Genomic DNA, 144179 nt, shown 5'->3' with positions numbered 1-144179 from the left:
ATATCTTTTAAGGCCTACCTGTAAGCGTAAATTATAACATCCTTATACATTTCCTCTTTCTGTTATAATGATTCTCATATCTTTGGCCACTTATCCTAATTATCTGGTTTGCAGTATCCATGTGTGTATTTGTATACCGGTAACCAAGTTTTGTTGTTATTGTGATAAGCTTAGTTATTCCCCAAAATGGCTCTCTGTGTCCTACCACGATCTAAACCCTATACCAACTCCATACATCGGATATAGGACATGAAACGGAGGTCCCGTGTGTGAGAGAATCACAACTCATGCATGTAAAGATCTCGCTTCATTCATTCATCACAAAGAGCTACAGGGTGGTGCATAACCCGGTGAAATGGTCCTGCCTCACATCCACTTGGACCCCATGGAAGACCAGGCAGTGCAGCTGATTGTGGGCTATCCAGCCATCTTTTCAGATGGAAAAGTGGAACAAGCAAACAAATAAATAAATAAATAAACAAACAAACAAACAAACAAACAAACAACTCATTTACGTGTGTGTTTGTTTGGTTTGAAAGGGCTTTACTGTTTGAATTTTAAATTCAAACAAATAGAATTTGGCCAGAACTACATGAATGAATATGAGCACAGAAAATGGGACGCCATCCAGACGGAATCCCATATTCTTTACTCAGCTTCTTTCTGTTTGAAATTTCTGTGTTTATTGATAGTGTATTTGAGGTATGTATATAAATGTGTGTATATGGATACAAAAACCTACTTATAGGAGTACATTTATTTAGCAATATTTACTATTATCAAAATACTAAAATAGTCCCTTATGGAGACTTGATGTTTGCTGTGCAACCGTCAGGTTATCTTGTTTTCAATTGAATTAAATTAGATTCAGTTTCTTCATTTCTATTGAACAAAAGGCGATACTTCGTTAAAATGAATTGAATTAGATCATGGGGAGGAATGCCCTGTTCAGCAGACCTATTTTCCATAGAGGTGTACAAAATATTTACAAGTAAGCAAGAGAGTACATTAGGATCTGAGACTGGGGGATAATTGCGTTTTAACCAACACAAACAAACGAACCATAAATTTCAATATTTTATGAACAAACTATATGGCAAGTTATATGGCAATGACGTCATCTACACATTGACAGACATGCAAAAGCTGAATAACGTTTTAAAGCTACTTAAGTTACACTATGTCTAACTCTAAAAGTTGTAGGTAATAAGTCTGCTGAGTAGACCTATTACTTTTGGCTGATGTACCGTCGATTCCAGGAACTCATTAAGCAAATTGACAGTTTCTTGTTCGTTTGTTTGTTTGTTTTTTTCTTAAAGGCATTATCTATCATTTGCAGATGAAACAAAAACCCAGCTTTGGTGCTTCAAAATAGTTCTAAAATGTGACTTAGGGATAGAAACAACAAATGTAAGAACGTTAATCAGTATAGTCAATGTTAGGTATTGTTAAATACACAATGTGGACAATAGTTATGATAAAACTGTTTCTTGACTAAACCGTCTACAGTTATGATTTAATGAGAAAAATAGTGATATCTTCTTATATTTTAGGATTTATTGCAAAATTTGTATATGGTAGGGTGTTTTATGATCTACACCTGACCCAAGCATATGCATCAAATGTGATAACTCGAACATTTTTTAAATCACTGCTCCCAATGGTAAACAATCCCTTTAACAGCAGTCGATTTATGAAGTGTCGTACAATATTGTAGCACGTATACTTCTTCATGATCTTAACAAATCTGTGTTTTCCTGGTAAGGATGTTCGTTATTTTCTTCTTCATTTCTTTTTATTATTATGTTATATGAGCAGTACCCGGATTACGTCATAGCAATAAGATTACGTCATAGCAATAGTCTACGTCATAGCAATAAGATTACGTCATAGCAACGGATTACGTCATACTTCTCTTTGATCAACCCCATTTCGATTTCGATTTTGACCAGTTATCATTACATGTATATAATTACTATGTTATCACCATGTATATTGTTTGTTTTCTGCACATTGTTCACAAGGTAAAAGAACTTGTCTGGTTTCTGTTGTAATGTTCATAAATGAGAAGTATGAAAATAAAATGAATTGAATTGAATTGAACTGAATTTGAATTGGAAGCATGCAGCATTTGCTATAAGTTCTTTTTATATAAAAATTTACACCTACTTTCAGAACAACACAACAATGAATCATTAATGACCATCTGGTATACCAGTGCTTTAACAGGCCTTTGAGACACATTTAATTGACTCACGTCACATCACTTCCTGCATGCAGACTAAATATAGTTTGGTCTTCGACCAGACTCCTTGGATAGCTCATGCCAGTTTAATAATTGTCGGCAAATCGGGGAAGTGCCAAGAACGCTAGGAAATTAGGCACCAGTCATTTTACGAGGGGCGAGGCGATGGCAAAAAACAGAGACAGCTTTACCGTAATTATGAAGCAATAAGTTTGAACTTTATCACACCCTGCTTGTTGGTCCACAGCAAGAATAAAGACAAAATGGATGCTTTCGTGGCAGTATTTGAGTTTCATTTTTCAATCTTTTCAGTGAGTATAACAGATTATTTTGTAACACTATCCTGAGTAGCTCCCAATCGACGTGTTCTCTCTGTCTTCAATTTGTTAACAGCCCATTGTACGCGTAAATTTCAACTATGTTCAGATGTACGCACTGTATGCCTTATTGTGTCGAAAAAAAGAAGAAGAAATAACTGTATATCATTTGTAATATAATATTCAAAGCAGAAAATTCCTTATAAATTCAATTTATATATATATATATAATATAACATTTTTGAATAGCGAAAACTTTGAGCAAAGAAAATGGGTTTTCATCGGGATTCGAACTCGAGACCTCCGGATTACTAGACCGGTGCTCTACCGACTGAGCTATTGATAGCCCTAGATCGGTGTTCGTCACAAACCCAAACCCAAACAATTGTTTCTGGTCAGTTTTTCATTCCTTGTTTCAAAATATATTACAAAAAGCTGCATCGCTTCGGCGATCCCTCACATTTATTCCAAAGTTGATTTACATCATTTGGGTTTATGTCAGGTTTGAATGTGTGTGTGTGTGTGGCACACATGCACACACTATAGCTTCTGACCACACGAGCAAAGAGAGTTAAGGGTTTGGGACAAACACCGATCTAGGGCTTTCAATAGCTCAGTCGGTAGAGCACCGGTCTAGTAATCCGGAGGTCTCGAGTTCGAATCCCGATGAAAACCCATTTTCTTTGCTCAAAGTTTTCGCTATTTATATATAATATAATATATATAATATATATAATATATATAATATATATAATACATATATATACATATATAGATACATTTATATATATATATATATATATATATATATATATATATATATATATATATATATATATATATATATATATGTATATATATATAATACATATATATATATATTATATATATATATATATATATATATATATATATATACATATATACATATATAATCATGATGATTATAGACATCTAGTCAAATGTGATTCACACGATCAATGCAAGTCGTCTTTAGAGTCATCCTGAAGCTGACAAAACTCTCTCACAGCCCAGCCATAATTATTACGAATTATTTTTGTGAGGTTCTATACGTGACTTTCTGCCGATGATCTGTAGTGAATGGTAGTCATAATATACTCGAAAGAAAGAAATTGATAACGCATATTTATCTGATTTTATCACACTGAATACATGGATACAATTAAAAAAAAAAACAACTTAATAATAGTTCCTGCGAACAATAATGCTAATGTTGGTTATTTTGATACAATGGGATCATTATACGTATAATCAATGCGCTCCATTCTCAATTTCAATTCAATTTCAATTTCAATTTTTATTCCATTCCGAGGGGATCAGTATGTGGTTCTCCAGGATTGGACAACCACTTACTTGAAGGAAAGGCTTTTTTTTTTATCCGATAGGTCACACAAATATTGATTCGAAATACCGATGTGTAAACATAGAAGAGGAAGTGCCTAGGACATTTCTCAACTTATCATTCCACCTCTTGATTTCATCATCATTATGATTTTTATAATTCCGCTCCAACAGTAACCAAAGAAGAGTGTGACTGTGAGATTTCAACAGCAACAAAATCTAAAACGAACAATGAAACATAGAGAACGAGCGATGCCCGCTGCGAGTTTTTTAGAGCCCTTCATTCCGAACACTACATCTGTTTCTTTATACTCATCTGTTCCGTTATCTAAATCCCTGCCTGTTTCATCTTTTGTCAACGCGTTTTGACCGGTCTGGGCATGCTGACAAAAAGTCCTTTTCTTATTATGTGGAACCACAAATGAAAGGGGTGCTTGTTCATCTCGCTGCGCTACGATCATTACTTCAAAAGAAAACAGTTTCAGTTGCTGTCAATGCGATGAATCCGGAGCCGAAAGAAAGGCGCCCTGTGCAGCTCGAGTGGCGTACAACAAGCAAGCTTTATTCGACGTAGACACAATCCTCCTAAAAGCCATTTGCCCAACACCTTTGCGCTTCTAAAGCATCTGATACCTTCCCCCCTTGTTCCTTCACTTATCCCCCCCCCCCCCCTTTCTCTCTTTCTCAATCCCCTGTTCTTAATTGACACTCTTAAAAGGATGAGCGCCTGTTCATCGTCGACGAAAAGAAACGTACTGTAATCTGGTAATGGAATAGTTATAATGAACACAGGCAGTCAATAGCAAACAATATATATAAATACAATGTACCGGAAAGCGGAGAATGCGCATACTGATTATGCGTTATTGAAATGTTACACATTGTCGAGTTGACTGTGTTGGTTACGGTACTTATCTTTTTTAAATCCAAAATCAGAGAGTAAAACAACCAAAATCTCAAACGGGGTAGGAAGTTGATGTTTTAGACAAAGCGCTGTTCATGTTTTTATGTGAAGTAGCCATGAATAGAAGAGCCCCCTATTGGATACAACGTTACAATTGAATACTTCCTTACCTTTTTTTTTCGCCAGTTGACAATGCTTGAATAGTCTAAAAGCTTATTGATGTCGATATGGCCTCGCTATATGTCGACATCAACTTGACTATAAAACATCTTGGTCACTTTGAAATGTTTGGTGGTCAATCCTAAGAATTGATGAAATCAATGAAGAGGATAAGTACAAGCTGTCCAATCAAATCGTCTTTAATCATCTTTATCAAATTAGCATCAGCTCTCAAGGTTTGCTCCATTGTAGACCGAAATGAAATAAGGAGTACTCAGTGCATGTCATTCGCGGGAAGATCTTCAGGTTTCTAACATTTTTGGTGAGATAATGAGAAACCTTTCATGAAATATGAAAGAGCATGTAATTCTATGAGGAATTCAACATTTTATTTGATGAAAATTGTTCTGAAATGGCTGAGACATATATATATGTATATAAAAAAGAGCGATTCTGATAAAGTGTGGGACCCACACTTTATTACAATCGCTTTGTTTTACTTTGTTTTTGGAGGTTTCAGTCATTCCAAACCCGATTTTCATCAAATAAACTTTGAATTCCTCGTAAAATGGTATGCTCTGTACTATATCATAAGTGATTTCTTGGTATCTCGCAAACAGTTAAAAGCCCAATTCTCATCTCCACCAATACTGTACCATCCCTTTAATATGAGCAACCACATACCATTGAAAACTAATCTTGAGCCTTGAGGTGATGTTTGCTAGGCTACCTTGCCTTTGAAAAGTCTCAGGGCATATCAACTCAATAAAACTTTCGATGCATTATTATGTTTGTAAAATTTTCGACACGACATGATTTTATATTTGTGAAACTTTGAAACTCGGGTACATCGCTCAAAGTGACGTGAGTTTTGGTTGGGGGGGGGGCAGATACTTTGTGCATGCATTACTGCATTTATATGCTTCGCGAACACAAACACACTTTTACATTATCCTGTTTAAACCCTTTCTCCAAAGTAACCCATTCATAGTCAAAGAATCACTCGAAATCTTTGTTCACATTCTCAGGGCTTATGTCTTGCACGTCATGACTACAACATGCATGGATGACCACGTCGTATCTGCTTCGCCTATAAAGAAAAGTAATCCTCTGCAATACTAAACATTCTTGACATTATTCTAATCAATTCTAGTTTCAGTATAAAAATCATTCAATTCACATCATTTTTTTTTTTGGCTTATGACAGTTGAGTCGTAAAACAGCTGAATTAAGTATAAAAAATTTAGTGGCTTTCTTATTTCAATTTTTGTTTTTAATCATTTTCGGCATTGGATTTTTGTATGTAGGCATATATGTATGATTGTATGTATACATATATATATATATATATCCATAAGGTAAATAATTACCACCGTGAAAAACAATGGGATACGCAATTACAGAACACAGAATGCAGCAGCTTCCTGTGATTATAAATGGGCAAAGCAAAGCGCTCGATTTTTTTTTTTTTTTGGTCATGATGGGAGATACGAAAGTTTAATTTCTGACAGTAGTCTCGATATAACAGGCATGTCCTAGAAATTAACATTCTTTCATGCCGTAATCGCTGAGATAAAACAATTCTTCCAGATATTATCATGATACATAATTTGCGTTGTAGCTTATCAGCATATTGGCCGACATATAAATGAGGAATTTGAATATGTCGTTATTTGTATTACATACTCTAAACCAGCTCAAACCAGGGGGGGGGGGGTGGTACATGTCACAGTAAATCTTATTCTGCCTCTGATATTGAAGCTGACTCCGTTTTCTTTCACGACAACGGCGATTCCGTCTATCATTATGTGCGGGTTCGTATACATTCGAGACATGTCAAACGTTGCGTAATCGAGGCGGGCGGCTTCCATTCCGCACACGCAAGGTATGACAAGCTTGCTTTGAAGTGGTTCTAATCCACGGATTCACCGGACTCGGTTTTTGTGGCGATAGCCCTGCCCGGTTCAAAGTTACCACGAATAGGAGGTGTCTACGGTCAAAGCATCCTATTAGTGCATTCCATTTCTATTATGTGTTGTCAAAATATTTGCTCTCGGCTAAGCATGCATATTTAACAGTTTCTTCAGTGTAAACAGAATAATTCGCGCGAGGCATGAGCGTTCATATCGCTTCTCGTATTTTCCGTTTGGCTCTTTCTCTCCGCCTGTGTTTTGTTTCTTTCCCTAGAAATTGCACGGATGGAACTGTTTACTTTTACCCGTTACTCAAACAGGTCTCCACAGGTAATTGGACCAAGGAAACCCCGACAGGCTATTTTACAGGCATGGAAGAATTATTTCGAAAGTCTGATGACAACGCAACTCAGTCCAGAATTGGAAAATGTATAGTGCAGCTCCAAAACTATGAAATAACTTATCATTATAGAAATCAGGAAATTCCCAACTGTAGCAGTCTAAAAATTAGGATTCAAAATATCTTTCCTTTTTATTCAATTGTGCATTAAGATATTGTTAAGCGCATCAGGAGCTCTTGCAGTACAGAATATGATTACATGTATAGTTAATGCGCTTTATAGATTGATATTATCATTTATCAATAATGTAGTTCATGGCGTACTTTCTTACCTTTCACAAAGATGGATATCTTTTGTGTTGTATATATATATATATATATACATATATATATATATATATACATATATATATTCAATGACAGCTTAAATACGTAGATGCTCTTGCACTTCGCATACTTTAGAATCAAGCATCTTATTCATTCCCTCCCAAACGTTATGAAAAATACGATGCATCTAAAATCTAAATAGAAAGATGTATATACAAATTTCAATTCTGAGGATTACGACATGACATTATTGCACTTTACCATGTAAAACTAATGACATATACCTTCTCATTAAACAAGTAAATCAGTGATGGCTCATTTTTCATGTCAGATTTGTTTTATCAGGTGATATCATCAATCTTAACCCTTCTTTAACCCTTCTGTGTTTGAGAAACTGTGTAGTATTGCAAATGATAGATTAATAGCATACGTATGCAGTGTCTTAAAAGCACTATTTACCATTTGCAGATGAAATGATAAACCCAGCTTTAGTGCTTTAAAATAGTTCCAATGTGAGTTACGAATAGAAGCAACCAATATAAAAATGCTATTCAGTATAATCAATGTTAAGTATTGGTAACATACAAAATGTGAACAATAGTTTTATCAAAATTCTTTCTAGAATAAACCGTCTGATACGGTTATGGTTTAGTGAGAAAACTAGTGATATCTCCTTATATTTGAGGCTTAATTGCGAAATATTTATATGGTAGGATGTCTTGCAAACGCCATAGCAATATCATTTCCTTTACTGGGCTTAAGCCTTAAAAAGTGCGAAAGAAATGTACTAATAATATAATCAATACTAATATTCTATCGTTTAAAAGGTAATTATATAAAAACACAAACTACCCGTCCATTTTAAGCAATGGCGATTAGATATCTAATTATTATGTCAAGAAGAAGTACATGTAAGAATAGATTCTAAGCAGTGTTACCACTTAATTGCCGGGGAGGGTGAGTATGATATCAGTATGTATGCCCATATGGTGTTCTTTTTAAATCATGGCTTCTACTAAATACTGATCAATTCTGTGCTTATCTACGTCGATTAGGGCAATTTGTCCATCAGTTGCAATGTATGTGCACACAAGATACAAATTGTCGTAAAGATTAATTCTTAGAGAATATTTCTATAAACCTCAATAGTTTTTGGAGGAGCAAGCTCACATAACACATTGTATATGGGTCTACGTGTGTGTGTTTCTGTGTATGCGTGTGCTGAGATAGATCGTAATGACGCATGTACATTCCTAACAGATTTGTTTCTCGGGATCAACAAGATGTGAAGGTGGTATTTCTTCTTTTTTTTTTCTCGATTTCACTTTTTTTTTCTCCTCCGTGAAACCAATAGTGGAATTAGGAACATCAATTTATCACTTTATCATTTTGTCCTTCTCATTTTTCTCATATACATGTATAATTATATGTTATGTGCTTTAGGTATCATTCAGGAATCGTGACGCTTTTCACACTTGCTGTATACCATGTATATCTTAACAGAACGCGGCGTCGGCGAGTAGGTTTTGATTGATGGAAAAAATGGGCCAAAATATGTTCCCGTTAATATGTATTTTCCAATTGTATCCTGATTCCATATCTGACAGATACAGACGGATATTCGGCTTGCTCAGCATGGTTACCATGGCTACCGCCACAAAACTCTACAATGTGAAACACTTCGGAAAAAAAGAAAACAGTAAGAGATTTCGTTATCCGTATACCAGGGTTGGTTCGACGCTCACTTTTTTTCGAGCTATGCAGATATCTTAAAATTTCAGATTCTGGTGGCCCGAATTCAACGGAATCACGTGAATCCATTTCGAATTCTAGTTGCCCGATTGGACCACTGGCCATGAATGGGCCACCGCTTATGTCGATCCCTGGGTATATACGTTGTATTGGTTCAGTTTTGGGTTCTCAATTAGTTTTGCTTTCTTCTGGTTACTTGGGACATTCACAAAATATGTCACGTATGGATATAAACGGTAAACGTTAAAACATTTCTTTTTCTTTCTTTACCTGTCAGCCTGGGAACGGTGAAGTCCGCGATCCTGATGAATATTCATATCTTGTTCTGATTCACACTAAACATACGTTCCTGTTTATCATTTATAGATATCATCAGTATCAATCCTGCAGTCAGTTGTGCTGGATCCTCGCAACTATCGTCGACAGACATAATGTATGGAAAGATCAGCAAGTGACGCCACTTTTCGCCAGAGGAACACAGTCGATTTCACATCGCTGTTTCAAACCATCCAGCTATACAGCCCAAAAGAACACACTCGACGAGATTTAAGCTGTCCAGAAACTTCTGAGTAAATCAGTCCGACAATATTCAAGACACGGATTGCCGAGACTAGGCCTTACTCCAAGTTCCAAGACCCATGTAGGGACAGAATGCGAGAGGACAAAAAAAGGGGGAACTCGTTGGGGTGTAGCGTGCGGGATTCAATACCACAGTAACCGAGTTCATGCCATGGGGCAGCATTGCGTATCGAGAGCAAGGTATATGCGTGTTTGTGAATTAGTATATCTCACGGCCTGAGAGTATAGACAAGACATCTATCATTTCGCCTTTTTCTTCTCCCCCTCCTCCTCTTCTTCATTCTTCCTTTCATTCTTCTCTCTTAGTCGCCAGTCATTCTCAGCCCTACTTCACTCAATCCTTACAGAAGGCCTCCCTTTTCAGATCCTCACGGTCTTGCTTCAAAGCCCAAAGTGGCTCGACCCTGGCGTACCTTGGTTGTATCCACCGTAGTTTTCCTCCATTCTCACTCCACTCCACTCCGCCTTTCTGATGGTGTTTTCAAACAACCAACACAGGTAGGTACTGGAGCAAAGTTCTTTAGTCAAAATCCTTTAAAAAAAAAAAGATCCCTGACGGCGATCGGACAAAAAATGTGTACACACTTTGCAAACACTTGATGTGATTAGGCTCACATGATTTGGGCACCAGCGCTATTTATCTTGACAGGATCTTTTCTTTTTGTCACTTTTTTTCAGTCACAAAGCGAGGCCTGACTTCAAATGAACCCTTCTATTACAAATAAAAAGAACAAAAAATTAAAGCTATTAAAGGTGCTGGGACGTCAATTTCAATGTGATGATCCTAATTCTTGTAATTTGTGAACGTTACGTGGTGAAAGAGGTAGGACGGAATGGTTGCTTTTGTAGTGGAATGCGGTTACTTGGTGTCGTGGAACTTTGGGGACCACCGATGGCTTTCGATTTCTCCTGTATGGTTGCTGAATACCGAGAATTATCAACTCCCAAGACCAAAGAGTAGGATTGCCTTAGCGATCATTTAGAAAAAAAAACCGACTTATTTTTTTTTTCTGAAAAATAACAAACAAAACGAACAATATCGGCGGCCAAGTTCTGGAATGACTGCACCAACAATAACATGGGTCAAATATCAAAATATCACCAAGCATGTATGAGTTTCACACGTAGTTTATGTAATGCTAAATATGAACAAACCAGCAATGATGTTTAGCGCTCGGACGCAGTTACTTCCTACAGAGGTACTGTCAAAGGCAAATGAATAGGTTTGTATACATGTCTGGAATGCATTGCTTTTTTAATACAACTGGTTTTGAAGGAACTAAGGACTTAAAAACAAGATTTCGTGCTGTGCTAGGTTGATAAGTGTCAGGGAATCTTATTTGATCTTGTTGTTGTTTTTTTGTAAGACATATTAAGGTTACATTAACAACTTTTATTTTGTCTGATAAATGATCAATAATTAGACATTTGTCAATTTTAATGCATTTTGGCTCTTCAGTATATATAGTCAGGATTGAGAAGAGATTGTTCCGAAATGTTTTAAGGTTTACTAATCTATTATTGTAGTAGATAGAAAAACAAGAAAACAAACAAACAAACAATCAAACAAACAAACAAACAAACAAACTAAGCAATCAAAATAAATATTGCAGTTGGTGAGTATCCCATGATTGTGTCTGCAAATATTGTTAGTTGTATTAGAGTTGCAAACACTTAGTAGTATACTGAATTTTACAATATGAATATGGCATACTCAAGACTGATTTAAATCCATTCTGTATCATGAAATATTATCCAGAGTTCAGTCTGTGTACACTGAAATTTCAAATATTTGTTACAATCTATTAATCTGTAGATATATATGCTGCAAATGTAATTTGTATGGAAAACTTAATAAACGGAATGGAATGAAATACCCACGATGTAAGTCAATGTTGTAAAGCGGTGCATGGATAAAACAAAGGATGATGTAATGTGCGTGTACAGATACATGACTATCTTACTGAAGAATTATGTCGAATTGCCAGCATCAGATACAGTTTACAACAAAGTCTATTAAACGTTTTATTCATTTGATGGCAAGAACATCCGCTTCAGGATTTCACGAGAAAATGGCTATTATCAAGGTAATATTCTATTGTCTTTATTATAAACGCTCTCGTAAGCAGATGTTTGAGTGTTTATTCGAGATCCATATGAATAAACTGAGTCTGTACTTTAAACTAATCTTTTATGAGTACTATAAATTAAGAAGTTATTAAGTGGTGCGGTGTTAAAATTGTCTATGGTTCTTTTTTCCCATTCAAATTGACAAGCAAAATTTAGGGTATCTCACTTGACAACACCCAGACATATACTGAAGTAGTAATGACGACTATTTTTTTTTGTTCTGCTAAGTTTTGATTTTCTTGTTTTTCTTTTCTTTTCTTTTTTTTTGGCTTAAGTAGACTGAGCTTATGCGTTCTATACCTCTCTTGATTTGATTAATAATAATTGTTTACTTTTCTTTCCATAAATTAAACACGAAAAACCAGGTGGAATTAAAGAAAGAACGTTGTGTGTGTGTGTGTGTGTGTGTGTGTGTGTATGTGTGTGTGTGTGTGTGTGTGTGTGTGTGTGTTTCACTAAACATGACATATTGTAATAATTGTCCAAACAATTTGTTTTCCTAAATAAATGCCAGCCAGTGCACGGAATGGGCGTGCCCCCTTTGCTCAAATCATAAGTTTCACCTCACACACACATATACACGCACATACACACACACACACACACACACACACACACAAGCGGGAGATGGAAGCGGGGAGAGACAGACAGACAGACAAAAAGCGCAGAAAGGAACTGTCGAACCGAGTGTCCCCTCCTATGTTCATTCCGGTTACTATTGCATAAACTGCTAGATCATGCTCCCTTCTATTTTTTTTTTCATCGAATGCTGAGCGAACACACACACACACACTCCATCCTCGCTGTATTAGAGACACAATGTCCTCCGTCGTGAATAGTGCTGTAGCAATAAAGTCTGCATGGATAATGATGTTTCAAAACAAGCTCAGCAGCCGACAATAGCATCCACACAAATCGGAAATCGTGGTACAAGGCAGACCTATCCCCGAACACCCCCTTTTTTCCCTCAACCGAAAAAAAAAAATGCTACCTCTACTATCTTCATTACTTCACTTCTCTAGCGTTCTATTCTTCACTGAATGTATTCCAAAATCTGTGGAGTAGTTTACTGCCAGCCAAACTTAATCCCCTTTGGAATATTGATAGCGATCCGGGTTTTTTTTTTTTCTGAAAGGAGGATGCTGAATAGGAGCAAGGTTGCTGCCCTTACATTTTTTTTTCTTTAGCAATCATTGTCAGGAAAGTATCACTTTTTTTTTCTTTCTCTATGAATGTGGGAAAAAGGAGAAATGCTGAAAGGACGCAGGTAACACAAAAGAAGAAAACACGGGAAATAAGAATCCCCTTATAATGGACCGTTTACACTTTATTGGCTCGGTCGTTAGCTTCGTGTATAATAGCAAATAGAACGTGTGTAGCCATCGACGTTACGGAATAAGTCAGAGAGTATAGTAATAGGTGTGTGCAGTGTTTTCATCTTAGTTATTGTTAGCTCAGATTCAGAAGGGCTGTTTAATCCACTGACTTAACTCAGCTTTAAAGACCCACTTTTACCTTTTCACCAACGAACGTACGCTTAACTTTATTCTTCAATATAGGATATTATTGCAATTTATAAGGCTTATATATTATTCTCTAACAAAATAGTTAAAGATTACCTTTTTGGTCTGTCACGCGTCCTCCTCTCTCTCCCTATGTGCAGTATATCTATATTTCTGTCTATAATATATATATATATATATATATATAGGCCTATATAAGAAGAAGGAATCTCGAATACGCCATATGTAGTTCCAACAAAAAGGTTTTTATTCACAAAAATTTCAACCCGCCTCTGGTCTTCGTCAGTGAAGTGATATAATATAAGTCTTTACATATATATATATATATATATATATATATATATATATATATATGAGAGAGAGAAGGGGGGGGGGGAAGGGAAGCTACATGTAATGAGACATTTTGGATGTTATGATGGTCGTTAGTGTTATGAGCTAGCTGCACTCGGTTCATTTCTGTTTGAAATCTTTTGTATGAGGTTTTGTGTTTTGAGGGTCACTATTACTGTTGCGTTAAAATGAAAGTTATGTCGGCGTTCTTAGCTCGTGCACTCTGTAGTTTTCCGCCCTAACGACCATAATATCGCTCAAGACAAGCAAACAAACAAACAAACTTGATCTGAGTAAACGTTAACGCTTTCTTCCTCTTCATCTCTTACTTTTGCTCTCTTTCTATTCTCTGTCAACGCGGTAGCTTAAAAAGCGGTACTGCATCCTTGTCAGGTGAAAATGAGAGCAAGTGGAAGGATTATCCACGCCAAAGTACAAAGAATGGAAGAGTGGTGGGGGTAACAAAATACTACCAGGCGTTGGCAGGGGCAGGTCTCCAGGTATCGAACCCCTCCCCATGCAACGTCCCCGCCTTCTATCATAGCAGCCTGAAGATCTGTCATTAAATAAATTTCTTGGAGAACTCTTATCGATATTCTATATTATTGTGTGTCGTTACAACTAATGTTGGACTGTTCCTTTTTCTTTCTGCTTATTGCTAACGTTCCTGTTATACTCTCACACGCATAAGGTGTTTACGATTAACGTTTTAACCCGTAGACCTTACGTACGTTTTTTCTCCTCTGTATAATATAGCATTTGCCATTGAAGGTATAGACTTGATTGCTACCTTGCCAGAGCAAATTTTGTTAAGTATAAAGGCACTATCAATTTGCATTGTCAAGCTCCTATGATACATTGGTTTTAAATGCGCGCAAATTCCTGTATTTTATCTGATATAATCACATGTGTGTGAGTGTGTGTTTGTGTGCGTGTGTCTGTGTGCGCGCGCGCGAACGAAAAACAAAGTTCCTTCTGTCCACTTCCCCTCCTCCCCCCCCCCCCTCTCTATTTTGTCCATGTTTGCCTCTCATTCTCTGTCTATTTTTGTCTAAAGTTTGATCTAACAAGAGACTTGTCAAGCTCTCAGCAGCTTACCTTCTACGCACGGATTATCCGGGTTAGCTTATTCCTGAACTATTCTCTTTTGTTGTTGTTATTCTTGCTGTCTTTGATTCCATTGTTTCATCTCACTTGTGATCCCCGAACATGAAGTGTGGGGCTAACTGTGACACTCTTGTGTGAAGTGTTGCTGAATGTATATACAGTATATACCAACATGAATGTTTTCAGCGCAGTCTCATACTTAGGACAGGGGGCGACTTATTTTTAGAAAGTGTGAAGTTTCGGAACAATCCCTTGAGCAGATTCTGTAGAGGAGACTTTTCGTCACTTCACAAGCCAGCGCTCTTGCGGTAAGATCAGAGAAGATTATATCCACCTGGACCTATAAATGAAAGGGGATCGAATCAAAATAGGAACATTGTACACTCGAATGTCATCAGAACTGGAAGGTGAAAACGATTTTAGGGAGGGGCAAAAACCTGAAACCTCGTTCGGATAACTTCAAGGCACTAACGTCTGCGACGACCGACAGAAACCATTTCAATTTATCTTTACAGTCCCGTCCTTCACAGTACCTGAAGAAGTATTTCTCTACCTGTTCGTTGCATATATCTTTGGTTGACTTTTGGAGAGTGGAAGCTGTACAAATTCAATATTGATTTCGCCCAAAAAAGAAGGAGAGATGAGAGAGAGAGAAAAAAAAAAGAGAAAGAGAGGGAGGGGAGGTAGAGAACATTACTCCATGGTTTCTTAAAAATCTCTTCACTTAGATTTTTGTTTTTAATCTCATTTTCCTTAAAACGCTTTGGTGTTTCTTTTTTCCCCTTCTTTTTACAAGCTCTATCCTTCTTTTTGATAGTACACTAACATATTATATACCCACCTGTATAATCGCCGATACTTCTGGTACTCATTATCTCCTGATCATGCCTTCTTTCACCAAAATGATAGCAAAGCAATTGTGTCAACTCTTTTTTTGATTACCATTAAACATGGTGATGATAGTTCCCATACCAATCATCATCTTGATCAACGTTACCATGACAATTATTATTTGACTTTAAATGTGTAAACATTGAACCATATCATGTAAATTTGCATCACATTCTTTGAACGCTGAAAAATTAAACAATACCAACATAACATGACATGGGATTTGAGATCGTTGAATGCGTGGGAGAGAGTTTGGAATCTATTATGATCATAAAAAGCAGGGATTTCTCTGTGTTTTGGATGGGAACATTTTCCTGCCCACTCATGAGCGTTACGATCTACATGAATATGCATCCTCGTTGGTGTTCTAAAGCGATTCCAGTCAACATAGTTCATAGGGATCTCCCCATGTTATAAATCGTGCAAGTTTATCATACTTAGCATTCTCTCTACTAACGTTTTACTTTGCCGATTTATGTGCGCATATATTAAGTGAGTCGTACTAATGTACTATCCTCAAAAATATACCCAATTCTTGTTGCAATAGCATAATGTTCATTGTGATAACGTATATAAAAAAAAATAATAAGACTGATCTTGATCTCATAACTTGGCGGAAGTTCATGTACCTATCTGTGTTTATACAGGTCTATATAAAGAATACCGAGACGAAAGAAGAATCAGCAGCGAAAATCTGGTTGAATAAACACAGATATTCCCCATTTGGCTCATGCGACGAAATCTAATTCAAAATCTAAATCAAAACACACACCACGCAGAATCCCGCATTACAATAAATTGTGCAGTGGGGAAAAAAGATCGCCTTCAAAGATACCAAACGATCGTATAATGGCAGTTTATCTCCTTCCAAATGCAATTTATTTGATGGGCGTATTCAGGTTTGCTGAACTCGAAAGTACACGTTCCCTTTCTCTATACCACGAGTTAAAGTGCAAGCAGATCATATATACTACTCTGTCATATGACTATGTACATACCAGAAATAATTTTGGTTGTATAATTCTGGTTTGTATATGTATATTTTAATTGATTGTCTCTCTGCATGTTTTTCAACTAAATTTGTGGAAATAAACTTGAATTGAATAAGCCAGTTCTGCGTTAGCACATGTGCACAAGCATGACATTGTGTACAAATGACCTTTCTTTTTTTCTCCCATTTGGTTGGGCAATTCACTCGTTTTCAGACCAACATAAGGCATAAACTTGCCCGACGTAACAATTCATGAAATCATCAATCTGTTCAAAATAAAGACAAGTAACACTTGGAAAAGCATCCAATTCATTGTTTTGCATTGAATGTATTACAGGTGGCAACTTTTTTAAAATTGATATCGCCAAATAACGCTTTTGTTGTCAGGTGGATGTACTTGGATTTACTTTTAATCACCATTTATATGGATTACTTGAAAAATTATTACGTCACAGATGCTTGTCTCAGTGAATTATTTTAAAAACCAACATGCCCCGTTGGTACAAATAACCTATTTCCTTTCCTGCGCAAAATGGAACCCCAAACGGGCTTATATTCGCGCTCAAGTTGTCTTTCATTAAAAAGAAAGACAAATCAAACGAATAAAAGAATAAACTGGGAGAAATCATTCATCAAAACAAGACACGATATATGAATATTATGAGATCTCTAATAAAATGACAATTTCGGACCATTTGAAAGTTATTCTGAAAAGAAAGTATAATTTTACAAGCACAATAGTGACAATTTGATCATAATCGATGAAAGATAATATGAAATTTCAAAGTTTCGCTAACTTGAGCAAAACAGTTCCTGAACTGTTAATATGAATATGTTATAATAATTTATGCAAATGAGTGAGTTGATGCCATCGCCTAACAACTTGCCATGTATTTTGTATCGTACATAAAATCTTGAAGTTTCCATTATTTTTTTTTTAACTCAACTATCTCCTAGTCTCAAAACTTAATATAATTTCACCTGACTGATCATTATTTCAATGTAGCTCAGCTAAAGAATAAAATTGTCAAATTATATGTCAGAAATTTACACAAAGTCAATGAGGAGTTGACTAGTCAAAAGGTGTTTGCTATAAATAGTATACTGGTGTTCTGTATTACATTTTTCTACTACTGTATATATCTCCCGCCTCAGTAGCGCATACGTGTAGTTTGTTTCCTGCTCATTTTGTTTTTCCATCGACATAAGCATTTCCACCCAATTTTCTTTTTCGCGCATGCTCAGAAAGCTAGGCTAAATCATCGACGATTGCAATATACATTAATAACGCAGTAAGTGAATCGACTACAACAGACAAGACAAATAAAAACTCGACAACAAGCACCTAATACGCATCCATTTTCAGTATGGGCTGGCATGCTGGAGCTTTCTTTATTTCTTCTTCTTCTCCTCCTTCAGCGTCGCAGCCTTGATTAACTCCAGCAGAGATAGATTTTAATGCGTAAGAAAAAAACAATGAGGAAGAAATAAAGATGCTCTGTTAATTTTCCTTATATAAGAAGCAGTTGTTGAAATCTTTCAAAACTGTAAGTATTAAAACCGCATTGTGTCCCCTACCTATAGATTATAGACTCGTGCGAAACCCTCGTACAAAGTGATAGATTCCCTAGTAAAACGAAAAGATGAAACCTACAGAATTACTGTTCACGAGATGTGGGTTGAGAGTAGTCACATTGAAGCAGCCCGCGTTTTCGCGCTCAAGCACCATTCCAATTCACACACTTGCAACACGATTTTTTTTTTTAATTATTATTATCATTTTATTTTTTTCTTCTTTTCACTTTTTTTGAGCGTCCTGCACGGTCATCCTTTGCTCAATATAATGTGTGAAAAGAAAAAAATACAGTTTCAGTCATGTCTACGGTAACCTAAAATGTCGTGGTGTGCAGAAACTGAGATCAGTGAGGCTGGCGTCAACTTGAAAATGAGTTTCATTCGCAGGCCGTGTTGCAGAACAGTTATCATGCAATGTACATTTGTATCCATAAATTAAGTGAAGACAGCTGTCTCTTTTTAGGGGCCTGTTTTATAGCAGAGATTAGAAATGATATTATTATTATCATTATTATTAATATTAATGTTATTATCATTATTATTATTATTATTATTATTATTATTATTATTGTTATTATTATTATTATTATTATTATTAATATTATTATTATTATTATTATTATTATTATCATTATTATAATTATCATCATTATCATTATTACAGTTCTCATATACACCGCATAATACATGTACCTTTGGCAAGGTCTCTATGCGCTTTAGAGAAAAAAAAAAGATAAACAGGAAAAAATAATTACAGAAACAATAAATGCTGTATAAATCATCATCTAACAACCACTGTTACTTTTTGAAGAGATAAGTTTTTAAAAAACGTTTTGAACTTATCGATGGAACTTGCATATTTATATCATTTGGGATGCTGTTCCAAAGTTATGGGGCGGTATGCCTGAAACTACGTTTACCATAGTAGTTTGTCATATCTATATGAAGCTACAATAATTGCACTTAATATGACAGCAGCTAGGAAAGAACCAATCAAATTAGAGTACTAGTATTTTAAATAGTTGCTGCAGTCCTTCTGTTTTTTAAACAGGACACATGGGCGGGGCCATACACTATAAACCACTGATTTATACATGTTGAAATCTGGAATTCAAAATCATGTTTTTTTTTTTTGTTCTAATATCCTGGAGTATGACGAATTGACTCAGACAAAACAGTATTATTCGAGACCTGTAGATTGAGAATACTGATTTGGAAATGTCTCATTCTCATCCAAGTAAAAATTCTGAAGTTAAAGTCTGTATTCTAATATCAAATTTGTCTGAGATTTTGGCAGGTGCTGGTTAGAAATGCTTATATAATGTATTACAAAGATAACTCCAACATAGGTTTATCGATGTCATTATTAAATCTTGTATTTTGGGAAGTATCATTTTTGTAATCTCAGAGATTAATTTTGATATTTTCTTGCTCCAAAGATGTCATTCTGTCTAACACTCTCTCTTGTTTCTCAAATGCTCATGAACAACATGAACTATGTATCTAGCGTGCAACTGTTATTCTTACTGTGCGTGATTGTCTCTTTAAAATGCAAAATGGCCGTTGGTGAAAAAAAAAAAATCCTCGGGAAGCCACTCTGTGAGACAACTGGTATGTACCTCATGACGTCATGGAAGATACAAATATTTTCTTGATCATTGTGGGACACAGGAAATCCAGCTGACCCCTTTAAAAACCAAAAAACAAACAAACAAACAAACAAACGATAGGCAGCTTTCTTTTGGTACAAAATTGCAATGGATTTACGCTCAGAGTTGGTAAGTACACTGACCTAGGAGTTCACTGAATTCAGCCCCAGAGGGATAATCTCTTATGATTGGACATCAGTTGACCTTAGTATATGAGACCTAATTCAGCTGACCAGAAAGAACACACAAGCAAACAAACAAACAAGTCCACAAGCAATTATGGCAACTCTGGACCATTATAAGAATAATTTCTTCATCAACCTAATCACTCGCTCAGTTCCATATACACTGGATTCTTGCTACAACGAACATGGCTCTAATGAAATTCCGGTTACAACGAAGTAAAAATTAAGGCCGCAACATCATCTTCTCTTTGTTTTTTTTATTGTTTATTTGTTAAGTTATGACAAAATTTCGACATAATGTAAGAAAACTGCCGGTCCTGAGGACTTTGTTGTAACGAGAGTCCACTGTATGAATGTATGTATGATCATACAAACACATACACACATCTACACAGACATCTTAAAATTAATACATATACAGAACTCAAAATGTGAGATTTCATACAAGAACTGAATGTTTACTTCAATGTACTGTATAAATGCAATGTTACAAATGAAAGGCACATGGAGTTTCCAATGCAAATATTAAGACCACGAGGCATACAACATTGCCTGTGTAGTGTTGTGTACATTTACAAATGTTGTATACTTACAAAACTAACAAAAGTGAGAGTAGTTTCAGTCAGCCTTTAGAGTAGAATTTGATTGTAATTACAGTAAACAATCCACATGTTAATCAAAACGTTCATATTTTGATACTACATGTATTTCACCATCTGCACACCTATGCCCTGATCAACAGGGACCTATTACATCCAAAGACAAAAAGGCAGACCTGATAGCAAGTTGGAATATGTTTTTAAAAAATGATAAAATGATGAAATAAATTCAAAAAAAATTCCTGCCTTATCTGCAGACAATGTGTTATAGCAAACTACATGGACACATGGATAATAAATAATCTATAACTCTACTTCATCCACACCTCAGGCTAATGCCCACGAAACTGTCAAACATACACGTCTTCATTTCTTGTATAAGCAAATAGGCTTCGATACAAACAAAGAAAAAATACAATTATATACTGTATATCTCACCTGCCACCTTAATCGAACTAGCTTACGAAGGTCGCGACTATTTTAAAAATTGACAAAGCATCAACTTGATCTTCACTTTACCTTGATGCGCAGTTGTGATTTAAACAACCATGACAATTGCACAACAAAAGTTGAAATACTCACTGGTGACAGTTTCTTGATTCTATAAGCCTGGTAAGTAACATTCCAAAAAGTTGAAGAGACATAACAAATCTGAACTAAATTAAATTGAACTGACTTGAAATGAATTGATTTGTTTTACACAGCCACTAGGGTAGCATTGGCTACTTGTAAGCAAGCAACCATGGGAACGATGGCTTGAAGTCCCTTTTGTAGGATTAGGCAACGAGGATAAAGTGCTTTGCCTAGGGGCACGACGGCTGCAGCCAGGGGACTTGAACCATGGACCTTATGATTGATAGCCTGTGGTCTCACCCACTGAGCCACAATACCTCCTTGAAATTGACCCCATGTAATCATACACAAAAGTGGCTGGTCATGAGTGCATTGGTACAAGATTTTGCACGAGGTGAAAGATAGAGGCGCTTTATTCAACGACGTGAAGCAGAGTTGAATAGTGCGCCTAATCTTTCACTGAGCAGCTAAATCTTGTTCCATTGCATGAGTAAAGACCATACACTACAAGTATTTGTTTTACACAACACCTTGGATGTCAACTGATGTGGTCCACACAGATTCTTGAATTTAGCACAAAAATGGCAACTATTCTCCGTGACAGGCAAATGAGTAGCACAGTCACAGTCAATCTAGTTGTACGTTTATGCACGCCATGCGAAACTCATTGGTCAAAGTAAAGTCGTTTACAGAATGAATAACAACATGAACACGTGCATTAGTGCACGTGTAATTGTTGAGTGCACGTGGCAAATGATTTGTTTATTGTGACATCAGAGCCATGCAATGGAACAATAACTTCAAGTCAACCAAGAGTTTAGCATGGGAGTCAATGGAAATTGGTGACGTCAGCTGTGTGATATCCATTTTTGTTCAAACAAAATTGCACGGCTGACAGCGACAGCATGCAATAGAACTATTAACTTCATGTCACATGACAAGCAATTGACCAATCAGATAGCTACATTCTTTTTACGTGTCGTACATTGTACAAGGTAGAATAAAATCAAAGCATGGTGATACAAATCATAAACTAGCATTTATTGCACATTATTTGCAAGTCCTCTCAATATAATATTAATCAACCTACAATTTTGAGTATGAGTATAAATGATGCTATACTGCTTGGCCTTTCCATTTTTTTAAATGTAGCAAATCAATATTTGTGACCAAATCGTAGGCAATTTGTCCATCTCCCCTGAGAAACGAAATATAAATGACCTGAGTAGACATGTTGAAGCTCCAGAGAATTTTGAACATGCTTCAATTCAGCTTTTCCCTCCTTTGGTCGGGAGGATGAAAAAGAAACCTCTCAACTTTCTGATTGAAAAATAGGGATAATTCGGCTCAAAAGTACAAAGGAGAGAGCAGGTCCCAAAGGAGTGTGTAGTAAATTACCAAGAAAAATAGGAAACATCTATTGAAACAAGAATTGGGAGTGGTCAAAATTCATATTAATTCATCCAAATTCAGAATGGTTGGGAGGTTTGGAAGAGGGTTGAGTGGTGGACTGTGTCATAGATGGGTCAGATCGGAGGGTGTCCCCACAGTCTGGTGTTAGTGGAAATGATGCTCTCCGCCAGAATGCAATAATGCAACACAGCTCGGCATATCCGTCTCAGCTACAGGACCTACACTGCCATCGACCACAAGCAAGGCTGGGCTGAGCTGGGATGGACTGGGCTTGACCCTTCTACCTGCACTGTTTTCACCAAATTGAATGCTGGATCACCAGGGCAGGGTGAGTGTCCATCACTCTGCCAGCACACAAAGAGTTAAACATGCCGCTGTCAGCATCTTCGCCCCTCGATCACGCCTCCACTGGCATTGGGGTCTTTCGTGGAGCAGATGCTCCCCTCTATTGGTCCCGCCCCTCCTGCAGACACTGCTGGATGGCTTGAAGAAGTGCCTGAGGGTTTGGTTTATCAGCCACGCCCGCAACAAGGTACCCCTTTTCCTCCATTGCCGTCTGTGTGGTAGCGCCTATAGCAAGAAACTGGGAGCAAAGGGGTAATAATTCATGTCAAATTTTGGTAAATTATCTCTTCTTCTCCTTCTTCTTCTTTTTTTGCCATTCTCTAGCAATCACCACTACTTTATGGCTGCAGGAATGATGCAAATATCTTTGCATAGGATTTTTGTTTTAAATGAATTGCATAAACTCATTAATTCACTGCTGTTGTTGTTGTGATTGTTATTATCACAACAATGACTATCATACCATTATGAAATATAATTACTATTAAACCATCATCACTTTTGTCAGTGTTTTAACTATCACTGAAACCAGCCTCAATGCAAAGATTATCATACAAACTTTTGCTTTGACCATCAGCAAACTGGCAGTTCATACAAGTATGTTAGCGGAAATATAAAAAAAGGTAGAAATTTGACCCAAAACATATGGCAAGCACGTTTCAACGTAATGCATGCCATGATTCTTACTAGCTGAGAGAAATAAGATATCTTGCACAATAGCAAAATATCCCCTTTTTTTCTTTCATTATTTTTCTAACAACTACCCTTTAAAACAGCAAAACCTGCATACAATGAACAAACAAGGCCCATAAGATGCAGAAGAATATAAGCCCCTTTATGGTTTCCATATCAAACACGAATTTTGGCTGGAAATCTAATAGGATCGTTGATTATGTCATGCAGTACAGTGGATTTCTGCGTATGATATTACCTCTTTAACAACATACATGTACTTTATACCAAAGTATATGTGATCTGACTTGATCTGTTTGTGATGGGGTAGATACTATTGAACTCCGTGTCATGAAGTGGACTGTTAATTGACGTGGGCACAACTTCAGCATTGTTCTTTAAGACCCTGTCCATCACAAACTGCTGACATGGCAGATTGTATGTGGCACAAGTTTTTATATAAATCACTTTGAATTTATTATTTTCTTGTTTAGACAAACTTGCAAATTATTCATTTCTACACCCCTGGTCATCAGGTTAAAGAGAATTGTGCCATAAAGCATTCTATTGGATGTATGTCAACAACAAAAAAGAAAAAAAAAAAGAGAGAAAGGGAGGATTGTTTTTGTTTTCATTACTTTATGATCACTCCCTCTGACCATTCTATATAATTTTGAAAACAAAGGCACGATCATACACTTTGCATGAAATATCACCCTTGCATAACATATTGCATAACACAAGTCATAATGCAGCTATTAATAAGTTCAAAGAAAAAGGGAAAGAAAATTAATGTAACACAAAAGGGATCAAAATTAATGCGTTACATACAATGACAAACTCATGCAACAAACTCTGTGCTGGAATGTGTCGTCCTTGCATAACTACATGCTCATTGTTTGTCATCATAATGACATAATACATTATTTGCATGTGAAGTACAAAAGGTCACTTAGTACATACATGTACTGTAGTTACAAAAGAGCTGAGCTCCTGTACTGGGCAATGTGGTCATATTAATGCTGAAGTTGTGCCCACATCAATTAACAGTCCACTTCATGATGCGAAGCTCAATAGTATCTACCCCATCACAAACAGATCAAGTCAGATCACATAGCAGAAACTATTCAAGCTATGTTAATCATCTCCCGCTCAGGTGCGGCAAAACAACCTCGCGCGATGACGCGAGAATGCAGGAAACCCCGCCGAGTCGGGCCACGCTGCCTCGGGTCTCGAGGGGGGTATACCCTGAGATGGGGCTGAAGACCTACGACTACGTCCATTACGTGCTATCTGACCTTCCCAACCAGCACTCTCCTCTCTGCTTCGGTACACGTGCACCCCTGGCACATAGTGCACGCAGCATTTCTGCTTCTTCTGAAGCAAGAGAAGGTGAGAGAGGGAGATAACGGCGCTGTATCGCACCCTTCGGGGGGCCATCCAACATCAGAATGAGAGCAGGTTATCTCTGTCAACTCTATTCCTTCTTTCTTCTGCCAAGAACCTCTCCATGGAACCACTAAAAATAGGCCAATTGCTATATTTAGCACGGCATACCTTCTCCCAGTGGAGATTACAACAACAAATCATGACCTTTTTTTTAAAGCTGTATCTGCAATATTTCTTGTGTAATATTATATGACTGCAAAAGTGGGATATTATGATCTTAAATTGTTAGGGGCAGAAAAGATTGAGAGAGAGAGAGATAAGGGGAAAAAGGAGAAATAAAATCTGTGTTATTGCCTTTTTTCTGTTCTGATATGCCACCAGAACTTTTTTTTTTTCCAAACTGGGCGAAAAGTTTTGAAAGTTCACAAATGGACAATGATTTCAAAGGCTTGGTGCAGTTATACCGCAGGAAAATGGGTCTCACATGACGAGCGGCTGATGAGCACCACAGAGCTCTCGTTCACACCAGACATTAACTTCCTGATGCGAAGTCAAACAGTGATGTTGATTTGTGCAGCTTTTCTATACACCACTCCCCACTCTAACTCGCAAATTCTGAATATTTTTGGTTATTCAATTGGAACTGAAATCATAAACCATATGATATTTAGGGGACAGGGGACATACATTTACGAATACAACAATACATCAATACAATACATCACACCAGACATTAACTTCCTGATGCGAAGTCAAACAGTGATGTTGATTTGTGCAGCTCTTCTATACACCACTCCCCACTCTCCCTCGCAAATTCTGAATATTTTTGGTTATTCAATTGGAACTGAAATCATAAACCATATGATATTTAGGGGACAGGGGACATACATTTACGAATACAACAATACATCAAATAAACCTCTCTGTCAATATCATTTGAATGTCTGCTTCTGCATATGTATATGCAAAACCAACATGAAGACGAAACTGCAGCCACAAAATACCTGAGAAGCATGTACACAGTTCTACCTGTGAGAAATCAATAATTGCATCATGAAATCAATGCTCTTGCTTTAAAGATATTGTTTATCATTGGGAGCAGTGATTTAAAAAATGTTCCAATTTGATGCACATGTGTAGGCCAGTTGTATCACAAAACATCCTACCATATAAAAATTTTGCAATAAAACCTAAAATATAAGGAGATATCACTATTTTTGTCACTAAAACATAACAGTAGATGGTTTAGTCTAGAAACAATTTTATCATAACACCTATTGTTTACATTTTGCATATTCAACAATACTTAACACTAATTCTAATTTAAATTTTTACATTGATTGTTTCTATCCCTACCTCATATTTTAGAACTATTTTGAAGCATTACAGCTGGATTTTTGTTTCATCAGCAAATGGTAAATAATGCCTTTAATATCTAAGGCATCACAAAGCTGACAGTGTGAAAAGTCTGGGTTTTCGAACTTGTTTTGATATGGTTATTATTATTGTTGGTGGTAGTGGTAGTGGTTGTGTTGTTGTTGTTGTTGTTGTTGTTGAATAAATTTTGCTTCTAAATCAAAGAGCATTAAAACCCTTCTCAAGCTTACTTCATTGTCCTAAAATCTATTTCAACACCTGAGATTACGCATTGGAATAATAAGAGGAAGTGGAATGGGTCACATTTGAAAACATGGCAGTTGTGTCATTTGTGATGAGGGACAAAGGCATAACTCATTATTTAATTTACTATCATTTCAATTCAGGAAAAATTACAGTGCAGATACTTCTCATGATTCTAAAGTTTCACAATGACCATAATTCAATGAGTGTTTAATGAGAATAGTTAATAACTGTTTAACTTAATCTGGCCTAATTACTCCTGTCCCATTATAGTTCTGCATGGATTTGTTTTTGTTTCCTTTGTTTAATTCATCTTGCATGAACTTCATTGATCTGCGAAAGCACGCGTGTGAAAGACGCTCTAGCTAGGTTCATGGGTCCATCTTTTCACTCAAGTTTGACAGCGAATCAAAATACTATCATTTTGAAGGGATTATTTTATGGGATCTGAGGGGTGCAGCCACACCCCCCTTGGAATGGCCACATAGGAAGATTACAGGGACTACAGGGGGTATGCAGGAGGCCACAGGGGGTATGCCGGAGGCCACAGGGGAGTGGACGTTGACATCATAAATTTATTAGTTGCTGCTGTGCTTCCACTTGTACACAAACCAATACACACACAAAAAAAGAAGAAAAAGAAGCAAGTCCCCACTTGAACCTTCTTCATTCACCCCCGACCCCCTTCCTTTGAAACAAGCAGATGTTTCAAAAGGGTGAAATGAATTTGAGATCGCTTCATTTTTTAGAGAGCATTTAACATCTTTTTCTTCTGCATAAATAGAAATTTGTATGTATCGTCACTGGGGGTGACAAGATCTTGTTTCTCAAATTTTTGGTGAAAATGACTTTTTTTGATTAATGGTCAGATAATCAGATAAGTGATGTCCTGTCCAAATCCTAGCTGTCTTACCTCAAAAATGAAACCACCACAGCATGTCAAAGGAAAAGCTATTTAATTTGATATAGTGCTTTTGGCTGCCATGGGTTTTTTTTTGCTCTCCTGAACATTTGACATTCTGTAGATACGAGGTCTCGTCGCTTTAGCGACGAATGTCCTCGAGATGAATCACAGATATTATATTCAGATACATCCTCAACATCAGCAGATGCTGGCTAATTCCTAACTTAAATCCTGGACTAGCCATATCTTAAGTCTCTTTGTGGCTGGAGCTAATGAAGTTTTTACAGTCAGCACAATGTTCATGAAACAGAAAACAGCTTTTCCACTGTCCCTACAGGATACCATGAAATACAGTCAGCATCACTATGCTGAACTTTCTTACACACTTGCCCAATTTCATTCAAATCATTACCAATCTGGTGGAGGGGGGGGGGGGGGGAGGTTATCTCCTTGAATTTATTCAACATTTTTTTCCCCTAAGACATAAATTCCTGTCCAATATGAAACAGATGCATGCAGTCAGCTCAAGAAAGAAGATAAACTGGCTCTAAGCACTTGCATTGCTGCATTTAGATAAAGGCATTAAAATTAGTTTGCATGTGAAATCCACCTTACACTGAAGAAATACACGAATACAAAAATACCCAAAACTTATATTTCCATAGATGCCTATATTACACACATAGACACAAACATACGCATATGCTCAAACAGATAAATGTAAAGAGACGGGTGTTCCACACCATATATATTGTATATATATATATATATACGGCACACACACCAAAATAATTTATGAATGAGACAAAAAACACATTGACTTGCCAGCGACTACCGGTAATAAATTAAGTGAAGAGCAAGCATTATGTAATAGAATAACATGTACGTGCCTGAGCATTAGTGTGTATCTGTGCATTGGTGTGCACACAGACAACAAGGCAGCATCCTCTGCCATACAACTGTTACCTTCGTATTGCTTAATTCGTCCTTGTGCCCTTCCAGAACTTCCTTGGAATATTGCACACCAGATGGACTGAAGAAAACAATACAGTCTGGGGCACCCTGAGAAACAAAGAGAGATAATGCATAATTTATAAATACTTGCTTTCTAATGAAGAAATTAAGTTCTTCCAAGAAAGATTTTCACTCCCTCGAAATAAATCACGATACAGTGTACTAACAAAACATTGTTAACACTTCTCATTAATGAATCCTGAATATATATATAAAAAAAAAAGGATGAAAAAAAAGGACGGACAAATTTTTTTTTCATAACACCAAATTTGTTTACATGATCCATTCAATACTACAGCATTTTTCGATAAACAGGTTTATTTTTTGATAAACAAGTCACCAAATATTAAACTTTTGACATCTTCACGTTTCTCAAAACAAATGGATAAACATACAAGCCAATACAACTGCAGCATGGTAAAAATAAAAATAGCTCAGATTATCAGATTACCAAGAAATGTTTCACTCACTCATTATTAACTGAGAAAGAATCGTAAGTCGTGGATCCCTTTTGAAATGGAACAGAAACAAAAGCTATACACTCAGTGTGTACGGATGTGAAAGCAATCTACATGCATCATTTCACCTTCTCCTTGATGCATCTCATCAGCTGATCACCGAGACCAGGATTTGCAACAGTCTGGTAGACTACATCTGCTGTGAAGTCAATTCCTGCAAACAAGTGTGAAGATGATCATTGTGCAGGGCTCTTTAAAGGAACCACAGAGTACATACCAGTACAGATAATACATTTTGCATTAATCTTGCGCTCCATTAAAGTGGATGCCGTCACTGTCATAAATGTCTTAAAATAGAATTGATCATGAACTTGAAGGGATATGTACACATTGGAAGACAGTGATTTCATATTTTTCTGTGTGTGTGTGTGTGTGTGTGTGTGTGTGTGTGTGTGTGTGTGAGGGGCATTTTATCAAAATAAAGTCCGTGGCAACTTGTACACCCAAAATTAACCCTTTCCCTGCCAGATTATAAAGTCTTCAAGAGACTTTGTACAAAACCCATCAGATTACTGTATGCAGTGGGCATCTGAAGTTATTGCACATCATATTTCCATTGGCGTAGAGAATAGTCTTCAACAGATGTTGACAGTCCTGCGTTTGTACTGCTGCACTACAGATGGCGCTGTTTAACAAACATTCCAAACCATTGTTAAAGCACTGCTAGTACATCAGATTTCCCAGAGAGTTGATTGCGATGACTGCTTCAACCAACCATTCAGAAAAATCAGTACAGGAAATGCCTACATTTATATTACCATGACGGACCACACATATTACCGATTCAATCCATACTGTAGAATATAAAGCTAAGAGAGGATTTTGTTAATTTCCTTAAATTACATGTTTCTTCCTTTTTATTTTTTTTAAGGGAGTGTCACTTTATGTCATTTTTTGGGCAAAACCCAGTGTCTCAATTGTATATGTTTCGCATGAATAAGGTTTTAAAGTACAGTTGTATATTTTGGTTACATCAAAGCTTGCTTAAAGGAAACACAAACACAAACACACAGACACAGACACACTCACACACAGACACAGACAGAGACACAGACACACACACACAATGTTGACAAAAAGTAATCATTACCTGGTAATCAACAGAGTATGACAAGTAAACACATGCATATTGCAAGCGAAGGGCATATCTGATCATGACCTGTAAGTTAGGTACATGTGATCTACATTGCTCTCTGCTTTAAAGTGTAACTTGCCTTTAGATATTAGCGGTGCAACCTTTATCTACAATTTTCTACAGAGTTTTTGACGAAATTATCTGCATACATATCAAACAAAAATGCAATAATCCATCAGACTGTTTCTACTACAGGTATTAATGTTGCTACAACTAGTTATAATGATAATTGCAATGATGACAACAATAATGACTGTAATAATGTTGATGATGATGGTATTGATTAAATAAATACTATGATAAGAGTCATGATAAACATTTTAAAATGCAATTATAATTATGATTATGACGTAAGTAATGCACATACAATTCAGGGGCGGATCCAGGAATTCCATAAAAGGGGGGTCGCCTTTACAAAATTAAGGGGGCGCACACATCCCATTTTTTTCTTTTTATCTCTTTTGTTTGAGCAAAAAAAAAATAAAGGGGGGGGGGGGGAGCGCGCGCCCGGTGCGCTCCCCCTTGATCCGCCACTGCCATTGGAGGTAATTGTGACAACATTTGGTCACATCAAAACCCATCAAAATAAATATGCCACTCAGCTTCATAGAAGACCAGACCACAGACTAGACTGGTGGATTACACTCACCTTCCTTCTCTAGTGTCTTTGGTATAGTTTCTCTCCTCATGGTTCCACATGGATACAGCAGTGGCTTGGAGCCCGGCTTCACAGCTAGAGAGAGACAAAATATTTAATAATAATAACTAGAAAAGCACTCTGAGAGTGCAGACCTCCGCCAAGCAGTTACTTCCCACCGGATGTTGCTCTTCCATAGAGATCAGTGACTTCCATCCACTAAAAAAAATCGCCTGACTTCCCAATATAGAAGCCTTTGTTACGTCATAAACCATCAGATGCGCCTCGCCTCAGCAGAAACTAGAGCACGCACTTTAGTGCGCGCATGAAAACTTCAAAAATGCGCAGCTTGAACTGCCAAGTTCATTGACCCTACGTGGCAAAATATTGAAAATCCTTCATAAATTCCCCCAAAATTCTCGGATCACTACCAAAAGTTCATCGTTTGTTACTTGTGTCATTCTCACCCTTTCCTGCAAGTTTCATCCAAATCCGTTAACTACTTTTTGAGTTATTTTGCACATGGACAAACAAACAAACGAATTAACAAACAAACCATCGGTAACGAAAACATAACCTCCTCCCTTGGCGGAGGTAATGATAATAAAAATAAAATCAGTCTTCACAACTCCACCCAATGTCCAAGCAGACTTTCACCAAATGTCGGCAAAGTTTGGAGAGACAATGATGTTACCCCCACACAACTTCCCCATTGATTTGTTTGAGAAGATAATACTAAAATCATGATTTGGGTCAGTGATTTTCCCAAACTGCATAATCTTTCCCCGAAAAGTCATTATCACTACCTACAGTAGGGTATGTTATTACAAGATTACAAAAGTTGAACGGCAAGGATATATATCCTTATTAATTTCATGTCAAACCCCCCCCCCCAAAAAAAAAAAAAAAAAAAAAAAAACCAAACAAACAAAGGATATCTATTGCAGATTTTTGAATTGTTCCATTGGAGACTTTTGAGGTGATGACATCATAATCTTTACCAATTGGAGTACCGGTATGTAGTCATGACTACCATCACTGATTCACGAAAAATTGGGAAACTTTCATTTAATATTCATAACTTTCTTATTTTAGGTCCAATTTTAATGAAGCTTCTACTACTACTATGTTTGTCTGATTTTACTCTCTTCATGAAAGAACATATTTATATCTTATGAAATTCGCACTGCTAATGAAAGGACCAAGACAGCAAATCTTTTATTTTTTTATATATATTTCTGATTTCCTCAGATTTGATTATCTCTCTTCATTCATTCATTCAAGCGTATGGCACAATGTGCCTGGTTGATACCATTTGCTGACTATTACTAGTCACCTTGTGCGAGGAGCATCAATGGAAAGTGTTCTTTTTTCTTTCCACTCTGATTACATATATATCCTTAAATATACAAATATATATATCCTTAAATATAGCAAATACATATCGATGTAGATTTTGATTCATCCAGGTAGTATGCTAAAAGCGTGTAAATTCTCTCCGTGATTTTCACAAGTAAGTCCAGTCGAACAGATTTAATTTACACGCTTATAGCAAATACACATATTCCATTATTGGTCTGTCTACACGTAGCTACTTACACTATCTTTCTTCATAATTCAGAAAATATTGACAAATTCCAGAACATCAAATTTTGTCCACACTAAAAAATGTACATTCTTGGCTAACCAAATCCAATACTAAATGAAAAGGAGATATGGAAAGTCTTGACCCGTTGAGGACGGTTTGATTTTACTACAACACGCATTTCCCATAGACGCTTGCCCGAGTATACTCGGGACTCGTCCTCAACGGGTTAAAATGCACGCACATGTAACAAAAAGTGCATGGAAGAAAAACTTAGGTGCAAAGCCTATACCTGTCCTATACATCTCTAAGAGGGAAAATGAATATAAGAACATACAGTATATTTGAAGAATAGTAAAATATCAAAACCAAAGGAACAAGGAAAAGTAGAAATTACGCGGTGCGTAATATATGTCCCCGCCGGAAGTAGCATTTTGTAACAAAATGTGCAATATAGGTAAAAAATCAAGGTCAAAGGTCAAAGAAGTCAAAGGTCAAAATTCTGTGTAGAAGTTTTGAAGCCCTCACCTAGTGCCATCACATAAAGCAAATGGAATCGAAATTGGGTTAGAAATGGCGAAGGAGTAGCATTTTGTAGCCAATGTACAATATAGGTCAAAAATCAAGGTCAAAGGTCAAAGAAGTCAAAGGTCAAAATTCTGTGTAGAAGTTTTGAAGCCCTCACCTAGTGCTATCACATAAAGCAAACGGAATCGAAATCGGGTTAGAAATGGCGAAGGAGTAGCATTTTGTAGCAAAATGCACAATATAGGTCAAAAATCAAGGTCAAAGGTCAAAGAAGTCAAAGGTCAAAATTCTGTTTAGAAGTTTTGAAGCCCTCAACTAGTGCCATCACATAAAGCAAACGGAATCGAAATCGGGTTAGAAATGGCGAAGGAGTAGCATTTTGTAGCAAAATGTACATTATAGGTCAAAGGTCAAGGTCAAAGGTCACAACTGAAATTCTGTGTACAAGTTTTAAAGCTCCCATGTAGTGCTGTCATATAAAGCAAACAGAATCAAAATTGGCTCATAAATGACAGAGAAGTAGCAAATTGAACATTTTGATCACACACGGACGCACACACGGACGCACGGACGGACGCACGGACGGACGGACACACACACGTACGGAGCCCGTTTCATAGTCCCCTGCTCGAACTCGTTCGGCGGGGAAAAAAATATGTTTAAAATCTGATTTCATTTCCATCTCACCACTGATGATGATCTTGACAAGGTTTTCTGCATTCCCAGAATCTTCTCCTACAGGCTCAAGGCCAAGCGACCTGACCCCGCTGCCCGTTGATGTTCCAACACTAAATGCAGGAAGCTGTCTCCATTTCTCTTTAAGTTCTCTGTTCCAAGCTGCACATTGGGGGAAAAAATTAGTCAATCAGAGAATCATTCTGAAGTATACATGAGCATGATACTGACAATTCCACAAGGTAACATATCTAGCCACATCCACACGAGTCATATTTCCTCAATATGATTTTTACGATTCATACACGAGCAGTTAAAAGGTACACTATATGCATATCACATGACATCATCAACCATACACACTTCTGTTTTCATTTTGTTTTGTTTTGTTTTTATTTTATCTGGTATATTTGTCTTCTAAGTGTATGCAAATTGTAATAAAACACCTGTTGCTACAGAAACTATTTACATCTCATTTGAGTTCATCTTCAAAATTACAGGGTCACAGACAACAAGAACAACAACAAATAAGAGAGAGAAAAGAATCACAGACTTCTCTTAATCAGGCTGTGTGGGCAGTTAGTTTGGTCAGACTTGTCATTTAATATTAAAGAATACATAACCGCCAGAAGCACAATATACGTACAAGTACAAAGTAAAACTACTGGGCATTAAAAAATTAGCATATATTTGTGCTTTTACTCCTGCTTGTTTGCTTGCTTTAAAGGTATTGTTTACCATTGGGAGGAGTGATTTGAAAAAAAAAATGTTTGAGCTATCACATTTGATGCATGTGTGTAGGTCAGTTGTATCACAAAAAATCCTACCATATAAAAATTTTGTAATAAAGCCTAAAATATAAGGAGACAGCACTATTCTTCTTAATAAACCATTACTGTAGAGAGTTTATTCTAGAAAATTTTTTATTATAACTATTTTTCACATTTTGTATATTTAACAATACTTGTGATCAATGAATACTGATTAACATTTTTTCACTGGTTGTTTCTCTCCCTAATTCACATTTTAGAACTATTCTGAAGTACTAAAGCTGGGTTTTTGTTTCATCTGCAAATGGTAAATAATGCCTCGAATGACCAGTCTTGTTTTAAACAGTGGCTGAAATCTTCACCTTCCTGAGCAGAGGAATGCTTGAGGCAGAGAGAAACTGACTCCACAGTCCTCGGGCTGGAGAAGACAAGGCCAGAGAAATCTTCTGGCCGGGAGATGTGGGAGAAGAGGGCGGGGAGGTTGGTAAACTCGAAGGCGATGGGAGAGAGTGAGACACAGCCCACCCCTGCTGCGTCGAAAGCCTGGCACAGAAAAATTATGATCCAAGAATAACAGGATGTAATATTACAAGTTATCTCTTGGTAAATTACACGGCATTTAAGTGAAATTTCAAGAATAAATAATTTTGTACCAATCAAATGAAAATTTTCTGCAATCATGAATGTCAATGGCTGAGTACAACACGTACAATGTACCTCGTACAGCAATACATGTACATGTATAAACATACAGGACCTTATACAACCTGTTGTGGGCCTGATACAGCAGCATACGTAGGACCTATAAACCTTTAAAACATATGCACAATTACAAATATACACTATGTTTTAAGATATGAAATCCCATAATGCTGGTGGAAATTTGAGATCAATGTCCTGGCTTTAATTTCTGTGGTTTAGCCCTACTTGTAGATTGAACAAACAGTAATGACTGAGACCGAGACTGAATTTTATTGTTGACTAATTTGTCATCTGATTTGACTCATTTACTAACTATGTTGTTTGAACCATACAAAGATGGTTGTGGAGGTTGAAGAGTGATGGTGCTTTGTTCAAATCCATGACAAGTTCTCTATATCAGAGAGCCAGAAATATGAACAAAATAAATATCAAGTTAAAATAGCTTAAGTTGTTGTTATTGTTGCTCAATACAGGTGCTTAAAGGAGAAAACACACCTCCTGATATTTGTCACTGGTAGCACCCTCTGGGACAGATCTGAGCAGGAGACAATTCATCTTAGAATCATAGCATCGACTGCAATGTGGTAACAAGAAATTAGGAAGTCAGTTTGCCTCAGCACTGCACTGTTTGAGGATTGGATGAGCAAAGAATCTGACATTTAAGAACTATAAAACAGAAGGATACAGAGAAAATAACACACTAACACAAGAAAAGTAACAAAGAACAAATCTGGAGCAATGATGTGATATGACAGTGATAATGCAACACACAAGGACCCTCACATTCAACAACAGTAATCTGTCATGGTCTGTTGAAGTTCGCGACCTCACCAATGCACGACAATACTTTACAAACAGGGCTGTACAGTAGAGTATCAGAAGAAGAAGGAGAGGAAGAAGAAATTACAGCCACTGAGTTGCCAAAGTACGAAAAAAGCATTCTTCACATTCACATGCTGGAAGAAAAAGTATGTAAAAGGTAAACTTACGATATAATCTAGAGCGACACACTCATTCTAAATGATAGTCACAAACTCAAACAACATCTACGTGCTCTAGCTCTAGTGAATCATTTCATTAATTACTACTTTAGTACACTAGATCCAGAGTCTAGTAAAATTTTAATTATGACACATGCAGGTTCAGAGAATTAACATAAACTTGCAAGGTAAATTTAAATGTTACATTTCTATAAATTCACTCCTCTAATACTCATGTGGCATCTAGTCGACAGATTTCCAGCTGCTTGTTTCTTCTGGACCAGCTTGCAAGCATACATAATGCAGTTGTACAAGGACCCTCACATTCAACAACAGTAATCTGTCATGGTCTGTTGAAGTTCGCGACCTAACCAATGCACGACAATACTTTACAAACAGGGCTGTACAGTAGAGTATCAGAAGAAGAAGGAGAGGAAGAAGAAATTACAGCCACTGAGTTGCCAAAGTACGAAAAAAGCATTCTTCACATTCACATGCTGGAAGAAAAAGTATGTAAAAGGTAAACTTACGATATAATCTAGAGCGACACACTCATTCTAAATGATAGTCACAAACTCAAACAACATCTACGTGCTCTAGCTCTAGTGAATCATTTCATTAATTACTACTTTAGTACACTAGATCCAGAGTCTAGTAAAATTTTGATTATGACACATGCAGGTTCAGAGAATTAACATAAACTTGCAAGGTAAATTTAAATGTTACATTTCTATAAATTCACTCCTCTAATACTCATGTGGCATCTAGTCGACAGATTTCCAGCTGCTTGTTTCTTCTGGACCAGCTTGCAAGCATACATAATGCAGTTGTACATGTATCACTTCTTTATTTTCTTTCTAGATCTAGCTCAAGTAATAGTGGGATCACGTGACATGGGAAGATTTGTTTGATGCACTGCCACTGACAAATTTACGCAATAATCAACGCATGGGACCATTGATTGTATAAGCTGATAAGTGGCAACTGCAGCTCGTAAACTATTACTAATATCATTACTCCACTTGGATTTTCCTCTCTTGTATTCTAAATGCACAATCTAAAAGCACTGTCCTATTTCGGGTTTCCACTTACCATTGACAATGAAAATAAAACATCCAGGACGAGCAACTTTCACAAACATCGGTAGTGCACTAACTTAGCAAGCGATAACGCTAAGCCAGATGATGGCCCATGGGCGCTGCCATGTTTGACTGCGGTGCTCGCTCTCCCTCGCTTTCAGCTCACCGTACTAGTGAGTGAGCGCGCTACGCTGCCCTGCCTGGCCTGCTGCGTGGTTAGTTGGGGGTGGGGGGGGGGGGGGGGGGGATCGGAACAGACGCTCCTCCTAAAACAATGTAGTGGGAATGATAATGGTGATGAAATGAAATGATATGAAATAAAATGAAATACTAGTATATTCATACCTACGTAACTTGGTATAAATTATCCCAGGTATATCCTTCTTATTAACAATAATCTAATTGGAACCTACATCCTACAAGCTTTGCTTTTTAGTGGGTTTCTCTGTCTTACTATGTCCTTATATATTTGTGCAATTTTATCTCGAATTGATTGTTGACTGTTGTATTTTTTAAAATCAAATGGAATATAGAACTTGGTCGAAATGTGGTATATGGAACAAGGATAAAAAATTATTATGATTACTATCATCTAGGACGTTAATTTGATTACAATTATAACGACAACAATATGGTCATGGTAATTGACTAAATAAGTCCTATTGTGAGGAAGATGATGATGATGACTACCATAGTTTTTATCGTCAACATTAAGATCATTTTTGTGTGATCACAGAATTATTATCAGAACTTGGGAGAACCACTCTTCATGAAATAAGCAGTGAATTCTATAAAACAACAACTGCTACTGTGGTAAATGGAAATATGCGGTCTGTTGCGTCAATGCGTTGATGCGCGTTGTGTCCATGCCAATGGCGCAGTGTGCGTGTGGTTGGCATGGGCACAACGCAACTTTTATTTTTCATGGGATAAGATGACGCAGATTTAATTGATTCTTGACTTTGATTTTGACTAGTGAGACAAATGGACGTGGACATAGTCTCTGCGAGCTCTTTGATGTCGAATAGGCAAAAGTTCGACTATATTTGTTATTCTGTATAGAGTCTAGTCTTACTGGCGCATTTGAATGTACGCATGAGTATAATACGGAGTAACGGAGTTTATACATGTATCGGCAGACTGAGACTGTTTTGTTTCCATAATAAAATCTATGCAACGTCAACTGGAGACTGTCAGCGTCATCATTAACCCGGCTTACAACAAATGGTGTCAGGAGTGGGATGATGACAGCCTGACGGAGTGATCCACTTCATCCAGTTGAAGAACCCTGATCGACGAATAACAGCCTCGAGTATGACGGAATAATGGTCCACGTTTCGCTCCGAGGAGACCTGCTGTTTTGACTACACTTTGGTAGCAGACAGGAGTATGGAGGAGTGCTGGGTAATCTTGATCTTGATCTTGATTGTGTAGATCGATCTACGTTGATCAGCCCTGGTAGAGCAGCACTACTCTGTGAGGCAGCTTCATGATGATCAGGCTCGTCGCGATGGTGGGCTGGAGACAGGAGCTGATGGTCCGTCGGGAGTTTTGCTGTGGACGTCGGAGTGCGCTGGCGTGCGTCGGGGGCGGCTGAACATCAATCGGGATGCGAAATCGACGGTTACAGAGCTGCGATATGGCATCTCACGCACTGAGCAAGTATTTTGTAACTGAAATAATGGATGATGCTGAACTTTCGTTTAACCGATTGGACTTCATGCAGATTTTGGACCTATGATGCCATTAATTGGGCATTACGTTTCATGTTTGAAAATGACGTGTCTTAATTGGTCAGTTTAACTGTGTAATTACCCCGTCATGTGTGAACAGTTTGTTTCAAATAAGGATGTGCGAATTGATAATTTCTCTTCGACATCATTTGGACAGGCAATGAAAGGGTTGTGTGTAAATCTCGCTCTAGGCCATGCACTGATTGAAAAGTTTAGTGGGTATTGTGAAGATGGCACAGAAACACCTTTTTCTAACTGGATGGAAATGTTTAATCTCACAGTTGAGCCTTTCAATTTAAGTGATGAGGAAAAGGCTAGAGTTTTAGTGAACAACCTCATAGGGCCAGCAAGAGAAGAGATTCGCTATTGTCTGTCGGACGAGAAGCGGAGGAGTTTTACAGAGGTTGTAAAAGCTCTCCGTCTGTGTTTTAGTCGAGAGAATTCTCACTATTTGCGGTGTTTGTTCTATAAACGTGTTCAACGTGATGATGAAGACTTGGCAGGCTTCAGTAGGGCTCTCATGCGTCTTTATGCAAAATCGGTAGATGCTGCAGACGATGAGAAGGAAGCTGCGGCTCTGAGGCAGCTTAGAGACGAAGCTCTGTCCAGTCAGTTTGTCAGTGGAACACGGGATGAGAGGGAACGAATTTTGTTGAGGCGTTTGCACACGAAAAATCGGGGATGCCGATTTGAAGTGCTTAGGAGAGAAGCACTGTTAGTTCTCCGTGAAGACTGTATGCTAGAGGGAGATGGGCTGAAAACTGGGAGTGCTGATGCTAGAACACAAGGAGTGTTCACTGACCCGGTTGCTCAGCAGCTAGATCTTTCCTCAGATACAACTGAAAAGGAAATGGAGGATGCCATACCTACTCTTTTGGATGGGGGATCGCAGATTCTGGGTTGCGTTGATGTAGATGAGGGTGGTGCAGAAATTGATGCTGGGGGACATGGACATGAGTCATGTGATGAACAGGTTGATGCAAAGGATTTAGATGCTGGGGTGCTTCTAATTGCAAAACCTGTGGGAGAGGGTACCAAGAGGGGTCCCGAATCATCACATGAAGGTCAGGATGTTCAAAAGCATGCAAAAGTGCAGCCACTGAGCACTCACGTAGCGCCAAAGGAGCGGTCAATTCCAAAAGGCGGGAATATTACTCATGGTGACGTTGTCAATGATGTAATAACAAGGGAGGCATGCATACCTATCTGTAACGTGTGGAAGAATGGATGTCATGTTCAGGGAACGGTATGGGGGCCCTGGGAGTCCAATTGGAGACCGAATTTTCATGAAAGCTTGGTCGCTGCAGGTTAGAAATTCGTTGTCCGTCCATGGAATTTGTTGTGACTTGATTCGCTTACAGTGTATATAATTATACGTTCATGACTGCAGCTGAAACTTGTGTACCATCTCAAGTAGCAATGGAATTAGGAACTATGCGCATTTGAGATGCAATATCAATGCGAGAAATGATTATCAATATAATATGGTTGTTTTAATTGATATGTGATTGATAAGAAGTTTTTAATGAGATATTGGAATAGTGATATGAAAGTATTTGAAATCACTATTACGTGGAAAAACGAAGGAACTATAATAGCTATTGTTTTAATTGTTTTGTTGGCAGCTGAACAACATGGCATTCTGACAATATTAGTGGTTGTTCAGTGAGTCAGAAACTTTTGATAATGAGAATAGTTGGTCGAGAATTCATATGCTTTGAATGATCCCTTGATTTGTGTGAAGTTTTGTCAAAGAGCAAATTGTTGACTGTGACGATAATTATTATGACACATAAAGCGGGGAAGTTATACCATAATATGCCTGCTAAAGCGGGGAAGCTCATTTTTGTTAGTAGTGAATTCTAACATTCTGTGATATTTCATGATATGTGTTATATTGAGTAATTGAGAAATACTGTATATTACTTTTAGAAAATAGATTATTATCATACGGGTCGTATGATATAATCGCGGGGAAGTTGTCGTGTTGTTGTATGTACAATTTGCATATGTATTAAGAGACTTGTCTATGTTGTGCCTCGATATAAATCTTAATTACTACAGACATTAATGTATGGTTTTATACGACGCAGAACATGTTCTGTTACGGCACGTTTGACGTTATTCTGGGCTTATGGACCATTTCTCGGAGAATCTGTACATAACTGACAATGTGGAACAACTGAGCTTTATAAGCGGAACTGAAGAAATTTGTAACATATTGATGTGTTATTCTCTCGGCCCGGAACGTTTATGGCATGTATCAAATATGAGTTTATATGATTTACTGTAAATTTGGAAGGTTCAAAGAGTTTCAGCTTTTGGCAGATTTCATGTATAAAGTTCAATCTTGCAGTATTTCGACGTTTGTATATTTGACTGGAAAAGCGGGGAACGCACGCTTTCCTGAAATACATTTTTGTAATTATCTGCTGTTTAATCCGCTCTTATATGGAATTGCTGTAAAGTGTATAATGATTTGACATGAAGAGCGGGGAATTTTTTGTTATGTATTATTATGTACGTACAATGTTATGAAAATGATATGATGTAATTGGGATTATATAACCCATGGTTGTGTTATATAATCGCGGGGAAGTTTGTGGTAAATGGAAATATGCGGTCTGTTATTGTTGCGTCAATGCGTTGATGCGCGTTGTGTCCATGCCAATGGCGCAGTGTGCGTGTGGTTGGCATGGGCACAACGCAACTTGTATTTTTCATGGGATAAGATGACGCAGATTTAATTGATTCTTGACTTTGACTTTGACTTGTGAGACAAATGGACGTGGACATAGTCTCTGCGAGCTCTTTGATGTCGAATAGGCAAAAGTTCGACTATATTTGTTATTCTGTATAGAGTCTAGTTATCCTGGCGCATTGGATGTACGCATGAGGATAATACGGAGTAACGGAGTTTATGTATCGGCAGACTGAGACTGTTTGATTTGTTCAATAAAATCTATGCAACGTCAACTGGAGACTGTCAGCGTCATCATTAATCCAGCTTACAACAAATGGTAAATGGACGTGGACATAGTCTCTGCGAGCTCTTTGATGTCGAATAGGCAAAAGTTCGACTATATTTGTTATTCTGTATAGAGTCTAGTCTTACTGGCGCATTTGAATGTACGCATGAGTATAATACGGAGTAACGGAGTTTATACATGTATCGGCAGACTGAGACTGTTTTGTTTCCATAATAAAATCTATGCAACGTCAACTGGAGACTGTCAGCGTCATCATTAACCCGGCTTACAACACTACTAGTATGTTCTACCCGCCTACTACTTCTACTGCTACGGTACTTGTACTAAGTACTACTTCTAGTAATTAGTCGGGTTAGTACTTCACTACTGTACCATCTAGTGTACTCCAATTAGGTTTTATTCTAATAATAGCTTCAGCGGAGATCCTTATTTTAATGCTCTACCGGTAGTAAAATCGTTACTTTTCATTAAAACAAAATCCCTTGATAACCTAACCCATCTTTTAGGCCCTGTTGATTATCAAAATGGCTTTTTTTTTCTTTGCAGAGAGCACAACCAAGGAAATATGATGGCAAGGGCGGATCCAGGAATTCCGTAAAGGGGGAGGGGAGGGGCGCAAACAATGTTATTTCTGGTGCTACTTCCGGGTTTCATCTCATTTTTTCTTTTTATTTCTTTTGTTTTAACAACAAATAAAGAGGGGGCACGCCCCCGGTGCGCCCCCTCTGGATCCGCCACTGTAATTGTAAAACTTATAACTTCTAGTAGTTATTGATGTTTGGGAGACCCTTTCATTTAAAAAAAAAAAAATGGAAAGAAATATTTTGATAATCTCGCTCTGTCGCAGCAGCATCTAATTATTACGGAATCCCGGGCTACAGGGAAAATTACATGAAGATGATGTTACAAATAATTGTAACAATAACAAATGATAAAGCCGACTAAGCCAAGTCCCTGAAAGTTTATTGTTTGTTTGTTTGTTTGTTTGTTTGTTTGTTTGTTTGCCTGTTGACATCAACTACATTGTTATGTTCGAGGAGACTCCAAAACTCGACAACCAACGTATCCCCAACCTGTCGTCACTGAGCTAATAAGGACTTGCGCCATCTCAGTTTGAATTTGGTCAGTACTCTCTCACCTATCACCGTACCGCACCGCGACCGTGCACTACGCTCGCTACGAGAATCATAGAGGAATCGAAACCCGAGAAATAGAAAGAATCAACGCCCATGATATGAACGAGGCCGAGGCGCAGCACCTTCAGTCAAAATGTCGATAAGTTTTGTGAAACACAAGGACGCTATCCTAAATGCCTGGAAGGATGTCTGCAACGATAAGACAGACACTGACTGGTAAGTATGACGCTCTACTGGACACGTGATATTGGGGAAGGAACAGGTGATTCGATGTGTGTTTTTTCCTCCGAAGTGAGTTCGAGGCATGGACAAGGAAACGCAAGGAGAATCTAGGGGTGCCTTGCGCGTTGGCGGTAGGCGGCGCCAGCGGTAGAGAAGCACGGGGAAGTTAGCCGTGTGGCAGTGAATCACGTCCGCTGCTGCTCTCTAACTTCCGGGTGTAGTTCTCCAGTTGCTCCTGCTGGCGAGTTGGCGGTTGCGAGTTGTAGCAGGACACCTTCTGCATGAGTCCTGGCCGCTTGAACTCTTATTTCCTGATTGTAGACTGGGTTTACGACAATGTTATAAATTTCATGAATCTGTAGTAGGAAGACCAGTTTGTCAACTTGCAATGTTCCTTCTAATAATAATGAACAATATCTGTCAGTTATAACTTCTTGTATTTATTGGCTTGTCCTGCCTTGATTTAGGAATTCAGTGATAATTAGTGTCTGCATGGTTCAATTTTATTCGATTATTAGGTGAAGATTCCGCCAAAGTCGGTTATGTGGTTATATATTTCCTTGTAATGTAAGATTGACTGTCTGTAGACCCAACTATCTTGATGTATCCGTGTTTCATTAATAATATTCATCATATGTGGCTGATTGATGTTGTGTCCTATTTTTATGATGTTCCATCTTCCAGCTCATAATGTAGAGTCTATGCTGAACTGCCCTTTTTGTGTATTTTGGTCTGCAAATTTTAGAGCTGATTTGTAGACATCTTTGAGAGTTTATGATATGAGTCGAGCACTGATTTCAGGAAGTAGACACTGGAAAAGGCTGTCTATTTTGAAATTTCAGGATCTTTTATTCCAGAATAGATGTTCTTAGGCTGTGAGGGAGATATATCGGTAATATATCAATCACAGGAATATAGAAACATACCCCTACTTACAGATCTTTCCTTTTCATCAATTTTTGTACTTTGTTGCAAGGAATAGGTTATGTTCAAATGCATTTATTTGATAAACAAAAAGAAAAGACATATCATATGATGATTATATCAAGACTGATCCAAAAACAGCATCCCAGAAATCAAATTACTGAACCAATATGTAATTTGTATGTAAAGAAAATTCAACTAATAAATTATCTTGTCACCTACTGATACATAACATGTGTGATATATGAATACATGTAGGCTGTTTTCATAATATACTGGTATCTAATTTATGGATGTTTCATTCTCGGGAACATAGAGGTGAGCTATATATTCCATTAACCTGCTCTTCTTAAATGAAATTCAGTTGCTGGAATCCAGTTTGCATTTTGTTCGTAGCTATGTCCGCCAAGCCTTGAACAAGCTTTCAAATTGTCAAGAACAATCTCTGTCTTGGGTATGCATAGAATTTAGATATAAATATGTTATGAAAACTGCCTATTGGCTCTCAAGAAGATGAAAGGTTTGGAGATCTGTGAAAGTCTTTTGTAATTTTGCTTGCCTAAATGGTTCACCAAGTCTCATTATAAATACTCCAATATCAGTCGGACAACAAACAATTGAGATTTACTACTTTGAAACGTATCTTGTCACTCATTTGACACGTCTGGTGCGATGTCATTAAATAACTTGTAGGAACTGAGAGTAATGGATGAGTTCTCTCCTGGCCGGCATTTATGTTAGTTTTCATGGATCTGCTTGTGAATATTTTGTGTGCTTAAAGGTCCCGTTTACCTTCTGGGAACAGTGATTTTTAAAAATGTTCAAGATGTTACATATGATGCATATGTGTTGGTCTGTTGTATAACAAAACATGTATATAACATTTTTGCAATAAAGCCTAAAATATAGGGAGATATTGGTGAGTAGTTTTCTCATTAAACCATAACTGTAGACGGTTTAGTCTGGCAACATTCTTATTATAACTACTGTTCACTTCTTTTGTATTTACCAATACTTAACATTGATTATGTGGATTCAAATTTTTGCAGTGGTTGTTTCTATCCCAAACTCACATTTTGGAACTATTTTAAAGCACTAATGCTGGGTTTTTGTTTCATCTACAAGTGGTAAATTATGCCTTTAATTGTTTTTGGGTTTTTTTTGCTCTAAGTGCCAAAAATAATTCAGGTAGATAGCATGTCTCTAAGACCCCGTTTACAGTGACTTAAAAGGCCAGGCTCGGCCGTGGCCGAGCCCGGCCTTCATTTCACTGTAAACCCGCAAAAGGCCAAATGCAGTACCAAAATCGGCCGCGCATTTGGCCACGCTCTGGAGGTAGTCTGGCATTTTCTCACTGTAAACGCAAACTGGGCCAAATGCGGTACCAAATTTAGTCAGGCTTCCAGACCCTCTGCCCGTACTATTTTGCTATTCAGGATATTAACGCCCTCAAAGTTGAAAACTAGTATAGTTCAAGGTGGTTTTGTCCTGCAGAGGCATTTGCCTTCTGCATAGTCTGCGACTTTGTTGCCGCGGAGTCCATTTGGCAAAGAGTCTGGAAACTAGACTATACCACATTACGACCAGCGCCCTCCCAATAATAGTGTTTGTTTACAAGCAGAGCGCCACTACGACAAAATTTTTAAAGGTTTGAATTAAAAGCCCAGGCTAAGCCCGGCACTGTAAACGGACTAAATTGCGGGGCTGAGTACCGCAATTGAGGCCGGGCTCGGCCGCGGCTCGGCCCGGCCCTGTAAACGGTGTCTTAGAACCCTGGCGAGCAAAGTCATAAATGGCAATTTCATACGTCCATTCCTTGGATTCTCATTGATTTGTGAAATGTAAAGTATGGTACCTCACAAAAGGGAAAGTGTTGACTTAAAATGTTCTCTCAGAGTTTAGGAAGAGTATGAACATGTTATTGGAGACAAGCATACATTTTTTGAGTTATGTGTAATGTTATTGAGCTTTATGCCGTAGAACCATATATTTTTTTTTTTTTAGTTGATTTGTTGTATGTCTGAGTTTTATATAATAATAAGTTTGTAGAAGTAGTGCTTACAACTGTATGAGAAGTCCTAATAAATGGTAATAAGAATAATGTTGATGTTGATACTGGTAACATTACTGTTAAGTAGTATCATTATATGATAATGATATATATAGATATATAGATAATGATATAGTAAGATCTTATTTATCCAGGGTAGCCTCTTCAGTGTTGCCACTGTTCTACCAGAGGGCCCTGCCACAATTATTACCCATTTATACACCTGGGTTGAGAGGGAAATTGTGAGTTTAAAAACATCTCGTCCAAGGACGTAAAGCACTGGGCGAGAATCAAACTCAGATCCTCCGATTGGGAGTTGGGGGTCTTATCCACTATGCCACAGCACCCCCACAATGATAATAATAGTGATTGTAACAACTGTAATTATACTAATACCTGTGAAGGTTCTTGCTATTTGATTGTTTGACTGCTTTTTATGTGACATTTACCAAAAAGTACCATTGCATGCTGTTGCTTTTTGCAGTAGATCACACTCCTCATGTACACTTTTGCAGCACACACTCAATCAGCTACAAGTGTGGGCTCAATCACTTACATTTATACTGTCAACAATTTCAACCAATTGTTTTCTTGTATGACTGGACTATAATACAACCATTCACCTTTCATGAAAAATGGTTACCATTTCTGTACTATGTATATTCAGGAATTGGGGTAATCTGCATATGGATGGTGATGTCCAAGGTATTGTTGAATGGTCTTTATTTGTGCATTCACTGTTTGTATTCTATATCACTAGCAACGACAACAAATGGCGAGGCAGAGCTTAAAAAAATGCACTTAGCATATGTAGAGATATAACATAACTTTTTCTTTTCTTTTCTCTTATATGCAGGGCTGTCTTTGGATATGAGGGGAAAACATATGACTTGAAGGTCGTTGACACCGGAGGTGAGATTAAGATGTTTACAATCTGGCTGTGTGTGTTAATGTCAATCATGTAGTTCAGACATCTGAAGGGAAAAAAAGTGATTATTACAAAATATACCAGTAGTGGGTCAGCAAACTGTGTGTTCTGTGCAAATCTGCCAGTAAATACAATATATCTGTTTATAACATAGATATGAATAGGGATTATGTATTGGAGATACAATGTAATATTCACAGTCAAAATTATTTCTGGTTGTTTAGATGCAGGAACAGCTTGTGAGTTTGTAACTACACTGTAACTTCAGGTATTGTATCTAAACAGTGAAAAGTTGTTTTTGAAATCGTACGACAAATGACATGAGATATACCAGTGCCAACCAGCAGTAAATCATGTTCTGCGTGTACATCTTCACTGTAAACACAAAGTGCGTCTCACACTAATGAACATACTGGCATTGTCAGAAATATTCACTGACAAAATGCTTCAGGCAGAAATAGTTTCTGTTTGCTGTTTCAGGCATAGAAATTTTCAAAAAAATAACAACATCTCATTTTACTTCAAACAAAAACCTCTTCTCTTACTCAGCTTTTGCTCACTTCTAAGTGTAAAATTTGGATAGAAAAGCATGTCCACTCCTTGAAAACTGCTGTCCCACTCGACAACTTGATTTGGTCTAGCATTCCATTTTTGATTTGTTTTCTCTTTTCTTCATTTTATTTTTGAAGAGGATGGCATCGCTGAAATGGTGGAAAGTTTCAACAGTGCCAAGATCCAATATGCCTTCCTTAGGGTCATCGACCCCAACAGCAACCTGCCAAAGATGGTTTTCATCAACTGGGTAGGTACTTGTACAAATCAAATGTAACAAATTGGAATGCAGTCTCTTGACTTAGACTAATGCTGCCATATACACATGTTTTCGAGATGAAAAGCTTGTATCCCTCAACACTATATTCATGTTGAAGTTTTAGAATGCTTAAGAAGTGCGAAGAGTGTGTTGAAATGAAGCACTTCTTAGATTGAAATGATTTGATGATTATTATCTTTACTTGATATATTTTTATGAGTATTACTGTTCAATTACTATTGCTATTTTCATTATGGTTGCTATCAATATTGTTATTTAGTACAAGTTGTACTAGTACAAATGATAATGATATGATGATAATGAAAATGATGATGATGATCATGATAATAATAATGATAATGATAATAATAATAATGATAACAATGATAATGATAACAATAATAGTAATGATAATAATATTAATAATAATAATAATAATAACAATAATAACAATGATAATGATAATAATAACACTATTGATTGGATGATGACTATCATATTTAGCCATGTACAGAATATAAGATCTTGAAGGTTTTACTAATGAGCATCCTAACGCTATCCTGGTATCATATATCAATTACTTCCTTGTACATCAGTGCCTTTTACTGCAAGGCTGTGACAGGAAACTATCTACCATTTTGACGTCTCTGTTTGATGACAATTATGATATATTTGGACTTCTTTCTTTGTGTACCATATCTTGTGGCAGATAGGAGAGGCTGCCCCGGTGTCACGGAAAGGAACATGTGCCAGACATGTGCAGGATGTAGCCAACTTGCTGAGGGTAAGGACTTTGTCTGTATTGCGGTGCAATTCAAAATAATCGATACATCGTCCTTTGCTGAGTGTGTATGTGAATACCATCACACGATGAGTACCAGCACAGAAAGATTAAAGACTCTTCCTTGAAAAGGATTATACATGCCACTATACACAGACACAGACACAGACACAGACACAGACACAGTATCAAAGCACAATTTCCAAGGCTCTTTCTATTTAGCTACTATCTTGCCGGACAAAACATGGAGGCACACATTTCATTATCAAATATTTGTACAAAATAGAAACATTGTTAGGTTTTTGCTCACTGATGGATACAAAAGAATGATATGAAATGGAAATAAAACTGCTTTTAGCACTGGAAATGAAAAGGGGGAAATAAATCTTGTGGGGCTATCACTCCAGCTATGCGCTAAGCCCTGGTATCATAAATCATACAAGTTGAGTCAGCAGGAAATTGATTGTTCATCCTCGTCTCTCTTTAACTGAGTTGATCATATTTGAGGGTCCTGCACCTACATTGTTTTTTTATCCTATGTCTTGGCTTTGAATACTTGTCGTCAGACTCAAAATACGATTCCTGTCATGTTGACATCCGTGCAGGGGGCCCATGTCACCGTCAACGCTCGTTCCGAAGATGATGTGGAGGAGGATGCCATCCTGAAGCTGGTAGCGAAGTCTTCCGGTTCCAACTACGGCTTCCACAAAGAGAAGTCGACGGGCCCAGTCGGCCAGACGGGTCCCGTGGGCTCCGTCTACAAGAAGACGAATGCTGCACTGGAGATCAAGTCGCAGCGGAGCGACAAGTTCTGGCAGAAAATGGAGGTAATGGACAGCAAAAATCATGAGCATTGTGCAAATTCTCAGCACCTTGTCTCCCATGTTTAAACATAAATTTGTCTATGTTGCTTTCATTTTTATCTTTACCCATTGTATCATCAAAGAAACTGAGAATAGATAGTTATCACTAACCCAATTCACAGATTTACCAAAGAATAAACAACAAAAAAACAAGACAGATGTTGTTAATCAGTGCAAGATGCTGCAGAAAAATAAAGTCTGTACTTCGTCATGTGTCCAGTCTGGCTAGCAGTTTACAGAAATTGGATACCCAAACTGAAAAGTCACTTGCATGGATGATACAAAGAAAAAAGGTATTGTGCTGACTGAATGCATGTTATTACCTCTGCCAAGGGGGGAGGTTATGTTTTCGTTACCGTTGGTTTGTTCGTTAGTTCGTTAGTTAGTTCGTTTGTCCGTGTGCAAAATAACTCAAAAAGTAGTCAGCGGATTGGGATGAAACTTGCAGGAAAGGTTGAGAATGACACAAGTAACAAACGATTAACTTTTGGTAGTGATCCGAGATTTTTTTGGGAATTTATGAAGGATTTTTGATATTTTGGCAGGTAGGGTCAATGATCTTGGGAGTTCAGGCTGTGCGTATTTGAGGTTTGCATGCGCGCACTAAAGCGCGTGCTCTAGTTTCTGCTAGGGTGAGGCGCGCTGTGCAGCTGAGGGTTTATGACGTAACAAAGGCTTCTATATCGGGAAATCGGGTGACTTTCAGCACACAATGCTGTAAGTACGTATGGGTGGAAATCACTGATATCTTTATGAAAGAACAAGATCAGTGGTGGAAATGAGCTGCATGCTTGGCGGAGGTCTGCACTCTTTTTATTAAAAAAAGTTATAAGAATTAAGTTCCCATATCTTGGCAATACATGTTATTCTTTCAAGTTGTCATCACACTGTTATATACAGGGATGTGAGAGTTCAGAGTTTAATCTGATTTCAGATTTTTTTATTCTGGCCAGAATCCACTTTTCAGACTTTTTGGCAATTCAAATGCATTAAAATGTTCACAGTTTCACGCACTTCAGACTTTTCTTTTCATAATTTTTGGATTTTGTTCCATTTTTTTTTTCTGCAAGTACTCTCACAACCCTGTCTATGTATAGACCCTTGTAGTATCCTTGTGCAATTTCGCCATTGAAGAAAATAACTGCTTTGATTTTTTTGTCCCCGCCGAACGAGTTCGAGCAGGGAACTATGAAACGGGCTCCGTACGTGTGTGTGTCCGTCCGTGTGTCCGTCCGTGTGTGCGTCCGTGTGTGATCAAAATCTTCAATTTGCTACTTCTCTGTCATTTATGAGCCAATTCTTATTCTGTTTGCTTTATATGATAGCACTACATGGGAGCTTTGAAACTTCTACACAGAATTTCAGTCGTGACCTTTGACCTTGACCTTTGACCTATATTGTACATTTTGCTACAAAATGCTACTCCTTCGCCATTTCTAACCCGATTTCGATTCCGTTTGCTTTATGTGATGGCACTAGGTGAGGGATTCAAAACTTCTACACAGAATTTTGACCTTTGACCTTGATTTTTTACCTGTATTGTACATTTTGCTACAAAATGCTACTCCTTCGCCATTTCTTACTCGATTTCGATTCCATTTGCTTTATGTGATGGCGCTAGGTGAGGGCTTCAAAACTTCTACACAGAATTGTGACCTTTGACTTCTTTGACCTTTGACCTTGATTTTTGACCCATATTGTACAATGGCTACAAAATGCTACTCCTTCGCCATTTCTAACCCGATTTCGATTCTGTTTGCTTTATGTGATGGCACTAGGTGAGGGCTTCAAAACTTTTACACAGAATTTTGACCTTTGACTTCTTTGACCTTTGACCTTGATTTTTGACCTGCATTGTACATGTTGCTACAAAATGCTACTCCTTCGCCATTTCTTGCCCGATTTTGATTCTGTTTGATTTATGTGATGGCACTAGGTGAGGGCTTCAAAACTTCTACACAGAATTTTGACCTTTGACCTTTGACCTTAATTTTTGACCTACACATTTTGTTGTACATTTTGCCACAAAATGCTACTCCTTCGCCATTTCTAACCAGATTTCAATTCCGTTTGCTTTATGTGATGGCACTAGGTGAGCGCTTCAAAACTTCTACACAGAATTTTGACCTTTGACTTCTTTGACCTTTGACCTTGATTTTTGACCTATATTGTACATTTTGCTACAAAATGCTACTTCCGGCGGGGACATATATTATGCACCGCGTAATTTCTACTTTTCCTTGTTTATTTTTTTTTGGGGGGGGGGGAGGGGGGGAGGGGTTGGTTAAATTGGGATATATATTGGGATGGGATGTAAGAATTTTTCAACAATGCTTTGTATGGCCACTTTCACTTTACCTTTACATTCTTCATCCACCACGTGTCTTTCTTTCTCATTTTCTTCCCCGAAGGATGATGAAAAGAAGAGGGTTTCGGATGAACAGAAGAAGAAACAGGCGGAGGTACAGGAGAGAGAGAAGGAGAGACATGACAGAGAGAAGAAAGAAGCCGTGGAGAGAGATAAGAAGATGATGGAGAAGATGAAACAGGTGGAAAGCCAAAAGTAAGTCACTGCCTCCTGCTGCCATAGCAACTGATTGACAAGTTGCTCTTTTTCCAATGTACATAAAGCACCATGACAGTTATAGCCATGATAATGCAAAAGATTTTTTGTTTCATCATAGCTATCACTCTAAAACACTGAAAAATCAGTGCTTGTATACGTTAATGAAGAGTAATTTCTCAATCAGTTGTAATAACAGCAACTCGCCGCAAGAATGATTAATTTGAATGAATATGTAGTACCCCTCTGCTGTAAGGGATACGATCTGTCACTGGCTCTCAGGCAGCGGTGGTCGAGTGGATATGATGCCTGTCTTGTAATCAGGATGTCTTGGGTTTGAGTCCCACCTTAGTACATACTTGTGTGCCCATGATTTTTTTATGCCTCCGCTACGAAGTGGTGCCGGAGGCATTATGTTTTCGGGTGGTCCGTCCTTTTAAAAATTACTCAGTGGTATAAACTTATGAAAGGGTCAAAGTCAAGTAAAAGTCCTAAAATCCCCAATACATGTACATGCTCTCTCATTCATCCAATTAAACCTAGGTCAATTAAGGTGAACATTCAACACGTTTGTGACAAACATGTCATTTTAATATTTTGCCAATTTTGTGAAAATGTAATCACACATTATCCACATGTATTATAGACCTATTAGGGGAATCATGCATTATGGCGGAGGCATACCAGTCGCCATAGCGACATTTCTAGTTTTTTTTATCTTGACTATTACTCTTATACACTAAATGATAGGGGTTTGTTTATATATCTCAGTGGAGGGCAATTTGTCAATCAGTTGCAAAACAATACTGTCATGTTGTTCCCTCTGTTCACCTATCAAGTGCTGTATTGCAAGGATTTTGCTGCAAAATTTATCTTCTTACCAATACCATTAGTTAATTGGCAACTCTGAATTTTACTTTTATTCTGTTGTTGGAGAAGATGGAAATGGTTGAATAAAAAACAGCAACAATATGTTGCCAACTTGAATACCAAACAGGAACATTTAGCACACAGCTTGTAAAACATGTTGCCATCTGAAGGATTAGTTTTAGATTTAGCAATTGAGATCATTTTATGATTCTGCAAGTGAAATGAGTGATGGTATGTGATCAAATAGGGCTCAAATGAATGATAAATGTTTAGTGTATCCTATGAAACACTAACAAAGGATACTATAAATTATAGCAAAATGATGCAGCACCAAACCTAAAAAAAAAATATGGCAAGTTGGACTTGATGAGAGCAGTTGGTCAGCCATTGGTAAGGCTTGCTGTCTTCTTGTCTTCTGTGAGTCACAAGCACAGTATGACACATAATTTCTGATTTTCCGGTGTTTTTTGTTAGTTTATCTGCCCCCCCCCCCCCCCTTTCTGGACAGTCATTGTGATGTTGGATTTCAGTTTGTATAGGATACCAAGGTTCAAATGTTAATGCATTTGTATATATGTATGTAATGTATTTATTGCCTGACAAAATGAAAATCACTTTTGTGAAAATGAAAAAATTGTGCCACATAATGCAAGTTGGTTTTGATGAATAGAGTAAATTTAGACAGAGCAGTTATACCGATACTTGTTTTATTGAAATCGTGCCACAGGATTATAGAGTTATGTTTTTGGTTGTTTTTTTTTTCATTGTAACATGTTTTCATGAAAGAGTACCATTTCCTGATGTTGGCAATTTCCCTTGGAAAATGAAGAGATGTTTGTAGAACATGAGAGTAAGAGTGAAAGTGAAATCCTGAAGAATTTCAAGAGATGGAGATTGAGAGCATTGCCCTTTAAACCCTTTATGTGCCATTGAGTCCAATGTGCATAAATTTTGCACACAAACAAGTGGACAGGAGATAAGCGTGGCACTCAAAAGGTTAGGAAGTTATGCATGTATTTGTAGGGTGACAGGGCATTGGCTCCAGCGACGATTGCTCAGGTCTTGTTTTCTCACAGGACTTAGGGTGAGAGTTGTGATAGGGATTTAGGTCTGGTTTGATGTGAGGATTAAGGTTATGGTTAGGGACATGTTTGCGGGTGGAATTTATGCTTGGCTTTTTAATAGCATGCAGATATTTCATGGGAGCAATTGTCGCAGGAGTAAATATCATGGAACCACTTGTAGGAGGGTGAAACAGAAACACTCAAGGGTGATTAGGATATATGAGCTTGGAAAGTGATTAGGATGTAAGAGCTTGGAAAAGCTGCAGGGTATTTGGTTCCTGAGTCTGCCGTATCAAATATGCGACAATTTAGATTCCGTGGCCTTTTGGGTTGACATAAAGAGAAAGATTTGTATGTGCAGAGTTAATATCCTTAAGTCATCTCACTCATTAGAGTATGTTTCTATGACACTGTGAAGTTTTCATATGACATTGTGATATTTTTAGCTCACCTGAGACATAGGATCTCTTGTTTGCTTGTTGTTGTTTTGTTTTTTCGATCTTCCACTGATTCTGTTTTTATGTGTCTGCCATGAAGTGGTGCCGGAGGCATTATGTTTTCGGGTTGTCCGTCCGTCCTTCCGTCTGTCCGTCTGTAATGAATTTTGTGGACAGCGTAACTAAAAACCTTTTGAGGTATCCTAATGAAACTTGGCATGTATGTGTAACTGTTGGGCGCACATGCTCAAGGTCAAAGGTCAAAAGGTCAAGGTCAAATGCTTAAAATTTCACCAATTCCCCCATATCTATGCAATGCCTGAAGATATTTTCTTGAAACTTAATGTATAAATGTATTACACAATTAAGATTCTCTCGTGAAAGTTTGGAGTCGTGAGGTCAAGGGTCAAAAAGTCAAGTAAAAATGTTAAAATTTCACTTTTTTCTCCTTATCTTGGAAATTGTTCAATGTATCTTCATGGAGCATAGTATATATGCATGTACTGACTGGCAGTGATTATCTAGGCAATTTGGGGTTCATGGGATCAAAGGTCAGGGGTCAAAGGTCAAGGGCAACACTTCAAAATTTTACTATTTCCCTCATATTTATGCAATGCCAGCAGGATTTTTTTTTTAAACTTGGTGTATGCTTGTATAACCCAATAAAGATGCTCTGGGAAGTTCTTTTGTTTGTTTGTTTGTTTGTTTTTTTTGCCAAAAAAGGTCAAAGGTGAAAAGGTCAAAGATCAAGTGAAAGTGCTGAACTTACTTCTTCCTCCATATCTTGGAAGTGGCTCAAGTTATCTTGAAACTTAGTACATATTTATGCATGTTCTGCCTGACAGTGATTCTCTTATGAATTTTAGGGTCAAAGGCCAGATGAAAATGGTAACAATTTACTATTCAATACAGAAATTGCACTTTTTCTCCATACCTTGAAAATTACTCAATGCATAAACTTATGAAAGGGTCAAAGTCAAGTTTAAGTCCTTAAATCCCCAAATACATGCTCTCCTATTCATCCGATTAAATCTAGGTCAAGAACATTCAACACATTTGTGACAAACATGTCATTTTAATATTTTGCCAATTTTGTGAAAATGTAATCACACATTATCCACATGTACTATAGACCTATTAGGAGAATCATGCATTATGGTGGAGGCATACCAATCGCCTTAGCGACATTTATAGTTCATTCCTTTTTCTTCCTTTTTTTTGCACACAGGAAAGAAGAGCAGAGAAAGCGTGAGGAGCAGGCGAAAGAGGTGCAGGCTAAATGGGTAAGTGGGAATACCTTTTATTAATCAGTTGTACATGTTCCATTTTTCTCTGCCTTTTCCTTGGATCCTTTCTGCTCTTTTGGGCAATTTCTGGTCTGTTAAAGGAGAATCAAACCCAAATATACAGTTTGTATAAGTGTATGTGGGTTGAGGAAATGCAGCAATATTAGTACGGGTACAACACATTTTTATAATAGATAAGTTTGAGGAAAATCGCACAATCCGTTGAAGAGTCATGTAAATCTTGAAGGTTTGATGCCGCCATTGAGAAGAGATGACTACAACATTTTTTGACATCATACATGGAAACCATTTAAAGAAGATAGAGAAGAGTAGAGGGCAGTGGATGTTGTTTGATAAGAAAAGGCTAAGAAAGAGGAGAATCTCTCCCTCATACAACTGTATCACATGAATTCTAGCCCCCCATTTCAGACACATTTTCCTTTTTTACATGCAGGCAATGAAGGAAAGTTCATTGTACTATCAGGGCTGAACACTTGTAATGTTCTATAGTGGCCCCTTTTCACAGAGTTAAGTGTTTGTTGATTGGAAATTGCCAACAGGATCAGAAGCAGGAGGTGGATGCTGCCCCCACGAGGCGAACTGGAGAAAACAGGCAGGCGGTGAGTCAGAGCTTAACCCTTTAAGCTACAGTCACACACGGCCGGGTCATAAAACGGATTTGATCCGGGTGAAAATGAGCCGGATTAGTCCCGGAATGGAGGGTAATTTATGCTACAGTCACATATGGCCAGATTTCGAAACGGGTCCATAAAGAATTAAAACCATTTCCACCCTGTTCGAGCCGTAGAGACCCGTATTGGCCCGTATCGAACCGTACAAAAATCCGCTTTAAATCCTTCACTGAATCCTTTTCGACCCCTATCGACTTGTGTCAACCCGCTTCGACCTGTACCGACCCGGATGTAAACCTCGTCATCATCCGTTGCATGAAGGCAATTACATGCAGTATATGGCAAGGGTCCATACGGTTTTACACTGCAGGTTGCAGCGGGTCGATGGAAATGCGGTTTGAACCGGGTCAATTTGGATATCAATACGGAATTGAAATCCTTGAAAAAATTTTGAACAGAACCAAAAAATTTTCACCGCCGTATCGTAGCCCCCAGAATCCATCAGGAATTGACATGGATTACGATGCGGGTCAATGCGGGTCTGTACGGCTCGAACCGGGTTGATATGGTTTTAATTCCTTATGGACCTAGTTCGAAATCCGGCCGTGTGTGACTGTAGCATTAATACAGAGCTTTTCTCACCACTTGGCACAGATGTCTGGAAACAATCTATTAATTAATAAAGATACCCTTTGATATCTCCCATATCCCTGTTGTGTCACAGTTGCCTTCCCGTTGGACTGAGGCACATTGCTACACTTGAGCAGGCTTGCTAATTTACCACTTGGCCAAGTTTGTTTGGATTACTATATAAAATGCTTATGAAAAAGTTTGGCAAATCAAGCTAAGTCCCTGGGCTCATGAAGAGTTAATCATCAAGTCTCAGACGTGTTTTTTTTTTTTTTAGTGGGGACGCGTCCAGTTCTCTTAAGATTATGCAAGGCATTGTTTTAAAACATTGCAGTTTGGCCACAAACTAGCGAAATAGACTATAGTGATATAATATGATATGATATAATGATATGATATGATATGATATGATATGATATGATATGATAGGATACGATACGATACGATACGATACGATACGATACGATACGATACGATACGATACGATACGATACGATACGATACGATACGATACGATACGATACGATACGATATGATATGATATAATATAATATAATAATAAATAGACTATCAGACTTGCACATTGCACACAAATCAAACATAAATCTTTATGAGCTGTCAACAGGTACTCAACTTGGTTTTTTGTTTGATAATGTCTAACAAGAAATTTAAAGTAGAAATTGAGGTCATCTTTAGTTTTTTTGCACTTTCTCTATCCATCCAGATATGTTTACCAGGGGCCTGTTTCATAAAACGTTTTATCAGTGACAACTGCCACATTTCTATGACAAATTTGCTCTCAGCCAATCAGATGCAAGGATTTCAGTAGCTTGTCACATCTATGACAACTTGTCACTGATGACAAGTTTTATGAAACGGGCCCCAGGTCTTTATTGCAGTTTGTGACAGTAGATGAACAAATAGGCCCTAAAATCCCTCTTGATGTATACAAATGGACACAAAACAGTATTAGATAATGGTAATGAATTCTTCATTCATTCGATCTTTGTAATAAAAGGAGGCGGCAAAGATGATTGCTCAGCGGGAGAACAACCCCAAGGCCTTATTTGAGCAGGGCAGGGCGCCAGTTGCCCCGCCTCCGGCCCGGTCCCGCCCGGCCATGCCTGCTCCCGCCAAGGTGAGGCAACCAGAGCCCGAACCAGAGCCGGAGCCACAGCGGGAGCCGGAACCGGAACCGGAACCGGAACCAGAGCCAGAGCCAGAACCGGTCTCTCAACCTGAACCTGCACAGGACCCGTATAGGGATGAGCCCACTGAGGAGCCAAAGGTCCAGGACTTGTCTGATCCCTACCCACAGGAACCTGAACAAGAGCTGTATGAAAACACAGGTAAACAGCAGTTACAGTCGATCCCATAACCCTACACTGCGCATATCAGTTACGGGAAGAGGCTGGGACTAAGGAGTATCATTCATCATTTTTGGGTCATAAGGGTAAAAAGTGAAATGGAAGATTAACAAGTCATTTGTTTTTATGTCATAACCCTACATAATTATAGGTAACAGGACGAGGCTGTAGATGCTTGGAACACAGTCCCCTCATGTTACCCCTAAGGAGTATCATTTATCATTTCAGGGTCAAAGGGTAAAACATGAAAAATAAGATTGACAAGACAGTTGTTTTGGTATCTTTAATCTACAGGTCATCAAATCTGTGAAGAAATTGTTAGGTGTACAAGCCTTTATGGCCCGAATTCACGAAGGTGGTACAATCTTTTAAATCATGGACAAAGACCATAGTTTTGGATGGGGCGCCAAGTGTCGCATGGCCTATTTCGTTACAAAATTAGTCATTTCGGACGAAATGTTAACATTTCGTCGACGAAGTGATCATATCATTAACGAAATGGTCATTTCATCGATGAAATGACTGATTTCGCAATGAAATAGGCCATGCAACACTTGGCGTCCAATACAAACTACGGTCTTTGTCCATGGTTTAAACCATGGACAAAGGTTGTACCACCTTCGTGAATTTGGGCCAATGTTTTTGCGCAAGAAATGCTGGTATGATGGTGAAGGTCCTTGTCAAGAACTCTCTGCACTCACTCGATGTAGAGAGGGATAAGGAGGTCATTCAGATTCATGTCATTTATTCAGTCAACCACCTGTTTTCAGATGGTGCCTCCGAAGCATGCGGTCATTGTGATGAACAAGAGTGTATTGTTATGTCACAATCACCAGCTTTCAGATGGTGTAGTCTTTCTTCTTTCTTGCGCACGCGCACCAGTGACCCAAACTTCTCGATCCAGAGATTGAGAAGTTTGGCTGCCAGTGTGACCAAATGTCAAAAGATCATGAAGACTTAGCGATCTTGAATGTCTTAATATTTTTTTTTTGCCAGTTTTACCAAGCCTATTATGATTTTCCTTAAATTTTTCTGTGCGGTGAAAATTGTCTTTGTCTTGTGGAATATTTTCTTGTTTGGTATTCTCATTGGGAGTCAGTGCGAGAATGATCAGCTTCAGGCAGAATATACATCAAGGATAAGCTTTGTTCAAAGTGATTTTAGATTTCTAATTTTTGTTCAAACTTCTCACATTTACAGCTTTATGTAACTGTATGAGATTAATGTGATGAAAATTCCCATATGTTATTTTTTGCCTTAGGGTATCCATGAAATATCAACACCTAGCATTACATTTCTGCTTTTGATATGCCTTGCTTGTTCTTTGAATGTTCTTTTGTACAGCAACACAAATAGTGAAAGTAATAATGTAAGAGAGGTCTGGAATGTAGCGAGTTCAATGTACAACATGTAACTCCTTTTTTCTTCTTCTTCTTCTTTTGTTTTAATCCTCCTAATCCAGAAGCTTTCCAGGAGGCCAACACCGATGCTGGCTCACTCACCGGGAGGGCGCTGTACGACTACCAGGCAGCAGATGACACAGAGTTGACCTTTGACCCCGACGACATCATCACCCAGATTGAGCAAATCGACGAGGGATGGTGGAGGGGCGTCGGCCCTGATGGTAGGTGTGGCCTTTTCCCCGCAAACTACGTGGAGCTCATTTCGGGCACCCCCGACCAGGCCCAGCCGGAGCCACCTTCGGCCCCGGCCTCGGCCCCAGCCGATGGGTCGCTGAGGGGCAGGGCGCTCTACGACTACCAGGCGGAGGATGACACAGAGATAACCTTTGACCCCGGCGACATCATCACAGACATTGAGCAGATCGATGAGGGCTGGTGGAGGGGGTTGGGCCCTGATGGCAGGTTCGGACTCTTCCCAGCCAACTATGTTGAGCTGATCTGAAGCCTTGGGGTTTTTTTTGTTAATGCCAATGCCTTTAGAGACACTCACCGTTGCACTGATTAACATCTTTGACGGAGCGTGGTACTTCTAATACATTTCACAGACTCAGCAACACTCCCTTTTTTCACACAGACTGTAAAATCCCAGTGTAGTACACAGAGAAACACAGAGTCATTCTATGTAGACTTTTCTCTGTCTCCCATGTTCAGCCTCTGGTTACCAGACTTTCATCCTTAGGATGATTACAAGCTTTTGATAATTTCTTCATGACACAATCATATAAGATCCTTCACAGGTGACTTTTTGTGAGAATTCACAGCAGAGCTTCCCATGCCAATGAACTTTCATTTTTTTCTGAGAGCCTAAACCTAATTCAACTACCCAATTCAACTTATCATGTAGTTCTTCAACAGAACAACAAAGGAAAGAATATGCAAAGCTCATGAATACATTTACGCTGACAACATGATCTAAATAATATCAATCAAATTATTATTCCATTCCTGTGTCAATCAGACATCAATATGGTATAAGCCCTGATCAATTTGATCCTCTCAAGGGTAATGCTTGTAAAATATGCCCTGTTTTTATAGATTTTTTGTTGTTGTGTCTATTTAATCTAATACACACATGTAGGTTTGTACAGTTTTGCTGCAGCGTCAGGGCTGGTAGAACATGTGTGTACAGCAGTTAATTGCTACACTACTGCAACATGTAGCATTCATTTATTATAAAAAGTTTGATTCCTATATGTTTGTCTAGGATCTGGAGGAAAGTGTATCATTCACTTGGTTTATTCAAGCCTTGAAAAGTGAATATGAGGGGTCGGTTGTTTCATGGATTACCTGGTGGATAGAGCATGCTGTTTATATTCATGGAGGCTTCATACCAAAAAGGAATGTCCCGAGTATACAAAAATTGTTTACAAAGATATGCCTTGTCATTAATATAACAATTACAATGTAAGTGGATAAATGCTGTGATTAGAAATAGTGAAAGTCCTTGTATATTTACCTGGATGCACACTTATGAAACTGATGGGCAACTCAGATCTAGTTTGCAGTTCACAAAAGCATTACTAGCATACATATCTACATGTTTGTGTACTTGTGTCAGTTAGTTATGTGCTGTACCTTCTCTTATAGTACTGAGCTCAGAGTGTGAAGTGTAAATCAGATATTGCCGATGCATGATCCAGATATTCTGTTGAGCATTCTCGCCTATAGTTCAAGGTTCATCTCTACCAAAGAAGGTATGCTTGGCTGCTCATTTTCTCACATTTGAACCTTGAACCTTGGAAATATAATCCCGATAGCAGCTTGTCCATTAAGCTAAACTGAGATGGGTGTGTGACTTGATGCGCTCAAGTCTTCGTCAGTCATTAATACTAATTTTCAGTGGAATTTTGTGTTTGCTCATACATGTGGGGGATATTGAGTTGATGACAGATGAATGTTCATTGGCGCTGTGTGGAACAGTGATGATGCCTAGTAATTGTGCACTGTAGGCTATGTATAGTACAATTTAGAAAAACCCAGCATTGCCTTACATTGTTTTGGATATGTGGGACTGCGTGGAAACGAGATTCAATATACATATAGTGATAAAACACTTGTAAAATGAGTGAAGTACTTTTCAATGAGCCCTCCATCTTATTCTAACCAGAAATATGATATAAACCTCCAGGAGTTTTTATTGTGCTTTATTTTTGGACTGAAAAACATCTTTTAGGAGTGTCTGAATGTTCATTTGACTTTACTGAAAGAATGTGAACAGAAATACTGCTGTATGCCTTTTCACTTGTTTATGTATCTTCAGTGTTCCAAAGATTTTCTGAAATCACATCACACCCATGCCATGCTTTATGCCAAATAAATGTGCTAGTTTTACATGTACAGGCTTTCTTTCACAACGAATGGACCAAGTCGGGCAAACTCGGCATGCATTATGTTGATAGTTACAGACTCAAAATTATACTGTAAGAATGTGTTTTTACGTCCTCCTGTTTGCCATGTTGTCTCTCATGCTTACATGATATCAGTGATTTGACCAGAAAATTCATTCCAGTATTATCCTGATTCAAAACTATTATCAGACTTCAAGTTTAATTTAAATCTTGAATCTTTTGAGTTGAGCAGTGTGGTGAAGATGTTCATTTTTTCTTTTTCCATGCATTCTCAGCCATTGTAAAATTCATCAGATGAATCCTGTGTAATACAAGTTATATTGCTATTAATATATCTATATATATATATCTCAGTAATATTAAAATAAAGAGCAGATGTACTCAGTAGATTGATCTTTGTTGTCGTAGCATGTGATACAGATGTAACATATGTCGTAGCAATGTACACGTGTCATTTAATTTGATGTGACAGGTGATGGGAATATGACAACTAGAGAAATGTTAACGTTTGCTACATGAATGATAATTAGACAACAAACAGACAAAGAAACACCACCACCAATGGATCGGGATGTAATTTGACAGTAAATACATTTTTGTGCAAGTCAGTACACATATGCACAAATATAAAGATATGGAATGAAAGGATGGTGCACTGATTTACAAGTAGCTTGAATTTGTATTTCTACACGAACAGCTTTAAAAATGTGTCAAAGCTTTTGATGTTTGAAGTATGAATCATGTGAATCAAAGCAGATAGGGTGTCATGCTTTAAAAAAACACAAGTTTGTTTGGCGTAAAGTTTTGATTTTTTCTAATCAGAACTTTTTTGTTACAAATTTTGTACGTGTTATAAAAAAAAAAAATCTTATGTCAGGCTCATGTCAGTGAAATTTTCCTTTTTAGTAGTTGACATTGACATACCATTCACATTGTTATCATGTTAATGCTAGATTATGGTTGAATAAATGATGAAGTCATATATTTTATAAAGCACACAAAAACTTGTCTGTATAAATTTGTCATTTGCTCTGCATTGCAGTGATGTTGATGATGGTGATGATGACGGTGATGGTGATGATGATGGTGATGATAGTGATGATAGTGATGATAGTGATGATGATGGCGATGATGGTGATGATGATGATGGAGATGGTGATGATGGTGATGGTGGTGGTGATGGTGATGGTGATGGTGGTGATGGTGATGATGGTGGCGATGATGATGATGGTGATGATGGTGGTGATGATGATGGTGATGATGGCGATGATGGCAATGATGGCGATGATGGTGATGATGACGATGATGACAATGATGACGATAATGATGATGATGATGTACTTGATCTTGTGTACTGCCAGTATCTGCCTAGTTCTAGAATGTCTCAACTCCAACCGTTCAGTCAATATATGATGTTGAGATATTTAATTTCCTTTTTATCCATTCCAATCTGTGGTGTAATTTCAGTGGTTTTCATGATAAGTGCAGTTTCATATGGCAACATCAGTCACTTCATGATGTATAGAATACCATAGGTGTTAAAGTCATTTGACTCGTGTGTGAACTTGACAATCACACACAAAAGGCCAGTTTGATGGATTCTGGTGAATTGAAAATGCAAGTTTTGTATGCTAGATATTTTTTAGCCCAAAGGGGCTGTAAGCTTGAACTATTGTATGACAAAAATAAGATCCATATCTGTCTCTGATAACACATGCAAGTGACTCCCTTTATGACAAAGTTCTCGGGGACCAGCAGTTTTCTTTTACAGTTCGACCTCGATTATCCGGCCATGTCGGGACCGGCGCTCATCCGGATAAGCAAATTGGCCGGATATGGGAGACACAATGTTAATGTATATAGCTGCTGTCCAAGCTGCCGTCCCAGTGCACCGGCAGCTAGGCAGGTAGCGTACCCCGCACCAGTGGTGTAATCTATACTAGCCTGTGCAAAATTGTAGTCCCTTCTTCACAAAAATAAAAGTATATCTTTATGTGAAAATCATATACGTTTTACCTCATTAGATATTGAGAGACCTATCATGCACATCTTACGAAACTAGTGAAATAGATCCATGAAAGTCAATGTTTTTTCTCAATTTTTGGATGAAAAAAAAAAGTCCTTCACTGTGTGAGCGCGTCCGGATAATAGAAATTTCCGGATAAAAGGAGGCCGGATAATCAAGTCGAACTGTGACTGTATATCGAAATTTTGTTACATCAGAACAAATAAAGTGTATAAAAATATGATGATCATTTTCGGCCCTGAAGTTTACTTTGCTCTATCTGAAATTTCGTTATAACTGTGTTCGTCAAAATGAAAGTGCACTGTATACCAATAGCTATGAAATTAGTAAAAATTGTGTTACAATGATTTTGCCACAAACACAAAATTCTTCTGCAGGATGCCATTTTTGCTACAATGTGCAGGTCAAATTCACAATATGGCACACTCCAAATTGACCAGGCCTTCACATCAGAATCAAGCATATCAAGACATTTCCCCACAAATATCTTTCACACCATGTGTCAGTCAAAATGCAAAATGACGGGGGGGGGGGGGGGGGTAGTCAGTAGTCATATGCTGTTTATCTCACCAAGCGGAAGTTCTTTCTTCATTCTGTTACATCACCACACACACACACACACACACACACACACACACACACATGCACACTCAGCACACTTATAAAGTTAAAGGGATGTAATAGTTCTTAAATTTCTCTTAGAATTGTATGCTCTGTAATATGTCATATGAATGGTTTCAAATTATCTTGCAAAAATTAAAACTTGAATCATCTCAACAACAACAATAAAAAAATACCATCCCTTTAAGGTTGACTTTCAGGAGAAGCAAAATCAATAAGAATGGAAGAATTTCATTCATATCACACTAACAGTAAGAAAACTGCTGAATCACAATAGTTTCATACATTTGGCAAACCAGTACTGTGGTAGTGGTATTTTAGGCTCATCAGTCACATGGGCAAAGTCAACAAAATGAAAATGATCTTGTTTTGGCCTCGCAAGACTCGTTCGCCTGCGGACAAATCTTCATCCTTTCTGACGCCAATTCACAAAGAACATAATATCGTTTTCTTCAAAATGTTCCTGAGTTTTGATTATTCATCAATGACAATATAACTGAAGCGATGAATTTTATTAAATTTGAGAATGATTTCCAGCTGATGCAAGAGGCAATTTCATCACTTTGTTTGATGTATATGATCATGACCAAAATTATCGCTTCACGTACACAGGTTAGAATCTAATCCAGCCACTTCTTGATAACTCCTTGTCTACTGCTGAATTGACTTTCCTTGTCCAAGTTGTTTATATACTCTCTTTCATCATGAGAGTGTACATGCATATGATGTTTCCCTTAAACCTAAAAGTACTGACAAGTATACCTCTGAAATCTATTACGTACTGAACTGTAAAAGTGGAAAATATTTTTAGCATCTCGTGCAGCCTGAAACTAGAATGAAAATCAAAACATACAAAATCTTTTGGCATGCTATATTCAATGCTACTTAATTAAATTTTAATTCCACAGAATTACGAACACACAAACTTCATCTTACCATGCCAAGCATGAAAATTCTCGCCTGAAAATGTCTACTTTTTCAGTACTTTTCATTCAAAACCATTATCTACTTGTACCTCTGACTCAATATTTATATATTTTAATCCTCATAGGCTCAGAAAAAAGAAATCACAAATTTGCCACAACAATATTTCATTTTCTTGTATAATTTAAAAATATTTATTCATATCACAATTAGTACTCCGGATGCTCCACAGATGGATGTATGCACAAAATATACATATTTCTTTATTTTGCTTCATCAAGAATGTAATCACATGTACAAAGGATTAAAATAATTTGTAAATAAATTAAACAGAGACCTTCTATTCAGCAGTGTTTAGCCATGATGACAGTCATTCAAAAAGTAAAATCAAGATATAATTTGTACGTACACTACAACAGATACACGATAGTGATACTCATGAATGAAAGATTGATGCGGCTTAGCGCAGCTCACGAACTGAATCACGTGAGATGCCGCATAAGCAGACATCGAGAGACAAAAAATTGTTACAAGACGGAGATCTAAATATACAAACACTCGTGCCAATATTCATCACAAGGCGCCATTGCAACTGATGGTGTAGTACTCCACAAAATAAGATGTTATATACTCTAGACTTTGATCCATGTTTATAAAAATACCACCTCATTCCCGACAATATCATACACATCGGCAATCATCTGTCAGTTTCTTGAAATATCTTTTGAACTAATTTTGGTGCTACAATGTATCATGGAAATGAGAAATGTCCAAAAACTCAACCACTTCTTGTGGGATCTCCTCTCATCTCTTCAAATTACTTCACTAACCATGTCTTTTTGATTATTGACCTGGAGGTAAGTACAATGTAATAGATCCTCCTAATACTTAATTTGATGTGAAGTTTCTTATTCTACCCTTTGATGAAAGTTTTTCGTCAGAGTTCTGATTAAATTCTAACCTGAAATCAAATTGCTTGTGACACAGGGACATATTTCTAATAATAATCCACATGAATACTCTATCCTGCAACTGTGGTACAGACACACATTTATACAGAAGATACTTACCATTTGACTGAATCACCATAATATTGAAATGCATTCAGCACTTGAAAATTGTACAGTTTTTTTAAAGTTTACAGGGCTTAATATTAATTTTTATTTATCATACTACATTTGCTCATAACATTGTCACAAATGTTACAAAACTGAAATTAATGTGCCTATTTTCAGTAGTGGTGCAACAAATTATAGTAGTGTAAAAAATCCAGTGAAGATTTCTAGACCACAAAAAAGGGAAAAACAAAAATATATAGAAAACCTTGCACTAATGTTACAAGCACATGATAAATATCTGTAGATGTGTTAATCATTTGAACAAACCACATTATTGCTATATATATAAATGATTTCACAAAAACCAGCAACACATTCTCTGCTTCCAAGCTCTTGCATACACAACAGATGATAACTGCCTCACCAAATTGTTTTGTCAAACTGCATACAGAAGTTCCACTTAAGACATTTTGCATAGCATTAAGGTGGAAAAGAAGGAAATGGCACCAAAACTTTCACATCAATATTTAGAATCAAGCTATCAAATTAGTACAGTTGCCACTGTTAGCTGTTAGTGGGAGTATAACCAACACTTTCAAAGGAAAAAACAAGCAAAATGAATAAATAGATATGACTTCAAAGTAAAGAAATAAGTAAACACATGAAGCCCCAAAGGGAACATACACATACTCACTATATTAAAAGGTATAAGAGGCTTCTTATGATTAAAATTAAAAAAAAAAAAAAGGAAAGGGGGGGGGGGGGGGTGAAGAGTCCAAACAGGCTCAACAAGTGTGCACAAAAATGTTTCCAAGGGGCTATGCAAAATAATCATGACTTTGAAATCACAAATTGCCAAGCAGAGATATATTTCATCTTTCATCCAGTCAAAAAACAAACAAACAAACAAACAAAAAAAACTTATGTACGCTACATTAAAAAGCCCGGATATACACCAGTAGAATCGATTGGCAAAAATGTTGCCACTACAATATTCATGATCCATCATCTAACTACGATAGCCTCTTCAGCTTTGGCACATGCCGTGCAGTGAGCAATGTGATTATTAAAATCCAAGCATTTCGAGGTAATAATTATCGACCTGGGTCAAGAGGGACATTGCGGGACGAAATGCCTTGTCCAATGATGAATGGGATTTGAATCCAGAACCTTCCTATCATAATCCAGAACCTTATCGAATTTAACTGGTGCTCCCCACTGTAAATTTACTGAACACGTGTGCCTTGTTGCTCTTTTGTTCTGTTTTGTTTTATCACAGAGCACAGATATAAAGTCAGGGCACAGTAACAAGCACTAAAGCATACCAGAACATACAGTCTCATTTGGACATGTGTCAAACCATTATGTAATCACCCTTTTACGACAAACCTTTCAAATTGCTACAACATTCCATACATGTAACAGCCAGAAATGGGATGGATTTATGACTGGCACTGGCTGGATCAAGCAATCTCTATAAATAGTTTGTGCAAAATAATAATGATAGATAATCAAATAAATATAAAGATAAATCAATTTTTCAATCTTTCTTTTACACGGTAGTACCAGTAATATCTGAAGAACTTCAAAGCGCCACAAGCTAGCAACATATCAACTTAGGACCGAGGCAGTGCCATCTTTTGTGAAAAAAAAAAAAAAAATTGTTAAGATATTGAAGAGGAAAAGGGGAGGTGTCTTCTCTTCTTGGGACACTGCACCACACCCAACCAATGTTGTCTACAGCTTTAAGCCCTGTTGGTGGTAGGGGAGAGAAGGGGGGGGGGATGTGAATCTATGCTGCGGACACTCATATTGCATTCCATTCATTAGAATTTAATGAGAATGCTGAGTGTACAATTTGACAGTACATATCTTGTCTAGATCTGTAGGTTTAATTCCATCCAAATCACCAGAATTCAAGGAAAGTACTGCTGGATGAATGTACTGAGTATAACTTGCATTGCTTCTCTGCGTGCTTCAATGTGATGAAGGAATATGAAAGTGTATGCATACGCAATCGTATGTTGGCTATATGACAATTGTACATTCCAGTGGTCCCATACATAGGAAAATAAGTTTGAAAAGATGCCACAGGATTACAAGACCATGAGGCTCTCAGAAATACGAATATATATGAATAAATACCTTATAGATGCATGCAGGGAAATGTGTAGTACAGATAAAAACAAACTGAATAACAAACTGAAAGTAGTACAAATGACTCTTGCAATCCAGGAGAAAAGTGGGGATACCTTTTTAACATTGATAATGCTATTCGAAGAGGCTGAACTTATTTTTAAATTTCCATGACTTTTAACACAGGGGAAGCACAAGAAATGGAACTATGGACACAGAATGTACATTGTAATAAAGCACATCAAGATGGCACAAATAACTGGAATGTATCTTCAAAGTGGATACATCACACACAGACGTGTGGAACATTTGTGCACTTGCATCATTCACAATGTGATCAACCTGTGACGACACATTCCTGAGCTATTCTGAGCTAAAACTGATCATTTTGTGGTCATTTTGTGGTCATAAGGGGTTACTGAGGTTAAAAGTTCCAGAAGCATATTTATTTCTCTCTTGACTTTGCTTGTACAACAAACACCTATGATATTCATTTTTCACAATATGAATTGTGAGAAAATGGTGTCTTTCACCCAGGGTAGCCTCATAAGTATGAGGTACTGTTCTCCTAGAGGGCAATGTGATTATCATTGCTCAAGCAAATTTTATGGTATCTAGTTATACACCTGGATTGAAAGGGGCACTGTGGGTAAAATATATTATGCAAGGACATTATGTAGTGGGAAGGAATTGAATCCCAGACCTCCTATCTAAGAGTCCAGATGTAACCACTGCACCTACAGTAATCATCCCTGTTTGCAACAGAGTGCCTATTTGCAGCAGGGGTTACTTCACTGGTTGACGATGGAAAGCCCCAATCAGGTGTGAAAGTACCCTCACTTCCAATAACATGATTGGCAAGTAATTCCCACTTTTGTTTTAAAGAGGGACTAAGCACACTCAACGCTCTTCTGCCATTTTATCGATGAATGAAACTGCCCCTGCCACAGATGGGCACCCTGTCACAAACAGGGATGATCACTCTAGGCCAGCTTGAAGATATCTTAAGTATTCATGGATATTATTAGGAAACAGAGAAAATAGTTTCTATTGCTTGCTACTTCTGCACATCAACACAGTAGTCATTTTCCCCAAAATTTGAGCTCTTAATAGCGAAGACAATACTCAAACAAGATTTTAAGATTCATCAAAGCTGACATGAAAATTAGGGCTACAAAGACAGTCATGACTCCCATGGTTACAATTATCAAAGCCATTACTTTCAGACAAAACTGTTTCAAATACCCAATGGATTACATTGCATCATGTGGAGGTGATAGGTGGATATTCAATCACCTAAGCTTACCAGGAAAATCAAAGGAATACTTTTATCCTAGTACCTGCTTCTAATGCCATAAGCAGTTGAAGCTAGAATCGATCAATCTTATTTTGATACCACTTGGCGTCTTCCCAATGATACTTTGGTGAAAACTGTTGTTGGCCATGAAAGAAGATGAGGCTCTTTAAATACGGTGGACTACGTTTCCCTACAAACTGCTGCACTGCTGTGGAGTAGCAACACAAGATTACTGTCCATTATCCCACCCATACCTAATGACCAGCAGGCACTTAAAAAATAGATTTGACAGTTCATCTACATCAGTCTGCATGCTTGGAGTAGATGGCATAAATCGTACACACAAACACACACACACACATATATATATACCAGTACATCTCAGAATCCAGAAAATTGCACTTAGAATGGGTAGTACGATGACCACAGAGTGTGTAATACCCAGAGTAATACACACTTTAGTTACGCCTTCATTAAATATGGTTTCATAAATTGCTCAAGACTAGAATGTAGGATCAAACATGCATCATGCTATCTTGATTGCTATAACCTCTGCATTGATACAGACACATGCACATACATACAGTATATTATATACACAGTGTACTGGTACTTGTACAGGCCTTCAGCACAAACTTGTCGCTATCTCGGAAGTCATTTTGACCATCCCACGATGTCAACAATTGCCAGACATTTTACCAGGTATCATGGACCTAATACATTTATGTGAAACTAGGAACAATTGCACTAGTTAGCAAAAGTAAAGTTACACATAGAGACACAAACAGATACATAATTCTACACATACAAATGCACAAAGAGAATGCATTAGGTATTATAAGCTAGCTCTGAGAAAGAATAGATTTAATCAAGCATGGTATACCTAATAAGATCACCCTTCACAGAACTCAATTCTACCCATTGACAATACAAAACTCTTCAGACTGTTCCACTTGGGAAGTACAAGCTGTATGTATACACACTTCAAAACACACTTACAGTGTCAGGTGGACAACAAATTGTTAATCTGGAATCACGAGGGGCTGGCATGGAAGAACAACAAATGCTACAAATTTCCGACTGCGCAAATGTAGCCCAAGGTGCACCTTTCAAACCTCGCATGAGGATATGACCGCCTCTGCTGACCATCAACAGAGCCAACATTATATTACGTCCTTCACAATCACTACATTTAACTCATGATCCCTATAAAGTCTCTTGATGCAAATAGTACAATGGTGAGAGTTCTGTGTCGTTTTCAGAACAACTTTAATAGTCGATCTCGCGGTGATACTCTAATCAAGTTCTCTTTATGACTAAAGTGTCATTTCAACACCAGTTGAATAATTGGGACAACATAGGAAGCAGAGTATATACATATTGCAATCAATGCATAAATACTACACAAGTAACAAGTGGGAAAAAAGAATGACAGCATCAGGCCACGGTGTACTCATTTATACATGTTGTTTTTGTGTTTTGCTTCCTTCAAGGAATGTTCACAAAACGAAAGAATGCAATACGTGTAGTTCCTACAGAGTTGAGTGATCTTTGTTTTTACTCATTAAGTTGGAATTCAAAGAATTACTGACACATACATTTATCCTGCTACATGAGATAAAAAGTAGACAAACATGCTGCACAAAATCACTTAAAAATAGCCCGAAAGGTAGATAGATTCCCAAGAGTTCACACACAAAACAAAGTCTGTAACGGTTGAGGGGTGATGTATGAATGATATAAACGGTGAAGGGGTTCAGTACTGAGCACATGCTCAATATTTGAAGCATGCTTTACACAAGCGCTTGATGCACGATGCTTCCTTCACAAGCACAGACTCGTCCCCAACCTGGTTGATGAAATCCTTGGCCGAGTCATCTCGCCGAGAGCTGATGATCGCGATCACCAACTCGGGACTGCAGTCCTCCTCCAGGTTGTCGGCCAGCCTTCCGGCGGGCCGACTCCCAGGATGGCTGCCCTCCGCAGCCTCGGCCGCGGACACGTCGTAGACCTGAGAGAAGCAGTACAGCTGCTGGGCATCTGCTGTGAAGGTGGCCACTCCCCCCGCTGACCATGCCGTGGCAGTGTTTGGACTGTGGCTACCCGAAGAGGGAGTTTCATCCATGTCAGAAGAGTCTGAACTGGACAAGTCTGTGACTGGGGCAAAAGCATTGAGTGCCCGCTGGGATGCTGGGGCATGCTTAGGTCTGGCTCCAGCCGTTGGCAGAGGTGCTCTGGGCCTACCAGGCTGTCCTGACGATGACCCCGCTTCTCCCTGCTGGTCGAGTCCAGTCTCTCCTTCCAAACTGTCCCTTCTATTCTCTGAAAGACTGTTGTAAGAATGTTCATCCAACCTGCTTCTTCCTTCTTGACTCGGCTCTGATGGTTTGCCATTCGCTTCATCCTCAACCCCACCACTATCCTGCTGGATTGTGCTGGATTGGCTGCCACTGTTCTCTGCCTGTCTTGAATCTGGAGCAACACAATCGGTGTCTTCCGCCTTCTCAGTCTCCTTGGCTGCCTCTCTGATGGCCTGATCACAAGGAGCAACTGTTTCTGACAAGACCTTGGTGTCTGCTACCTGTGGTGGCGTAGACTTCTCCTCCACAGTGGTACTTTCTGAGATCCTGGACTCACTCAAAAGATCCTCTCTGCTGTCCCCAACCGTTTCTTCTATGGCCTGATGCTCCAAGGCACTTTCTGCCAATGCTTGGATAATAGACACGGGTGGTGAAGAAGATTCAGTGCCCGGGGTTGGTTCCACTGAAATTTTGGGATCATCTACAGCATCGTTAGTGTTGGAGCCCACAGTAGCTTCTGGTGTTCCTGACTGTGGTGCTTCCCCCTCCTGCAGTCCAGCACTGCCTTGATCGTCACTGTGATCTGCAAAACTCTCATTTACCCAAGATTCCTCATCGACGCCAGTGGTGGAAAGAGAAGGAGCAACAACTTCCCCATCATCAACACCATCATCACCACCACCACCATCACCACCACCGTCTAGAGTCTCCTCTGCCTCCACGGTTGGATGAGACTCCTCCCCCAATGTGCCTCTCTCAGAGTCATCTGTCTTTCCCGAGAACATCTGGGGAGAGGAGTGCACCTCCACCACCACCTCCACAACTTGGGCGGAGCCCTCCTGGTCCCCCATCTCCTCATCACTACTGTCGCCATCTCCTCCCCCTGACTCCTCACTCATCGTAAGCCTCCTGGACAGCATGTCACTGGACCCATTGTCCGTTGTGTCCCCGGGAGTGGTGGATCCCCTTCGAGCAGTCGCTGCCGACGTCCGGGGGATGCTGTGAAGCGTCACCTCCGGAAACACATAGCCTTCTGCTTCGCGATCACTGTAGTCTTCGTGTCCGTACTGGTAGGAACCACCTTAATACATTAACACAAACAAAAGTTTGATGAGACTCATCAAGTATTGCACTGTAAATCTCATATGAGAGCTGTGCTTTTGTAATGTAATCTCAACTACACAGGTGAAAAACTGAGTCTCTTACATTTATATATTTTTGTGAATTCAAAAGCCATTCACACTTCATATCCTAGGGAAAAAACAAAATGTAAAATACATTTTGCTTTGTTAAAAATTCATTTGCCATCACTGTGCTGAACAAAAAGTGCTTTGCCTTGAACATTATGCATATAAGTCAAACTCAAACATATCTTTTCTTATCAAATAGCATGTGTTACCATGGATACCTAATGCTGCTGGTCATTTTAGTTTCTTTTTCATTTGCTTGCTTGTTTGTTTTTCATTTTTTACCTTGGAGTGCTGAGACGTCGAGGGTATGTCCACCGGCCATCATTCTTCTGACAAGACCGCATCGCACCAGCTCCTCAGCGGTTTGGTGGGCCAGGTCCCACACATTCTCCACAGTCTCAGCTGGTAACAAGAATGGAAAGCAAGAAAATGGAATTAAGGAAGAACAAAATCACACTGCTGCAGTCAATATTTGCTACATGTTGAAGCGAGTTTTCCAACCCCCCTTCTGCCTCCCCCTCCCCCTCCCTAGATAAACACCAGTAGCGTGCATCAATATGGCCTAAATCAAAGCTTGATTCTCCAGTTCCTATGGAGTTTACTCTGGCACATCTGACTGTAAATCTTGTTTTAAAAGGTTGGTGCTCTTCAGTGTAATATAATGCAAATTGGAAATGGTGATTTCTGCTTGCACAATACCTTTGTTTCAAACTGTACTAACACATTGCAGTCAATTGGGCATATCTGGTAATAACAAGGTGACATTCTTTTAAATCATTCAAACAAAATGATGGTTTTTCTTGCTTTCTTAAGCTGTAATTATTCAATGGAGATTGCATCTTAATCATCAATCATTACTTCAGGAATGTGGTTATACAATGCAACTGGGGAAAGTGTTGACATATTTGGCTAGACAATGAAAACAAACTGTCCACTTCCAAGTCGCTAACACTCACAAAGCAGTCATCAAATATACTAGGTATCAATCCTTTTAAAGAGAGAATGTCACCGCAATGGCTTTCTAATGTATGTGACCGTGCATCACAAAATGAACAAAAAGTCGCACACACTGATTTTGTGTGAGGACTGAAAATAGGTGAAATGGGTCAACCTAGCCGATCTAGACTTTTTCACATTTTCTAAAAAAGCAAGTCTTCTTTTACATTATGCTAAAATTTGGGATCATAAAACGGGCATGAAAAAGTGTTTTTAAGCAGTTTATCTCAAACATTTTTTGGTTGAATATTGTGATTAGGTGTGTCTTTATAGAGTCCCCTTTTCATTTCTTAAAAACCTTGTACACGCTCTTCACTTTCTACTCTAATAACTTTTGACAGGATGATGCTACTGCTTTGAAAGCTGGAATTAATTATGGACAGAAAGTGTTAATAAGGCATGCTCATTATCAGTTTAATCTGATAATCCCTTCATTGTTGTTACTCAAGTGGTTTACATCCTGTTTTTTGTCCCGTTCATCGAAAAGCCAGCACGGCTTGGTAAAGATTAAGCGCTTGATTAGACACTGTACTTCAGAGCATCTTTTCTCAGTTCACACTTTTCCCCGAGTGTGTGCTTTCTTTCCAATATTAACAGAGGTAAGGAGAGTCCATTTGACTTGAGTTATACATCATTTTAAAGCTTAAAGTCTGCTCTTTCAGAATATGCTCCTAACTAAAATTTCTTGTCGGGCGACTTTTTGTTTGTTTTGTGATGCAGGGTCACATATGGAAAAGCATGATTTTCTTTTCTTTTTCACATCTCTCTTTGAGACATGCCAGGGTCGCCATGTTATCAAAATGCCCCCAGGATAGAGGAATTTGTCTCTTTAAGGAAATTGATTTGAGATATTACATGTTGTCTGCATATATAAAAGTGGCAATTTCCCCATATTTCTGCAAACAATCAACAAACTTGTCTCAAAATGACCACTTTGCCAGGAAACTATCAAAGTCTTCACATGACTGAAAAAGGCATACGGGATGATCCGACTTCATAGAAAAAAAAAATCTTGAGAATACATTCGGTTATCTGATATCAGGGCATTTGCGGTCTTCCGAGACCACTCCGTACCGGTCTGAAAGCGAGCCAGTGCCTGGATGAGCTCCGTCCCAGTGAAACACTTCCTCTTCTGGCACAGGGCCTGCTGCAGCCGCTTCAAAGTCTGCGATTTGATGGGAGACGTGTTGGCCGCGGTACCCTCCCACGCCTGAAATAGCATTACAAAAACAAAACAAAGAAAAGAATGGATGAAGCGTGATGTTTACAAAGTGTGCAGGAAGTAACTGCAAGTTGGTTTTCTTCGGTGGACGGGCACTGTGATTGGATGGTACTGTTCTATGCATCATCTTGGCGGATGCTCACTGCTCGCTTGGAGCGGACACTGTGGTGTGGCCAGCAATCCATTTGCATGTTCTCATAGTTTACCAGCGCGATCTTGTTTCATTAGACTCTCAAAATGAATCAGGGATGTTCACTCATTTCCGAGGCTTGTCCCGTGCTTTCACACTTTTTTTTTCTCCTCATGATCAAGCTCACACAAATTGGATGGTAACTTCAGGAAGATCAACTGCAATGATTTTTGCTCATCTTCAAAACATGGAAAAGAATTTTCCTCCATCCAATCTTTGTGACATAGATCAGATTTGGACCAGTTGTACTGCCATATGAGGTGTTTGACCATTAAAATCACTGACAATCTCACTCTTGTGACAGGTATTGACACTCTTAGAATCAAGAAGCCCAGAAGAAAACTTGCCCTTAACCCTTCATATATCTATTCTCTTTGTCGTACCATCGCATGCAATGGCATTGGCATTAAAGATACACACAAAAAACAAGGAAAAGTAGAAATTACGCGGTGCGTAACATATGTCCCCGCCGGAAGTAGCATTTTGTAACAAAATGTGCAATACAGGTCAAAAAATCAAGGTCAAAGGTCAAAGAAGTCAAAGGTCAAAATTCTGTGTAGAAGTTTTGAAGCCCTCACCTAGTGCCATCACATAAAGCAAACGGAATCGAAATCGGGTTAGAAATGGCGAAGGAGTAGCATTTTGTAGCCAATGTACAATATGGGTCAAAAATCAAGGTCAAAGGTCAAAGAAGACAAAGGTCACAATTCTGTGTAGAAGTTTTGAAGCCCTCACCTAGTGCTATCACATAAAGCAAACGGAATCGAAATCGGGTTAGAAATGGCGAAGGAGTAGCATTCTGTAGCAAAATGCACAATATAGGTCAAAAATCAAGGTCAAAGGTCATAGAAGTCAAAGGTCAAAATTCTGTGTAGAAGTTTTGAAGCCCTCAACTAGTGCCATCATATAAAGCAAACAGAATTGAAATCGGGTTAAAAATGGCGAAGGAGTAGCATTTCGCAGCAAAATGTGCAATATAGGTCAAAAATCAAGGTCAAAGGTCAAAGAAGTCAAAGGTCAAAATTCTGTGTAGAAGTTTTGAAGCCCTCACCTAGTGCCATCACATAAAGCAAACGGAATCGAAATCGGGTTAGAAATGGCGAAGGAGTAGCATTTTGTAGCAAAAATGTACAATATAGGTCAAAAAATCAAGGTCAAAGGTCAAAGAAGTCAAAGGTCAAAATTCTGTGTAGAAGTTTTGAAGCCCTCACCTAGTGCCATCACATAAAGCAAACGGAATCGAAATCGGGTTAGAAATGGCGAAGGAGTAGCATTTTGTAGCAAAATGTACAATATAGGTCAAAGGTCAAGGTCAAAGGTCACGACTGAAATTCTGTGTAGAAGTTTCAAAGCTCCCATGTAGTGCTATCATATAAAGCAAACAGAATCAAAATTGGCTCATAAATGACAGAGAAGTAGCAAATTGAAGATTTTGATCACACACGGACGCACACACGGACACACGGACGGACGGACGGACACACGGACGGACGGACGGACGGACGGACGGACGGACGGACACACGGACACACACACGTACGGAGCCCGTTTCATAGTCCCCTGCTCGAACTCGTTCGGCGGGGACAAAAAAATGTCCATGATGATAATTAGACAAACCTAATCTGGCACCACAACATACTGGACCAAACGAGGGACACTTAGGATATGGCAGGGATTAGAATGATGGGTTGGGTAATTCCCAGTCATTTCACTGACAGTTAGTTTCTAGGATGTCCGTAATGATTGGTGAAGGAAGTGTGCTGGACGGCTTACAAGGTTCAAGGGTAACAGGGTTATTAAAGGTCAATGAACTTCAGCCACTGACCCTGTTCAGAAGTTCCTGGTAGAGCTCGATGAGACGCTTCGTTGGCCAGGTGTACAGCTGCAAGATCTGGATCACGCCTTTCTGCATTCACATAATGATACGACAGGATGTGTACGCATCAACACATGTGTACAAACAATGACCTTACGTCATGTCATAAAAACACACAACTTTTATTGAAACTTGCCTCTGTCCTTGACAAAATATCTTAATGATCAGTGAGTATTGCGACTATGAAAAAAACAAAATTTCAGATATATGAGGATCGCTAATTGTCACTAGCTGTCTTGGTCAAACCATTCTCAGTTCCCCTAAAACAGTGGTAGGTCTATTGTATCTAACATCAACCATGAGTGACATAAAACACATGGTCTCCAAGACATGCAAGTTTTGTGTCATGGACATGGTACGACCATATTTCATTGACATTTTCTTCATGAGACAGTACAAAAACTTTCTGTAGGTATACACTGTAGATAGGCTGGAAACACATGTTACAATCTGACCATCATTCAAATACAGATGTGTTCATATGATGCATTGTCCCTTGGTGCTGAATAAAGTCGTTTCAGTGTGTCACCTTTGAAAACTTGGCAGATGAGAATTACAACACATACCTACATATATATCTTAAACATGTTCTTTTATTTGACGAAAAAAAAGAAGAAAATCCAAATATGAGGCCACTTGAAAACTTGTCACCTTTCAAACCTACATTGTACGTGGAACAGGGACGAAAGGCTGTTGCTTAAAGGGGATGGCTAGTAACTGATCAGTGGGAATCAGTGGGAATGCTGGGGGATGATTGTTCCCCAATTCTTGTGGGATTCATTTAAGAGTACATTATATATCTATTGTTGTGTGAAAATTATTTGCTTCAGAATGGTCTCATATTCAAGTAATGTGCAGTTTAATGTTTCCAGGTTAGCATGCCTGTACAGTGACGGGGCATTAAACTGCACATTACTTGAATATGAGACCGTTCTGAAGCAAATAATTTTTCACACAAGAATAGATATACAACGTGTATGTAACATTGTGGTTTTTGCTAAAACAAAAGGAAAGAAAGATTTCTAAGAATGAAAAATGAAAACAAAAACTAATATAAAAATACATTTTCTGGAAAATGAGTCACCCTGCGTCATTCAGGAAGTCCAATCCTTCCGGTCACATTCTCCACTTTTACTTGCCAAATTTGGGCATAATGTCCACTCTCTGTCCCCCTTGGGTCAAGCTATGACCTCATAGCCAGACATAGCCCTCCACCCAAACAAAGTGGCAGTAAAAGTGACGTAGGACTGTGCGTCGGTGGATTGGAATTTAAAGTTAAAATATATCTTTGGGAAGGGTCCTAAACCCAATAAATAGCGAAGTTTTCCTCTCCTCACTTTATATTGGAATCTTTGACAACGAAGAAGCAGCAAGATATTGTGAAGCAGAGCGAGTGATCGGGAGTCAGCTAGCTTTGTCTCCGGCAGGGGTAAGTTATCTTCTTTGCCAAGCTTAAACTGTGAAGTCTAGTTCGAGTCTAGTATGTTGTCCAGATAGTGTTAGGATTATCTATGAGCTGCTACTTGCGCTATAGATCAGTGATAACATTGTTGCTATTTCAAATAGAGTTGAAATAGGGATCCTCTGTTATGTTGAACAGAGTGATGCGAATGTGCATGGGTACATCATGAGATTTCATTGTCGTTTATATATATCTGACTTCTGAAATGAATGGCTCAAACCTGCCTCAGACTCAGATTGGTTGATACGGCAATGTTTATCGGTTATCGAGCTCCTACATTATGTGAGTGGACGTTGAGTTAAGTTGAGTTGACAAATAGAAAAATTGTTGGAAAAGCTGGTTTAAAGATGGACTTGACAATTTGAAGATGTATGTTCATTGCTGCTTTCACAACATCTTGATTTGTGACGTTGTGTGTGTGACGACATTGTGGAGTAAACACTCGTGAATGTAATGTTCTAGTCATATTGGAGTATGCACTGGCTAGGAACCCCCCCCCCCCCTCTCTCTCTCTCTCTCTCTCTCCTTCTTCTCCTTCTTCTTTATTCTTTCTCTAATTCCTTTCCCTATTTCCATATCTTGCCTATTGAATATGATAGGAGTATTTAACGGTATAAGGCCCGGTATTGAATGCTTACTGTTGGTTCTTTGAGCGAATTGAATCTCGCTTTATTATGTTGAGTTGTATGATATAAGAGAATATTGGATATCAATATCTGTTATTGCTGATTGAGTTGCAATCATGCTAACTTCTTTATATGTGGTATCTGCTAATTACATTTGCTAATTAGTCTGCTTTAGATGCATTACTCTGATTTAGCATATAATTACTTGCTCAGTTAGCAAGACATCTATGAATTCATGAGCAGTGTAGAACAATCATTGTAGCAAGAAACAATGTGACGTCAAAATTCTAGAAAACAGAGCAAATTCACTTTAACCAAGTGAGCGGACTTCGGACAGAAGGTCATTCAATCCTCTCTGGTCAGTGAGAGAGCATTCTTGACACATTTACGACCTAGGAGCTTTCACATGGAACACTTGTTGCAGAACAGTAGAGCTACAGTTAAGCCAATATAAACGCTTTCACATCGGAGTTTGTATCAGAACTTCTGACATAAAGTTGACTCTTTGGACTGTATAGAGAAACCTAATGCGAATTAGAGATTTGCAATTGAAAATATGTACTTATAATGGAATAGCTATAATCATGCAATTGAAACGATTACTCAATGAGCATAGCATGAATAATTATCAGAATTTCACCAATTCACTGTTGGAATGAAATGTCAATATAATCAATGACTATGTGCCAATTACAAGTTGCAGAAATTATGCTAATGAATGTCGATACAGAATGTATAACGATGCAATGATGCAACAAAGCATCACGAATAAGAGTGAACACATCTGAATTAAGACTGTGTATGCTATATTAATGTCAAATATTCATTCATGTATTCAATGACAATACAATGTACTCATTATCCCTTGTACATAATGTTTACATCTTTCAGGGTTTGGGTTCAGTTTGACGATCAGAACCTGCGAATAATAAAGAACACCCGTAACCAACACTGCGAGTCCCGGCTCCATTTGTTGTCGTTACATATATAATGTACTCCTAAATGAATCCCACAAGAATTGGAACAATCATCCCCCAGCATTCCCACTGATTCCCACTGATCAGTTACTAGCTATCCCCTTTAACCCCATGAGGACGGGCTGATTTTGCTACAACACACATTTCCCATAGACATGTGCCCAAGTATACTCGGGACTAGTCTTAAATGGGTTAATAATAAGTTGCATGATGTAATTATGGATTGCCCTTCAGGGTCATTCTGAGGCCTTACCGCTGGTTCCAGCAGCATGTCTGCATTCAGTCCATGTACACTGTGGTTATTCATTGTCTCCATCAGGTGCTGGCGTGGAAAAAACAAAACAAAACGGAAAAGAAAGAAAAGAAAACACATATTTTACACATTGTCTAGTAAATGGAAATAGAGATACCACAGCTGCAAAGTTCAAATTCGATGAGAGTACAAAACTGTATTATGTAAACTCATGGGTGCAAAGGCAAGTATATCTCATTTCTTTAGAAGACAGGTTGACTGAAAATCCCTAAAGGACATTTTCCTAGGATCATTTCACGTCAGCAGGTTTTCCATTTCGGTTACAATTAGTTCACATTTTCATTGCACATTTGGTACTGTAACTGATAGATGAAGTGCAAGCGTAAACGGAGCACACAAGAACTGCCATAAGTTACGCCCACTCTAACTTCGCTTCTCAACACTTGATCCCACAGTCTGTGGAAACCCAATGGATCACGTACAGTGTACAAAGATACTGAAAACGTGCAGGACTACTCTAATCCACCAAAGCATACACAAATAAAATTCACCGAAATTGGTCCAGCACACAAATAGACTTAGGGCCACTGCACACTATACGACTTTCAGTCGCACGATTAAGCGACATTGGAGCTGAAATAAACAAGTGTGTTTAAATTGAGGTTAAAGTGATTTATTTTGGATCCACAGTCTGTGCAACCAAAAGTCGTATAGTGTGCGGTGGCCTTTAATCACAGAAAGTTGCCACTTGAATGTCGCGTATGATGAGACTTACCGCAATTGCCTGGAGGATCAGCATGGCACGCGGTCTGTCTTCAGTGTGGTGCAACAAGAGCTCTTCTGCCAGCTCATTGAAATTCTGGAGAGAGTAAAAAAAAAAGAAAAAGAAAAGGAAGTTGATTATTGACCACTGGCACTCGGTGAGACAGTACACAAGCTATATCATCTCTCCCTTTTCTACTTTCTTTTTCTCTCATAAGATTTAATCTTTCTCGTCTTTTGTTAAACGAAAATCACTTTTATGTGCCATTGTTCACACATGCCCCCTCCCCCAAATTATTCATCTATGAGTGCAGCATCGGAACGTCTAAACAATGATGAGAGCGTGACCCTAGACACCCTAGTGCATGGACCTAGTGTGGCAAGTTGCATCATGATATTGATAACAAAAGTGGATTTTTTTTTTTTTTTGGATGCCATTCACATATGCTGTATTAGGAAAATTATAGCACACATTTAATAAAGAAAAAGAACAACTCTGGCAGACTGATTTTTGCATTGCGAAGCTGATCCCGGCAGCGATTTTTTTCTTTTTGTGTGTGTGTGTGTATGTGTGTGTGTCCACACACAAGGATTAACATTTTTAGTCTCACATTGCAAAAAGCTTCTTTTTTGTTTTGCATGTGTGTGAATACATTAGTTTTGGGTGTGTGTGAACAGACCTTTCATGAGGCCACCACAGCTGTGCTACTTCTGTCTTTGACAATCCCCTGTGACCTGTTGCTAAATGCTTACCTTCACCAAAGATTTCCACAGTTCAAGGCAGAAGAGCTGGAAGCAGGGTGGGTAGAGCCAGGTTGTCGTGGCGACCAGATGGTTGTGGATGCTGGCTACCAGCGGGTGGAGCTTGGTAGCAATGTTGAAGGAACCAGGGTTGAGCTGCAAGAGCACCCGCAGTGCCTGCGACAGCATCGCGTTCACCTGGAGAATTAACGGACGAACGAAGCAGAGAAAGCCATGGTAACACATTTGCTGCAGATGTCACAAAACCAAGGGAATCACTGAAAGTCACTCAGGACCTGATGAAGGACTTTTTTTATAAACTCTAATCATGACCATTATTTACAGTTAGGAAGGTCAACCCTAGCAGTATATACTTTGATGTCATTTTTTCTTAAAGAGAATACCAAAATTTTCAATTTACAATTTTTGTATAAAATTTGTATAAAATGCATATTATGTACTAGCTTGATAGAAGCTTTGATGCTTCTCTGATAAATTTATTCAAAAGTTTTTCATGTTTTGTCTTGTAAAATATCTGTGAGGCAAATGCCAATTCAAATGCAAAATTATATATTTCAAACTTGAAAGATGCAATGCTACAAGATTGCAGATTGTATCTCAAAGTCTTTGAGGCTGCCGCTCGAGTGTAAAGCTACGCACCGTATCAACAATTCTAACAAGAACTGACGATTCACGTCATTCACTCAGAGAATGAACACGAAATCTTCAGTCATTGTGCAGTCCAGGCACTAATGGTGGTAGAGATGTCGTACCTTGAACGTCAGGACCTTGATCTGGCTGATGAGCAGATTCTGGAGGTACCTCTGCAGCGGCCGGTGGATGTCGTGGCTAGAGCCGGAGTCCCCCACCTCAGAGGAGGAGGAGGATGGAGACTGGTTGCAGCCGCCGGCTAGCATGAAGTCGCTGATGGGCGGGAGAAGATCAGGTAGGAGCTCAATGAGGCCCTGGATGTTGTTGATCCTCAGACACATCTGATCGATGGTAAAATACACACACATTAATACCCTATTTTCCGGTGTATAACCCACATCCATGTATAAACTGCACTCCCCTTTTTTCTTGGTCCCCAATGGGAGAAAACAAAAATGGGGGAACCGAAAAAATAATTGGGGCTAATGAAAAGGGGAAACCTGACCAGATGTAGCCTTTATGAAAATCCATGCGATTTGGCCAGATATGGGAGAAACAATGTTTAAGTACATGTACATGTACACGTACAGCTGCCAACCTAGTGGTTGCTGGGTATAGGTAGCGTACACTGCAGCAGTGGTGTAATTTATGCTATATCCTACCTAAAACATTTGTCCCTTCTTAACAGAAATCAAAACTTTTTTATACAAAATCCATAACATGTTTCTGTTGAGAATACCGAGAAGGGCTGAAAGGGCATATTTTTGGTGGGCAAACTGTTATTTTTCCTTTCTTGCCATACACACGTGCAGTACTACAATTTGATAAAAACATTTTCCATGATACCTAAAGTAGTTTTGGCCCCCCAAAATTACAAAATGCTGCAAAAATAAAGAAAAAAAAAAGAGAAAAAGAGTAACAGTTGGATGACCTTGTCAGTGTCAAAAGAAATCGAGCAAGAGTGGTTGCCTTCTGTGCCATTACTTCAGAATTAAATCAGCTGTAACTGATCAAAACCACAGCCTACAGCATGACATTGTGGCTAAACGCTGCCTGATGCCTTGCCTGTTGAGGACAGGCTGATTTTGCTACAACAAGCATTTCCCATAGACACCTGCCCGAGTATACTCAGGACTCGTCCTCAACGGGTCAATGCTCTACTCTTCCTCACAAAGTCAATGCTATCATTCCCATCTCTGGGCCTCACTCACCTCTGGGCTGATGGGCTCGTAGTTGTCGCACAGACACTCCTTGTCTGGGTTGAGGTACGCGTTGCAGTCGGGGAGGCCACTCCTGTCGTGGCGACAGCTGCCTAGCAACCCAGCATTCTGTGAGATCAGCAGGCGGTTCATCACCTGGGGATGTAAAAAAAAAAAATGTGCGTGGGAATTCTGTGTATCCTATGCATGTACATCTTATGCATCCTATACATGTGTATTCTATGCATGGGTAATTCTGAGGATCAGTAGTTTGACATTAATCAGATTCTGTCATATGAATTGTTCCGGATAAGGGGGGGGGGGGGTGGTGTAGATGGAAAAGAAGGAATTTAGGGATCAATGAAGGGACACATTCCAAGCAGAACTAGGCATATGAAACTTACTTGAAAAAATCTTCAATAACAAAACAAAACAATATCCTTCCATTCTTTGACATACTTTTCTCAAACTTTAGCCAACGATGGGGATAAATGGCATCTTCAGGCAAATGCATTGCATCAAATACTTGCAACATCAGTCACACATAAAGATGACCACTTCAAATCTCAAAATATATTTTGCCACAGCTTGGTCCAAGGCATATTACTACATGATACTCTATTACTGGGGAAGTATGGGTACTTTGTGCGACAGGGCATACGGCATCAGTTTGGTCCCACACTAAACTCATACACTATGTACGCAAGGCAATGAACAAATTTTAAATGAAAATGATAATTCGGTTTACTCTTGACATCACCAGAAGTTGCCTCATATTCGTTTCTGTTTTTGGTGAAGTGAATCTATGGAATTAAATTAGCTTTCTATGCAATGAGTCTGGTAATCACAAAGTCAAAACTGAGTCAGCCCTCCCCCCCCCCCCAAAAAAAAAAAGTCTTGTCTTATACTTTTGAGGGATCATCGAATCAAGGAAGTGCTTGTCCAATCCAAGCACACATCAAAACACCTTCCATCAAATACTTTCAATTACCTCATATAATCACAAGCTGGTACAACCTAGTCGCAAATCTAGTACAATCAAGTAGTGCATACCTCCTTGTTGATAATCTGGTTGGCCTGCGATACTGGAGTGGCGCACAGGTCTATGGCCAGCATATTGCTACCAAACACTCGCACGGCGAAGGTCACAGCCTGCCGGTGTGGTTAAACAAAATTTGAACAATGACCTTCATTACAAGCAAAGTTGTCAGTGGCAAATTGAACGCTTCAAACTCATGTTTGTAACACAATTATAAAAGAGTTATAGTCATAAGGAGCAAGGTGAACATTAAAAACTTGTACACTGCTTATGGGACATTTAATAATAGTCTGCATATGATTATTAACTTAACACAAGGATATTGAAAAGTCATATTTTCTCCTACTGTCCTCAAACAAGGTTGAGCATAAGTATGTGTTGCATTTATATGTCACTTTCCGATATCTACTTATGATATCCCTGAGGAGCCAATCTTTCATGACATCATTCTTCTAATTTACAGGCCTAATTTCACTGATTTTGAAGTCACATGAATAGACCTGTATCCACAAAAATCAAATTCATGGCCATTATTCTTCTTCTTTAATCCACAATAAATCTCACCTGAAGGGGACTGATCGCGAGCTGCTGAAGGTCAATCATCAACTGACTGACTGCCCTCTGACCATTGACCTCAGCCTGCTCGGTCACCATAGCCTTGGGCTTCAGGACCTGGCAGATGTCCTGCATCAGGTCGCAGGTGTTTCTGATGATGTACACCATGTCCACTAAGGAGCTGGAGATGGGAAGGGCCACGTGGGAGCGAGGCGTGCCGTCTCCCGAGAACAGACCCAGCTGCTCGAAGATCACCCTCAGCGTTTCCCGCTCCTGCCCCCTCTCCGTGATCTGCCCCTCTTCATACGACGACGATGCCGACATCGATGCCGACGACGAAGACGATTCCAGGCTGTTCTCGCCATCGGAGCTGTTAGCCCTCTTGGAATGGTGGTAGCTGCTGCTGCTGTTTGTCAATTGGTCCTTCCCTGACGCAGACCTGCCCCGATGTACCGACTGCCTCCCCGCCATGAATGCTGCTCGCGACTGCACGAAGCTTGCGGCAGATAACTCGGGGAATGACTGCGAGTGGGTCAGGTCTGTCTGGGAAGGTGCCGCTAATGCAGCACGCAAGTTACTGTTGGTGGAATGTTCCGGATTGGAAGTCCTTGTAGATGGACCGGCCTGGTCCCGAGCACTGTCTGCAATACTTTCCGTCTGCGAGTCTCTGACTAACGACCACTGGTCAGTTCGGTGGATCAGTTCGTCAATTTGCGGAAACGACTTTGTCCTGACCGGGCGTTTGAAGTTCAGCACACCGGATGGGGTGAAACTGAGGCCCGACGAAGTGGAGTCTTGCTGTGTCGCAGGCTGGGGTTTACCATTATTGTTATTGTTCTCTCTCTACACAATATGAAAGAAAACAGTAATGCTGATAAATAAGCATGTTGTATCAGCAGAGAATATGGAGATATTAAGCTTGGCACAGGTTTGCAATAGCAGAAGATTTTCATAATCATTCAAAGGTGCATATGAATGGTTTGTTTTGAATATTTATTTGTCCCTTTCCTCCTAAAAAAAAAAAATCCCAAAACAAAACACCACACTATTCTTAATGCTTCTTTGAACTGCCTCTCAATTAATGTTGCTGGTATTCACTGACATATCACAAACTCAAATGACCCTTAACAGACATCATATCTTTTTCCTGGTGACAAATGCTATGCGTAACTCTAAAGTATGTGTTTTCAAGTGAGAGTCACACTTTGGCCCCCTACCTGTTGGTCTCTGGGAACCACACTGGCGAAGGCAGAACCGATAGACTGAGTGAGCTGTGTGGCATTGGAAGGCCGGTGGTGACCGCCGTCGGAAGCATTAGCACCTTCAACGTCCCGGGAGAATTTCAGCTGGACAGTTTTGAACTGAGATGACGGACAAAACAAGACAAGAAACGGTTGAAGGGGAATTTCAGTCTTGTTTCACTTTACATACTGATTACAGGTACAAGATATGTCAAATGTTGGATTTTTTGATTGAAGAAAGTTTTGAATTGAGAGAAAACCTTACCTCAGTATTATCAGAAGGGGATGTAAAAGGTTCGATAAAATATTGGTCACATCTAACTAAGTCCATATGCTTTAAATTGTTTCTTATATTACCCACGCTGACGAAAATTGGAAGGGGGCTGTGTAAAGGGTTACGTATGTTTGTTTGCGTACAATATAACAAGAGAACGGATGAACGGATTTGCACCAAATGTTCAGGGAATGTTTGGATAGTGACAGGAAAGAATCGATGAGATTTTGGTGATAATCGGTCGACCCATGCAAATTCTGTGTGACCTTGTAGTTTCGACCCCACAGTATACTATGACGGGGTGACCACTCTGAACATTTTCCCTGTTTCTCACTTTGCGATTTTCAGCTACCATACGATAACAGAACTCCCAGACGACGGACTTCGCTGCTCAAATGTTCGTAAGAATTCCGAAACTTATGTTTATTTGAGGGACCAGTCCTTCTGAATTGTGAAATTTTGTGAAAGTTTGCTTTCCGTCATCACAAAATAGCCCGTATTTGGTGATTTTTCACATTAATATTGATTCTTTTTTTCACTGGAGGAACATTCCTCAATCACGGAAAGATTTTACTTGGTCCCAGTCACACTACACTGCGTATGCTTCCATTTCGTAGTGCACTATCTCACTGGGCGAAATTTGGACACAGCACCATATACTACTGTAGGTCAAGAGCATCGCTTCGCACTCTTTTTCATTACTCACGCCGAGATTTTGGTGATGATCAATTGACCCCTGCAAATTCCATGTGACCTTGTAGTTTTGACCCCATAGTATAGTATTGCAACTACTCTGTAGCGCTGCTAAGGCATGGGTCTGCCGCCTTTGACGGCCCCTCTAGTTGCAATTATTACCCGGATAAATACAGGATGAAAACAAAATACACCTTTTAGCTAGAACATCCTGTCTTCATGGATGGTAAAATTTACAGCTGAAGAACGCATCAGGCCAAAATGACTCATCATGCAGAGATTTTCTATGCACCATTCGCTGCCCTACCTTATCTCGAGCGATGCTGTACACAAGCATGGCCTGGATGTCTCGGATGAGATACTGGAACCAGTGCACCGCTGACGAGGTCAGGGCCTTCCGCCACTCTTGGGTGCTGCGTGCGGAGAGCAGGTGAATGCATCGTGTGAGAGTTTGCAACAAGGCATAATACTGTAAAACACAATATTTTCATGGCATGAAATTTTCACGAATTGGAGACGATGGCCTTTTTTGTGGCATGAAATTTTTGCCAGTTGCCTCTAACATTTAACGCCTATAGTGTAGACAACTTTAACATGCATTTTAATTTCACGAATCTTCGCTCTCGCAAAATTAAAATGCATGTGAACATTCCTCGTTTTACAGTAGCAGGAAAGATGTGAAAGCTCTGTCATCTTTCGAACAAAAAAATGTGTTGGAATGACATTGTCTGCTGACTGTCACTTCTCCATCTGACACCACTAAACATCAGTGCTTTAAACTACCACTGAAGTACTTACAGTGTACCTTCAACAAGGGCTCGACACAAACTTTTTTTTTCTTAGGTGATTAAAATCTTTAAATTTGAAATTTGGCAGCCAGAAAAAATGTATTAGCTGAAATAAAAGGAAATGTTACAATGCATTTTGAATCAGAGTTGCCTCATCGGGCACCAAAAGATATTCATTTTGGAAATTTAGTGGCCTGACATCATTTCATCCTGGGCCACCACACCACCGCTGATGTTGAGCCATGCTTTAACTGACTAATATCCACATTTTGATTAATCTAGCTCTGCGGCAAGAATTGAGGGGGAAAATACCACATGAACATGAAGTGGATGCGATTCTTACACATACTGGACCTCGACTTGAGGCTTTAAAGGACAAGTTCACCTTCATATACATGTGGAATGAGTAAATGCAGCAATAATCCATACACAAGTTATGAATTTTTAAAGTGTCTGCGCAGTCACTGCTGGATGAGATGACTACTACAGTGTATGATGTCAAATGTGTAGAACGATATCAGGAAAATATAAAGAGAATTTCACAAATTTTCATTTTTTGAAAAAAGTGCACATTACTGACTTGTCGCTGACGTATGTTAAGGGTAATATTATTCCCCCTGCCTTCTGAAAGAGGCGAGTCAAGCGTTCTTTTATTATGTGAGAAAAGTGAAAACATGTTGAATTTTCTTAATGTTTTCTTTAAATCGTTGTACACATATGACATCACAAGCTGTAGTAGTCATCTCATCCAGCAGTGACTGAGCAGAAATTTCAAAAAATTCATAACTTTTGAATGGGTTGCGCAATTTTCCTCAAACCCTCACTGATGTGCTCTCTACAGTACTAATATTGCTGCATTCACTTAATCCACATGTCTATGAAGGTGGGCTTGTCCTTTAAGAGATAGAGAGAGAGGATGGAATAGATGCTCTGGGAACAGTAGAGTTAGTGATGAGTGGTGCAGAGCTGACTAGGCAAAGATGGAATTTGCCCCCTCTTACCTCGATGGGATGTATTCCTTCCAGTCCTGGTCTAGTTGGTCCAGCCGACGCGCCATGGAAACCATCGCTGGGTCGATGTATTCTCTCTTCTGTAAAGACAAGAAATAGAAAAAAAATACAATTAGGAATCTAGTGATCAACTCTCCCGTATTTTCTTTTGCCACCGGTAGTTCCGCCTGCCTGAGAATTACAGGTGGACAAACCCGGAAGCTATCATTTTGAAGGCCAAGGTGATATATTAATACATACACATGTATCTGTAGATGGCAATAAGGCGAAGCAACAATGCAAGGGCCCAATTATATGTAAATAAACTGCCTCTGACACCAGCAATAGGTAAAAAACACTTTCTTCTTGGGTAGAAACATATAGCTTTCTCCTATCAGCTACGATGGACAGAAAAAAAAAATGCAAAGAAACTCACACTCATGTGTACAAAGATTAAATTACCATGTGCTTTCTGCAAAACAAAGTGAAAACACTTGTAATTGAACTGTACATTGTGAAGTGACAATTCAATCTTGAATTTACAACATGCAGTATGCTACTATTAAATAAATATTACTTTCTATTTAAAACTCTTTAGTCACTTCTGGCTATTCTCTTATATCACTTCTGACTATCTATCGTTGTGACTTTATGCCATTCAGTCAGTACCTGCGTGTCATGAGAACTATTCCTCGCTTCAGCCTTGTCACACAGCACAGAGACGTCGGCCATCAAGCAGGTGTAGAAGGTAGTCACCACAGTTTCCATGACTTCGATATGGTACCTTCAAAGAGCAAACATAGTTTCGAGTTTGAGTTTGGGGGAATGTCTGAGAAACATCTGCAACATTCTGACATTTATTTAATCTTAGTACAAATATGACGGAGCTTGGGCCACTAAATCTAGAAAGAAACAAGCAAATACATAATTGTGGGCATTCATATACACACATTCTGATATTTACAAAACCAAAAGACATATGAATGACAAAATGTAATGTCAGTACAATTTCTTATAAAAGGATGAGTTGGTATTATGCTATATGAATGCACACAATGCATGTTTACATAATATCAACAGACAGACACATGTACTGTACACACACAAACATCAAACATTCAAGCACACTCACATACACTCACATACCTATGTAACAATCAAACATGATAATGTTCAACTACATGTGTATCAATTACAAATTTGTTTGATAAAAAGTGAACAAAATCAGCACAATTACAAATCTACACATGCGTGTAGACCCAAAATGTCATGTTTTCCTTTGACTGCAACCATATCTCCCTTTGTTACTATCCCACCCAATTCCAATAAGATTAAAATAGCCATACATAGTTGTAGTAATTAGGAGGCAGCATTTATTACACATGGTTGACATTTACATGCAACTACCACCTTCATTGTTTCATGACAAGTACATGTACCTCAAATTAATTGGTTGAGGTCACATTGTCACAATATAAACAAAGTAAAAAATGATGCAAAAACAAAAGTAGAGAGTGAGAGGGATAAGCAGACATGTAAAGGTATGCTATGCAGGGAAACACTTACAGCTGAAATAACCTCCTGTAGTTTTCCTGGAAGTAGAGAATTTCTGACTGTATGTGCACAATCAATTTACTGATCTGCATGTTGAGAAAAGGAAAAAAGGAGGGAGATGGAAAAAACATCAACACATGTAATGTAAGTGTACTGTGACCACACATGAACATTGAGAGAAATTTCAATTTGATGCTGACGAACAAAGTAGTGGTTACATCAAGTCTAAGATCTGTGAATAAGGTATATTTCCTGCTACTTGCTCCTGAAAACAGAAACAGTACAATTTTCTTTTAAGGGGATGGCTAGTAACTGATCAGTGGGACTCAGTGGGAATGCTGGGTAATGATTGTTCCATTTCTTGTGGGATTCATTTAAGAGTACATTATATATCTATTGTTGTGTGAAAATTATTTGCTTCCTAACAGTCTCATATGAAAGTAATGTGCAGTTTAATGCCCTGTCACTGTACAGGCATGCTAGCCTGGAGCCATTAAACTGCACATTACTTGAATATGAGACCATTCTGAAGCAAATAATTTTCACACAATAGATATATAATGTACTCTTAAATGAATCCCACAAGAATTGGAACAATCATCCCCAGCATTCCCACAGACTCCCACTGGTCAGTTACTAGCCATCCCCTTTAAAGCCGAGGACATGTTTGAAGCTTTTCATTCTTTCATTTTTATTAACAAACGTAAACAAAGGAAAACTGACCAGAAATGAATATAGATTATCATTGGAAAATTGAGCAAAGAAAATGGGATTTTATCGGGATTCGAACCCGAGACCTCTGGATGCTAGCGCGGTGCTCTACCGACTGAGCTATAGAAAGCCCTAGTTCAGTGTTTGTCCCAGAAACCCTAAATTCTCAATGCTCGAATGGTCAGAAGCTATAGCAGTGCGCTTAGTGTGTGACACACACGCACGCACTTAAACCTGGCATAAACCCGAAGGATAATTCAACTTGGGGATAAATGCGAGGGATCACCGAAGTGATGCAGCTTTTTGAGTATGTAACAAACGTAAACAGAGGAAATCTGACCAGAAATGAATATAAATTATTATTGTAATAATTATTAGTATTTTCATTTTTATTCTCACAAACAATCACTGCCTTACAGTGGTTTGAGAATAGGTAAATTACATTGTGATTGTGTGAGAATTGACCATTGCATATTGGTGCACAGAGTAATCTACAGTACATCTAATAACAACGCAATGGGAGTCAAAGGTCGCTCTACCGTTTTATCTGATGCACCTGGGATTATCGAGAAGTTCTTATCAAGAGTTATTCTCAGTATTGTTTGTATCCACCACAGGTCCGCCGCCTAATGATACCTGCAAGGTAAAGCACAGCATTCATCAGTGTTTTTCTACACTGTCGAGGCAAATTTTCTGCTTGATCAAATGTGAGACAGAAATCATTTCTGGACGGGCATGAGAAATTAGATCGTGGCATTGCAAATTTGGGATGGTCAAGAAGGGTCACGAGGAGGACAAAGAGCAACGACCGAGTCATCACGTGAAATGGCACGGGGTGGTGGATGGCACCCTTGCTAATGAGCAGAGCTTGTGTGCTCCAAGCGCATGTGGACTGTCCAGTAGTTCAGACTCAACATACTTGGGTTGGAAATCTGGATTGTACAGTGCCGTGCGTATACATTTTTATATTGTTTTTTGGAGTGCCAGGCCAAAATGAGATTTATGCCAGTTTCAACCTACTATCCACCATAATTACTTATGGGTTGCACAGCATCATGTAACAATATCCCTGTAACAAAGGACACGGTGGGCAGGGGAGTACTGGGACTGTTTCCCACAGCCTACAAAGTCTACAGGAATTTCAAAGTCTCATATTGAATGGGTTAATACAACTGATAGGGATGTTCTGAAGCAAAGACAGGATTTGTATTTGGTAAGGACTGCACATTTTGGCCAAGTACGTGCAGTTTTGGCAAGGACACCAAACAGTATGCACAGTGCCACCTTGTGTCACTGAGCAAGGCACGTTATCCCATCCATGATGATCCTATCTGCCCAGGTTTATCAAAACACACCTGGTAGGAAGTTGAGCACAATTTGTGGCTAGATTTTACAGCATGAGAGAGCCATCCACTGGCAACCTGGCCAGAATTCTCCCACGGGAATGTGAGAGAAATCACTGGAAGTGGGGTGGATTCCAGTGACTTGGGTAACAGCAGGTTGTAAACAGCTTCTAGTACCATATGGTCATGGCAAGGCCCTACATATCAAAATAAATGACTATCATTGTTCTAAATCTCGCACATATACATATCATTGTTGCGACACGTCACATATTCATATTGGGAGGAGGAAATGGGACAAAAGCCGTCAGAGGAAAAATTACCAGTTCAGGCGAGACGGGAGTGGTGTACGCATTCAGACGAAGCTCGGTGGTCAGTATCAGCTTCTGACCGTTGTAGCTACACTGGACACTTTCCTGTTTGGAAAAACAACATTTTTGCACAGTCAGCAAACATAGATGAACAAACCCCTCTGTATAGGACAGAAAAACAAACAAACAAACAAACAAACAATGACATCATGCTCAGCAAGACATTCAGATATCAAATTCAGGAACAAATTGTCATGCCACATCTAACTATTCAAACGAACTTTTTTGGAGACCTGTAATTGAGCTATGTAAATACAGATTTGAATGAATTACATACAGCAGGGCATAAATTCTTCAAGTTTTGATAAAGTGCGGCAGGACAGGCATGGGCCAGAAGTCAAGATAGATTGTCAAAGTACAAAGTAGACATACACGTACACTGCCCTTGCTCAAATTTGTGTTTATTCTATCCAGCATTCTATGTGACGATATGACATTTCACCCTAGGCAGATAACAAAGGTGACCTTAAGTCCCTGTAAGCAATTACATCATCTTGTCTTTGGTTCCATGAAATGTTTATGAGCAGCAAACTCACAATGGCAAAAGAAGAGAGGGTGGGGAATGCTCATCTGCATTTATATCTTCTCATAAAAAAGGCACAAAGTGTGCATTCAAAGTTGTGCTCAGAATTCCTTCAGACAGACATTACGAGCCTTCGCAAACAGACAGCCAATGAGAGGGCACATGACTTGTCAAATGTGAGAGATTAGAGCACCACTTTGATGTCATGTGGAGTCAATATAACCCGATGTCCACACAGGACTATACATTGGCGCCTGGTTTGATTGTTTGTCTTGGGAAGAGGGGACTACAAAAACACCATCATGTTATAAAAGTCACATGTTAGTGCGCGGGTCCAGAGATCTCGTCCAAATTCCTGTCTTGTTTCCCTGCCCCTTTTTTTCCCTCTAGTGAGTTCAAAATTGTGTTAGCATCATAATATCACTGGTCACTGACCGTACACAGAAATAAACACAAGTTCTAAGATGAATTAGGGACAGCAGTATCGGTCAATCCCCCACTTACGCAATATGTTGCATCCCAATAATTTCATGAAACTTGCAAAGGGTCAGAAATATCTCACAGACAGTGAGGTCAGCATGCTTTATGAGTAGCATAATACATATCTCATGGTAGACCACACCACTCAATAAAAGAGGGGGTGCAATCCCTATCAAGTATTTCAGAAGACAGTCTTTCCTTATTCAAACTGGGAAATGCTATTGGTATTCTTGGAAACCAAACAAATATGGAAGTGAATTGCCATTTTTCAATGCGTCATGAATCGCCTGTTATCAGTCACTTGTTTAATCAGATACCAAAATGTCATCTTCAACGTAGTTCAGAGGAATTTAGTGAATTTGGGAAAAGGGAGTAAAGGAATAAGTCTTGCCACTAGATTAAGTGGACTGAAGAAAAGTACAAGTTCCTCCATGCATGGCACACAGTAAATATCTGCAAAGCTCACCTTCAGACTGTGTGTGATCATCGTTTGAAAGTTGTCATGGAGACGGCCTTCCAACATCATTTTGAGGTCCAGGGTTTCAGAGAGGAGGGTGATCAGACATACTGTGAGGATAGGTCATAAATAGATAGATAAATACACAAATAAACACACATACACATACAATACAGCTGAGCATTCATTTGGCTTTTTCCATGAATCAAATCAGCTGATTCATACGAGATCAAGGCATATTTACTGTCAGTCACAATCAAATTTAGGTGGTGTGGATCATACATGATTATGCTTCAACTGAAAGAAAGAAATCATAAATGGATAAGTAAATTTGTTTACAAGAGTGAAAGACGTACTTTCCCTTGTGCCGAGAGTTTCAACATTTGAATGCCAGCATATTTTTCTCTAATTTTTCTCAAGACATCACATAAAAAGAATCTGTCAAGGTGAACAGTAATTTGTTTGTTTTTTTCTTCTTCATCTGTTTGTTTGTCTCTTTTGGGTAGTTTGTGGGAAGGTGGTTTGTATCACTATATTAAAGAAATTGGCAACTCTGTGTGATGTAGAAATGTAGGTGTTGTGCAGCTCTCCATTTGGTTCGTAAACAAAAATTCAATAAATTTTCACGTTTTTCATGAGAAATATTTTCTTCAGATCTGCTCTTGGTACATAATGAAATTAATACTACATTTTTGCATGTCCTCCTCACCAGCTGATTTCTGTCTGTGTCCAATATTCAAGAAAAATAAAAATAAGTGGAATTTTGTGTACAAACCAAACAGTGAGGTGCTCAACACCTAGATCACACTGAGATGCCAAATGAATGTCTTACTCTCTAAACTTTTACAGCTCGTATTTTTTCTATGTGTCTCATTTTTTTCCCCCTAAAACTTTCACTGGTTCACTTTTCTGATTTTTCTTTTTTAATACAAAGCAACACAATATCAACATGGAATCTCCCATAAAATCAGAATGGGTGACCCCTTGACTTACCCACTCTGCTATTGGGACTTCTCTGTTGCAGAAGTTTCTCTAGCTGAGAGCAGCATCTATCCTTGAGACTGGAGAGAGCTCTGCACAGCATCTCATACTGTTACCAGAAAAAGACGGTTCAAAAATATATATGAAATACACACTGTCACTGGGGTGACAAGACCTTGTATCTCAAATTTTGGTGAAAATGACTTTTTTTGGATTAATGATCAGATAATCCGTTACGTGATGTCCTGTCCAAATCCTAGCTGTCTTACCCCAAAAATAAAGCCACCACTGCATGTCAGAGGAAAGGCTATCCCATTTGATATAGTGCTTTGGCTGCCATGTTTTTCTGCTCTCTCGAACATTTGGCATTTTGTAGATACAAGGTCTTGTTCCCCAAGCGATGATATTATTTGCTTCTGTTCACTGGGAATCCCGCAGGATAGACACAGGATGAAAAACACAAACTGAGTACTTCTTTGTTTGAAGGAAATCAAAGCTGAAGTATTTACAAATGTAAAATCTTGCGCAAAAAGGCCATTTCCCCCCCCCCCCCATAGGGAAATACCCAAAGTCAAGGTTGCACCTCCAAAACAAGCTCAGCAGGATTGCTACCTGTCCTTGAACGAGCACAGTGCTGACTAGCCTAGTCTTTCTGGTGACAATGAAGGGAAAAAAAACCAACAACTAATAAGAATCATGCCCTAGGAAATTAAAAAGCTGCGAAGCGCATGCAGGAAAAAAAAACTGGGACTGTTCTACGGAAATCTACAAGGTAAAACTTGATGCAGAAATAGACATTATTCATGTTGCAAAATATACTGTGCCTTTTACCTCTATATCATAAACTTTGGGTGTAAGCATAGGTCACACACAGCTCTGCATGTGATATCAGTGGGGGGGGGGGGGGGCAGTCAGGGGAAAAGAGAGAGAAAGAGAGAACACTATCAAAAACAATGAGAAAACCAAGCTTTTGTCTTATTTTTTGGGGAGGGGTAGGGAGGTTAGGGGAAGCAAAAAGGAACTTTTTTATCAACAATTTTTGAAGTGTCACATGCACAAGTATGCCCTACACACAAGACTTCACAGTAACCTCTGTGTTCTTCACCAGGAGCCCCCAACTGTGTGTACAAGATAGGTTGCCGCTGGTAATGAAACACTGAAACTAACCGTTTTACATCTGAAGAAAATCAAAGCTGAGGTGAACATACATGTATAGAAAGTTCTCACTGTAATTGGGTAGATAGATGTAAGTTTAGAGTGAGAAAGCAGAAAATGAAAATAGGGAAGCCAAGTACGTGACTTCAAAAGGAAACAAAGAAATTAGCTCCAGTTTTAGCAAGAGACAGAGATAAAGGGAATACAAATAACATCACAAAAACAAACAAACATACACACAAACAACAAAAAACCTACGAAAACTCCAAATAACACACAGATTTGTGGGAAGTCCAAACCTCTGTTCTGACGAGAGTGACCCGAGCCTGATGCTTGGTGAAGACATCCTGGATACCCCTCAAAGTCTGGGACAGGTGCCGCAGATACCAGTCCACACCCTCAAACATCCTGCCAAGGACACAAAGCAAGACAAAACAGAGACTTCCTTGAAACAAGGCTACATTGTATGCTGTGAAATGCTTGAGGAATGTTGGTCACAGCAGCAATGGTCTTGATTTGTATATGATATGTATGATATGTATATGATATGTATATGATTAGTTCAGTACTGCTGGGATATCACAGTATGGACCTTTCCTGGACCTTTTTTGTGCCTTGTTGTGACTGTCATTTTCACAAAGTTGTTCCTGATAGTGTTGGTGTGGATAAATCCCAGATCACAGGTTGCGATCATGGATTTAACCACAAATGTAGATCTGATCAGTATCAATAATTTGATATCGATCAAGAGTTTGATACTTATACAGTGCATTGCCCCACTAAATATGAAGTTTTTTAACATTAGGGACCTTTTGCTGATTTAATATACTACCAAAGTCCTGTATAGAATCAATGCTAATGATGGCATAGGAGTAAAAAGTAAGGAGGGTGATAAAACAAGCTGATAAAAAAATATATCACAGGTCTATTTGTACAATGTACACGTATGTCCCATGTTATGAATGCTGATCACACTAGCTAAAAGAACTTATGGTGCAAATGATCAAACATGGATGCATACATAAACGTGAAACAACGAGTTGTAAAACTCTTCTGCACCATTTTTTTCCACACCCTCCACTTCTGCTTCAAAAAAAAAAAAATGATTTTAGACTTTGAACAAGGCTAGCTAGTCTGCCTGTGCACTATTCATTACATAACTGTGTTCACTCTTGAATAGGTACATGCAGGCTCATGTCAATAATATGGTGGGGTGGGGGGGGGGGGGAGAACCTGCTGAATCACTGTTCAATCAGATTATCATGGAGTGTCTGATCTACAAATGGCAGACATAGGGGGCATTTCATGAAGCATTTTGCAAGCTATTTTTTTCTGACAAACTGTTTTAAGCTACAGAAATCTTTGCATCTGATTGGCTGAGAGCAAATTTGTTGGACAAATTTGTCAGACAAGATGCTTCATGAAATGCCCCAAAGGAGCACTGACGGTATGACTATTTCTCATTGGGAAAAATATCATGACTTTTGCGTTCACACTGCAATAATGGCACAGGACAAGAAATCCGAACTTGGGGCCACAGTAATATGCATGCCCGATGGGCTTGGTCATCTGCTGCTTGTACCTAATGTAACAATACTGTTAGTTTGCCTACGTGTACATGTAGCTAGCTGCCAATTTTACCTGTGGCGGCAGGGAGTACTCACAACATCGTAAAACATTCCAGTGATATGTGGGTTAGCATTTTTGGTAACTGAAAAGATTAAAAAAAAAAAAAAATCACACTCCAGCACGTAAATGTCCAGATGATATTTCTGTGGCTTTTGGCTGCTGCCTTGCAACTTTTACCATAAATGCTACAATTTCTCAATGTCAGCATGATTGGGCCCTCTAAATGAATGATTAATCATTTATAAGGGTTAATGCTTGGTGTGAAGCCAGAACATGCCATATGATATTTATCTCAAAGCTATTACTGGGCATAACTTATATCTGGTAAAGTCTGACTACTTTGCAACAGATAGGTGCAAGGTTGTTGCATATCAAAGCAAAACGATAACATATCACAGTTACTGATCACAGGGAACATTATTTAGCCTTGTTACTTTGGACTATGAATGGATTCAGTTCTGTTTATACACTTATAGGAGAACCTGTCATCTTCTAGGTCCAAAGGCTGATACACTCTATAAAGCATTAGCTCCTAAAGAAGGGGTAGTTTGCATTTCTGCTGCTCAAGGCAAAGTAAAAACATACAACTGTCGTGGCCTTGCCGCAATGAAAATAGTCATGTTTGTAAACCAAAAAAAAAAAAAAAAAAAAAAAGAGGGGACACTCACTCCGTGCTCACTAGGTATTCCAAGTATGCGATTCTCCGATAGATTTCACCCTGTAAAAAAACAAGAAAGAAAGAAAGAAAGAAAGAAAGAAAGAAAGAAAGAAAGAAAAGAAAGAGCAAAAAATAGTTAGAAGGAATTGCAACCTGCATGTTCTACAATAACCTGTATGGGTAGGTATGGCAGTGTCTTTGCCTTCCAGTGTTTCAGGTTATACTTTATTACCCTCAGGTGTTGATACGTACGCAACAACACCACCCATTTGAAACAAAATTCCTCTAAAGAGACTCAAGAACCCACAGGTGTCTCAGTCCCATATGGCACATGTATAAAATGACCACAATGAAGACTGCTTGGCTTTATCACTCTTCTAATACTCAAACCAATATTAATGGTCAAGCAATGAAAACAAGAAAACAACACACTAGAAAGTCAAAGAGAACTGCACTGGACATGCTGCGCTCATGTAACTGGTATGTTTGACAATGAATTGTAAATGTTCATATGCACATTGAACAACAACGGTCACAGTCCCAGGACCACATCAGCCTACATAGTGGGTCTTACACATCCAGAGCACCTGTCTTTATAAAATCATTATCATGGTCTAAGCATCTCAAATCTATAAATAATTACCTATAAATTAATCTTAAAATCTATGAATGTACAGGCTTTTGGGAGTCATTTTTGAGGTTGATTTTCTGGGCAGAGATACTCACTTACATGTGCAACCACATTTCTATATTCCCACAGTCAAAATTCAAACAAGAAGAAAATATGAATGTCTGGATAACTTTTTTTTCCCTTTTTTTTTAAAACAAAAGATGGCTATCTATGGCAAGTGAATTTCTCCTTTGAAAATGTACCCTTGAAATATTTCACGGTTTTTCTCTTTAATATGCAAACCAAAGGGAAAATGGAACATAAATGAAAACCACACACATAAACTGTCTCTCAAACAGTGATACATACCACACCATAGTGAAGGCTGAATTCTCGGAGAAGTCTTCTGGAACTGGACAATAGAGGGCAGCCCGTTGCAGGACCCGCTTTGAGAGCCTTGTCATGTCTACACACACAAACGGAATCAAATCACATGACAAGATGTCATAGTTGATCTTTGGTTGAGATGGGGCTTCAGGTTTCTAACTTTTTTGTGACATCATAAGAAACCCCTTCTGAAATCCTACAGGGTATACATTCTACAAGGAATTCCAAGTTTATTGGACGAAAATCAGAGTTAAAAGGGCCGAGATATCCACACACAAGGAAATCCTAATGAAAGGTGGGACCAACTTTTTATTTAAAAAGACCACTTTGTTTCACTTTGTTTTTTGTTATCTAGGTCATTTCAAAGCTGATTTTTGTCAAATAAACTTTGAATTCCTCTTAGAATTGTATGCTCTTTAATATTTCATAAGTGGTTTCTAATCGTAGATCTCACAAAAAGTTAAAATCTGAATCCCCCACCTAAACCAAAACTATACCATCCCTTTAAACATTCTGCTATCATGCAAGGGAAAACATTCAATAGAGTTTGTTCTGATGATCACTTTGGTGTGAAGACATAGATAGGGGATAATTAAAAGCTGCACTTTGTCTTCCGTGTTGACATATTGTAACCATTAATAGGTTCCAAAGATGTAAAACAAGTCAATGTTTTCATATTAGAGGAGTACAGTGTATGTGTGCATGTGTACTTTACAATCTAGTCAAGCAAAAAGCATGATAACACACTCTAATTTGGTCTTCCTTTTTTTTCTTTGAAGAAAGTTTAGCTTGCGCAATATCGAATTCCACGAAAACACTTGAAAACATGACACGAACACACAAGATTACACAAAGCAAAGGTATATTTACAGTAAAACCTACATGTACATGTACATGCATATCATGAGACCAAATACAAGGAAACTTTGTGACACGCAAGGAGTGAATTAATCTTTGCACGTTTGCGATGTTCTCCCACCTACCAAACGTGAAATTGAATCACGGGGGAAAGGGAGACAAAGGTTAGTTAAAAAGCATTCTCTGATCAGATAAATCCAAGCGATGCAGATTTTTATGGTCCATCCTGTGTGTAGACCTGAAAAAAAGGTCTGTTTGGGTGAGAAGAGGAATAGGAAGGTAAGAAGGTAAAAGAGAACAAGAAAGATAAAGACGAAGAAGGAGTACAAAGAGGAGAGAGAGTGAAGAGGAAGAAATGAAGGAGATACTGTCTTCCTCAGACGGTCCTTTAATCCATTGAGGACGAGTCTCGAGTATACTGTATATGCCGCATATTTCGCGAGTCAGGTGCTATTCGCGAAATTAAAGGACAAGTCCACTTTCATATACATGTGGTTTGAGTGAATGCAACAATATTAGTAGAACATATCAGTGAAAGTTCGGGGGAAATCTGACAATTCGTTCAAAAGTTATCAATCTTTTAAGTATCTGTGCAGTCACTGCTGGATGAGAAGACTACTATAGTGTATGATGTCACATGCGTACAACGATATAAGGAAAATAAAAAAAGAATTTCACAAAACTTTACTTTTTGAATAAAGTGCACATTTCTTCAACTTGTTAGTGATGTATGTTATGGGTAATATTATTCCCCCTGCCTTCTAAAAGAGTGAAGTTGAGTATTCTTTTGTTATGCCAGAAAAGTGGAAATATGTTAAATTTTCTATATTCTTTCTTTATATCATTGTACACATGTGACATCACAAGCTATAGTAGTTTTCTCATCCAGCCATGACTGAGCAGAAACTTCCAAAATTCATAACTTTTGAACGGACTGTCTGATTTTCCTCAAACTCTCACTGATGTGTTCTAGAAATATTGCTGCATTCTCTCAACCCACATGTCTACGAAGGTGAACTTGTCCTTTAAAGACACGTGAAAATATTGACTCTGATTCCAGTGTGTGACGTACGCGTGTACACTTCTCTGTTCAGTACATGGCTCCACGATAGCGAATCTAACCATTCACGAAAATGTTGGAATTCCCAATATTAGGGTAAATTTAGACTCGCAAAATATATGGCATATACAGTACTCGGGCAAGAGCTAATGGGAAATGCATATTATAGCAAAGTCAGCCTGTCCTCAATGGGTTAAAGAGTAGGATGGGTGAGAAGCAAGGAGGAGAGAAGGTAGAAGTAGAAGTAGTCAGTGGAGACTAGAGGGAATCATTTCTTGAGGAGTTCAAAAAAAGGACTGTGGGAGAGGAAAGGAAGCAAACAGAGAAAGGTCTCAATGTTTTGGACAGGTTGAATGTCCATCTTCCAGAGTAAAAAAGTAAATCCAATACTACATACATTAGAGCCCTTTGCAAGGATGGCCAAACTGTTTGAGGTTTCTGCTGTCCATGAATGTGATATTCTTATTAGGGAAACAAAGCTGAGATAAACAAGTGGAGAGAAATAATGGATATCTTTTCATAGTACTGACACATGAAAGACGTTGGACGGTTTATACGCAATGAGAGACAGACAAAGAGACAAGACAGAGGGAGAGTGAGATAAAGACACACAGACATACACGCATACATACATACATACATAAATACAGACAGACAGACAGACAGACAGACAGACAGAGAGAACTAAATACCCATCCATACCAGCATATAAAAGATCTAAATTTGTTGATGTAAAAATTGGTAAATGGTAGATGTTGGTGAACAAGATAAAGGAAAAAAATCAATCTGCTTTGAAAAGAAAAAAAAAAGATGAAAAAAGCACAAGCTCTGCTATATAAATCTGGACTTTACAAAACAAAATAAAGCAACTAATTATGTATGACCTGACATACTCAAGCACACTAATAAAAAACATAGATATATTGCGTACTTGAAGAGAAGAACCATCAAGTCTTGATACATATCGTGCACACTGGCCCAGTATGACGCTTTGCACACCAGCGGGTCCAAGTTGGGCAGCGGCCCTCTCCAAAACTGGTGGATGAGGGCGCTAATCAGCTGCACCTCTTGTTGCTGCCAAAGGTCATAGGCATTCCGAGTCTGCACGCCAGAAAACAAAACCAAAAATACAACAGATGATGCAATTTGCTTGAAAGTAACTACTTCTCAGTTTGTTTGAAGAAATAAGGCTCATGCTTTGTTAGTGTAAAATAAACACACATAATGATTGATACAAAAAACTTTCATCAGTTGGGGAAAGACACTGTAAATCACAACAAAATTTAATGTGTTGTGAGTGTGTCTATTCTGGGTACATTTTTTTTTCTTGCCACATAATGGGAAAATTTTTGATGACTGTGAAATGGTGCATTGGATAGCTTCCTCTCGTCTATTTATGGAAGATTATTATGTTATCAAATTACGTGCCTCATTTAGTTTCTATGCCTGGTTATGCATTTTTCCTTCTTTCTTTCACATGTGTTAAAACTATAAAAAAAAAAAAAAAATCATGCATTTCTGATGATCAACAAAACAATGTCATCATTCATTTTGTTCAACTTGGGATGGATTTTCAGTATCAATGACATTTCCATACGAATGAAAATGGCATTAAATGTATGATTAATCACAAACAGTATACTAACTGACAAGGGGTACAATATTGCCCGTAGCTGAACTCACTTTAACCATGTATGGCCCTCAAGCATTAAAAAAAAAAAAAAAAAGGTTAGGTGCATTATTTGCAGCAACCACAGCCCTGCGGAAAATGCTTGCACTTCATCATGTTTTAATGACACTATTCGATGTTGTGGCAGCTGCACTTCGAAAATTATTGAAAATTGCTGACTAACAGTGCTCAAAGGCCAGAAAAATATCTTCCAGCAATTCAAAGTTTTGAGCATTACAAATACAATGTATGTTGTCACTATCAAGAAATTTATGAACAAATACTATAAAGCTAATAAACTACTTATTCTAACACTACTGTCCATTGGAATACTGAGAATGGTGAATCTTATCCTTTGAAACATTAAGCACTGATTTTCAACTTCAATTCTATTTTATATTTACACAACTTTGGAAATACTGGAGGTGTGGTGTAGGGCCATGCAGCTCAATGTTTTCAAACTGAAAGCATTGTTGAATACTGCCTTTAAAGTAGCGATGGTCATGGAAAAAGAATCGATCATCATGAGTTGCAAAATGTTACAGCTCTTACTTTCCAAGAAGTTGCCAAAAAGGGAAGAATATGAAGAAAGACTGACTTCATTGAATATCCAAAGACTGAATAAAAAGTATTCAACAAATTTTTGCTTAAATGTTTACACTGCAGTGTAACATAATGAAAACAATCACAAAAAAAATATGTGAACTACACAAGATATAGCTATCTATTTTTGGTGAAGATGATATGGGCAAGGGGGGGGGTGTACAATAGCTTGGACAGATGATGCAGTACATAGCAGCATTTAAGTATCACTACTAGACAATCCAGTAAATGTCAGAGAAAGCTATGTGAAAATCGTTCTTTTTCCCTCACCCTAAATGGATTAGAAATCCCCTTTGAACATCAGCATAGGACTTTAGATATTACTGGGCATGTTGCAACAAAGGAGAGCAAACAAATAAAGTATTTACCTATTGCAGAATGAGGCGAATGTCTACCACTTGGCCTCTACTGAGTCATAGATAAGTTTTAATTTGTGTGATAACTTCATCCAGGGTATATACCTACTTGATATAGACAAAGACAGTGGCAGAACTGCCTTGTTTGATAAGACGACCACACAGTTTAAGAGAACCTACTTGCAAGCACCGAGGCACAAATTACTCTTGAAGTGCTACACTTCAATCTTTGGGCGGCAAAACTTATCAGACCCTGTCGACACACCGACCAGCATTTACAATGTAGCTCATATCATGCTGCGCCTTTATTCACCCGTGACAAAAGCATTGCTTGAAGGACAGAGTATGGCATACTGTAGTACTCTAGGTGTATGTGGCTAATGAAATTTGAATTGTCAAGCTTGACTAGAGGAATTATCAAAAGAGTGAACCCACAATGCTTCTTTTGTAATTAGGGGACATATGGGGTGACTTGCAACCTAGATATTCACAAGAATGATGTACAGCAAAAGCAGATCAACAACCCCTGCACTTCAAAAAATATAAATAAACATCACAAAACTCGTCTGGGTGCAAAAGTACAACACAATCGTGATGTCCTTTCATTTTATGGCAAAAAAGAAAAAAGAAGAAAAGAGTTTTGAAACTTCCCTGAATATTGCACTCATCCTACAAAGCTACAAACACGTCTGACATTTGATACAAAATAAGCTGAGGGCCACAAATACACACAAAAAAACCCCCACACAATCTCCCCCCCCCCCCCCCTCCCCCCACCGAAAAACTACACCACCCACGTGACATCTCACCTCGAAGGCCTGCGGTTGGTAGTACGGAAGACTGTTTGCTTGCAAGAGTGACAGGCGCCCCATCAGTTCCTCCACTAAGAGCTGCAAAGAGACATTAGATACACAGACAGACACACAGTGTTAGGAAGTAGGAAACTGTGTAGACAATATCATTGTCGTTGCCATGGCAAAAAACCATGCTTTCCAGCCAAGGCACTTGTCCAACTTTTTGTGGTGTAAGTGTCAAAACAAAACAAAAACATATCAATTCTACCTAAACATTCAAGGTAGTGCATTTTGAACAATTTTAGCTGTCAATTTTTCTCCTTTAATTTTCTAAAATGAATTTACAGAGGGTGTCAGTACCTTTTAGAACGATACATACAAAATTTACACACCTTTTGTACTTCAGCACACGGGTGTGAAGTAAATATAATGTCACTAATTAAAATCACTTTCCCACGTAAAGTTGATCACATTTACATTATTGTTCTCCTCTTTAGGACCCCAGTGTCTGTATGGGGGGGGGGGGGGGGAATTTCCAGCTTGCAAGCTACCTTTATATCGTCGCTGGGGTGACAAGACCTTGTATCTGCAATTTTGGTGAAAAAGGCTTTTTTGGATCAATGGTCAAATAATGGGTTAAGTGATGTCCTGTCCAAATCCCGACTGTCTTACTCCAAAAATGAAGCCACCACGACATGTCAAAGGAAAGGCTATCCCATTTGCCACAGTGCTTTGGCCGCCATGTTTTTTGGCTCTCCTGAACATTTGACATTTTGTAGATACAAGGTCTTGTTCCCCAAGCGATATATTATTGCTTCTTTCTTCAGTCACTAGACTCTGTGATGCACTTGAGAACATCTGTCGACAGAATTCTTGAATGAAAAAAATGCTCCGAACATGAGATGTACGTAATTGATATAAAAAGCACAGTTCTCCAGGCTTCTTATCTTGTACAACCTAAGATTTAAAGAACCCCACCAAGCAGGTGAGCGTACTCCCGCAATTTTTTTTTCTTTCTCACCCCTTCCTCCATTTCCAGTATGTATGTCCAAAACATACACAGTAGCAATGATAACTTCTACTTAACACATGCACACACATACACACACATACACACACACACACACACACACACACACACATACATACACAAAGAAAAAAACAAAAACTGCCACAGTCTGTGGAGTAAAAAGGAGGGGATATCTGCAGAGAGGGTTTAGAGACAAAGAAATCTCACTTCTCGGCTAACATAGCCCTTGCGTCACTGACCTGTGTTTGCGCTGCGCAAATACACACCCACTATCTACGTCCGACACGTGCATTCCTTCTCAAACCTGAAAAAGGTCATGTCATCATCTCAAAATGTAATCACCTCTTTTCTTGATACCAGCAATTAATTTCTTTCATCTGAGAATACCCTCGACCACACAATAGTGTGAAATCATAAAGGACATCGACAAATGGCCTACTCAGGCTCTGGTCTATCCTTCAGCCCACCTCATAATAACATTAAAATTTTGGGTTTGTCAAAATAGGACATTCGGGAAAAATTGCATGCATGGACGATCCAGAACCCATGAATTTTCAACAGCATTTTGTATTTATAGTGCTTGATGTTTTTTTTCTCATACAAAATTGCTTAAGCTTACACCACTGACAAAAAGGAGTATTATGAAGTGAGTGAATTTTTAATCACAATGTACAGCAAAACATAAGACACAACCCTTAAAACTGTCATCGGAAGAAATAAAGATGTGTCAGGAAGCAAAAGTATTTGCATACACACACTGTATACTAGCACTGAAACACAGTCAAGACTGGCATACAAAGGGGACATGGAACATGCCCACACAACATGACAGTGTACCTTAGCGGGTGGCTTGTTGCCCAGGCCTTTTGCAATGTGGTCATCGTAGAAGAGATGGCGCTCTTCGCTGAGCTGGAAGGCCTCCTTGACCAGCACGCAGAGCGTCTCCTCCTGCACCATCGAGTCGTCGTCCTCCCCGTCCCCGCTCAGGGATCCCGGAGACGGGGGCGGGGTTGCCAGGAGAGAGGAGGAGGAGGAGGAGGGGCCAGCCATTGCACCCCTGGGGTGGGCGGGTGTGGGGGGACTCTGGCGGGTCCGCCGACCCAGACCGGACAGACGGCTGCCCAGCACAGGAAACTGGGCACACAGCAGGGCGTGCCTGTACACCATTAGCTCCTGCATAGATCCAAGACAAACAAAGGTCACCAGAGAGATGCATTATGAGAGATGTATATTGTACATGCTGTGCACTCCCCTTTATAACAAACAGGATTATAGCAAAATTTTGTTACAATGTAATAATTCAGGTCCCAAAATCATCACCTACTATATACCACAAATATTTTGTGAGGTTTTTTTTTCGCGAATTTCGCAAGTCAGGTGCTAAAGACAAGCAAAAATAGTGACTCTGATCCTGATATGAATGTGACGAGCACATATACATTTCTCTGGTATTGTACACCGCTATCGCGAATTCAATCACTCACGAAATTGTCGGGAAGTCCCAATTCGTGAAAACTTAGACTCGCTAAAAGTATGGCGTATACAGCATATCTTTATATACTTTATTTGTTTGAATATAAATGGAATTTCAATATAAAGAACGAAAACTGTCAGTCTCGGGGACTTCCTTCATCATAATGGGAGTCACCCGTGTAATGACAACAATGACCACACAAAGAGGGCACAGGTTTAAAAGAAGTTTTTATGATACTGTTGAGAAAAGTATCCAAATCTTGACTTGTTCTTCAAGAATGTACAGAAGAAGATGCCATAGGCCAGTACACATATTAAAGGCATAGTTCACAAACTTCATGAACACGCACAATTCTGAGATTCACATTGATATCATATTTTGCTGGTACAGAAATACCTGCACTACTACAATTCATCAATTTCTATTCTGCTTCTTTTAAACATATAATACAGATGTACTTTATTGCAGCAAGTTTTCTGAATGCCATTCTGAACTTTACATGATCATAAGTTCACATGATTACAAAAATACACCCCAATTATCATTCATTCTTAACAAAATTGATCATTGGATTAATTTATCTGAACTGTGCAGGCACATTGCAATTACTGAAACCCAAACATAGTGTAATTGGTCATAAAAAGTAAGATACCAACCATTAGGAAACTAGAATTATCACTGAAGGTGATTAATACCCCCGCCCCTAGTGTTGCTTTATAGTATGTGATGTCATGAGGGCAATGACGTTAATACCAAGTTCGTGCACTTGTCGAATTGGAAACAGAACAATTCTAGTTTACTGTACAATTACAGAGTTGACACTGAGTTCCACAAGGTTTGGGTGTAAAGTGTGGTTACCATGGCAATGCATTATCTGATACAAACACAAGGGACATTTTGCATAACTACACTTAAAGACCATCATACACACCAAATTTGACCTTCATAGCTTGAATGGTTTATTTTGATACAAAAATGAGTGGTTACCATGGCAACACATTTTCCTTAAACTAAGACATTGGTGTCTTGTAAAACTACACTTCTAGATCATGATACATACTAAATTTGACTTATATTGCTTGAATGATGGAAAAGTTATTCGATCTGCAAGGTTTTGGTAAAATTGTGGTTAAAATGGCAACGGTTTGTGTGACAAACACAAATATTATGTGTTCCACATCTATACCTCAGGGCCATAATGCCTACCAAATTTGGTTTCAATTGCTTGAAAACTGTGGAAGAAGTTCACTCCACAGGATTAAAAAAAAAAATGTGGTTACCATGGCAACGCATTGTCCGATACAAATACAAAGGACATTTTGCAAAACTACACTTAAAGAGCATCATACACACCAAATTTCACCTTCATAGATTAAATGGTTCAATTTGATACAAAAATGAGTGGTTACCATGGCAACACATTTTTCTTACATTAACACATTGGTGTCTTGCATAACTACACCTATAGATCATCATACTACTAAATTTGACCTTAATTGCTTGAATGATGTGGAAGTTATTCAATCCACAAGGTTTTGGTAAAATTATGGTTACCACGGCAACGCTTTGTCCAACAAACAGAAAAACACACATAAAAACTATGTGTTCCACATCTATGCTTTAAGGCCATAATGCCTACCACATTTGACTTCAATTGCTTCAAAACTCCACAAGATTTTGAAGAAAACACGTGGTTAGCATGGCAACGCTTTGTCAAGTACAAACACAAAGAGTGTCTTGCATAACTACACCTATTAATAGATCATCATAGATACCAATTTTGAAATTGATTGCTTAAATACTATGGAAGTTATTCAATCCACAAGGTTTTGGTAAAATTATGGTTACCATGGCAATGCATTGTCCGACAAACACAAAAAACATGTCTTGCACATCTATACCTCAATATCATCATTTACCCTAATTTTCATTTAAATTGCTTCAAAACTGTAGAAGGAGTACGCGACGCAAGATTTTGCAACAGACCGACCGACCGACCACCCGACCGACCACCCGCCCGACCGCCCGCCCAACCGCCCAACCGCCCGCCCAACCAACATCACAGTATACCCCCTTCACACTACGTGTGGTGGGGGTATAAAAAGTTTGAAGGGTTGTATGATAGAGCTGAAACTGGCAACCAGAAATAGAACATTTGGTTACACAAGGTAATAGCATGTTTGGAGAAGGAATATTACAGGATTACTTTACATTATATTCACTAGTTATTTAGTAACTTTTGCTGCAACAAGACAGTAGATTCGCTCAAAATCATATTGGAACCAGCATTCTATAAACCCAAATTAAATCTAAACCACTCATGTCAGTTGGTGTGTTTATGTTACAAGGAATAGATGGTTTACTGTATTTCATGAACAGGGGCACTGCTATTCTAGCACAGCCAGAAAGCAGAAAACCATCTGTGGATACACCCACAGTCCAGTAGAACACATCAATCACAATGGTGTTTTACGCTCAAGTTCATTGATTGTAAACATTTCTACAGTACTCAATTGCAGCAAATGCTCATAAAATCGCAGGAAATTCCAAAAGCTTACCAATGAGAATATCATGGACTTTTATGAGCTTTGTCAGGAAGTTATGTGTATATTCAGTTCAACAATAGAGCAAAACTGTCAGGTCAAGGCAGACAGTGTCATGCTGACCACCTGACTAAAAACTATTAAAAAAAAATGAAAATCTAATATTGTGTGTGATTTGAAGGCTTTTACATTATACATCTGGTATTACCTCGCATTCTGAATTACTTAGATAGAAGAGGTGCAAGCTCAAACTGAACCTTGAATGACTGGTATCAAGCGCGACTAACTAAAGTGTACCATGTTCATTTTTCCACTGACTGACATCAGCCTATGCTATTTTAATACACATGAATGCAGTTAATCTAGCAGATAGATCAATACAATCCAGAATTAATCGTTTAACTTCATCCAAATACAAATTTAGAAAAACCCTGTAAATCCCAATTTCGATAGATAGAAAGAAAACCCTGGTGATTAAAAAGAGACAAGAAGCTACGAGAAGCTTTAAATAAATGTGGTCTTTGAAGGCTATACATCTCTAATAAATAAACAAAAACATACCAATCATTGATGATCGATGTTTTACATGCAAGTGCCATGGCACTTTTTAAAACTGAACTTGCCAAGTTCTTTCATCAGCATTCAGTAAACCTTCAAAACTGAACCTAGTAGTAAAGTGTAAAAGCAAGCCCACTCAGGTGTACCAATGTGCCTCACTCAGTCCACCAGAATGGCCATGGTAAACAAAGCACAGTAATAAGGGTTGAAGGACAAGTTCACTTTAATATATGTGTGGAATGAGCAAATGCAACATTATTTAGTAGAACACAGGGATCAGTTTAAGTTTGAGGAAAATCGGACGATCCATTCAAACGTTATGAATTTTTGAAGTTTCAATGCCACCATCACTGGATGACAACACTACTACTACCATTTATGATGTCAAATGCATAGAATAATATAAAGAAAATATAAAAATTAATTCCACAAAAACGTATACATCTTTTATGGCATACATTCCTCTGAGTTATTCTCCCTGCCTTCTGAAAGGGGCAAGTCAAGTGCTCTTCTATTATGCTAGAAAAGTGAAAATACATTTGTATGTTGAATTTTTCCTTATATTTTCTTTATACTGTTCTACGCATGTGACATCACAAACTGTAGTAGTCTTTGCATCCAGTGATGGTGGCACTGAAACTTCAAAAATTCATAACTTTTGATAGATTTTCTGATTTTCTTCAAACTTTCATGCACGTGTTTAACTAATATTGCTGCATTTACAAGTGTTGTACTCAATCCACATATGAAGGTGAACCTGTCGTTTAAGGTTAATTTTTCCTTTAAAGGCTGACCACACTGGTATATTGCCACAAATGTATCAAAAGTGATCACGAGACAGGAACAACCAAGGTAATCATACTTAATCAGAGTTGATGCAGGAAAGCCACAGCAACTGCACACACACACACATACATACATATTCTATATAATTATATACATAATGCATATTGAATGAATATATTTCTAAACTGAATGACATGTGGTCACTAAGGGAACATTACTATTCATAAGAAATTCCCTTTCCACCAATCTGGGACACAAAAAAGACCCACCTTGTTTCTCTCTTTCTCACATGAAAATATAACTAGCCCTATAAACCTGTGTATTGATCACCATTCTCCTTCTTGAAACACACGTACACACAAGCACAAACATTAACATGTCTGGCAAACTTATCTGTTAAGATACATTTCTTTTTACTTTTTTTTTGTGTGCAAAAGATATACAAAAACACACTCTCTATTTTGTTATCATGTGAACTACACATTTCATTCAATACCCTCCTTACTCCCTAAAAAAGAATCAACCAACAACAACACTCTCAAGCTAACAGTGTTGAGCCCTACCCATCATTGAGTTTGGGGCCATAAATCATTACTGTACTTTGTTGGTGTGTTCCTGTCACTGATCAGAACAAATGTCCCATAACACGCTGTCAATGAACAATACGATTAAACGTTATCCTAGACTTATCCCTATTCTTTTGAGTGGCCTTTCCACATCACTTAAGGCTGTCAAAAGCATTGTATCAATTTACTGTTGTCAATGTCTTTCACTCATTTAAAGGGGAAATGAGGATTATTTAGTTAATCCCTTGCGGAATGATTGAACATTAACAGCAAAAAGTACGCATATCAAGGCAGTGGCTATTGTTTCATGAAAACGATGACAAACTACTGGAATACTGAGAGCAGCATGCTTCATAAATACTAGCACTGGAATAAGGCTATCAACAAAGACTGCTTGCTGTAAGGTGGATAATTAGAAGGGAAAATCATGGTGGCGAAATAGGTGGAAATTTCTGCCAAACCAGAAGGGGTGAGGAAAATCTTCAAGTACATCTTTAGGCATTTAAAGGATTTATACCTGGTCTGAGAGAACATTCCTGACGTACTGCTGTGCTGCATTCCTAGGCCCCGGCACGCTATCCACAGTGTCTTCTATGCCGGAGTCCTGGGCGTCGGTCCGTACAACGGGAATGGTGGAACCTGGAGGTGGGGTGTGGTGAGGCATCACTTGGTTTGGCTGGTAGTGCCCCGTCCTAGGGAGAGAGTTAAGAGTTTCAATAGTTTTGCTTAAAAAAACCCAAAAAGAAACAACATTTTTTTAATATCAAGATTGTATACATTTTCTAATGATACATTGTCATTAGTGCCTATCCCAAACGATTGCACTGCCTCAAATTGTGGATGAATTACCTTCAGGAATTAAACATTCAACTATCAATAAACACTTTCAAAAATCAATATCTTTATCATCATCATCATCATCACTAGCTTTGATATATTGATGAAAAAATATAAAACATAAAATAATACAGTAAATAAATATGATACAATTAAACATAACACATCACACAACTTAAACTTGTTTTAGACTGATTAGTGAAAGAATGTCATTTCATTAGATTATATCTCAACTACAGAATGCATGTTGGAATTATTCACTTTACACTTATGTATTCACTTGATTATACTCCTTTTGTTTTTAGAAAAGTATTCCAAGTTCTGATCATCCTGACACTTAAATATTGTATCATAAGGAATAAATAACTACAGACTATGTTGATGCCCTCAAAATACTGATATATATTTTCACAGCCAAATACGCAGAACCACTTGCTGGTGCCATTCCATCCAGTTGAGACTATTTACAATGTATGCATTGACACAGCAAAGAACACAACTTTTCTGACTTGCATTCATAAAAGAAGTGAATGGATATGCAGCATTGAGTGAGAAGTAAATGTGGAGGGTATACCCCATTCAACATAAATACAAAACCTAAAAAATACCCCAAAGGACATAGGGTACTGACAAAGGTGTTCCAATCAAGTACCAGCTCTACCTAATGCTTGGAAAATTTTGGAGCACAATTCACTAAAAAGCAAAGGAATGATATGTAATTCAAAAGATGCCATGCTCTGGATAGCACAACCAGAAACAGGAAAGAACAAACAAATAGTCAAATAAAACTTGTCATACTCACTGATATTTCTGGAAGTACGAGTCAATCTTCTCCACAGTTCCAACAGCCCTGGTGGAATACAAACAGAACAAGACTTAGATTTATAGTAATCTAAAGTTATAACCACTGACAAAACAAATGGGGAGGGGTTCCTTTATTTATGTTGAGAAAACTTTTTGAGAGCCTCCTCCATTTGGCGGATCTCATCCTCTGTTAGAGAAATAAAAGAATAAATCGACAGGGCATCGAGTCCATTCCACCTACATCATCCCGAGGGTCTCATCCCGGTTTGGCCTGATGTGGGAGTGTGATCTGCTCCCATCTGCTTCCCTGTGGACCAGTCGGCACCAGCTCATAAGATGCAGCATACCAGTGGGACTAACCCACCTAGTTTATCTTAAACCAACTGATGTTTGTCTCTGGTGGACTCTGTGGACATTAGCATGGGGGCGGGGGCTCCTACGATGGGACAAAATCAAATGCACCAAACAAACTATTTGCTCCCTAGCCAAACAAAAATCTGAAAATCCTACGGCAAACTTAAACTTGAGTAACGTGAGAATAATCTGAGATGATCCTGATGAAAACACTTTATAGAAGGAAGGAGCAGTGTCTGTGCTTGGGAGTCAAACATCCTGCAATGCTGACCCCTAAGGATCCACCTCGGATCCCACCTCTGGACTGTGGGGTCATCTGGATACTAAGAAAACTTAAATTGACCTCTAACAGACTACTAGGTGTACTTCCACTCTGAAACAGCCGTCATATCCGTATTCCAAATATTCGGGAAACGAGGGCAAAATTGTGAGTGCCGTATAGGAAGCAGCAGACAATATGAATTAAAAGAAATTTGGCACAATGTCCTCCTTCCACCCAACCGCCTACCCTCACTCCTACATCCTGCCACTTGTCTTTTCTTTTATTTTTGAAACCAAAATCGACACCTGTGAACAATATTTGCCTGGCTTTGAACAGGGGCCCTTAACTTGATAATTGCTTTGTAAAATTCTTACCATACCATGGTCAGAATTCAAGTTTTTGAAAAATGATGATGACACAATGCCTGTAAATCATGCTTTCCCCCCTTTTTTTAGAGGCAAGAGAATGCATAAAGCGATCAATTAATTCACAGGATTACAAATAGCTCTATGGCAATAATTGCAAGCAAACGGAAACTACGTCAACTTTCTTGAGTAATGCGATGTTATTCCCACTTTCAGTTTCCCAATCCATGGCAGGTCCCTCTCTTTATACTTTATAGAGAGATATAAACTGAGGAATACCACAGTTATGTCACAAATCATCCACAAAACGGAAAAAAAGATATAATGACAGATGCATTAGATAAGTAGATATTGGGCAATTCCGTGAAAAATGTTACCTGAGGGTGGAAAAATGAAAATCAAGAAACAACTTTGTTTTACCCTGGAAAGTATTCAGGAAGGGTCATATCAAACTGATATGATGAAAAAATTTGGTACAATTTGGAAAAAACGTAATTTTTTAGGTATTGAAATCGTTTGTTTTTTCTAAGACATTGCAGAAAAATTTAGTATAATTTGCATGTAATTCTTCTGAAGTAGAAATTTTCCCTATAAAATGACTTTCAGGCAACCATTTTTATGCTATGATAAAGCTGATGACTCATTTTTACATGATCCTCCTTGATATCAAAAGAAAATAATTCTTTCTTAAAAGATGAGCATTTCGATTTTTTGAATTTCCACCTCTTTCAAACTGTAATGTCCGTAACGTTTTAGATGTAAAAGTTCTTGTAACACACTGTGTTTTGGTCTAATTTTGTTCTAAATTCAAACGCAAAGCTAAAATGAGATATCACACAACATATCCACACAGTTTTTCGGGAACCTGCATAATTCCTTTTAAAAAGCGTTACGGACATTACATAACTAATGCGTTACGGACATTACACATTTGTGGCAAAAGTATTAGCTACATATGATTATTAGGAATAGCTTGCATTCTACCCTACAATATTGATATCGGTCACAATGAATGCCCTAGCCCTTGCATGAAAATTGATTTGGGACTTTACTCAGCAACAAGTGCAGTGTTTCAACAAGGTTTTGACTAATCTTCTGCATTCCTCTACAATCTTATTTCTTGTGTCTACTTACTTCTCCCATGAAATACGTGTACATGGATGCAAGCTATTACAGCAACAGCATATCAAGTTGAGTAATTATACTATGATGGCAAGAATGTATGTTAAAACATTGTTAAAGAAGAGAAACAGTCAAAAACATCTCTGGACAAGGCCTTTTACACAATGTATGGTCAGTTGTGGTCTGACTTGTCTGTTAAGGAAATACAGTCCAACCTCAAGTTCTAACCATGTCGTGAACGGTAGCCATCTGGATAAAATGATATTGCTGGATAAGGGAGATATGCTCATGCATGACACTTGTAAGCAAATTGTGTAGGATATTATTAATTGACTATTCAATATTATAATTTACATGAAAATTTCATGTTTTATTATTCAATAATGTGGAAATCAAATGGAATGTGAATGAAATACACTTCCTCATTATTCCTTCTAGCAACAGTATTTTGGTTGTTAGAAATGTAATGTTGTACCATAGCGATTAACATTTATGTCCTGAATCACAATTACCTTGTAAAGAATAAAAAAGTGATATGTACTTTTAGTCATATTTTGCACCGAATTATGCAAAAAAAAAAAATAATGTGCCAGTCCATATCTGGATAATAGAGCAATCCAGAAAAGTGATTGCTGGATAACTGAGGTCGGACTTTATGTAATGAGGAAAGTCCATCGATTATGAAATTTCTGAAAAGACAAGGATTCATGAATATTTCTTTGAGTGTAGTGAAGGAGAGCCGTTTTTAGAACAGGATGGAATCATTAGTATTAGACCCTCTCCAACAATTGGTCAAGAACACCTTTCTTGCTTCCAAGGTGATTGATTTGGAAGCAGAATAAACAATATTCTCCAAAACAGACTTTTCTGACCCTGGAAAAGACTGTTGTACTTCAACAATTTGTTGGGGAAAAAAGAAAGTATAACTAAACATTCATTGCGTAAAAATACATACTGAGCATTTGTTGAACCATTATTTTATTTAATTTTGATTATGCATTAGTTTTGATTAAGATGAAAGTTGTTTGTTCATGCAGAGTTATGCTCAGTGATGGCTATGTAGATGTGAATAAAAAGTGTAATGTCCGTAACATTTCTTTAAAATTACATTTTGAGTAATTAAAAGTTTGAATATCATAATGGAAAGTCAAAAGGCTGATCTATATGTTATTTATAGATCATAACTTTATTGCAGGCATTAAATAAGTTGATTAAAGTCCAATATGATAGAAAAGTCAACAAATTGTTAAAGTAGGGGTCCATACTGACCAAATAGTCCTCAAATTGGCAACTCCTGAAATAAAAGATCTCCTGAAAGGGCTATAGTAGCATTGTCCAATGTGTATTGATTACCATCCAAGTGAAAAGGATAAAAAATATTAATACTTGCATGTGACTCTTGCCACTTAATGAAAGTGGACAAATCTGTAATGTCCGTAACGCTTAGAATGTAATGTCCGTAACACCACAATTATGGCTATAGGAGGTACATGTGCCATTTGTTTCACTAAATTTGATTTTATTTCCTTTAAACATTTCTTTACTTTTCAATTCATTCCTACATTGGTGTAATTATGTGCTTAAACTCACAGACTTTTCAATGATTGTATAGGCATGCAAAAAGTCATGTCCAAAAAATGTAATGTCCGTAACGGCCAACATTTTATGCAATAAGTGCCATATGCTGTGGTGAAATGGATTGAAATTTTCACTGTTTATGATTTAGCCTCATATGTGAGTGATTCCACTGTATGAGTTCAGAATTAAAATATTTTGTTATCTTAATGACCTTTTAAAGTTGCAAATTTTGTCTGAAATGTAATGTCCGTAACGCTGGAACTGCCCTATTGCTGAACTTGACGGAATTTGTTTCAAGTCAGTCAGCAGGAGTCTTACCGCCTCATTCTACTGAAGTAGTGCATGTGTATTTATAAACAAGACATGACCCTAGGTGCACTACTGAATTACAAGAAAACAGGGACTTTTAGATGGGCCCCTTTCAAAGACCCCATTTACAGTAACGAGCCGGCCCACTTTGCGGTCCTCGGACTCGCATTTTCGTGCGTTTACACTGCCTTGCGAGCAGTGGCCTCGGAGAGAAATCCCCTCCCGCGAGTTTACTTTTCGTCGTTTGTGGCGCTCTAATGGACTGGGACTGTTGTAAACGAAACGGTTACTGTATTCTGTTAATAGACAACATTACTCTGATGTTTGATTACAAAATTTTAATCGGAAAAATAAGGGTAAACAAATCAGATGTAAAGATCTATACCTGTCAAGAAGGAAATAATCTAAAAAATTATTGAGACAGCAGCCGGTTTTCTACGCAGGTCATCGGTCCCAGCTGCACAAAATGACACAACGGAAGTGAAATGACACAACGAAAATGAAATCAAAGATCGTAAATAGTGTACGATCTTTGATGAAACCAAACCGGTGTGTGACGTCAGCGCGATTTCTACAGCTAGCTAAGAGGGCAGGTCGCGCATTATGGTCCGCTTGCGTTTACACCAACGAAAGGCCGGCCCAAGGCCGGCCCGAGACTACCTCCTTGAGGTAGTCTCGGGCCGCCATTTGGTACCGAATTTGGTACCCCATTTGGTAACGCATTTCGACTTTTGTGCATTTACACCAACCGAAAGACCGGCCTCGGGCCGGCCCGAGGCCAGCCTTTCGGTTGGTGTAAATGGGGTCAAAGTCTCACGCCATACTTGATGCCACTATATCAGTGTTTTTCCTACAACATGCCTGAAATACAATTGTATCTCTAGATTACATGAATGGAAGACTCGGGGGAAACTAATATCTGAAGAAATTGAAAAAGTAACTTGGACAGAAAAATTTGAACTTGAAAATTTTGAGCCCATATCATTTTCTCCTAACTTCTCCTTTCTTGCCCTCCCCATCCCACTACTCCCCTCACCCCCCCCCCAAAAAAAAAAGAAAGAAAGATAAGAGACAGGATGAAAGGGGCGGGGAGAAGCCCGTTCCATTTTTCTTTCTCCTTCTTATCCCTCTCCACCCCCCCCCCCCAAGAAAGAAAGAAAAAAGAAATAGAATGAAAGAAGATGGGAAGTTGTATTTGCAATTCATAATAGTCACAAGTTGCAAAATGACATAAATCAAGCCACAAAATATCAAGCAACAAAAATAGTGCCACTTTTTTTTTCTTTTTTTTTTTTAGTACAAAAAGGGGGGAAAAAAAGGAGAGCATGTCAAATAAAATATGACACCATCAGTCTTCGGCCATTCTCTGGAATGAAAACTTTGGAGGAGTCATTAATGTTCATACCACAAATGTAAGGTTATTCCTGTGTTGCAAAATTCCCCCAGACTGCTGGTGTCATTTCAACATCTAGCTGGGATTTCCCTGGGATATCATACCTCCAGTGGGGCCATTCTTATCTTTGGCATCAGGCATTCTCATGAGTAAACATCGCAACCTTAAAAAAATTACAATGTTTGAGTTCTCCTTTTCACAATGCAACAAAATATCACAAAGGTTTATAGAAATATTGCAGGGTCTTGCTTAAACTTTGTGCACCTGTACTGATTATGTGAAAAATCAGCTCATACGGTAACAGTCTGCTCCACAAAACTCTGGTTAAGGCTGGGTTCACATAGGAGTATACTATTCGGGTATACGGTGCATGTTTTCGAGGGCACTCGAACAGCTTAAATCGAACAACAGGATTTCCTAATTATAATACCGGGTCACATAAGAGGGCACTATTCGAAAATGCTGTATAGCTGCGTATAGCATAGTACAGTGAGAATCGTGCTTGTTCGATTTTCGTGCAGCGTATACCATCCTGTTCGGGTGTGGCAGCTGGTGTTCTGAATGTGTGCTTTGGTAAGATAAGGTAAGTTACAAATTATAGGATTTCTTGGTACTCATTTTATTGGAATATTTAATTAATTACTTAATTATTCTTATAATAAGTTGAAAATAATGCGGAAATAGATTTAATCCAAGAAAATATTGTTCATAAAATGATTTCTTTATCACTTCACTTTTCTATGAGTTCACAGAGCTGGGATGGGGTAGTAGAATTAGGCTACCCCCACACACACACCATAAAAATGATGTCATCAAAGCAAATAATGAATAACTGATAAAAATCAATTAGGCTGATACACTGTACATGTTTGAAATGTTAAAATAAATATTTGGAAACATAACTACAGTATTTCCAATCATATTCCCCCTCTCTCCACCCCCACCCCCCCCCCCCAAAAAAAAAAAATTCTAGTTATTAGTGTGTAAAATCATATGGCTCAAATAACCCCATCTCGATCGACTGGCAGAACTAACCCCATTAAAAAATCATTAAAAGTTGTATTTAGAAGTTCAGTAATTTGCAGAGGTGATTTCTCTGCTTCAAGTTGGTCCAAAACAAGTTTATTTTCGAATATCAATAAGTTATGTAGAAAAAAAAAATTGTTTTCTTTTCTTTCTTTTTTTACAGAAATTAACTTCAGGTACAGGCGCCAAAAGAATATCAAGTCGGACACGCGTGCTACCTTATGTGACCCACCATGCCCATATAGCGTGTAGAGAAAAGCGAATAGCGAATACCGCATAACGTATACTTCTATGTGAACCAAGCCTAAGACATGACAGCATCTTGGGCTGGGAACTTCACACTTCAAGTATGGCTGCAGGAAAGAATCCAGACATTGAGTGGGAGTTCTGTGACACAGTTTTCTGCGATGAGCGCTTTTTCTCATTGTGAGATGTCACAACAGACTGCACACAGAAGTGGCATGGTTTGTAATCAAAAACATACAGTTGAGTGTAATATGTTTCAGATGGTTTTTGGCACAGTTGCCACTAGATTTTCACCTGATTGTGACAATTTTTCACTGCCAGTGTGAATGGCCCCACTACACTGTATTATACCAGAGTTAGGCAGCTTAAAGCAATGAGCCAAAACAAAAGCCCCCCCCCCCCCCTGCATACTATAGTACATGAGTGCATGGACACATATATTTGTACACACAGCACACACACACACACACGCACACACACCCATTTTAACAAATATGTTAGGTAGCCAAAAAAGACACATAGCACATGGGATTGTAGACAAAACAGTAAAGGATGACACATTTGCTTTGAAAAACATGATGAGGAATTTGCCTAAGGCAAACTTATTCAAAGTAATCCTTTTTAAGGTTTCTGTGGTGACAATATCTTTTAAGGCTGGCACTCACCACCAACAAGGACAGCATTCTTTTTTGCATGATTAAGACAACCCTGATAAGAGCTTACTTAAAGGTCCTGTTTACCTTTGGGAACAGTGATTTTTTTAAAAAAATTCAAGATATGACATTTAATGCATATGTGTAGGTCTGTTGTACCACAAAACATCCTATTAGTATCATAAAAAATTTTCGGGATAAAGCAGATATATGCAGATATCAGTATTTTTCTCAATAAACCGTAACTGTAGACGGTTTAGTCATGGAGCTACTCGTTAGTAGCTCCATGGTTTAGTCTAGAAACATCTTTATCATAACTATTGTTCACATTTTGTACAATTGACAATACTTAACATTGATTTTACCTATTCAAAGTTTTACATTGGTTGTTTCTATCCCTAACTCACATTTCAGAACTATTTTGCTTCACGAATGCTGGGTTTTTGTTTCATCTGCAAATAGTGAATTATGCCTTTAAGTTCCGCATTACTTGACTTAAAGGGAAAGTTCTACAAAACATAAGGAATTATTCTTTTTTTTTTCAATCACACATTTTGATATCTAATGGAATGCAAATATTCCCCAAATTTGTTAGTGAGATATAACAAGGATAAGGCAATTACCTTTCTCCATTCTTCTCGAAGGGGCTAGGTCTAGCATTCTTTCAGTGTCATAGAAAAATGAATTTGTGTAAAATTCTCACTGCATTTTCTTAATATTGTTCATTGTTTACTGACATTTCTAAAAAAAAAAAAAAAAAAAAATGTAGAGTTCCTATCTATACAGTGTACAATGAAGATATTCAAAATCTCCCCAGGCACCAAGACACAGTCTCTGATGACAAGTGTTCCTTGCATCAGCTTTTCTCAAAATAGGGACCACCTCTTGATGTTGTCTTGCAAAACAGTTGTGGCAATCAACCTGTTATTTCTTTTTAGTTAATTGATGTAACGACATCCTTCATACAAAAAAAAAAAAATTCTCTCTCACTTTCACTATTTGAAACACACTGAGGATTTCGTCATGTCAGTGGTATGTGCTGTATGCACAAAATGTTCATCACTTGTTTTTGTAATCACATCTTTATGGATAAACAAAACAAAACAAAACAAAGGACATGTTGACATATATTCTAAGTCCATGGTCCTATTCTGGACACATGGCAGGTAATGATTATGATTTATGAATCACCATTACTCTCTGCTGATGTGTAGATAGTTTTCTCAACCATATCAAACATGAGGGCCTTGTTTTATGAAGACTTAAAATTGATTAGTTGATTTCAACTGTAAGTCTATGCCAGCCTGTGTGGCAAGGAAATTTAAAATTGATTTTATCTTTTAATAAAACGGGGCCCGGGCATGTTAACTGTGCTCCAAGAGAAACAAAATGCTTTATAGATAAAACCAATGTTGTCCTCAATATACTATGTGATGTAAAATCTTCCATGAGCCTTGTCTACACAGACGTTGTCAAGCATTTATGTACAGTTCTGAGAGCGTTTCCACAGCATGTTTGCTTCCCTACTTCTATTCCAAGCTATCAAAGACTCATAACCAATGATTAAGCAGGAATTTACACAACTGCACACACAGTAATCTCTTATTAACTGTATCGTTAACAGGTAAATTGACACAGAAAATTAGATGACATCCCCTCTTTAGATACTTGTTGAAATTCTACATTATTTCTCTCAGACTCCAGTGGGCATTAAACTGATGTATGATATTCAGTGGTACAGTAGTGTAGTCTTGAGGGTTATGATCAATGGGATGAGCTCTAACACAAACTCAAGCCAGCGCTCCTTTGTTTGCCCATATAAGGCATTTAATAACAAACATTATGTAACGAGCCCATGTTTTATAAGATCAGGGCATTGAATGAGGGGAAGCCAATCAAAACCATAAAAAAGAGCAAATTGCATACAGTACCAGTGGCGGATCCAGAGGGGGGCGCAACCGGCGCACGCCCCCCCCCCCCTTTAATTTTCGTTAAAAACAAAGAAAATAAAAAGAAAATACTGCAATGAAACCCGGAAGTGGCACCAGAAATATTAGTCACGCCCCCCCCCCCTTTACAGAATTCCTGGATCCGCCCCTGCAGTACAAGAGGTTAACAAACTTTGTGCTTAGAAAAATATGGTATCTTCAAACTGGAAAGCAATGCATTTAATCCACGACAGAGATTTTTGTCATTCTTGAATTTCAAATTCATAATTACAATTTTGTTGTTTTTTCCTTCTCTTCCTGTTTGGAATATGAATTAGTCACTTACTACTTTGTCAATTTTTACATCGATCTGATTGATTCATCAATTATCCCACAAATTTATAATAGAAAATGGCAAAAGAAATAACAATCAAAGATCATGAGTGAGCTTCAAAAGAGTAATTTCTTCACAAAATTAAAGCAATATATCAGGCATTATTCATTAATCTATAAAGGGAAATTATATCATAATATTCATTTGTGTGTTATGATACACACAATATGAATTACTTTTAAATACAAAAATATTTCTGTCCGTTTTATGATTTAAACAGAGTATACAAAGAGGGAACTGGATGGATGGAAATCTAAACACTGTGAAATATTCCTCACTATTAACGCATGATGAAAATTAGGTCCCATTGTGTATACCGATCGTTTGGCTTGGTACACACATGAGCACCCCATGTCTTCCTGTTATTCACCCTCCCATTCCATCATTCTTCCACAAACCCATCCACCCCCCCCCCCCAAAAAAAAGCAATAAAATACATAACTTGCCCATGCAATATCAAATGGGGAATGTAATATTCTGAATGTACTTCCCACTGCCATTACAAACTGTAGAATGATATCATCAGTTGAGACCCATGAAAGCATGATTAGGGTTATCTTTGTATTCATAGGCAATGATTCACTCTATTGAAACCCTCTACACATGAAGTTTTGTTGGAAGTGAATAGTGCTAACAGGGGATGAACCATTCACAGATCTACAGTGCGTACAAAATGTACTAGCTGCACGTGACATGAGCATGAAGCTCACATTCAACCAACTCAAACGATACCTGCTGAACATGATTGCAGGCTCGTAGAGTAGGTACAGACTACTGCACGAGCTGAAACTTTTGCGGTGGTTTTATTTTCGCGAATCACCTTTGAACCGCGAAAATACAAAGCGCAAATAACTAAGTTCAGTTAGACCCTCGCAACCGCAACATTAACAACACGCGAAAATGTACTCCAAGTAGCAATTCGCGAAAATATCTGTACGCGAAAATTTCAGCTCGTACAGTAGTTACATTATCATGCATGCGCACCTGGTGCCTATGACTATGACTAAGTGCATGCAGGGGGCCAGCAATATGGCGCTCTATGTTTGCAGCAATTGCTTTGAGTGATGTGTTATTATAGCCCTGGCAAAAATTGTGCAAATGTTATCATTTTGTGAAGTCAGTTGGATTTTTTTTTTAAATGACAATAGTTGTGATATTTATCCTTATGTGTGGTGTATCTGTATATATACCAGAAACACAAGTCCTGATCCGGTGGTACCCTTTAAAGGACAAGTTCACCTTCATAGACATGGGGATTGAGTGAATGCAGCAATATTAATAGAACACATCAGCAAGAGTTTGAGGAAAATCAGACAATCCGTTTCAAAGTTATGAATTTTTGAACTTTCTGCTTAGTCACTGCTGGATGAGAAGTAAAATTTTGTGAAACTCTCTTTATATTTCTTATATCGTTGTACGCATGTGACATCATACACTCTAGTAGTCTTCTCATCTAGCAGTGACTGTGCAGATACTTTAAAAATTCATAACTTTTGAACGGATTGTCCAATTTTCCCCAAACTTTCACTGATGTGTTCCAATAACATTGCTGCATTCACTCAATCCGCATGTATATGAAGGTGGACTTGTCCTTTAAGGAAAGCACCTTGGAATGCACTTATGAAACATACGTGAAATCCTCAATAGATCGGAGAAATCATGGTTGTCAAATCGACAGTACAATATCAAACAACTACAAAATGGTGTTGTGCATAGCAGATAGCCTTTTAACCACTATCCCACATAGTGCAAAGAATGTGTGATTATAACCCAAGTACTTACAAGACTGGCTGGTTGTTGTTAATATCTTCCATGCCTGCAAAGGTTTACGTTGCACTCTTACTCCGCTATAATCTCCTTGTGATGGGGCAGGGAATCAGATTCCGGTGTTTGAGTAAAAGAAGCAGTCGTGCGGAGATAGGTATTAAGAGGCAAGGAAAATCTATCCAAAGAAGGAGTCTCCCAGGAATGTTAGCCACCTGGGAAAGGCAGTCAACCGGGAACGAACGGAAAAGAATCTCTCAATCATGGTGAAAGTCAAGTAAAAATGTTTTCCCTTCTCCAACAGTCCCAACAATTTCTCTCACGAATACAAACAAAAAGGCAAGCAAATCATAAGATGAGCTCTTCCCAAAAGATGCTTGCGATTCGAGTGGTCCCACGATGAATGGGTTCCAGAGTTTGAAGGTACTTCACCAATGGAACCAAAGCTGCAGGAGGAGCATTAAAATGGCAGGTGTTGCTTGATTCTGCGACCATATGCACCCTCAGAGTTTGACGCGAGCCTAAACGTCAAGCAACATCATCTGACACATGAGGTGCAACCACAAAATGTCTGAAAAACGACACCTCGCACTCATTCCAACGTGGATCCTCACGTTGCAACGAGCGTGACAGTCTGATACCCAAGGAAGATGAAGAAGAAAAATAATCAGCAACGGCCAGAGCGAAATTGCCCCCTTGTTATGTAATCGATGTTGACCGTCCAGACATGAGACAAATGATTCATGGTAGGAAAGAAGGGAGGCTGCCTCGCCAAGGTGCCAAAACGGGTTCCCAGTCCATGAACAATTTGGAAATGTCATCATTTTGTCGCACATAGATCCCCTAGGCCCCTATCAACCCAATCACAAGACTTGAGATAAAGAAATTACCTTTGACCAGGTAAATACCACACACCAATTGCTGTCATGCGAAACTGCCAAGTAAGTACAATGTACTTTGGAGCCTTAAAAAGTAACAAAAATACAAACAACTAGAAGTGGGTGGCTGATATAATCATATGAAAGAGCACGAAAGGACAGATTAAACAAACAAATTTCATACTAAAACGGCAATGCATGCACAAGGTTTATTGTGTGACTTTGATATTACTGTTTACAAATTCGAACCATGTTTTCACTTTCTGAGTTGGTACAAACTTGTACATGTCAGCACAAGGATTTTAAAGTGACTGGGTTGGTTGGGAATCTTATACTCAACAAGTCAGAAAAGGTCTTGCACCAAAATATCTCAGAATCATAATCTAAATCCATATTTTTTCTCCATGGACCGTGCAACCACAGACCTTCAAGTCATTTGTAAGGACTACAAAACTGCATTTCAATACTTGGAATCCAGCTTGCTTGCCACTTGTTACTACATGTATGTCACAAAAGTGTCAAGCAAGCTTTACAAGTGTCAGAAACAACCTCTGTTATTCAAATAATATTACCTTTCAAGAACTTGTCAGTAAAGTGGTATATTCAATAGCAGTACTGGTAATTCAAATCTGCTCCTTCAAACTTATCAATACTCACATTTCTGCAGCTGACTTCTACTTCAACACTGTCATGTTATCACAGAGAAAATTTCATTCTCATGGATCTCATACACTGTATATAACAAAGCCCATTCCCATATGCAATGAAATACTTACAGTACATACATCAAGCTTATATCTAAAGTTGATTTTCTGACTGCAAAGTGCCTTTGCATCTTTCCATTTGACGGTCAGAGAGAAAATACGTAAGCACTTTAGGTGTGTTGTATTTCTTGAGCACCAGTGGCAGAGTTTTAAACAAAATGCCCCACCAATAAAAGTGGAAATAGTGACATCTCAGCTGGAGACAAATGAGAGTTTCACTATTGTACATCTACATGACATCATCAAACTCAGTGAACAGGACGGCCACTTCAAGGTGCCCGTGGATTAACCCTAACGTCACCATCACCAGCTTCTGCATACAATATTCATGGCATTGGGTAGATGGCCTCAAAGGGTTTAATGCCACATGAGATGACTTGCTGACATCCACTTCTTTGTTTCGAAGGGGGATGATATCCAGTACGTGGAATAAACATACGCAGCGATATTAGTAGAACACATCAGTGAAGTTTGAGGAGAATTGGACAATCCATTCACAAGTTAAAATCTTTAACAACTACAAGTGGTAACCACATGTGGTGTAATGAAGGTTTGACAGGGTAAAATTGTAAGGGAGGAAGCATCGTGTTATTTCAGGGCTGCCAAAATTTTAACATAAAAATCAAGTAGATTCCAATGGGCAGTTAGGGAGTTACATACCGTTTGTGCATATTGCATGCATTTTTATAGGCCAAAGTTACTCTACAAATGTACATGCATCCCAATCAGGGAGACAGGTGCATTTATGCTATTGCAAGGACATAGAAGAAAATTGTAGTTCTTAGGGAGGCTCCTGCAAAATCAAGGAGTCCTATCACTTGCCAGCTCTCCTACTACGGTGCCTTATGCAAACTGCAAAGGAAATGCAAACTGCAAAGGAAATGGAAACTCGACTTTGGAAGGACCATTGGTTCACAAGAAGACAAATCTTACCTCGAGAAACCAACAAGGAATGCCTGTGGGTCAAAAACAGAAAACATAACTTGCTCTTCTTTGGTCCACTTTGGTCCCCATCAATTCCAGCTTGTATCACCACGTTATGCAGACTCACATGAACAAGAATCATAAGGTTGTTTTTCAGCTGGAATTATTAACCAGGGAGAGCATCACTGTCAAAGGAGCAAGGCGTGCCTCAGAAATTCACTTTATGGCAATTTATGAGGCGTAATAACAATCAGACATCGTAATGTTAAGAGCCTGGAGCCAAGGAGGGTGTGGAGTGTGTCCAGCTAGCTGCCAGTGATATCTCAATACACTTTCCAAAATATGAACAGGGCATGGTAAAGTGTTTGCTAAAGGCACCAACCTGCCCCTCTCTCCCTTACTGCTCTCCAAAATAATAATAAGGAATGGGGTGAGCGGAAGACAGAATCTCTGCCACAATGGGAACCAGAGGAAAAATACCAATCCTTTTTGCTACCTTCCTTTTCATTCAGTCTACGCCCCCAGACTTGTATTCTAATCTCTGGGATAATCTCTTGATCTCTCTTGTGTTCACGACATTATACCAATGCAGGTTGGTGTCGATTCAATACACTAAGTAATGTTCAAACAGAACATCATGGCTCTGGGTTGGCAGGGTGGAATCCTCTTACTACCAAATGGCAGCTGTACCTTATATTGTCCTCCATGGCTTCACTAGAAATCAGTAACTTTGCAATTAAACAGCTCTGACTGTCATAAAAGCTGTTGTTGCAGTGCAAATTGACAACTCATTCGTTTTTTAAAAGTTGCCCATTTGGCAGGTGAAGAGGGCGCTTCACGAACCGCTCATCAAATTTTGATTAGTCCATGCCGTGGCAAACAGTTACAAAGTCCTGGTGAAGATTTTCTGGTGATTTTCTAGGTTACCATTCAAATCTCAAGCACCACATGCCATGCAGCGATACACAGATATAATTATTACTATGGAGCCATGCACCAGCTTCATGCTCACAAGTACAGGTAACGAAACATTAATGATTAATTTCATGTGAGAAGCTCACCAACATTTTGACAACTATGCTTTATTTGTTCCCTGTTTGGATTGCAACATCAAACTATGGCACACAAACATTTCTCTTTAATACCTCTGCCAAGGAGGTTATGTTTATTTTTTTTGACAGTGTTGCAGATACTTGCAGATAATAATATTGCATATACCCCAGGTAATCATTTCTTATCTTTTTTCATGCCGCGAATATATCATGTTTTACAGTATCAATACAGCAATCTCCTTGGGACTTGTGGAATAACTTTGTTATAATACCAGGGTTTGACAGACAATCAAAAAATTTGTGGGAAGAAAAGTCACTTTTGTTTTTACTGATAGTTGTTATAAGAGATCACTGTATTATCCTCTATGTGTAGCAGCATCATCTTATTTATATGCTGGGATAACTTGGACATTTCACCAACATAAAGTTTACATTGCCATTAGTCCTAGTAACAAATTTTATATCAACATCAACACAGAGATAACTACCAAACAACAAGACAAGGACAGGTTCTGGTCAATGTCCACTGACCTTAGATCTACAGGACATTATGTCTGCTTCTGGTCACTTATGATTCTCCATCGTGCTACAATGTAGATCATTATCATAATTATGGAAGGTTGCATCAATGACAAGTTCATTGACCTGTTACCTTTGACCCCACATGAACATGAGCCAGATCAATACAGTTTATGTCATCTTGTATCAAACTGTCAAATACATTGCAGAATGTCTAGCTGATGACAATGGCTTTATTCATGTTAGACACGAAGACATGCATAGCGAAGACGTGCATAGCGACAAATCTCAATTCATTCATAGCGAAAGTACTACTCCAAACAGCTTTCACTGGCTCTCTACAAATATGTGCACACATTGTTTCTTTCTTGCACAACTACACTGTAAATCTGATGAGACATTGGGCAAGTAGGAAGTTTACTGGTCTAAGAATGTATGGTGTCTGGTAGAATTAGAAAGCAAGGAGGCAATGGGGAGCTCACTGCAATTTCTGTGGGTTTCGTTCTATTTTGTTTGTTGCAGTTTTTGGCATTTCATTTCTCCGAATATGAGATATTATGGGAACAAGCCACTGCTTGAGGCAGCCTATTAAAAGGCTTGTGCTCCCCATCCCCCCCCCCCAAAAAAAAAAAAACAACCCACAACAACGATTGAATCATATGAAAGAGATTTCAAAACCATTGAAGTATGTCACAAACAAATTTTTGATTTTGAGTCAAAATTTCATGCTAGGGCCCTTCACCAGGAAGGTGACAACACGATGATTGTTGAGTTACTGACGAATATCAGTTATTCTCGTATGCATCAGCTAATGTTTTTGAAGGGCAAATGAGCATTGCAACATTTCAAGAAATAGTAAATATATAGGCTCTCACGTCAGTAAAGTTGTACATATACAGTATATACCAAAATAAACTTTGCGTTAATCAACATTAACGTTTCATTAACGCAAGCGCTTTCACCTGAATCGTTAGTAACGCAAAGTAACGATCGGGAAAATTAACGTTTGTAGTAACGATGAGTAACGATGAGTAACGATGAGTAACGATCCGTATCGCAAATTAACGATGTTTCGTTAAAATTAACGATAGGTAACGCAAGAACTCACGCGAGATTTTGGTTTTGTAACGAGACCTGGTGAAAGGACGACGTAGCCCCTGCCGAGTGTAGCGATTTAGCGTAGTCTTTTCGCGAATCGAATCACGATTTCGCGCATTGTTAATTTGCGACCGGCGTCACCAAAAACGCACGCCGGGCCGCCAAAAAAGCCGGATGTTTGCCTTGAGTTTTGAAAATGAACAGCGGTAACTATCGGCTCCGTAAGCTGCTAGAATAAATGTCAGATGTTTGCCCTTAATTTTGGAAATGAATAACGGCAATATTCGACTCCGTATTATACAAAAATAAACGTCGGATGTTTGCTTATACTTTTGGAAATGAATAATGGTAAGATTCAGCTCCGTACGGTGCTGAAATTAATGTCAGATATTTGATTTTGCGTTCGGAAATGAATAAGGATGAAATACGGCTCCGGAAGATGCTGAAATAAATGTCGAATGTTTGCTTTGACGGTCGAATATAAATGATAATGATATTCAACTACGTACGATGATAGAATAAATGCCGGAAATTTACCTTTACGTTCGGAAATGAATAAGGATAAAATACGGCTCCGGAAGATGCTGAAATAAATGTCGAATGTTTGCTTTGACGGTCGAATATAAATGATAATGATATTCAACTACGTACGATGATAGAATAAATGCCGGAAATTTACCTTTACGTTCGAAAGGAAATAACAATAATATTCAGCTCCGGAAGATGCTAAAGTAAATGTCGAATTATCCCTTTGGCGTTCGGAAATGAATAACAATAATAATCAACTTCGTACAACGATGAGATAAATGTTGGATATTTGCTTTTACTTTCGGAAGTGAATAGCAACAACATTCGGCTCCAGAAGATGCTGAAATAATTGTCAGATAATTGTTTTTACGCTCGGAAGTGAATAACAGTAATATTTTGCTCCATACGATGCTAAATAACTGACGGATGTTTGCTTTTATGTTCGAAAGTAAATAGCAATAACGATCAGCTCCGGAAGATGCTAAAATAAATGTTGAATGTTTGCTTTGGCGTTCGGAAATGAATAACAATAGTATTCAACTCAGTACGATGATGAAATAATTGCTGGATGTTCGCTTTTACGTTCGAAAGTAAATGGCAATAACATTCAGCTCCGGAAGATACTAAAATATATGTCGAATGATCCCTTTGACGTTCGGAAATGAATAACAATGATATTCAGCTCCGTATACAAATACGACGATGAAATGCCGAATGTTCGCTTTTACGTTCGAAAGTAAATAGTGCTCAATAACATTCGGCTTCGGAAGATGCCAAAATAAATGTCAGATGATTGCTTGAACGTTCGGAAGTGAAAAGCAGTATCGACATTCTGCTCCATAATTAAGATGCTAAAAAAATATCAGACATTTGCTATTTAACATTTCGAAATGAATAACAATAACATTCAGTTGCGTTTGATGTTAAAGTAAATGTCGGATGTCTGCCTTGACGTTTGAATGTGAAAAACAGTATAACATTCGGCTCCGTGCGATGCTGAAATATGTCAGATGATTCATTTCACTTTCGAAAGTGGACAGCAGTGACATTCGGCTCCTTCGATCATAAAATGAATGTCGGGTGTTTGCTTTTGAATTTGGAGATGAATAATGGTAATATTCAGCTCCGTACGATGCTAAAATAAGTAACAGATTGTTGTTTTTACGTTCGGAAATGATTAACGGTATCAATCGGCTCATAGATGATAAAATAAAGAGCGGATGTTTGCTTTCACGTCCGGAAGGTGTTAAAATACTTATAAATAAATGTTGGATGATTGCTTGAATTTCCATCAGAAATAAATAACGGTAACTTTTCCCTCTTTACGATGCTAAAACAAATGTCGGATGTTTACACTGTCTGCAAATGCTCCCACTTTCTCATTTCACTCACTTCAGTAATACTTGATATTTATTTTTCTATGTTTAGGACCGGTAGTTTTGCTTGTTTGTTTTTCTTTTCGGGCCACCACAAAATAAAAATCAATCATTTTGGTGGCCCGATCGGGCCACCGAAAAAAAAGTTAGTGTGGAGCCCTGGCCTTTTGTGGATAAAGTGTCTTGCTGAAAGGCAAATATCGCGGGCTTCGAGGGGATTGAAACCGCGAACCCGTACCATTAAATTGATTCTGATTTTACTTGTATTTGACGGTCAACTTTAGATAGCTTTTTTTTTTTTTTTTTTTTTTTTCGATACAGCTGGGGCTCCATGCGCATTTATTTACAACAACAGTATAACTTGTAATCGGAAGACGAGCAGAAAGAATGTCAGCACCAGGAGTAATCGCATCGGGCCGAAAGGGGAAAAGGAAAAGTAATATATCCTGAATCTACCCCCCACATCGACAAGAAGACAAATGAAAAAAAAAAGAAAGAAAAGAAAATGAATTGACCCACATGACGCATAATTATGGAAAATCTGCGGGATATTCGTTATTTCATTTTGCTGTGTTCAAACTATACACCAGTATAGCTTTTCGAGTGTGATCTTAATGCGAATGAATGTTCTATATGGACTTTAAGTTTATAATGCGAAAGAGGGTAACTAAACAACAATTAATGAAATTGATAACGCCAAACAATAGGAAATTTTAGAGTGCAAGAAAAATAAGACGTCCCGGAAGTACGCCAGACATCATAATTGCTTTTTTGTTCCTTTCTAGCTCCACAGCATCACCTAGGAAAATCGATTTGACCAAGAACAAAAGCGCGTCCCTCTTTTCTTCCTGGGCAATTACCCCGGACCCTTCCCCTGGCCCTAATCCTAACCATAACCCAAACTCCTCACCCTAAACCTAACCCTAATCTTTACTCTAACCTTACCATTAACCAGTATTCGGGGGAGGGGGGGGGGGGGGTAATTGCCCTCTGGGGTTAATTGCCCGGATTAGGTTGCAACACACAACAAAAACCTCTTCCCTAGCCCTACACCTTCCCGATCTCCGTGTGTTGTCAGGTGAAACGACATGTTCAAATACAAGAATAAAACAACAGTAGGTATTGATTGAAACTCGACACCCATTCATGCCAGCCAGGCCAGGCTGAAATGTAACTTCAAAGCACATTCCGACAGCTGGCTGGCAAAACCACATGGCAAAGGAATTTGCGCGCGCGTGTGGATTGCTCAATAAAATTGGAGGGCCTGGGAGCGGGAAAACAAGGGTGATTACTGAGTAGTCTGAGTTATCAAAAGCAGACCTTTCGAACAATTGCAAACGTCATGATACTATTTTGTCTTCCTTTTGGACTGAAGAAAAAATCACAAAGACGAGTTGAGTACACGTTGTATCACAATTTTTTACATAGCCATGCAAAACGATTACTACACTCAAGTCTTGACAAGAAGAATCAATATTCCAAGACAAATACAAAGCAGCCTCGGGTACTGACGGTGACAAGAAACGCCACGCATTCACGATGCACGTTGGGGAGCAACAGAGAGGTGGGAAGAGACTCTTCCCGCCTCCCTGGGAGCAACATGGAGTTGGCAGGGAGGGGTGATCCTGGAGTTTGTGAGAACTTCCCGATACTCCGTGACAACAGGGAGGTGGAAGAGAGACACTCCACCTCCCTGGTGACAACACGATTGTGACGATCTCAAAGCATGGACCCTACCACGCCCAGCAAATCTGCGTGCTATTTCTCAAAATTTGAAGGAACTTTGTCTCTGATCTGTTGAGTTGTTTTTGCTGAATATCAGGAGCTTTTCATGCCTGACGTTCAAATGGATGGTTGCCAAAAATTTCATAATCTATAAATCTGTCAGTAATTTATTTTAGGCTGTTGATGCTGCCGTAAAAACATTAGAAATTTCATAGGAACTAGTCAGGATAAAGACAAAAAAAAAAATCTCCGCACAAAACAAATACAAGTATTTTTTATTGTCATTGCTAGTCAAATTTGTGTTATACAGATATGATTAAAGCAATAGGTATAGTATTAACTATTGTATTACAAGTAGTAACACTTTCATGGTAAGTTTGACGTTTTAAACGGCTATATTAAGTTAACAAAAATCGCAGGAGATTTTTTTTTTAAAGGAGTGCAACCATTTCTAAACGTGAAGGCATGTTTCATGAAAGGGGAAAAAAGAATCAACGTTTGTAATCCTGGGTCTTCGACTTGAGCTATCTTTAATTAAACATTCCTTCTCTGTTCATCTCCAAGACCCCAGACTGTTCATGACCTCCGAGAATGCGCCAGTACGCGCGGTTTCTTCTGTTGATTGGTCTCTCTCTCTCTCCACCCCTCCCCATTCCCCACTCTGGCACCTTGGCATCGTGGGATTTTTCATGTTTCTGGGTAAACTTTCATGTGAAGCGTGCCTATCAAGTCACCACTTGACTCACCTGCTGGCAGTGTAATAATGCGAGCAGAAAGTGGTAGACATGTTCTTCTGCTGCAGCTACTTTTACTGCCGAAATACTCGGCTTAGTCACCACACACTACCACCAGTTATTCGGCGAGACACACGTTGTGACTTTGTGTATTGGAATATAAATGGACTTTTGCACCTTCCTGAATTGAGTAAGTGTCTGACAGTTGTTGAAATCGTGACATCGCTAACGTTAGACAGTCGGCGTTAGTTTTAGGCTTGCGTATGCGTGATTGCATGGGTTCAATGTTCGATGGAATATGCTGGCTGTGGGGAAAAATGTGGCTTCGAAATTTTTGCTTGCCCGATTCCATAGACTGCGCCCATGAGTACAAATTTGACGACCATGACAACACGACATTGCCAGGGGAGTTCTGCTCAACTACAAAATCTTTTCGGCATTTGATATCGCTATTTAAATGCCTTCCGCCGGCAGGAATTGTCCGTAGTAAATATTACGAACGACAGTTACTTAACCGAGGCATCTCCGAGTCTCGCAATTTCCGAGATTTCTTGCCAGTCCACATGACAAGTCCGCTAACGCAAGATCTAAAAATTAACGCACAGTAACGATCTGTAACGCACAGTAACGATCTGTAACGATCTGTAACGATCATTCACGCACGGTGATCGTTAATTTTGTAACGCAGAAAGATTAACGCAGTAACGATCGGCGCTTGCGTTACACGTAAATTTAACGCAAAGTTTCTTTTGGTATATACTGTACAGCCATTTTTTTTTTCTTTCACAAGACATTCTAGTCAATATTCTATTTGACAAATGTAGACTGATTATTTCCCTCTCTCTCTGTTTTAAACAAACAATTTAATAATCAAAAGTGAAATTCAATGATGGTTTCTACCTCGAAACTTTACATGGCCACTACAGATTTAAACTTGCTTTTTAAGAAAATTTGTAATGGGAATGTGCACGTATGTGTACATTTCCATACAGGAACAGACCCTCACATCTTTTTGCAATGGAATAGTCTCCTAGTACCTCCTTGGTCTAAATTTGGAGGTAATGTAAATTATTCACTTAAGTACATAAAGTAGTCATACTGTACACAGACCAGCCGTACCGACATTGAGGAACAATGACAAACACATTGGGCCTGGTCCTGGTACTAACTGGTGTGGGTTCATCGCTAGTCTGGCTATCAGACTGCATGCAGCACTTTCCATTTTGTTGGTCTTCTTGTTTCTTTCCTTTGTACCATGTTCCCACTACATGCAATAATCCTGCACTGCACATCTACAATTACCTTTTCATATTAGACTAACTTTCTGCTATAAGGTACTGTTAAATGAAGATCTTTTGTTTTCTAAGCAAGATGAAGAGTATCCAAGTAAAGGGAATGTCTTGAAATGGTACAGTCTTTGCATAAGGCTAACAAAATGAGGCAACAATGGGACTGACCCTGTGGACAACCAATTAAAGGGATGGTACAGTATTGGTGGAGATGAGGACTGGGTTTTTAACTGTTTGTGAGATACATGTGCCAACTAACCACTTGTGAAATAGTACAGAGCATGGCATTCTATTTCTAAGACGAATTCAAAGTTTATTTGATGAAAACTGGTTTTGGAATGGCTGAGACATCCAACAAAGTAAAACAAAGCGATCGTAATAAAAGGTGGGTCCCACCATTTATTAGGATCACTCTGTTTTTGACATCTCAGCCATTTCAAAACCAATTTTCATCAAATAAACATTGAATTCCTCTTGGAATTATATGTTCTTTCACATTTCATAAGAGGATTCTCATTATCTCACCAAAAATGTTAGAAACCTGAAGTTAGGTCTCAACTAAAACTATACGACCCCTTTAAAATACTCAAAAATTTTGCAATACATAAGTGCAAACTGTTAGGAAAATATGGAAATATCATGCCCAAACATTTAAATGATAAATTGAGTAGGCCCTCTAGATATGACAGTAACTGCTGGTCTATTAAAGTCTGAGAATTTTATTTCCACTTTACTGTGCATGCATTTCATGGTATCTTCCTACAGTTGTAAACATGTATTCATGACAAGAGAACAAACTTCTGCACTAGGCGTTTTCACATCAGTCTGATGTTTCGAAATAGCGCGCTATTTTCTGACTTGGGAAATTAACCTGATCACGAAATAACGCGCTATTTGATAATGTGAATACAAATTAGCACACTAATTGTATCGCTCTGATTGAGAAAATTTCTCAAGTCCAACTCAGGAAATTTCTGAAATAGCAGGATAATTAATGCAAACTAGCACGCTATTTGATAATGTTCGGGCTGATGTGAATAGGAAATGAAACAGCGTGCTAATTTGCGATCGCAAAAAATATCTTGAGCTTGGATTTTTATCGGGCTGATGTGAAAACGCCTTCTGTTCTTGTTTGAGATGGTTTCCTTGATAAACCTGGCTGTTTATCATCATAAAAACATGACAAAAATTAATACTCAAGGATTAAAATTAAACTAATTAAAACTTGAACTCAAATAAAGAAACATTGACACATCTAAAAATTGTGTTCCATCTAACAATGGTATCAAAAGATGAGCTACAAAATATTTAATCGTGAACTTAACAATCATTGATACTATAATCAAAGATTGCATCAAACATTCTTTCTCCAAAAAGCTCTGCATGATCCTCTAAATGTACCTCAAAATAACAAGCAAATCAGAAAAATGAAAACACAAAAAGATGAAAAAAGGGGTCAAAAAAAAAAAAAAATCACAAATTGTACCAATATGAATACCTTGTCTGGAAAATACAGTATAAAAACAGTGTATATTTGCAATGGTCTGAAATGGCACCACTTGATAATGTTGATGGTGCCAACAGGAGTTTGACTACATGTACTCAGATAAATACTTTTTTGCTCTCATTACTTATTTCTATTCTGATTCTATTACTAAATAAAAACAAAATTTTGCACAACTGCAGTACTGCACCGCACCTTTGTCCATAACCTGTTTGCAGTTATTCCATGATCCATAAAAGTACCACGAGCCAGGGTATAGTATACAGTGTATGTACACACACAAAAAAAGTGGGTCAACAATTGTTCGGAATGATCATAAATGATTCATTCCTATGTGACTTGTGTTGCAAGACTTGTGTCACCGTGCCTGTCTCGGCAAGCTCATACTCCAACTCTCCTCAAATAATGAACAATTCAAAAGTCTCCAGAAAACTCTCTTGATATCATAATAATTATGTCCATAACTTCATAGCTCTGGTTCCGTCCTTCAATTGTATTTAATTTCCGTCTTGTCCTTTGTTCTTGTCCCCTTCTTTCTCTATTTCTGGAGATTTCCATGAACAAAGTTACTATTTCCATAAAATGTGCAACATGAGCTTTATCATTATCATTATACTTCGTAAAGCATAAAATCAATCAGGTAAAGGGTCGAAACTCCGAACTTGAGAAAAAAAGGTATAATGCCAATTTGATGCCCTCCTTCGATAATAAGTTTTTACTGTGAAATATCATTCAAGGTGCAAACAATAGGGATACAGACATGGACGATACATGTTTTATTAGTTTACAAGGATCAACTCTCATAAATTTTTTTTTTGTCATACCGGTACTTTCCTATAGGTAATGTATGTCTTTACCATTAGTTAAGTAGAACTTATACTGTGCTGCATATAGTTCAGAAAAATCATAGTAACTCAAAGAAAGTGAGGGGAATAATATACCCTTTCACACAAATAACACTATTAGGATAAATTTCTTGACATTTCACCAATATCTCCACTTAAAAAAGAATACAGCTATAAATAATTATGATTCCAGGACAAAAATATTTGAAATACTACAATGAAAGATTCTGCAGATATGATACTCACAAGATGTGCATCCTGTTTCTGAATTCACCCTTCACAGCCAGAAATAATCTAGAACTGATCAAGTCATTATTAATCTGCACAAAATAAATCAAGTGTCTACTGAAATTCATCATAAAACATACAGACAGAAAGCACGCCCTCAGTGCTACTTAAATCATTGTGTGACAGCAAAACGAATGGCAAAAATCCATGGGGCGTTTCGTTCGTTTTTAAAAATTTCATTAACATCCAGCTGCTTTGCTCCTATCATGAACACTTACGAGGAGGGACCTTCACCTTCACAGCTGATTTGTTTGGAAATGTCGGATGTACCACGTATTAAAGTTTCTGAAGAATGGAAACCAGATGGTTCTTTCCCCTTGTATCACTGAGCCCGACTGAGCAAGAAGTCCATCAGGCCCGGGTGACTTTTCGTCATGTCATGTGAGCACAACTTCATGCAACGCCAGCTTCACATCACTCTGAGAGAAGAGTTAATTAAATTCTCCGCCTCATGTGGACCACGCAGAAGAATTTCCATGACAGGGACCCTTTATAGCCCAGGTTGGACTTTACGTATACGTACGATAACGATATTCCTGATAAACACAGTTTTGTTTTTGTTTTTGTTGTTGTTTTAACAAGCCATTCACTCAAGTTTAGTAATTTGATATTCACTTACAAATCAAAACCTGTATCATACCCAATGACATAAATCTCATTAATAAGGATATGACATCAATGTTTAGGAAGAATCTAAACAGTCAATTAGTTGTGAGTATCTCTCTCTGTTTCTATGGCCTGAACAATGAATTTAAAGCTTTGAATCAGTACCAGACAATCGAGTACCGTGCACCAGTTTTAATGTATTGATTAGGACATCAGAGATAGTGAGATTGTAACTTGAACATACAGGCACAAGGGATGATCATGCACGCTTTATTCAAATCTGTGAAATTCTTCCATCCAGATGTCTTTATTGCAACTGATTGACAAACTGCCTTACATCAACGTAGTACTCTCCCGGGCCTGATGGACTCACTTATGTTGATGTCTACAGGGCAATGTGTCAATCAGTTCCATACACGCTCTGTCTTCATTTGACCTACAAGTATACCAGTACAGTCTCTACATAGTTGGGTAGTGTCAGGCAGAGCATTACTCACCGAATTAAGTGATGAACCTGATATACTGTAGAGGGTATTTCATTCATGTAAGATATCACAAACTATCGAAACCCTTAGCTGTAACTTATCACACACAAAGCATGATAAAGTTACATCTCTACAGCCACAGCTCATCTCCTGTGAACTGTATTCAAAGACTTACATGTAAGTCACACAACATCCTTTGCAGAAACCTCGACTTTTCATTAAATGCTTTCAAGGAAAACGATGCATGATAAATATAACTTATTCTTTGCTACTGATCCCTGGGAGCTCAGAAAACTTGACTTCTCAAAATTTGTGCAGTTAGACTCCTACACCAGGTATGCAACCATGTGTTGCAGCAAATTCTGAGCAATGTCTCCATACAAATTTCGTAGACCTGTTTAATGGCAACTGTCGGTTTATTTTTCCACAAAAGTCCTGAAAAAAATACAAATTTTACAGTCTCAGTGGAGTCTAACTTTTCCTTCATTTTTCTCAAGAGGTATACATTTGTAGCAATACGTAGCTTATACATGGAGTGATTAGTGTGTCACTGTGTGGGTAGCTTGGGTAGTGTGTAGTGCTGGCACAAGAGTTCATCTGTGGTGATACAACGAATCGATCATACACTGCACATTCAACATGCACTTGCATTTAAACATTAACTATTCATTAAAAGTTTATCGTACACTGCACATTCAACATATTACTTTGTATTAAAACACAAAAGTACCAGTAAGTACTCTATTGCATCTCAGCACCTAAAAGTTCCTTCAGAATTTATATTCATGCCCATTTTGAAGAATTTTTACGAGAAACAACAAATTATAGATCAGTCTTGTTGAGAAAATTTCTCCGCAATCAACCACAATGCCAACCAAAATGTATTGAAACTGTTTGTCCAGCCTGTGCACCAGTTAAGCTGAGTACCCAATGAAGCAGTACCTCGTTATGCGGAAACAAGTGTACTGAGAAGGTACAATTCTTAGCTTTGTTCAGAGTAACTTCATCACTATGGATGATTTACTGCATGGGAAACTGATATGAACTGTCTGACAGTCTGCTGGTATCAATCATACATGCATCATTACAGGACAATATTCTGAAGAATTTTTTACCAGGGTTTACGTCGCGGACGATGACGAACGATCATGTTATCACATGTTCTCAGTATGTCAACTAAACCTGACGACTAGCAGTCAAGACTCTTAGCAGTGGTATCACAGGGGCCTCATGTCTTCATTTTGGCTTGCAACAACAGCTTAAGTGTTAGAGACATTCTAAGACTTAAAGTCAGTAGGCCAGTTTACTAGTCACTGTACGTATTCCAAAGGCCATGAATCAAGCTTCTCCACTCACCTGTACATACTTCTGATCATGTAACAAGTGCTTATGTGGTTGCCATCTATTTTTTATTATGAAAGCAAATGCATGCTTCTCCAGTACTCCCAAGAAGTACATTGAGTGTATATGCATCAATATCATAAATCACATGTATCTTGCATTTTCAAAGTCTGTCACTGAAATATTTAAAGATGCTGTCTTCTGCAGCAATAAACTGTGCTAATGAGTAGTTCCAAGGAGGTATACCTCCTTGGTAGTTCTAACTTTCCCCGATCATGAGTAGTAATGAAACTGACTGTAGCACTTACATGCATTTTATACAGCGCTGATGGGGGTACCATGGCGGAGTGCTTGAGCTTCTATTAATAGTTACATAGTACACAACAGTCATATCCATGTGTCGTATGACTGAAGGTACATACTCGATACTTTCCAATGCGTGAGACGCACTTTGCATGCATTTGTTGTTGTAATGCCACGCAAGCCTTGAGAAGGGCTTGGGCAAGCTTCGTAATCAGTTTGTAAAAGCCAAAGTCGTCTTTAAAAAGTATACATAAAATCTCAACATGTTAGCACAATGGGTCAATGGAGTGGATGGCAAATTAATACCTCCTTGTAAATAGTGAAAGGACAATGATTCCATACAGAGTATACAACATTTTGTACAAAATATTTTTAAATTCTGTGGCATTTTGAAAGAAACTGGAAGTGACCTTTGCTCTCTTTTTTTTTTTTTGAGTACCCACAGCTTTGTTCAGCTTTCAGAAATAAGTAACAATCATATTTATTGTTCAGGCTATGTGAGCTCCTAAATGACCTTTTCAGCAGAAATCCTACTTGCATTTAGCACTGTTTGTCTGTCTGGGTTTTTTTTTTTTTTTTTCCAGGTTGGGATTTTTGCAGATTGGTCTCACCTGAAGTGGGACATCGTCGAGTGAAGCTGACCGCTGACCAGTGACCGTCTCTTCTGACCCACCCCAGGTGGCATCATCCCCTGTGACCCCCGCAGCTGGATCCACGGAGACAGGGCGGAGCTGGGAGGCATGAGGGTCGGGGCATCACCCTCCCAAGATGCCTCCACCCCAGCGGCTGCTGGCAGGCCAGCAGGCCGGGGCCTGTGGTGGGCAACCTCCATGAGGGACTGCACTATCCACATGTATCACCTCCTGTTCCTGTTCAATAGCAAAAATGAGCAGAAGTTGACTTTCATAAGGGCAGACTTTCAAAGTACATTAATGTGTGGAGATATTCCCTTTTAATTCTTGAGAAAGTTAATTTCATGCATTTAAGACGTAAGTCACGTACATATTTCAAATTTGTGTCTGGCAAAGTGCATACAAAATGGAGCACAGGAAATCTGTACCATCGTCCAGAGCATCACATCACATCCCCCTACATCATTGTAATGAATTTCATCATTCACTCTGATTT

The 144179-nt window shown here is 38.5% G+C and overlaps 3 protein-coding genes across 3 annotated transcripts; 1 reads left to right on the top strand and 2 right to left on the bottom strand.

The window, feature by feature from the left end:
* Positions 1 to 23045: 23045 nt before the first annotated feature.
* LOC140241844 (uroporphyrinogen-III synthase-like) lies at positions 23046 to 37568 on the bottom strand. The gene is made up of 8 exons (XM_072321597.1): positions 37431 to 37568; positions 35854 to 35932; positions 35019 to 35199; positions 33899 to 34048; positions 31111 to 31194; positions 29395 to 29480; positions 28761 to 28856; positions 23046 to 23447 (listed from the first exon to the last, which is right to left on the bottom strand). Exons 1-8 carry the CDS (start codon positions 37451 to 37453, stop codon positions 23310 to 23312), a joined length of 837 nt encoding a protein of 278 aa, XP_072177698.1. The 5' UTR covers positions 37454 to 37568; the 3' UTR covers positions 23046 to 23309.
* A 5790-nt stretch (positions 37569 to 43358) lies between these two features.
* On the top strand, positions 43359 to 63506 carry LOC140241628 (drebrin-like protein B). The gene is made up of 10 exons (XM_072321366.1): positions 43359 to 43492; positions 47329 to 47384; positions 48090 to 48202; positions 48921 to 48995; positions 49598 to 49819; positions 52267 to 52418; positions 56018 to 56072; positions 56636 to 56695; positions 58356 to 58686; positions 60167 to 63506. The coding sequence occupies exons 1-10, from the start codon at positions 43410 to 43412 to the stop codon at positions 60607 to 60609; spliced, it is 1590 nt and encodes a 529-aa protein (XP_072177467.1). The 5' UTR covers positions 43359 to 43409; the 3' UTR covers positions 60610 to 63506.
* Positions 63507 to 86060: 22554 nt separating this feature from the next.
* Positions 86061 to 143904, bottom strand: LOC140241398 (uncharacterized). Its single transcript, XM_072321128.1, has 19 exons — positions 143663 to 143904; positions 115397 to 115444; positions 114275 to 114449; positions 108668 to 109003; positions 106816 to 106896; positions 104310 to 104479; positions 101443 to 101539; positions 100474 to 100523; positions 98476 to 98584; positions 97034 to 97130; positions 96050 to 96150; positions 94533 to 94625; positions 92168 to 92241; positions 91271 to 91385; positions 90614 to 90702; positions 89132 to 89237; positions 87834 to 87977; positions 86626 to 87459; positions 86061 to 86174 (listed from the first exon to the last, which is right to left on the bottom strand). The coding sequence occupies exons 1-19, from the start codon at positions 143902 to 143904 to the stop codon at positions 86061 to 86063; spliced, it is 3075 nt and encodes a 1024-aa protein (XP_072177229.1).
* Between the last annotated feature and the right edge of the window lie 275 nt (positions 143905 to 144179).

Source organism: Diadema setosum, chromosome 18 (assembly GCF_964275005.1).
Source record: "Diadema setosum chromosome 18, eeDiaSeto1, whole genome shotgun sequence".
In the NCBI taxonomy this organism is placed as follows: Eukaryota; Metazoa; Echinodermata; class Echinoidea; order Diadematoida; family Diadematidae; genus Diadema; species Diadema setosum.
The sequence above is the reverse complement of the archived record's forward strand: the minus strand, read 5'-3'. Positions and strand labels throughout refer to the sequence as shown.

What these genes read in the sequence shown, in the direction of transcription:
- LOC140241844 (XM_072321597.1), bottom strand. Translation starts at nt 37,453, where the DNA reads ATGTTTTATTTTCATTGTCAATG. An exon ending in CCAGTGACAAATATCAGGAG is followed by an intron (nt 35,200 to 35,853) that starts GTGTGTTTTCTC and finishes TTTCTGTGCCAG; the next exon opens with GCTTTCGACGCAGCAGGGGT. An exon ending in AAAGACACTAGAGAAGGAAG is followed by an intron (nt 29,481 to 31,110) that starts GTGAGTGTAATC and finishes ACTTGTTTGCAG; the next exon opens with GAATTGACTTCACAGCAGAT.
- LOC140241398 (XM_072321128.1), bottom strand. Translation starts at nt 143,904, where the DNA reads ATGTGGATAGTGCAGTCCCTCATGGAGGTTGCCCACCACAGGCCCCGG. An exon ending in ACAGCATCGCTCGAGATAAG is followed by an intron (nt 87,978 to 89,131) that starts GTAGGGCAGCGA and finishes CCGTCATCTCAG; the next exon opens with TTCAAAACTGTCCAGCTGAA. An exon ending in TCGCGATCAGTCCCCTTCAG is followed by an intron (nt 86,175 to 86,625) that starts GTGAGATTTATT and finishes CCACACCGGCAG; the next exon opens with GCTGTGACCTTCGCCGTGCG.
- LOC140241628 (XM_072321366.1), top strand. Translation starts at nt 43,410, where the DNA reads ATGTCGATAAGTTTTGTGAAACACAAGGACGCTATCCTAAATGCCTGG. An exon ending in GAAGGTCGTTGACACCGGAG is followed by an intron (nt 47,385 to 48,089) that starts GTGAGATTAAGA and finishes TTATTTTTGAAG; the next exon opens with AGGATGGCATCGCTGAAATG. An exon ending in AGATGGTTTTCATCAACTGG is followed by an intron (nt 48,203 to 48,920) that starts GTAGGTACTTGT and finishes ATCTTGTGGCAG; the next exon opens with ATAGGAGAGGCTGCCCCGGT.